The sequence below is a fragment of the Ranitomeya imitator genome, chromosome 3 (genome assembly GCF_032444005.1).
Source record: "Ranitomeya imitator isolate aRanImi1 chromosome 3, aRanImi1.pri, whole genome shotgun sequence".
Taxonomy (NCBI): domain Eukaryota; kingdom Metazoa; phylum Chordata; class Amphibia; order Anura; family Dendrobatidae; genus Ranitomeya; species Ranitomeya imitator.
The window spans coordinates 249,977,194-250,121,372 of record NC_091284.1 but is presented as its reverse complement, the minus strand read 5'-3'; the positions used below and the strand labels follow the sequence as shown (position 1 = coordinate 250,121,372).

The 144,179-nt window shown below is 45.4% G+C and overlaps 1 protein-coding gene across 1 annotated transcript; it reads right to left on the bottom strand.

The window, feature by feature from the left end:
* Positions 1 to 52,476: 52,476 nt before the first annotated feature.
* On the bottom strand, positions 52,477 to 128,235 carry TFEB (transcription factor EB). Its single transcript, XM_069756350.1, has 9 exons — positions 128,086 to 128,235; positions 76,415 to 76,632; positions 71,929 to 72,183; positions 64,033 to 64,113; positions 63,799 to 63,919; positions 61,980 to 62,036; positions 61,324 to 61,399; positions 55,362 to 55,512; positions 52,477 to 55,282 (listed from the first exon to the last, which is right to left on the bottom strand). Exons 2-9 carry the CDS (start codon positions 76,607 to 76,609, stop codon positions 54,908 to 54,910), a joined length of 1,311 nt encoding a protein of 436 aa, XP_069612451.1. The 5' UTR covers positions 76,610 to 76,632; positions 128,086 to 128,235; the 3' UTR covers positions 52,477 to 54,907.
* Positions 128,236 to 144,179: the final 15,944 nt, after the last annotated feature.

Below are 144,179 nucleotides of genomic sequence, written 5' to 3'. Positions count from 1 at the left end.
CTCTGTGTCCAGCGTTCTGCCTCTGTGTCCAGCGTTCTGCCTCTGTGTCCAGCTTTCTGCCCCTGTGTCGACCATTCTGCTCTGGGCCCCCCGGATCGCCGCTCTCAATAAAAAAAAAAAAAATTCTTCTCACCTGACCGCGCTCCTGCGGCGGGCGAAGCTCTCTCCACGCAGCTGAAGCACGCACTCGCCAGGGACTGACAATGACGTCAGACGCCGGCGACATGCACGCTGCAGCTGACATCAGCTGCCAGCCTCAGATTGGCTGGCGGCTGATAACTATTGACGTGCAGGTGCGGGCCCGCACGTCAATAGCGTTAAACAGCTGCAGCGCCACTAAGGGCCCGGTTTAGCCTGCGGCTGCCGGTAGGGGCCCGGTGAGCAGATGAGACGGGGCCCGGTGCGGGCCCCCTCTGCCCACCGGGCCCCATACGCCAGTCATGGCCGTAATGCCCTGATGGCGGCCCTGGCTGTATTTGTAGACACATTGACATTTTTTCCCCATTCATAGTTTTGGCTTATGATTCAGTTTGGATTGGAGTATGGTGTGTCAACCAGTAGAGGTGTGCCCCAAATTTACAGATTGCACTCATATTTAACTCATTTTTGTGAAAAAGAATTGTTGTAAAAATCGATCAAATTGAATTGCGTTGACTTTGAATGTCCAGCTTCTCACTTTTCCTTCAATTTCTCTTTCGCAGATTGCTGTGTGCACTGCACCCTGGCGCTGTTGTTCTGTCAGTTTTTGTCCCTATGTAACCTGCTGCTGGACGTCCTGACATGCGGTTCCTGTTCTGCTGACTCTGCTGGGCTCTGCTGCCCCTGCTGCTCCGTGGGTGGCTGTCCAGACTGCGGCGACTCCTGCAGCACAGACTGTGGCATTGTAGATGCCTGCTGTGAATCGGCAGATTGCCTTGAGATTTGCATGGAATGTTGCGGCTTATGTTTCTCCTCTTAAACGGAGACGATAACGACATTTATAAATGGGACATTGAAATGTGAGCAAAGTGTCGTGGGCTGAAGACGCAGTGAACATGTTTGCAAACGTTGACTCATCTATTGTATTCAATGTATAATATACAGCAAAATGGAACATTTATAGCAAGAAAAGGAAATCTGAGCCATGATATCCTCCTACTGCCTGAGCCGTCAGCTATGTCTTCACTATAAAGACACAATGTACCTTTAAATCCTGATCCTAAGTCTCTTCATCAACCGCAGGCAGAAACTTTCCAAATGAATCTGGTCTCTCCAATCTTGCATGGATGCGATGGAGAAAAGCTGAAAACAACTTGTAGTGGTTCCTGTTGTCCGACTCTCAGTGATCTGATATTGGTGACATCCTAGGGATCTGATGTTGGTGACATCATATGGATCTGATATTGGTGACATCCTAGGAATCTGATGTTGCTGACATCATATGGATCTGATATTGGTGACATCCTAGGGATCTGATGTTGGTGACATCATATGGATCTGATATTGGTGACATCCTAGGAATCTGATGTTGGTGACATCATATGGATCTGATATTGGTGACATCCTAGGAATCTGATGTTGGTGACATCATATGGATCTGATATTGGTGACATCCTAGGGATCTGATGTTGGTGACATCATATGGATCTGATATTGGTGACATCCTAGGAATCTGATGTTGCTGACATCATATGGATCTGATATTGGTGACATCCTAGGAATCTGATGTTGGTGACATCATATGGATCTGATATTGGTGACATCCTAGGGATCTGATGTTGCTGACATCTTATGGATCTGATATTGGTGACATCCTAGGAATCTGATGTTGGTGACATCCTAGGGATCTGATGTTGGTGACATCCTAGGGATCTGATGTTGGTGACATCCTAGGGATCTGATATTGGTGACATCCTAGGGATCTGATGTTGGTGACATCATATGGATCTGATATTGGTGACATCCTAGGGATCTGATGTTGGTGACATCCTAGGGATCTGATGTTGGTGACATCCTAGGGATCTGATATTGGTGACATCCTAGGGATCTGATATTGGTGACATCCTAGGGATCTGATGTTGGTGACATCATATGGATCTGATGTTGGTGACATCCTAGGGATCTGATGTTGGTGACATCCTAGGGATCTGATGTTGGTGACATCCTAGGGATCTGATGTTGGTGACATCCTAGGGATCTGATGTTGGTGACATCCTAGGGATCTGATATTGGTGACATCCTAGGGATCTGATGTTGGTGACATCCTAGGGATCTGATGTTGGTGACATCCTATGGATCTGATGTTGGTGACATCCTAGGGAGCTGATGTTGGTGACATCCTATGGATCTGATGTTTGTGACATCTTAGGGATCTGATGTTGGTGACATCCTATGGATCTGATGTTGGTGACATCCTATGGATCTGATGTTGGTGACATCCTATGGATCTGATGTTGGTGACATCCTATGGATCTGATGTTGGTGACATCCTAGGGATCTGATGTTGGTGACATCCTAGGGATCTGATATTGGTGACATCCTATGGATATGATATTGGTGACTTCCTAGGGATCTGATATTGGTGACATCCTAGGGATCTGATATTGGTGACATCATATGGATCTGATGTTGGTGACATCCTAGGGATCTGATATTGGTGACATCCTAGGGATCTGATATTAGTGACATCCTATTGATCTGATATTGGTGACATCCTAGGGATCTGATATTGGTGACATCCTAGGGATCTGATATTGGTGACATCCTAGGGATCTGATATTGGTGACATCATATGGATCTGATGTTGGTGACATCCTAGGGATCTGATGTTGGTGACATCCTAGGGATCTGATATTGGTGACATCCTATGGATATGATATTGGTGACTTCCTAGGGATCTGATATTGGTGACATCCTAGGGATCTGATGTTGGTGACATCCTAGGGATCTGATGTTGGTGACATCCTAGGGATCTGATGTTGGTGACATCCTATGGATCTGATGTTGGTGACATCCTATGGATCTGATATTGGTGACATCCTATGGATCTGATATTGGTGACATCATATGGATCTGATATTGGTAACATCCTATGGATCTGATATTGGTGACATCATATGGATCTGATATTGGTGACATCCTAGGGATCTGATATTGGTGACATCCTAGGGATCTGATATTGGTGACATCCTATGGATCTGATATTGGTGACATCCTAGGGATCTGATATTGGTGACATCATATGGATCTGATATTGGTGACATCCTAGGGATCTGATATTGGTGACATCCTATGGATCTGATATTGGTGACATCATATGGATCTGATATTGGTGACATCCTAGGGATCTGATATTGGTGACATCCTAGGGATCTGATATTGGTGACATCCTAGGGATCTGATATTGGTGACATCCTAGGGATCTGATATTGGTGACATCCTATGGATCTGATATTGGTGACATCCTATGGATCTGATATTGGTGACATCCTAGGGATCTGATATTGGTGACATCCTAGGGATCTGATATTGGTGACATCCTATGGATCTGATATTGGTGACATCCTAGGGATCTGATATTGGTGACATCATATGGATCTGATATTGGTGACATCCTAGGGATCTGATATTGGTGACATCCTATGGATCTGATATTGGTGACATCCTAGGGATCTGATATTGGTGACATCCTAGGGATCTGATATTGGTGACATCCTATGGATCTGATATTGGTGACATCATATGGATCTGATATTGGTGACATCCTAGGGATCTGATATTGGTGACATCATATGGATCTGATATTGGTGACTTCCTAGGGATATATTGTTGGCTCGTTTAATACTTAAAGAAGAACTATCAACAGATTTCACACCTGTATGCATTGAAAATGTTAGTTTGAGTTTGAGTCCAGCGAGAGTGGAAGAGCACGAGTCCAAGAGTATTTCATAAATCAATAGTACACATATAAAAAATAAACTTTGTAATATATCTTAATAGAAAAATTAATTTTTCTCTTCCTGGACTGATTATTAAATTTGAAAATGCCCAATTCACAAGTAAAAACCTGTCTTCAGCAAATACAGATTTCCCCATCACTGAGATAGGAGATGGTAGGTGCTGCTCATAAAGTCCTATAAAGAACTACACTTATCATTTAAGGAGAACTTGCTATCAGCTCCTATCTCCCATTTGAATAGAATCTTATAGGCACCAACTGTCATCTCCTAACTAAAGAGAAAATCTGCCTTCACTGAATACAGATTTTACCCATTGGATTGAAAGTTAAACACCAGTCCAGGAGAAAGAAGCAGAATTACAGTTTTGCTTATTTTCATGTGTACTGTTCATTTATGAAATAAAAATACAGACCTACAAGAAGGAGTAGCAATCCATAGTGTAAAGATTCAGCATGATAATGAACGCGTGACTTTTACATAGTTATTTGCATATCAAGATTGCTGCAAAGAAACACTAATAGAAGCAACCAGTGTCGGACTGGGGTGCCAAGGGCCCACCAGTAGCCAACTCCAGGGCCCCACTTTTCAGCTACATGTAAATGTGACATTATCCTCAATCGCAAATGTATATAACAATGAACCGGGTAGATTGGTAAATGAATAAGATGCTACCTTTGTCTGTTCATAGTATATTGTGCTAAGTACTACTCTTGCACAGGGGCCCACCGGAGGATTCTCCTGCTTTCCTGTGGGCCAGTCCAAACAGCTGACCTGGCTACTATCTCCCTATATTAGTGGTCTATTGAGAACCTTGTTTACCCCTGGTAACACTGACCCCTCTGCTTATCTACACCACCAGGGAAGTTTCAGTCGGGTAAAATGTATTTTCTTATATTTTCTGATGTTTAAAAATCCGATAAGTCCCCAGCCCTCCCGTGGTGACAATTCCTGATGCACTGCCAGACGACTTCATTCAGTTTCAGCAATGATGAATTGTCGTTTGTCTGTCATGTTTTGACATGACGTATCATTGCTGGGGTTGGTAAACAAAGACAGAGGATCAGGAAAAAATTTTTTGTATTTTGAACATTTATCTGCACCTGCAGTAAAATCGGAGAAATCGACCAAAAAAAATCCATGCTTTTATCAACAAAAAATTGAAAATGTAAAAATCTTCACCAGATATCAATTTCCATGCGAACAATGACGCAGTATTTGTATGAGATTGTTATATGTCATCTGCATGGCTGGATGGAATTTCCATCCATGTTAATTTGGGTTGGATTCTTCAGTTGTAGTTGAAGAAGCAAACGGTGCATACAAATATTTGCTATTCCATCCATTAAAAAAAAAGGTACATAAAACACTGTTTCTGTATCTGGCATATTAACAAGTGCGCGTAGGATGTACTATACATGAACACAAATATTAAAAAAAAAAAACTTTTGGACACTGTCGTGGCCAAAAGTTTTAGGATTGACACACATTTAGGTTTTCACAAACTTTGCTGCTACAGTGCCTATAGATCTTTTAGATGTTTCTATGGTTGCTAAAGTACAATTATAAGCATTGCCTCACTGTTTAAAGGGAATCCATCACCAGGTTTTGTTATGTAATCTGAGAGCAGCATAATGTAGGGAAGGCGCTCCTGATTCCAGTAATGTATCACTTACTGAGTTGCTTGCTGTTTATTTATATAAACGCATTGTTTTCCCTGCTCCAGGTCTATCAGTTCTCTGATTGCACAGCTCTGTGTAACCATGCCCACACCACTGATTGGCAGCTTTCTGTGTCCACTCTGCATAGACACAAAGTTGGTCATTAGCGGTGGCGTGGGGTTATATAGAGCAGGAAGAGTACGTGGTCCAAGCCAAGTAGTCCTCTAGTGATAATCTCCTGCTGATAAAAAATTATTTGTTGAAACAAAAACACACGGCTCAGTAAGTGATTCATCACTGAAATAAGGGTCTCTGGTCCTATGTAATGCTGCTGTCATATTACAGGGCAAAAATCTGATGACAGATTCCCTTAAAATTGGTATTCCCTAAATCACAATATGGTCTTATAATAATATACAGATATATTTCTTCATTTGTATCAATATAACTCATTTTGCACATTACTTCCCCTAAAGCTGCCTCTCCAGGCTCTATTTACCCTTCAGCTGACATTGGTACCATCCTGTAGTTTTAAGGGTCCTAGTCAAGATATACTAAAGGATGGGCTGAATATACAGAGGACAGAAAGGAGAGATATATTGCAGGAGGGTGCTCTCTATAGAGGGGCTGAGAGGATACATTTTGGGGGATGGTGTTCTTGGGGTGATGACCTGTCTTGGTTTGGCACCAGACATAGCGTTTACCTTGGTGGTCAAAACATTCAATTATTGTCTCATCTTACCACAGCACCTTTCTCCATACATTTGGGGAGTCTCCTACATGTCTTTTGGCAAAGTCAGAATGAACCTTACAATTTTTTTCTGTCCACTGTTCCATAAAGGCCACCTCTATGGGGTGTATGGCTTATTGGGGCATGTAAAAATGCTACTCACTGGGGAGCAATCTGAGGAATAACAGGATCCGTTTCTATTTAAAGTCTGGCTAGTTTATTTCAGTCCTCATAAACCACATTGCAGGAAAACATACATAAAAGCTTGTGTCCCGCTTGGCTTGGAGTCAAGCTTCCTAGTCCTTTTGCAAAGCCACACAATCCAGAAGGTCTACCCAGCTCCATATACAGCATCATGTGTCAGAGGAACAGGTCCCATTTTACATTGTGAACCACACCTGGGGGTGGAGATATGGTGAGCAGCCTACCCCCCTAACTCTTCAGCTGCTCACAGTTAGAGCTGGACTTAAAATGGCCGATTAACCCCTCTTAATACTATGTGTACTAGAGCATTACTCTAGGTTGATATCACAGAGGCAGCAGCATATCTACTGGGGGACAGAAGGTATGGTTGACCCAGGCCCCATACTCAGGCCATCCCTGAGCTATGCTACCCTTAACTATATTGGAGTGCCCATCATGCCGACATAGTTAGGCCAGGGCTGCACAGCATACCGCTCGTCACTAGCTCCCTTTTCCCTGTGCTCAGATGTAGTCACGTCTATTAGACAGCTGAGCAACATTGCAGTGCTGAGAGGTAGGTGAGCACTAGTCATCTCTCCACCCGAACTTTCAGTGGAATGAAGAGGTCCTGCACTGCTGACCTCATCACTCCTCTGCTGTGATTACTGAGCCGTAGAGGCAGCAAGGACATGTCAGGAGGACATGTAGTGAGAAATGGGTGTACAATATGGAGAAATGGGAGCATAGGGGATAATATGGAGAAGTGGAAGAACAGGATGGAGTATAGCGGACAATAAATAAAAATGAGGGTACAGGATGGAGAATTGGAAGAGTGAGGGGACCATATGGAGAAGTGTGAGGGGATTGTACGGGAAAGTAGAGGAACAGTATGTAGAGATGGGAGTGTGGGGTGACAGTATGGAGAAGTGAGAGCTTTGGGAACAATATGAAAAAGTGGGAGCACAATATTGTGAAGTTGGATTCATGTACTGACAGTGGATCTGGTAATGGATTCATATACTGACCGTGGTCCTGGTTGTGTACAAATATATCAATCTATAATTTATCAGAGGTTGTCACCCTGCTGACGAGGTCACCTTTCTGCCACTGATTCCCTACTGTCACCCTACTGCTGAAGTGGAAAAGGTAAGAGCCTTATAGAGAGGAAGGTTATAGATATTTGTATTGTATATGAGGGATGTTAATGTAAAGGCACAGGATTATATGGAAAGTATGCAGAGGAGCAAAAATGTGGTTCTAGTGCTGAATTTATCTACTGATGGTGGTTCTGGCACTGCATTTATTTACCAATAGTGGTTCTTCTGCTGCATTCATGTCCTGACCATGGTTCTGTGTATAGGGAAGCTGTGGGGACATCATACTCCGTATAAGGGAGCTGTGGGTCCAATATACTGCATGTAGAGGAGCTATATATTGTAGTGGACATTATTAAATGTTGAGTGGCCACTTAAAAAGCATTATTGTTATAGGGGCACTCAGAGTATTATAGCCATCAAAGAGGTAAAATGTGGACACTTTTCTAGGGCATTTGCACAGGGCATTAATCTTTTCAAGGGAGCAATTTTACCATCTAGAAGGCACAAATGAAGCATTCTAACTTGTAATGGGCACAATGGTGGCATTATTATGTGGGGCAGTAAGACGAGCTCTGATTTTGTACCACAGAGCAGGTGCAGTAATAGGGATACATACGACAGCAGCGGCTCGATATCGGGCTATCATTAGGATGAGACGTTTGTGCAGGTTGGATATAGATGGGGACGGTGCAGGAAATGTTGTCATGTCGGTCTGGGCCAGATGGAAAAACGGGAAAATTAACTACTCAAACAGAAAGAATGTCACCTGTAAGTTACTATATAACTGTGCTGTAATTACTTGTATGATTTGCAGGTCTGTTATCTACCACTATATGGTCACGATATGGCGACAATATCGGTGTTGGTCTCTGTGTAAAGATATATTTTCAGCAAAAGCACCGTCATCTGCTGAGGTTCCTTCATACTCACGATCAGGATCACTGTAGTTGTACACACGGTTACCTGGTTAGGGGCCCACTCAAATGTTTAGACCCCCCCGAGCTGATCCCAAGCTATGCCTCTGTACAGAGGATATGCAACTCTGACAGCCACCGTACATTCCAGTCTTTGCTTGGATACTCTGCAGCTCCTTCAGGGTTACCTTTGATCTCTGTGCTGCCTCTCTGATTAATGCCCTCCTTGCCCATGCTGAGAGTTTTGGTGGGCGGCCCACTCTTGGAAAGAACATGGTTCCACAACAAACTTGCAATTTGGTGATAATGGATTTGATGGTGCTTGGAGGATCATCAGAGATTGAAATATTTTTTATAACCCAAACCTGACCTGTACTTCTCAACAACTTTGCCCCTGACTTGTTTTCAATTTCCTTGGTCTTCATGGTGTTGTTTGGGTAGTGGTGCCTCTTGTTTAATGGTGTTGCAGCCTCTGTGGCCTTTCAGAAAAGGTGTGTATATACCGACAGTCCAAGTGACACGTAGATTGCACACAGGTGGACTTCTTTTCACTAAGCATATGACTTATGAAGGTAATTTCTCACACCATAATTTTTAGGGGATTCATGGCAAAAGGGTGAATACATATGCACATGCCAATTTTTAGTTATTTGAGCCCATAAATATAATTTATGCCTATATTTTTCTCACTTCACCAACTTAGGCTATTTAATGAAGATTAGTTGCTCTGTTTTTGTAGTCTGCTGTTGGGAGACTAGTAATTAGAAACTGCAAATGTTGCTCTATTAATGCCTATGACAGACGAAAGTCTTCTGCTGCTGGCAAATTTAATTTTAGTAGGCAAGAATAGGACTGCCCATTCTGCTATGTGACGCTGGATGCACCGAGAGCATGCAGAGATGAAAAAAGAAACAAAAGGTATTAAGGAAGAAACATTATGTTGGGCTTAGTCTGTATATTAGGAATAAGTGCAGTGCTTTGTGAAAAATAATATTTTAGAAAAATTCTTTAAACTTTTATTAACAAGTTTATGCAAAGACAAAATATTTATAGCATTAGCTCTTATTTTTCAAAACTTCTGCAATTTCCCATGGCATGTTTGACTGACTGCTCCCAACTGGAAAATGAATAAACATTTAGGAGGATGGAAAGAGATATATTTTTTCACATATCACAGCCATGCTCCCAGCTGCCGACTGATGCATGTGTAATACAGCTCTTGTTAGTTGAGACACATAGATCTTGGAGGTTGCATATCTTCTGCCTACAGCCGATACTGACACGATAGTAGGACAGGCTGCAGCTGGAATTATATTAGAGATGCCATTTTTATCTCATTCTTGATGAACCCTGTTAAGTACCCTTAAATGTCCAGCTAGGAGAATTTCATGGCACCTCTCAATACATGCTCCCGAAACTGCTAGGGCACAATGAGTTGCCTTTATTTTAACCATACCGGTCAGGCGTTAGTGTCCCAATACAGCCTACCTTGATTCTAGAATATCCTCTACTTGTTGAACTCTTCAAGGGTCTTTTTAGCAAGACCCCATAGCTTCCCTAAACTGAGTGACTTGGGAGGGAGGGGGGAGTAAAAAGGACAGTCTGACTGAACTCCTTTCTTTCCCTTGGGGTTTCCTTGCCAGTGCAGTGTGACCAGGAGAGTCTGACGACCAGTCACATCACGGATCAGAGCATCAGAACGGCACTGAAAACCAGAGAAGACAGCGGTAGGCAGCGTCGGACTGGAGCACCTTGGGCCCACCAGAGAAAATCATTCTTGGGGCCCACTATGTAGCTACATAGAAATAGATACAAGACCACCAATTGTGCGGTAAAAAGCGCTAATATCAGGGTATAATATAAGGTAGTTCACGTCTTAATAATGTAGCAAGGGTTGGGGTAGCCCCCTCACAGAATATAATGTAGCCCCCTGATAAAATATAATGCAGTCCCCTCTCATAGAATATAATGCAGCACCCCACAAAATATAATGCAACCCTCTCAGGTATGACGCAGTCCCCACCATAGAATATAATGTAGCATCCCATAGGGTATAATGCAGCCCCCCCATATAGTGTAATGCCACCCACCACAGAATATAATGTAGTCCCCTGAGAGAATGCAGTTCCACCACAGAATATAATGCAGCCCCCCCCATAGAGTATACTGTAGCCCCCTCATATAGTATGATGTAGCCCCCATAATATTATGTAGTCCCCTGAGAGAATAATGCAGCCCCACCACAGAATATAATGCAGCCCCCCATAGAGTATACTGTAACCCCTCATATAGTATGATGTAGCCCCCCCATAATATAATGCAGTACCTTGAGTATAATGCAGTCCCCCCACAGAATATAATGTAGCCCCCCAGGGCCGTATTTAGAGTTTCTGCTGCCCTAGGCACTTTTAGCGCTGCCTCCCCTTTTGGCGAGTATGACACTATCGGCAGTGACTTTGGCAAGAATCACTTATGTGAAAGTCGCCTTTTGCAGGAGATCGGGCAGTTTTTCTGCATCTGCCGCGTAACGGATCACTTATGGCAACACTGCGTTCGGCCTCATTCATTCCCTATGGGATTTGCGGCACTTGCCGTGATCTGGCAAATGTGGTACCATACCTCCCAACTTTTGAAGGGAAGGAGGTATTAAGTTTGCAGCGCGCGTAGTGCACCGCGGCAAATTTTAGGCCACGCCTCTGACCAGACCCATTTCACAACTAGTCACACCCATATCCACGTCCCAACCGCAGCTATTTAGCACTGCTGATCACACTGTTTTATATACAATAATTATAAGCAAACAAAAATATGGCCACACATGATGCTCAATACTGTATAACGGCCACCACACATGATGTTCCATACTGTATAATGGCCACACATGATGCTGCATACTGTATAATGACCGCACATGATGCTCCATACTGTATAACGGCCACACATGATGCTCCATACTGTATAATGACCGCACATGATGCTCCATACTGTATAACGGCCACACATGATGCTCCATACTGTATAACGGCCACACATGATGCTCAATACTGTATAATGATCCCCCTCCTGTATGCATGGCTCATCTCCCTCCTATCCCATATACATAGCTCATATTACCCCCCCCCCTGTATGCATGACTCATATCTCCCCCCCTTTATGCATGGCTTATATCCCCCCCTGTATGCATGGCTCATATTCCCCCCTGTATGCATGGCTCATATTCCCCCCTGTATGCATGGCTCATATTCCCCCCTGTATGCATGGCTCATATTCCCCCCTGCATGGCTCATATTCCCCCCTGCATGGCTCATATTCCCCCCTGCATGGCTCATATTCCCCCCTGCATGGCTTATATTCCCCCCTGTATGGCGGCTTATCTCTCCGCACCTGCTCCTGCTCGGCGCGCCGGCTTATGTCCTCCTTCATCCCCCCGTCCCTCCGTCCCTCATACTAACTCACCTGTCCCACTGCACGGCCGTGCCGACATCCCTCACGCTCTGTCCCGACTCCAGGCAGCGGCGCCGGCGCAGCACCTTCTTCCTGCTTAAGTGGTCATGTGACACCGTTCATTAAGATCATGAATATGCGCATATTCATGATCTTAATGAGCGGTGTCACGTGACAGCTCCTTCAGGACGAGCTGCAGTGCAGATGCCGAGACCATCGCTGGAGCAGGCAGGGTGAGTATTCAAGGCGGGCGGGGGAGGGGGCCCTGGAGCGGGGGGAGGCCCTGGAGCGGGGGGAGGCCCTGCCAGCAGGTGTCAGTGCCAGGGCCCACCGGAGGATCCTCCGGTTCCCCGGTGGGCCAGTCCGAGCCTGGCGGTAGGTGAGTATATTAATACACTGGCAGTACACTGTATACACAGATTTAGTTAAAATAAAAACTTAATGGGATTGCTTCTTTAATTATGACTGCTCAGCCATATTGGATTTTATTTATCTAATCCATGACCTCTCTATAACAGTGGTTGGTGAATCTTATATTTTATATACTGCAGCAAGCCAAGGGTGGTGAGGGCCCGTGAGGCAATAGAGCAATTGAACCTGCGTTTTGGACGCAGGTTCAGTTACTGCATTGGCAGAATCCTGCCGCTGGGGCCCGGGCCAGATGAACAGGAAAGACGAGGCCTGATGCGGGCCCTCTCTGTCCACCGGGCCCCATACGCCAGTCAGGGCAGTAATGCCCTGATGGCGGCCCTGCTCCATACTGCCCCATATTCCTGCCCCATCTGTCTCCTTCCTGCCCCATATTCCTACCCTATTTGTCTCCATCCTGCCCTGAGTCTCCCAGCCTGCCCACATGTCTCACATCATGCCCCCGTGTCTCACATTCTGCCCTGCCTCACATCCTGCCCCATCTCACATTCTGCCCCCCTGTGTCTGACATTCTGCCCCGTGTCTCACATTCTACCCCCGTGTCACACATTCTGCTCCCTGTGTCACACATTCTGCCCCTGTGTTGTTTCCATTACTGCCCCATGTGTTGTATCCATTCCTGCCACGTGTCGTTTCCATTCCAGCCCCCTGTGTTGTTTCCATTCCAGCCCCCTGTGTTGTTTCCATTCCAGCCCCCTGTGTTGTTTCCATTCCAGCCCCCTGTGTTGTTTCCATTCCTGCCCCCTGTGTTGTTTCTATTCCTGCCCCGTGTCACACATTCTGCCCCTGTGTTGTTTCCATTCCCACCCCCTGTGTTGTTTCCATTCCTGCCCCCTGTGTTGTTTCTATTCCTGCCCCGTGTCACACATTCTGCCCCTGTGTTGTTTCCATTCCCACCCCCTGTGTTGTTTCCATTCCTGCCCCGTGTTGTTTCCATTCCTGCCCCGTGTCTCACACTCTGCCCCTGTGTTGTTTCCATTCCTGCCCCGTGCCTCACATTCTGCCCCATGTTGTTTCCATTCCTGCCCCTGTGTCTCACATTCTGCCCCTTGTGTTATTTCCATTCCTGCCTCCTGTGGTTCCCTTCCTGCCCCCTGTGTCTCACATTCTGCCCCCTGTGTTGTTTCTATTCCTGCCCCGTGCATCACATTCTGCCCCCTGTGTCGTTTAAATTCCTGCCCCATGCCTCACATTCTGCCCCTGTGTTGTATCTATTCCTTTTAAACAGGGTTTTGGCTGTCCTAGCAATCACATCTGAGTGCGCAGACAATTCTGCCATCTCTGGGCTACTGCAAAAAATTTTTGGAGTGTCTTATACAAGTTATTAACACAAGTTTGCTGAAAAAAAAAGTTACCTACAGGGCATTTATTTTAAACAGGGGTTTAGCCGTCACAGCGATCACATCTGAGTGCGCTGAAAATTCTTCCATTTGTGGGCTACTGTAAAATTTTGTTTGAGTGTCGTATACAAGTTATTGATACCAGTTTGCTGAAAAATAAAAATGGTTACTTACAGGCCAGGTATTTTAACCCCTTAACCCCCGAAGCTTTTTTCGTTTTTGCTTTTTAGTTTTTCGCTCCCCACCTTCCCAGAGCCATAACTTTTTTATATTTCCATCAGTATGACCGAGTGAGGGCTTATTTTTTGTGGGATGAGTTGTACATTTGAGCGACATCATTGGTTTTACCATGTCGTGTACTAGAAAACGGGAAAAAATTTCCAAGTGCGGTGAAATTGCAAAAAAAAGTGCAATCACACACTGGTTCTTTGTTTGCCTGTTTTTTTGCTAGTTTCACTAAATGCTAATACTGACCTGCCATTATGATTCTCCAGGTGATTACGAGTTCTTAGACACCAAACATGTATAGGTTCTTTTTTATTTAAGTCGTGAAAAAAAATTACAAACTTTGCTAAAAAAAATGCGCAATTTTGCAATACACGTAGCGTAGATACGTTCCTTTGATTGCCCATTATTGCATTTTAATGCAATGTTGCGGCGATCAAAGAAACAATTCTGGTGTTTTTTTATTTTTTTATCGCTACGCCGTTTAGCGATAAGGGTAATCCTTTTTTTATTGATAGATCGGGCGATTCTGAACGTGGAAATACCAATTATGTGTTTTTTTATTGTTTTATTTTGAATGAGGCAAAAGGGGGGCGATTTGAACTTTTATATATTTTTTTTTTTTTTCATTTTTTTTAAAAACATTTTTTTTGAACTTTTGCCATGCTTCAATAGCCTCCATGGGAGGCTAGAAGCTGACACAACTTGATTGGCTCTGCTACATAAAGGCGATGCTCAGATCGCCTCTATGTAGTAGAATTATAGCATTTCTATGAGCGCTGACCGCTGGGTGGCGCTCACAGCAATCTGGCATCAACAACTATAGAGGTTTCAAGGAGACCTCTGGTTGTCATGCCTATGCATCGATGACCCCCGATCACGTAACGGGTCACCGGTGTGGGCATTTCTAGCCGTATGGCCGGTAACACTTGATAAATGCCGCTGTCAAGAGTTTGACAGCAGCATTTAACTACAGTGTGTCCGTAAAGTCATGGTGCACTTTTGACCAGTCACAGGATCTATTTATAGTTTACATTTTGGCACCCTTTCTCTGGCCCAATCATATTAGACCTGTGCGACACCCCAGGTAACCGGTTGTTGCAGTGATGTTGCCTTCCTTTTGGGGAGGGTGATGCCATGCTTGGAAGCAAGGGAGATTCTCTCTATCAGGTAAGGCACTCACATTCAACACATGTGAATCTAGGCCAGGAGGGGGACCTCAGGACCTGAATTTAGGGGAGCTTCCTTAGACTTTATGTATCCTGGTCTGGAGGAGGAGTCAGCGAGTTGTAGAGGAGTGAGGAGAGGAGAAGGATGTCTGGAGCAGACATAGAGGCCGAGCAGCCACGTGGGAGCTGCGACCCCTGGAAAGAGAGATATCGTGAGGAGTTGAATTGTGGAGGAACTTAAAGGGAAGAAGCACAGAGGAGGAAGAGGGTCAGCAGGGGAACAGCGGGAGAACACCCTGGGAGCTAGAGCGCAGAAGCCGGGTACCGGAAGCCCGAGGTCGTGTTGTTCTCCAGGACGCGTGACAGAACCGGAGGGCATAGGACTGTATGTCAATTGCCTGCACCAAGTCTGAGGTGAAGCAGTAACTTGAGAGCCCGGGTCATGATAGAGATCCTATAAACAGGCTCGCACTGCCTATCATACAGATATCTGTCTTAGGACAGGAGAGAGGGGACTTTGCAACAAAGCTTCAAGCGGCAGGGACATCGCCATCTTAGCGCAAGTAGGAAAGGCTTACGGACCTCACCTGGGAGAGGGATCTCCTATTGCCTCCAAGCCAGCCGGACCACAGCTTCCTTGCACTTGGTACCCTGGATTGAGGACTGCTTTCATCAGTAAACCAAGTAAAGACTGCAAACCTGTGTCCTTGTTCTTTGCCAAACCATCTACCACACCATCGGTGCCCTACACTTGGGAAGCCCTGGGGACCCCGCTTTACCTGTGGGAAGCGTCACCATCTTGCTGCATAACATCACCCCAGAGGACCCCTTTTTAACATTCTCCACTGCCCGGTCTTAATCCTCAACACTGCAATTCTCTACTGCTGGGTCTTAATCCTCAACACTGCAATTCTCCAATGCAGGTTCTTCAGGCTCAACACTGAAATGCTCGACTGCCGAGTGTTCAGCCTCAACACTGCAATGCTACACTGCCGGGTATTCTGCCTCAACACTGACATTCTCCACTGCCGGATCTTCGGCCTCAACACTGACATTCTGCAATGCAAGTTTTTCAGGCTCAACACTGCAATGCTCCAATGCCGGGTATTCAGCTTCAACACTGACATTCTCCACTGCCGAGTCTTCAGCCTCAACACTGACATTCTCCAATGCAGGTTATTCACGCTCAACACTGAAATGCTCCACTACTGGGTGTTCAGCCTCAACACTGCAATGCTCCAATGCCGGGTCTTCAGCCTCAACACTGACAGTCTCCACTGCCGGGTCTTCAGCCTCAACACTGACATTCTCCAATGCAGGTTCTTCACGCTCAACACTGCAATGCTCCAATGCAAGTTCTTCAGCCTCAACACTGCAATTCTCCACTGCAGGTTTTTCAGCCTCAACACTGACATTCTCCACTGCCAGTTCTTAATCTTTAACACTGCAATTCTCCAATGCAGGTTCCTCACGCTCAACACTGCCGTGCTCCAATGCCAGGTCTTCAGCCTCAACACTGACATTCTCCAATGCAGGTTCTTCACGCTCAACACTGAACACTGAAATGCTCCACTGCTGGGTGTTCAGCCTCAACACTGACATTCTCCAATGCCAGGTCTTCAGCCTCAATATTGAAATTCTCCAATGCAGTTTCTTCAAGCTCAACACTGCAATTCTCCAATGCAAGCTCTTCAGCCTCAACACTGCAATGCTCCATTGCGGGGTCTTCAGTCTCAACACTGCAATTCTCCAATGCAGGTTTTTCAGCCTCAACACTGACATTCTCCACTGCCGGTTCTTAATCCTTAACACTGCAATTCTCCAATGCAGGTTCTTCACGCTCAACACTGCAATGCTCCAATGCCAGGTCTTCATCCTCAACACTGCAATTCTCCAATGCAGGTTTTTCAGCCTCAACACTGACATTCTCCACTGCCGGTTCTTAATCCTTAACACTGCAATTCTCCAATGCAGGTTCTTCACGCTCAACACTGCAATGCTCCAATGCCAGGTCTTCATCCTCAACACTGCAATTCTCCAATGCAGGTTCTTCAAGCTCAACACTGTAATGCTCCAATGCCGGGTATTCAGCCTCAACAGTGCAATGCTCCAATACAGATTCTTCAAGCTCAACACTGAATACCTGACATTGGAGCATTGCAGCCTGAACACTGACATTATCCAATGCAGGTTCTCCAGGTTCAACACTGCAATGCTCCACTGCCGAGTCTTCAGCCTCAACACTGCAATGCTACACTGCCGGGTCTTCATCCTCAACACTGAAATTCTCCACTGCAGTATTTTCAGCCACAACACTGACATTCTCCACTGCCGGGGCTTCATCCTCAACACTGCAATTCTCCAATGCAGGTTCTTCAAGCTCAACACTGCAATGCTCCAATGCCGGGTATTCAGCCTCAACAGTGCAATGCTCCAATGCAGGTTCTTCAAGCTCAACACTGCAATGCTCCAATGCAGGTTCTTCAAGCTCAACACTGAATACCCGACATTGGAGCATTGCAGCCTCAACACTGACATTCTCCAATGCCGCTTCTCCAGGTTCAACACTGCAGTGCTGCACTGCCGGGAATTCAGCCTCAACCCTGACATTCTCCAATGCAAGTTCTTCAGGCTCAACACTGCAATGCTCCACTGCCGGGTGTTCAGCCTCAATATTGAAATTCTCCAATGCAGGTTCTTCAAGCTCAACACTGCAATTCTCCAATGCAAGCTCTTCAGCCTCAACACTACAATGCTCCATTGCGGGGCCTTCAGTCTCAACACTGCAATTCTCCAATGCAAGTTCTTTAGGCTCAACACTGCAATGCTCCACTGCAGGTTTTTCAGCCTCAACACTGACATTCTCCACTGCCGGTTCTTAATCCTTAACCCCTTCATGACCCAGCCTATTTTGACCTTAAAGACCTTGCCGTTTTTTGCAATTCTGACCAGTGTCCCTTTATGAGGTAATAACTCAGGAACGCTTCAACGGATCCTAGCGGTTCTGAGATTGTTTTTTCGTGACATATTGGGCTTCATGTTAGTGGTAAATTTAGGTCAATAAATTCTGCGTTTATTTGTGATAAAAACGGAAATTTGGCGAAAATTTTGAAAATTTCGCAATTTTCACATTTTGAATTTTTATTCTGTTAAAACAGAGAGTTATGTGACACAAAATAGTTAATAAATAACATTTCCCACATGTTTACTTTACATCAGCACAATTTTGGAAACAAAATTTTTTTTTGTTAGGAAGTTATAAGGGTTAAAATTTGACCAGCGATTTGTCATATTTACAACGAAATTTACAAAACCATTTTTTTTAGGGACCACCTCACATTTGAAGTCAGTTTGAGGGGTCTATATGGCTGAAAATACCCAAAAGTGACACCATTCTAAAAACTGCACCCCTCAAGGTACTCAAAACCACATTCAAGAAGTTTATTAACCCTTCAGGTGCTTCACAGCAGCAGAAGCAACATGGAAGGAAAAAATGAACATTTAACTTCTTAGTCACAAAAATTATCTTTTAGCAACAATTTTTTTATTTTCCCAAAGGTAAAAGGAGAAACTGAACCACGAAAGTTGTTGTCCAATTTGTCCTGAGTACGCTGATACCTCATATGTGGGGGTAAACCACTGTTTGGGCGCACGGCAGGGCTTGGAAGGGAAGGAGCGCCATTTGACTTTTTGAATCAAAAATTGGCTCCACTCCTTAGCGGACACCATGTCACGTTTGGAGAGCCCCTGTGTGCCTAAAAATTGGAGCTCCCCCACAAGTGACCCCATTTTGGAAACTAGATGCCCCAAGGAACTTATCTAGATGCATAGTGAGCACTTTGAACCCCCAGGTGCTTCACAAATTGATCCGTAAAAATGAAAAAGTACTTTTTTTTCACAAAAAAATTCTTTTAGCCTCAATTTTTTCATTTTCACATGGGCAGTAGGATAAAATGGATCATAAAATTTGTTGGGCAATTTCTCCCGAGTACGTCGATACCTCATATGTGGGGGTAAACCACTGTTTGGGCACTCGGCAGGGCTCGGAAGGGAAGGCGCGCCATTTGACTTTTTGAATGGAAAATTAGCTCCAATTGTTAGCGGACACCATGTCGCGTTTGGAGAGCCACTGTGTGCCTAAACATTGGAGCTCCCCCACAAGTGACCCCATTTTGGAAACTAGACCCCCCAAGGAACTTATGTAGATGCATATTGAGCACTTTAAACCCCCAGGTGCTTCACAGAAGTTTATAACGCAGAGCCATGAAAATAAAAAATAATTTTTCTTTCCTCAAAAATGATTTTTTAGCCTGGAATTTCCTATTTTGCCAAGGATAATAGGAGAAATTGGACCCCAAATATTGTTGTCCAGTTTGTCCTGAGTACGCTGATACCCCATATGTGGGGGTAAACCACTGTTTGGGCGCACGGCAGGGCTCGGAAGGGATGGCACGCCATTTGGCTTTTTAAATGGAAAATTAGCTCCAATCATTAGCGGACACCATGTCACGTTTGGAGAGCCCCTGTGTGCCTAAACATTGGAGATCCCCCAGAAATGACACCATTTTGGAAACTAGACCCCCAAAGGAACTAATCTAGATGTGTGGTGAGGACTTTGAACCCCCAAGTGCTTCACAGAAGTTTATAACGCAGAGCCATGAAAAAAAAAAAAAAATTATTTTCTCAAAAATGATCTTTTAGCCTGCAATTTTTTATTTTCCCAAGGGTAACAGGAGAAATTTGACCCCAAAAGTTGTTGTCCAGTTTCTCTTGAGTACGATGATACCCCATATGTGGGGGTAAATCACTGTTTGGGCACATGCCGGGGCTCGGAAGTGAAGTAGTGACGTTTTGAAATGCAGACTTTGATGGAATGCTCTGTGGGCGTCACGTTGCGTTTGCAGAGCCCCTGATGTGGCTTAACAGTAGAAACCCCCCACAAGTGACCCCATTTTGGAAACTAGACCCCCAAAGGAACTTATCTAGATGTGTGGTGAGCACTTTGAACCCCCAAGTGCTTCATAGAAGTTTATAATGCAGAGCCGTGAAAATAATAAATACGTTTTCTTTCCTCAAAAATAATTATTTAGCCCAGAATTTTTTATTTTCCCAAGGGTTACAGGAGAAATTGGACCCCAAAAGTTGTTGTCCAGTTTCTCCTGAGTACGCTGATACCCCATGAGTGGGGGTAAACCACTGTTTGGGCACACGTCGGGGCTCAGAAGGGAAGTAGTGACTTTTGAAATGCAGACTTTGATGGAATGGTCTACGGGTGTCACGTTGCGTTTGCAGAGCCCCTGGTGTGCCTAAACAGTAGAAACCCCCACAAGTGACCCCATTTTAGAAACTAGACCCCCCAAGGAACTCATCTAGATATGTGGTGAGCACTTTGAACCCCCAAGTGCTTCACAGACGTTTACAACGCAGAGCCGTGAAAATAAAAAATCATTTTTCTTTCCTCAAAAATTATGTTTTAGCAAGCATTTTTTTAGATTCACAAGGGTAACAGGAGAAATTGGACCCCAGTAATTGTTGTGCAGTTTGTCTTGAGTATGCTGGTACCCCATATGTGGGGGTAAACCACTGTTTGGGCACACTTCAGGGCTCGGAAGTGAGGGAGCACCATTTGACTTTTTGAATACGAGATTGGCTGGAATCAATGGTGGCGCCATGTTGCGTTTGGAGACCCCTGATGTGCCTAAACAGTGGTAACCCCTCAATTCTAACTCCAACACTAACCCCCCCACACCCCTAACCCTAATCCCAACTGTAGCCATAACCCTAATCACAACCCTAACCACAACCCTAATTCCAACCCTAACCCTAAGGCTATGTGCCCACGTTGCGGATTCGTGTGAGATATTTCCGCACCATTTTTGAAAAATCCGCGGGTAAAAGGCACTGCGTTTTACCTGAGGATTTCCCGCGGATTTCCAGTGTTTTTTGTGCGGATTTCACCTGCGGATTCCTATTGAGGAACAGGTGTAAAACGCTGCGGAATCCGCACAAAGAATTGACATGCTGCGGAAAATACAACGCAGCGTTTCCGCGCGGTATTTTCCGCACCATGGGCACAGCGGATTTGGTTTTTCATATGTTTACATGGTACTGTAAACCTGATGGACCAGTGCTGCGAATCCGCAGCGGCCAATCCGCAGCCAAATCCGCACAGTGTGCACATAGCCTAATTCTAAAGGTATGTGCACACGCTGCGCAAAACGCTGCGGATCCGCAGCAGTTTCCCATGAGTTTACAGTTCAATGTAAACCTACGGGAAACAAAAATCGCTGTACACATGCTGCGGAAAAACTGCACGGAAACGCAGCGGTTTACATTCCGCAGCATGTCACTTCTTTGTGCGGATTCCGCAGCGGTTTTACAACTGCTCCAATAGAAAATCGCTGTTGTAAAACCGCAGTGAAATGCGCAGAAAAAAACGCGGTAAATCCGCCATAAATCCGCAGCGGTTTAGCACTGCGGATTTATCAAATCCGCAGCGGAAAAATCCGCAGAGGACCAGAATACGTGTGCACATACCGAAACCCTAGCCCTAGCCCTAACCCTAACCCTACCCCTAACCCTACCCCTAACCCTACCCCTAGCCCTAGCCCTAACCCTAAGCCTACCCCTAACCCTAACCCTAACCCTATTCTAACATTAGTGGAAAAAAAAAATTTCTTTATTTTTTTATTGTCCCTACCTATGGGGGTGACAAAGGGGGGGGGGTCATTTATTATTTTTTTTATTTTGATCACTGAGATATAATCTATCTCAGTGATCAAAATGCACTTTGGAACGAATCTGCCGGCCGGCAGATTCGGCGGGCGCACTGGGCATGCGCCCGCCATTTTGGAAGATGGCGGCGCCCAGGGAGAAGACGGACGGGACCCCGGATGGATCGGTAAGTATGATGAGGGGGGGGACCACGGGGGGGGGGGGGATCGGAGCACGGGGGGGAATCGGAGCGCGGGAGGGGTGGAACGGAGCACGGGGGGCGTGGAACGGAGCACGGGGGGACTGGAATGGAGCACGGGGGGGTGGAACGGAGCACCGGGGGGGGGTGGATCGGAGTGCAGGGGGGGGTGATTGGAGCACGGGGGGGTGATTGGAGCACGGGGGGAGCGGACAAGAGCACGGGGGGGAGCGGAGCACTGGACAGAGGGGAGCCGGGGCAGTGTACCGGCCAGATCGGGGGGCTGGGGGGGCGATCGGTGGGGTGGGGTGGGGGCACATTAGTATTTCCAGCCATGGCCGATGATATTTCAGCATTGGCCATGGCTGGATTGTAATATTTCACCAGTTATAATAGGTGAAATATTACAAATCGCTCTGATTGGCAGTTTCACTTTCAACAGCCAATCAGAGCGATCGTAGCCACGAGGGGGTGAAGCCACCCCCCCTGGGCTAAACTGTTGTGAATTCTGTGGCTGAGTTCACTTCTGTGGTCACAAGTGGTATTGCAGTCTCTGGGCTTCCTCCCTCAGGTGTTTTGGTGAGCTCGTTGGCTGCCTTGCTATTTAGCTCCACCTGAGTCTGTCTTCCTTGCTCCTTGTCAATGTTCCAGTGTTGGATCTGAGCTACTGCATCTTTCCTTGGGCCTGCTGCTCTGCTAGATAAGTGCTTCTAGTTTGTTTTCTGTTTTTTCTGTCCAGCTTGTTATTATCTTTTGCTGGAAGCTCTGAGAAGCAAAGGGGTGCACCGCCGTGCTGTTAGTTTGGCACGGTGGGTCTTTTTGCCCCTTTGCGTGGTTTTCGTTTTAGGGTTTTTTGTAGACTGCATAGTTCTCTTTGCTATCCTCGCTCTGTCTAGAATATCGGGCCTCACTTTGCTGAATCTATTTCATTCCTACGTTTGTCTTTTCATCTTGCTAACAGTCATTATATGTGGGGGCTGCCTATTCCTTTGGGGTATTTCTCTGAGGTAAGTCAGGCTTGTATTTCTATCTTCAGGCTAGTCAGCTCCTCAGGCAGTGCCGAGTTGCATAGGTAGTTGATAGGCGCAATCCACTGCTGCTTCCAGTTGTGTGAGGATAGATCAGGTACTGCAGTCTACAGAGATTCCACGTCTCAGAGCTCGTCCTATTGTTTTGGGTTATTGCCAGATCTCTGTATGTGCGCTGATTACTGCACGCTGTGTTGCCTGATTGCCAGCCATAACAGTACAAGGAGCCATTCAATGATTTCCAATAGAGGGAAAAAAGAAATCCTGACATCATTTTTTTTTCTTAGCTCTGTCTTCAGTCTTTTTTTTCCCCTAGACATTAGAGTGCTTCAGGACACAGCTGTGGACATGGATATTCAGGCTCTGTGCTCCTCAATGGATAATCTCGTTGTAAATGTACAAAAGATTCAAGATACTATTGATCAGAAATCGATGCTAGAACCAAGAATTCCGATTCCTGATTTGTTTTTTGGTGACAGAACTAAGTTCCTGAGCTTCAGAAATAATTGTAAGCTATTTTTGGCCTTGAAACCTCATTCTTCTGGTAATCCTATTCAACAAGTTTTGATTATTATTTCTTTTTTGCGCGGCGACCCACAGGACTGGGCGTTTTCTCTTGCACCAGGAGATTCTGCATTGAGTAATGTTGATGCATTTTTCCAGGCGCTGGGATTGCTTTACGATGAGCCTAATTCAGTGGATCAAGCTGAGAAAAATCTGCTGGCTTTATGCCAGGGTCAGGATGATGTAGAAGTATATTGTCAGAAATTTAGAAAATGGTCAGTACTCACTCTGTGGAATGAATCTGCACTAGCGGCTTTGTTCAGAAAGGGTCTCTCTGAAGCTCTTAAGGATGTAATGGTGGGATTTCCTATGCCTGCTGGTTTGAATGAGTCTATGTCCTTGGCCATTCAGATCGGTCGTCGCTTGCGCGAGCGTAAATCTGTGCACCATCTGGCGGTATTGTCTGAGAGTAAGCCTGAGCCTATGCAGTGCGACAGGACTATGACTAAAGTAGAACGGCACGAACACAGACGTCTGAACAGACTGTGTTTCTATTGTGGTGATTCTACTCATGCTATTTCTAATTGTCCTAAACGCACTAGGCGGTTCGATAGCTCTGCCGTTATTGGTACTGTACAGTCCAAATTCCTTTTGTCCATTACCTTAATGTGCTCTTTGTCATCATATTCTGTCATGGCGTTTGTGGATTCAGGCGCTGCCCTGAATCTGATGGATTTGGATTATGCTAAACGTTGTGGATTTTTCTTGGAGCCTTTGCGGTGTCCTATTCCGTTGAGAGGAATTGATGCTACACCTCTGGCCAAGAATAAGCCTCAGTACTGGGCCCAGCTGACCATGTGCATGGCTCCTGCACATCAGGAAGTTATTCGCTTTTTGGTACTGCATAATTTGCATGATGTGGTCGTGTTGGGGTTGCCATGGCTACAAACCCATAATCCAGTATTGGATTGGAACTCTATGTCGGTAACCAGCTGGGGTTGTCAGGGAGTACATGGTGATGTTCCATTTTTGTCTATTTCGTCATCCATTCCTTCTGACATCCCAGAGTTCTTGTCGGACTTTCAGGATGTATTTGAAGAGTCCAAGTCTGATGCCCTTCCTCCGCATAGGAATTGTGATTGTGCTATCGATTTGATTCCTGGTAGTAAATTCCCTAAGGGTCGTTTATTTAATTTGTCCGTACCTGAACACACCGCTATGCGCAGTTATGTGAAGGAGTCCCTGGAGAAGGGACATATTCGCCCATCGTCGTCACCATTGGGAGCAGGGTTCTTTTTTGTAGCCAAGAAGGATGGTTCGCTAAGACCGTGTATTGATTACCGCCTTCTTAATAAGATCACTGTTAAGTTTCAGTATCCCTTGCCATTGATTTCTGACTTGTTTGCTCGGATTAAGGGGGCTAGTTGGTTTACTAAGATTGATCTTCGTGGTGCGTATAATCTGGTGAGAATCAGGCAGGGAGATGAATGGAAAACGGCATTTAATACGCCCGAGGGTCATTTTGAGTATCTGGTGATGCCGTTCGGACTTGCCAATGCTCCATCTGTTTTTCAGTCTTTTATGCATGACATTTTCCGTGAGTATCTGGATAAATTCTTGATTGTTTACTTGGATGACATTTTGATCTTCTCAGATGATTGGGAGTCTCATGTGAAGCAAGTCAGAATGGTTTTCCAGGTACTGCGTGCTAATTCCTTGTTCGTGAAGGGATCAAAGTGTCTCTTCGGTGTGCAGAAAGTTTCATTTTTGGGGTTCATCTTTTCCCCTTCTACTATCGAGATGGATCCGGTTAAGGTTCAGGCCATCCAGGATTGGACTCAGCCGACATCTCTAAAAAGTTTGCAGAAATTCCTGGGCTTTGCTAATTTTTATCGTCGCTTCATCTGTAATTTTTCTAGCATTGCCAGACCATTGACCGATTTGACCAAGAAGGGTGCTGATTTGGTTAATTGGTCTTCTGCTGCCGTGGAAGCTTTTCAGGAGTTGAAGCGTCGTTTTTGCTGTGCCCCTGTGTTGTGTCAACCTGATGTTTCTCTTCCGTTCCAGGTCGAGGTTGATGCTTCTGAGATTGGTGCAGGGGCGGTTTTGTCACAGAGAGGTTCTGGTTGCTCAGTGTTCAAACCATGTGCTTTCTTTTCCAGGAAATTTTCTGCTGCTGAGCGTAATTATGATGTGGGCAACCGAGAGTTGCTGGCCATGAAGTGGGCATTCGAGGAGTGGCGTCATTGGCTTGAGGGTGCTAAGCATCGCGTGGTGGTTTTGACTGATCATAAGAACCTTACTTATCTTGAGTCTGCCAAGCGCTTGAATCCTAGACAGGCCCGTTGGTCGTTATTTTTTGCTCGTTTTGATTTTGTGATTTCATACCTTCCGGGCTCTAAAAATGTGAAGGCGGATGCTCTGTCTAGGAGTTTTGTGCCCGACTCTCCGGGGTTATCTGAGCCGGCGAGTATCCTCAAGGAAGGAGTCATTGTGTCTGCCATCTCCCCTGATTTGCGGAGAGTGTTGCAGAAATTTCAGGCTAATAAACCTGATCGTTGTCCGGCCGAGAAACTGTTCGTCCCTGATAGGTGGACTAGTAAAGTTATCTCTGAACTTCATTGTTCGGTGCTGGCCGGTCATCCAGGAATCTTTGGTACCAGGGAGTTGGTTGCTAGATCCTTCTGGTGGCCATCTCTGTCACGGGATGTGCGTGCTTTTGTGCAGTCCTGTGGAATTTGTGCTAAGCCCTGCTGTTCACGTGCCAGTGGGTTGCTTTTGCCCTTGCCGGTCCCGAAGAGGCCTTGGACACATATTTCGATGGATTTCATTTCTGACCTTCCCGTTTCTCAAAAGATGTCTGTCATTTGGGTGGTCTGTGATCGCTTTTCTAAAATGGTCCATCTGGTGCCCTTGGTTAAATTGCCTTCCTCCTCTGATTTGGTGCCTTTGTTCTTCCAGCATGTGGTTCGTTTACATGGCATTCCTGAGAATATTGTTTCTGACAGAGGTTCCCAGTTTGTCTCGAGGTTCTGGCGAGCCTTTTGTGGTAGGATGGGCATTGACCTATCTTTTTCCTCGGCCTTCCATCCTCAGACTAATGGCCAGACCGAACGAACCAATCAGACCTTGGAAACATATCTGAGATGTTTTGTTTCCGCTGACCAGTATGATTGGGTGTCATTTTTGCCGTTGGCTGAGTTCGCCCTTAATAATCGGGCCAGCTCGGCTACCTTGGTCTCTCCATTTTTCTGCAATTCTGGGTTCCATCCTCGTTTCTCTTCAGGACAGGTTGAGTCTTCGGACTGTCCTGGTGTGGATTATGTGGTGGACAGGTTGCAGCAGATCTGGACTCAGGTAGTGGACAATTTGACCTTGTCCCAGGAGAAGGCTCAGCTTTTCGCTAATCGCAGACGCCGTGTGGGACCCCGACTTCGTGTTGGGGATCTGGTTTGGTTATCTTCTCGTCATATACCTATGAAGGTTTCCTCTCCTAAATTTAAACCTCGTTTTATTGGTCCGTATAGGATTTCTGAGATTCTCAATCCGGTGTCTTTTCGTCTGACCCTCCCAGACTCCTTTTCCATACATAATGTATTCCATAGGTCGTTGTTGAGGAGATACGTGGCACCTATGGTTCCATCTGTGGAGCCTCCTGCCCCTGTTTTGGTGGAGGGGGAATTGGAGTATATTGTGGAGAAGATTTTGGATTCTCGTGTCTCTAGACGGAAACTCCAGTATCTGGTCAAATGGAAGGGTTATGCTCAGGAAGATAATTCCTGGGTTTTTGCCTCTGATGTCCATGCCCCAGATCTTGTTCGTGCCTTTCATGTGGCTCATCCTGGTCGGCCTGGGGGTTCTGGTGAGGGTTCGGTGACCCCTCCTCAAGGGGGGGGTACTGTTGTGAATTCTGTGGCTGAGTTCACTTCTGTGGTCACAAGTGGTATTGCAGTCTCTGGGCTTCCTCCCTCAGGTGTTTTGGTGAGCTCGTTGGCTGCCTTGCTATTTAGCTCCACCTGAGTCTGTCTTCCTTGCTCCTTGTCAATGTTCCAGTGTTGGATCTGAGCTACTGCATCTTTCCTTGGGCCTGCTGCTCTGCTAGATAAGTGCTTCTAGTTTGTTTTCTGTTTTTTCTGTCCAGCTTGTTATTATCTTTTGCTGGAAGCTCTGAGAAGCAAAGGGGTGCACCGCCGTGCTGTTAGTTCGGCACGGTGGGTCTTTTTGCCCCTTTGCGTGGTTTTCGTTTTAGGGTTTTTTGTAGACTGCATAGTTCTCTTTGCTATCCTCGCTCTGTCTAGAATATCGGGCCTCACTTTGCTGAATCTATTTCATTCCTACGTTTGTCTTTTCATCTTGCTAACAGTCATTATATGTGGGGGCTGCCTATTCCTTTGGGGTATTTCTCTGAGGTAAGTCAGGCTTGTATTTCTATCTTCAGGCTAGTCAGCTCCTCAGGCAGTGCCGAGTTGCATAGGTAGTTGATAGGCGCAATCCACTGCTGCTTCCAGTTGTGTGAGGATAGATCAGGTACTGCAGTCTACAGAGATTCCACGTCTCAGAGCTCGTCCTATTGTTTTGGGTTATTGCCAGATCTCTGTATGTGCGCTGATTACTGCACGCTGTGTTGCCTGATTGCCAGCCATAACACTAAACTACCACTCCCCCTGTCCCTGCAGATCGGGTGACATGGGAGTTAACCCTTTCACCCGGCCTGCAGGGACGCGATCTTTCCATGACGCCACATAGGCGTCATGGGTCGGATTGGCACCAACTTTCATGACGCCTACGTGGCGTCATGGGTCGGGAAGGGGTTAAGGCTGGAGTCACACTCAGCGTAAGACAATACGGTCCGTATATTACGGCCGTAATACGCTGAAAATTCCCCCAAATAGTGGTCCGTAGCTCCTCCGTAGGCAGGGTGTGTCAGCGTTTTTTGCGCATGGCATCCTCCGTATGTAATCCGTATGGCATCCGTACTGCGTGTTTTTCTCGCAGGCTTGCAAAACCAACATACGGCTATACAAGGGATCGATGTGTAAAAAAAAAAAAACATATATACTGTCTATATATATATATATATATATATATATGTCAGTAGACACATATATGTATATATATTATTACTTCATACAGCGCTAGATCGCTTTAAAGCCGGTAATTCAATTACCGGCTTTTGCTATCTCCTTCCTAAAACCCGACATGATATGAGACCTGGTTTACATACAGTAAACCATCTCATATCACCTTTTTTTGCATATTCCACACTACTAATGTTAGTAGTGTGTATATGCAAAATTTGGCCGTTCTAGCTATTAAATTAAAGGGTTAAATGGCGGAAAAAATTGGCGTGGGCTCCCGCGCAATTTTCTCCGCCAGAGTAGTAAAGCCAGTGACTGAGGGCAGATATTAATAGCCTGGAGAGGGTCCATGGTTATTGGCCCCCCCAGGCTAAAAACATCTGCGGCCAGCCACCACAGAAAAGGCACATCTGGAAGATGCGCCTATTCTGGCACTTGGCCACTCTCTTCCCATTCCCTTGTAGCGGTGGCATATGGGGTAATGAAGGGTTAATGCCACCTTGCTATTGTAAGGTGACATTAAGCCAAATTAATAATGGAGAGGCGTCAATTATGACACCTATCCATTATTAATCCAATAGTAGTAAAGGGTTAAAAAATACACAAACACATTATTAAAAAGTATTTTAATGAAAAAAATCACAAAGGTTGTTGTAATATTTTATTCTATCCACTCACTGAAGACCCTCGATCTGTAACAAAAACAAAACAAAAAACAACAATATACATACCTTCCGAAGATCTGTAAAGTCCCACGATGTAAATCCATCTGAAGGGGTTAAAATATTTTGCAGCAAGGAGCTCTGCTAATGCAGCGCTGCTCCTTGCTGCAAAACCCCGGAGAATGAAGGTAAAGTAGGTCAATGACCTATATTTACCTTGATTTGCGGTGAGGTGCCCTCTGCTGGTTGTTCATAGATCGTGGGAACTTTCCTAGAAAGCTCCCAGGCTCGAGTTCACAAGAGGCGCCCTCTGCTGGTTGTCCTCATATGAACTCGAGCCTGGGAGCTTTCTAGGAAAGTTCCAACGATCTACGGACAACCAGCAGAGGGTGCTCACCGCAAATGAATGTAAATATAGGTCATTGACCTACTTTACCTTCATTCCCCGGGGTTTTGCAGCCAGGAACAACGCTGCATTAGCAGAGTTCGTGGCTGCAAAATATTTTAACCCCTTCAGATGGATTAACATCGTTGGACGTTACAGATCTGCGGAAGGTATGGATATTGTTGGTTTGTTCTTTTTTTTTTGTTACAGATCGAGGGTCTTCAGTGATTGGATTGAGCGTAGAATAAAATATTACAACAACCTTTGTTTTTATTTCATTAAATTAATTTTTAATAATGTGGTTGTGTTTTTTTTAACCCTTTACTACTATTGGATTAATAATGGATAGGTGTCATAATTGACGCCTCTACATTATTAATTTGGCTTAATGTCACCTTACAATAGCAAGGTGGCATTAACCCTTCATTACCCCATATCCCACCGCTACACGGGAATGGGAAGAGAGTGGCCAAGTGCCATAATAGGCGCATCTTCCAGATGTGCCTTTTCTGGGGTGGCTGGGGGCAGATGTTTTTAGCCAGGGGGGGGCCAATAACCATGGACCCTCTCCAGGCTATTAATATCTGTCCTCAGTCACTGGCTTTACTACTCTGGCGGAGAAAATTGCGCGGGAGCCCACACCAATTTTTTCCGCCATTTAACCCTTTAATTTAATAGCTAGAACGGCCAAATTTTGCATATACACACTACTAACATTAGTAGTGTGGAATATGCAAAAAAAAGGTGATATGACATGGTTTACTGTATGTAAACCATGTCTCATATCATGTCGGGTTTAGGAAGGAGATAGCAAAAGCCGGTAATTGAATTACCGGCTTTAAAGCTATGTAGCGCTGTATGAAGTAATAATATATATACATATACAGTGGGGCAAAAAAGTATTTAGTCAGTCAGCAATAGTGCAAGTTCCACCACTTAAAAAGATGAGAGGCGTCTGTAATTTACATCATAGGTAGACCTCAACTATGGGAGACAAAAAAATCCAGAAAATCACATTGTCTATTTTTTTATAATTTTTTTTGCATATTATGGTGGAAAATAAGTATTTGGTCAGAAACAAACAATCAAGATTTCTGGCTCTCACAGACCTGTAACTTCTTCTTTAAGAGTCTCCTCTTTCCTCCACTCATTACCTGTAGTAATGGCACCTGTTTAAACTTGTTATCAGTATAAAAAGACACCTGTGCACACCCTCAAACAGTCTGACTCCAAACTCCACTATGGTGAAGACCAAAGAGCTGTCGAAGGACACCAGAAACAAAATTGTAGCCCTGCACCAGGCTGGGAAGACTGAATCTGCAATAGCCAACCAGCTTGGAGTGAAGAAATCAACAGTGGGAGCAATAATTAGAAAATGGAAGACATACAAGACCACTGATAATCTCCCTCGATCTGGGGCTCCACGCAAAATCCCACCCCGTGGGGTCAGAATGATCACAAGAACGGTGAGCAAAAGTCCCAGAACCACGCGGGGGGACCTAGTGAATGAACTGCAGAGAGCTGGGACCAATGTAACAAGGCCTACCATAAGTAACACACTACGCAACCATGGACTCAGATCCTGCAGTGCCAGACGTGTCCCACTGCTTAAGCCAGTACATGTCCGGGCCCGTCTGAAGTTTGCTAGAGAGCATTTGGATGATCCAGAGGAGTTTTGGGAGAATGTCCTATGGTCTGATGAAACCAAACTGGAAGTGTTTGGTAGAAACACAACTTGTCGTGTTTGGAGGAAAAAGAATACTGAGTTGCATCCATCAAACACCATACCTACTGTAAAGCATGGTGGTGGAAACATCATGCTTTGGGGCTGTTTCTCTGCAAAGGGGCCAGGACGACTGATCCGGGTACATGAAAGAATGAATGGGGCCATGTATCGTGAGATTTTGAGTGCAAACCTCCTTCCATCAGCAAGGGCATTGAAGATGAAACGTGGCTGGGTCTTTCAACATGACAATGATCCAAAGCACACCGCCAGGGCAACGAAGGAGTGGCTTCGTAAGAAGCATTTCAAGGTCCTGGAGTGGCCTAGCCAGTCTCCAGATCTCAACACTATAGAAAACCTTTGGAGGGAGTTGAAAGTCTGTGTTGCCAAGCGAAAAGCCAAAAACATCACTGCTCTAGAGGAGATCTGCATGGAGGAATGGGCCAACATACCAACAACAGTGTGTGGCAACCTTGTGAAGACTTACAGAAAACGTTTGACCTCTGTCATTGCCAACAAAGGATATATTACAAAGTATTGAGATGACCTTTTGTTTCTGACCAAATACTTATTTTCCACCATAATATGCAAATAAAATGTTAAAAAAACAGGCAATGTGATTTTATGGATTTTTTTTTCTCAGTTTGTCTCCCATAGTTGAGGTCTACCTATGATGTAAATTACAGACGCCTCTCATCTTTTTAAGTGGTGGAACTTGCACTATTGCTGACTGACTAAATACTTTTTTGCCCCACTGTATGTGTCTCACAGACATATATATATATATATATATATATATATATATATATATATATATATAAACAGGCAAAGGAAGGCATGTGCTGCATGAGGATGTGGGCTGAATAAACCTCACTACTTTTCACTTTATTTGGAGTGTTGCCTTCCTTTGCCTGTTTGTATACATTTGGGGATAGTGGACCACTTGACCCAGGAGGCCGAGCACCCACCGGTGAGAATTGTGCTGTTCCATTTTTGTCTTATATATATATATATATATATATATATATATATATATATATATATATATATATATACAGTGCCTACAAGTAGTATTCAACCCCCTGCAGATTTAGCAGGTTTAATAAGATGCAAATAAGTTAGAGCCTTCAAACTTCAAAGAAGAGCAGGATTTATTAACAGATTCATAAATCTTACAAACCAAAAAGTTTTGTTGCTCAGTTAAATTTTTATAAATTTTAAACATAAAAGTGTGGGTCAATTATTATTCAACCCCCAGGTTTAATATTTTGTGGAATAACCTTTGTTTGCAATTACAGCTAATAATCGTCTTTTATAAGACCTGATCAGGCCGGCACAGGTCTCTGGAGTTATCTTGGCCCACTCCTCCATGCAGATCTTCTCCAAGTTATCTAGGTTCTTTGGGTGTCTCATGTGGACTTTAATCTTGAGCTCCTTCCACAAGTTTTCAATTGGGTTAAGGTCAGGAGACTGACTAGGCCACTGCAACACCTTGATTTTTTGCCTCTTGAACCAGGCCTTGGTTTTCTTGGCTGTGTGCTTTGGGTTGTTGTCTTGTTGGAAGATGAAATGACGACCCATCTTAAGATCCTTGATGGAGGAGCGGAGGTTCTTGGCCAAAATCTCCAGGTAGGCCGTGCCATCCATCTTCCCATGGATGCGGACCAGATGGCCAGGCCCCTTGGCTGAGAAACAGCCCCACAGCATGATGCTGCCACCACCATGCTTGACTGTAGGGATGGTATTCTTGGGGTCGTATGCAGTGCCATCCAGTCTCCAAACATCACGTGTGTGGTTGGCACCAAAGATCTCGATCTTGGTCTCATCAGACCAGAGAACCTTGAACCAGTCAGTCTCAGAGTCCTCCAAGTGATCATGAGCAAACTGTAGACGAGCCTTGACATGACGCTTTGAAAGTAAAGGTACCTTACGGGCTCGTCTGGAACGGAGACCATTGCGGTGGAGTACGTTACTTATGGTATTGACTGAAACCAATGTCCCCACTGCCATGAGATCTTCCCGGAGCTCCTTCCTTGTTGTCCTTGGGTTAGCCTTGACTCTTCGGACAAGCCTGGCCTCGGCACGGGAGGAAACTTTCAAAGGCTGTCCAGGCCGTGGAAGGCTAACAGTAGTTCCATAAGCCTTCCATTTCCAGATGATGCTCCCAACAGTGGAGACAGGTAGGCCCAACTCCTTGGAAAGGGTTTTGTACCCCTTGCCAGCCTTGTGACGCTCCACGATCTTGTCCCTGATGGCCTTGGAATGCTCCTTTGTCTTTCCCATGTTGACCATGTATGAGTGCTGTTCACAAGTTTGGGGAGGGTCTTAAATAGTCAGAAAAGTCTGGAAAAAGAGATAATTAATCCAAACATGTGAAGCTCATTGTTCTTTGTGCCTGAACTACTTCTTAATACTTTAGGGGAACCAAACAGAATTCTGGTGGGTTGAGGGGCTGAATAATAAATGACCCTCTGAAAAGACTTTTCACAATTTAAAAAAAAAAAAATAAACAAAGAAATAACATTCTTTTTTGCTGCAGTGCATTTCACACTTCCAGGCTGATCTACAGTCCAAATGTCACAATGCCAAGTTAATTCCAAATGTGTAAACCTGCTAAATCTGCAGGGGGTTGAATACTACTTGTAGGCACTGTATATATATATATATATATATATATATATATATATATATATATATATATATACCTATTCTATGTGTACACATTTATTCTACCTATTCTACTGTAAGCTGTCAGTGTGATTTTACTGTACACCGCACTGAATTGCCGGCTTTTCTCTCTAACTCCGCTGCGTATTTCTTGCAAGTCACACTGCTGGTCCGTGTGTAATCCGTATTTTTCTGGCTTCCATAGACTTTCATTGGCATTTTTTTTGCGCAATACAGTGACAAACGCAGCATGCTGCGATTTTCTACAGCCGTAGAAAGCCGTATAATACTGATCAGTAAAATACGGCAGATAGGAGCAGGGGCATAGAGAATAATTGGGACGTTTGTTAGGCGTGTTTTACGGATGTATTTTCTGCATTCATACGTCCGTAAAACTCGCTAGTGTGACTCCAGCCTTACACTGCAATTCTCCAATGCAGGTTCTTCACGCTCAACACTGCAATCCTCCAATGCCAGGTCTTCATCCTCAACACTGCAATTCTCCAATGCAGGTTCTTCAGGCTCAACACTGCAATGCTACACTGCTGGGTCTTCATCTTCAACACTGAAATTCTCCACTGCAGGATTTTAAGCCACAACACTGACATTCTCCACTGCCGGGTCTTAACCCTCAACACTGCAATTCTCCAATGCAGGTTCTTCAAGCTCAACACTGCAATGCTCCAATGCCAGGTCTTCAGCCTCAACACTGCAATTCTCCAATGCAGGTTCTTCACGCTCAACACTGCAATGCTCCAAGGCCAGGTCTTCAGCCTCAACAGTGCAATGCTCCAATGCAGGTTCTCCAGGTTCAACACTGCAATGCTGCACTGCCAGGAATTCAGCCTCAACACTGACATTCTCCACTGCCGGTTCTCCAGGTTCAACACTGCAATGCTGCACTGCCGGGAATTCAGCCTCAACACTGACATTCTCCAATGCAAGTTCTTCAGGCTCAACACGGAAATGCTCCACTGCCGGGTATTCAGCCTCAACACTGACATTCTCCAATGCAGGTTCTTCACGCTCAACACTGCAATGCCCCACTGCCGAGTCTTCAGCCTCAACACTGAAATTATCCACTGCAGGATTTTCAGCCACAACACTGACATTCTCCACTGTTGGGTCTTAACCCTTAACACTGCAATTCTCCAATGCAGGTTCTTCAAGCTCAACACTGCAATCCTCCAATGCCGGGTATTCAGCCTCAACACTGCAATGCTCCAATGCAGGTTCTTCAAGCTCAACACTGAATACCCGACATTGGAGCATTGCAGCCTCAACACTGACATTCTCCAATGCAGGTTCTCCAGGTTCAACACTGCAATGCTCCAATGCAGGTTCTTCAAGCTCAACACTGAATACCCGACATTGGAGCATTGCAGCCTCAACACTGACATTCTCCAATGCAGGTTCTCCAGGTTCAACACTGCAATTCTCCAATGCAGGTTCTTCAAGCTCAACACTGCAATGCTCCAGTGCCGGGTATTCAGCCTCAACACTGACATTCTCCAATGCAAGTTCTTCAGGCTCAACACTGCAATGCTCCAATGCCGGGTCTTCAGCCTCAACACTGCAATTCTCTAATGCAGGTTCTTCACGCTCAACACTGCAATTTTCCAATGCCAGGTCTTCATCCTCAACACTGCAGTTCTCCAATGCAGGTTCTTCAGGGTCAACACTGAAATGCTCCACTGCCGAGTGTTCAGCCTCAACACTGCAATGCTACACTGCCGGGTCTTCATCCTCAACACTGAAATTCTCCACTGCAGGATTTTCAGCCACACCACTGACATTCTCCACTGCTGGGTCTTAACCCTCAACACTGCAATTCTCCAATTCAGGTTCTTCAAGCTCAACACTGCAATGCTCCAATGCCAGGTATTCAGCCTCAACAGTGCAATGCTCCAATGCAGGTTCTTCAAGCTCAACACTGAACACCTGATATTGGAGCATTGCAGCCTCAACACTGACATTCTTCAATGCAGGTTCTCCAGGTTCAAAACTGCAATGCTGCTCTGCCAGGAATTCAACCTCATGTAGAGGAGCTGCGGAGACACCATCACGTGTTTCTCAACGCGGGCAGTGAATAGCCAGGCCTTTCCTCGGGAAGGAACAACCAAGGGAAGGGCAGCATCCAATAAAAGAAAACATCCAATAAAGGAAAACCACCTATGCCAAGCATGGTATCCATCCACAGACAGTTTCGGGGTTTTTGCCCCTCATCAGTGTGGAGTAGGAAACTGGCTATCAGGAGCAGTGCCTAGTAGAAAGTCTATAAAGGCACGGATGATTGACCTCGTGGAGACCAAAACATCCAACACCGCGGAGACACCATCACGTGTTTCTCAACACAATGATCCAGAACACTGCCCCCAAATATGCAAATGCATGTAGAGGAGCTGCGGAGACACCATCACGTGTTTCTCAACGCAGGCAGTGAATAGCCAGGCCTAGTAGAAAGTAAATCATCTGTGCATTTATAGACTTTCTACTAGGCACTGCTCCTGATAGCCAGTTTCCTACTCCACACTGATGAGGGGCAAAAACCCCGAAACTGTCTGTGGATGGATACCATGCTTGGCATAGGTGATTTTGCTTTATTGGATGTTTTGCTCCAATGCCGGGTATTCAGCCTCAACACGGACATTCTCCAATGCAGGTTCTCCGGGTTCAACACTGCAATGCTGCACTGCCGGGAATTCAGCCTCAACACTGACATTCTCCAATGCAAGTTCTTCAGGCTCAATACTGAAATGCTCCACTGCCGGGTGTTCAGCCTCAACACTGCAATGCTCCAATGCCGGGTCTTCAGCCTCAACACTGAAGTTCTCCAATGCAGGTTCTTCAGCCTCAACACAAATGCTCCACTGACGGGTGTTCAGCCTCAACACTGCAATGCTCCAATGCTGGGTCTTAATCCTCAACACTGCAATTCTCCAATGCAGGTTCTTCAGGCTCAAAACTGCAATTCACTACATAGGCAAATAGTATGGGAGTACCTACTTCCTAATAATGGGAACAATGGTTTCAGGTGTCCATCCAGTTCATCTGTTTTCAAAGGGTTATTGGGGTGCGTGTAACTTTGGGGCTGGGCAGGGCTTGCATTCAATGCACAGGCAAACAGTGTGGGAGTGCCAAATTACTAATAATGGGAACATTGCTTTCAAGTGGCCATCCTGTACGTGGCTTCAAAAGGGTATTGGGGTGCGTCTAAATTTGATGAAGGGAAGGCCTTGCATACAATGCATAAGCAAACCATAAGGGAGTACCAAATTCCTAATAATGGCAACAATGCTTTCAGGTGGGCCTCCTGTACGTCTCGTCAAAAGGTTAGTGGGGGCATCCAAATTTGGGGCAAGTATTACATTCACTGCAAAGACAAACAGTATAGGAGTACCAACTTCCTAATAATGGGAACAATGCTTTCAGGTGGCCTTCCTGTACCTGGCTTCAAAGGGATACTGGGGTGCATCGAAATTTGATGCAGGGCAGGCCTTGCATTCAATGCATAAGCAAACAGTATGGGAGTACCAAATTACTAATAATGGGAACATTGCTTTCAGTTGACCATCCTGAACGTGGCTTCAAAGGGGTATTGGGGTGCGTCTAAATTTTGGGCAGCCCTGCCACTCACTGCATACGCAATAACATGATAGGAGACCCACTGTTTAATAATGGGAACAAGAAAGCATAGCCAGCTGATGGCTCTCTAAAGGTACTGTCACACTCAGCAACTTTTGAACGATAACGATAGCGATCCGTGACGTTGCAGCGTCCTGGCTAGCGATCTCGTTGTGTTTGACACGCAGCAGCGATCTGGATCCTGCTGTGACATCGCTGGTCGGAGCTAGAAGGCCAGAACTTTATTTCGTCGCTGGATCACCTGCTGTCATCGCTGGATCGGCGTGTGTGTGCCGATCCAGCAATGTGTTCACTGGTAACCAGGGTAAATATCGGGTTACTAAGCGCAGGGCCGCGCTTAGTAACCCGATATTTACCCTGGTTACCATTGTAAATGTAAAAAAAAAAACCAAACAAAAAAAACACTACATACATTCCGGTGTCTGTCACATCCCTCACCTTCAGCTTCCCGCACTGACTGTGAGCGCCGGCCATAAAGCACAGCGGTGACGTCACCGCTGTGCTCTGCTTTATGGCCGGCTGGCGCTCACAGTCAGTGCGGGATGCGGAAGGCGAGGGACGTGACAGACACCGGAATGTGAGTATGTAGTGTTTTTTTTTTTTACATTTACAATGGTAACCAGGGTAAACATTGGGTTACTAAGCGCGGCCCTGCGCTTAGTAACCCGATGTTTACCCTGGTTACCCGGGGACTTCGGCATCGTTGGTCGCTGGAGAGCTGTCTGTGTGACAGCTCTCCAGTGACCACACAAGGACTATCCAACGATCACGGCCAGGTCGTATCGCTGGTCGTGATCGTTGGAAAGTTGATTAGTGTGAAGGTACCTTAAGGATAGTGAGGACTGACTGCTGGCCCTATAAGAATAGTAAAGGCCACCTGATGGCCCTATAAAAATAAGCTTGTGACTTTCAGAGTCCCTCCTTCATAAATGAAACAGGATGTGTCAGATGATCTGTCACACACTACATGGTTAGATAAGGTTGTAAAATATTAAAATGACATTTCCCAGTGAATGCTTTTGGTTGAGAGCAATACTAAAGTTGAGAAACACATCAAAAATGTTACGTGTGAACATAGCCAAAGTGGTGGAATAGCATTATTTGTTTTGGGTTCTTCATTTTGCCTTATATACAAACCATTACACTGGAAAGGATGATCCTTAACATATTTCCCAGGAAAATCCGTTTTGGTTTCATTTTTGTATGTTTTATTGTGAGTCTGAAAAAGTAGCGCAAGACTCTGACATTGTTCACAGCAGTGACCTGGGAGTCAGAAATGCTTCCATGGGTCTTCCCCATGATGTTCCCATGTCATTTGAGCACTGTGCAAAAATGCTTGGGTTTCCCATAGACTTACATTGGGCTCGTTGCTCGGGTCGAGTACCTGAGTATTAGAATATGCTTGACCCGAGCAACGAGCACCTGAGCATTTTGGTGCTCACCATTCGCTAGTGGTACCTTTTTGCAGGATGAAAAGACTGTTTTACTTTCTGTTGGAAGTTTAGGAACTCAATAAACTTAATGTTTGCACAAAAAACTGCTTGTCTGTGTGAACACTGTCAACTGCCAAAGAGCTAAATCCTTACAATACATAAATGTTCATATTGTAATGACTATGACAGAGCAGAAAAAAAGAAAATTTGGTATTATATTTTTTATTGCCAACAGTTATATTAAGCGTGATATCTACTTTCCATTATATTCATGCCTTCATTAAGCATATTTAGATAATACCACATGATAAATATGGTGTTTCATTTTATGAACTAGTTATAGATTACCAAATTCATAGCTATAGCTATAGTGAAAGCAGATTCTGCAAAGAGACATCATTCTTCTTATGCCTCATGTACTGTGTATGGCATCACAGAGTGGTAGCTTTAAACACAGAGCCAACACTTGTTCTGACACTGTTATGGATTCTCTTTGGGAGCCAGGGGCATAATTATCACACGCCCAGGCCCATGCAGGAGGGGGGACCGCCGCCCATATTTTAGGTGGATGTGCATCCGAGGACATACATTCAGCTGAAATGCATTGTGGTGCAGAGACCCTGTAACGTAATCCAAGCTGCTGGCCGGTTCAACGTCATACGCTGCCTGTCGCTTGCACGTTGCAGTCAGCTGCTGGCTTCTGTATTGGCTCCAGTAGAGGACGCTGCGCTGTATTGGAGCAGGAAAAAGTGAGAATGGTTTTTTTTTGCAATAAAGAACAGCAGAATTGGAGATATACATAGCAGGATGGGCGACTGAAAAAGCAGGAAGGGAGATTATATATATATACACTGTATATATAAATATATCTACTATATAATTGTCTAAGGGTCACTTCCGTCTTTCTGTCTGTCTGTCACAGATATTCATTGGTCACAGCCTCTGTCTGTCATGGAAATCCAAGTCGCTGATTGGTCGTGGCAAAACGCCCACGACCAATCAGCGACGGCCATAGTCTGGCAGCAAAATGGCCACTGCTTTACTTCCCTGCCGTAAGCGCTGAGCGCTCACACAGGGTTAATGCCAGCGTTAACGTACGCGGTGTAATGCACTCCGTTAACACAGCTATTAACCCTGTGTGACCAACTTCTTACTATTGATGCTGCGTATGCAGCATCAATAGTAAAAAGATCTAATGTTACAAATAATAATAATAAAAAAAAGGTTATTCTCACCTTCCGACGTCACGCACTGTCCTCGGCAGTGCAAGTGGCAGGTTCCGGTGCCAAGGATGCTATGCGAGAAGGACCTGCCATGACGTCATGGTCATGTGACTGAGACGTCATCACAGGTCCTGCGCTCATACCAACCCTGGGACCGAAAGCTGCTGCGTGCACCATACATAGGCACCAGGACTTCAAGGGGCCTTCGGAAGGTGAGTATATGTTTATTTTTTATTTTAAGTCTTTTTTAACCACCCATATAGTGCCCACATTGCTATATACTACGTGAGCTGTGTTACATACTGCGTGGGCTCTGTTATATACTATATCTCTCTGCTATTTACTATGTAGCTGGGCAATATGTTTATTTTTTATTTTAAGTCTTTTTTAACCACGCATATAGTGCCCACATTGCTATATACTACGTGGGCTGTGTTACATACTGTGTGGGCTCTGTTATATACTACATCTCTGTGCGATATACTATGTAGCTGGGCAATATACAATGTGACTGTCCAATATACTACGTGGCTGTGCAATATACTACGTGCTCTGTGTTATATACTATGTGGCTGTGTCGGTTCTGTTATATACTAAGTCGACTGTGCAATATACTACGTGGCTGTGCAATATACCACGTAGCTATGCAATATACCACGTGTCTCTACAATACACTACGTGGCTATGTTATATACTACGTCGCTGACCAATATACTACATAGCTGTGCAATACACTAAGTGACTATGTTATATACTATGTGGCTGTGCAATATACTACGTGCCTGTGCAATATACTACATGGCTCTGCTATATACTACGTGGCTGACCAATATACTACATACCTGTGCAATACACTACGTGGCTATGTTATATACAATGTAGCTCTGCTATATACTACGTACGCTGTGTTACATACTACATAGCTATGTTATATACTGTGTAGCCATGTTATATACTACGTCGGTTGTGTCATATACTACGTCACTGTGCAATATAGTACATAGCCTGTGCTATATACTACCTACATATTCTAGAATACCTGATACCACCCACAATCCCGCCCCCCCCCACCCCTTCACCACGCAAAATGTAATTCAACCACTTCAGCAAAGGTAAACGTACATTTAATTGCATCCGCATTCTCCCAAACAAAATGAGCCAAGAAAAGTCGCCAGGTCCATCTCACAGGCCGCAGGAAAATCCGGACAACGATGCAGTAGCTGATCGACAACAACAATATCGACAAAATCGTAAGATTGGTTATCAACAACGAACACCTGAGCAGATTGATAAGGACAGAGAGAGATATCACAAGCTTTATATTAGATAGCAATGAGCATGCCGAGCGTTCGCTGGCTGGAAACAGCTAGTATATATATATTAGTCCAAAGAATGAAGGCAACACTCCAATAGGAAAAATGAAAGTGATTTATTGGCCCATGCCAATGCTTGAGAAAGGTCCACATCCTGGACTGAAACGTCGCACATGGGCTAATAAATCACTTTCATTTTTCCTATTGGAGTGCTGCCTTCATTCTTTGGACTACAGTATGAGGTTTGGTATATACCTGGAAGGACTTTTTGCACCCTTTGTTTTCTCTTGGTGCTGCTTTTTGTTTTCTTCATATAATATACATATATATATATATATATATACACACATTACACACTGTTACACTGTGTGCAGAATTATTAGGCAAGTTGTATTTTGATCACATGATACTTTTTAAACATGTCCTACTCCAAGCTGTTCAGGCTTGACAGCCAACTACAAATTAAGTAAATCAGGTGATGTTCATCTCTTTATTGAGGAGGGGTGTTGCCTAATGACATCAAAACCCTTTATAAGGTGTGCTTAATTATTAGGCAACTTCCTTTCCTTTGGCAAAATGGGTTAGAAGGGAGATTTGACGGGCTGTGAAAAGTCCAAAACTGTGAGACGTCTTGCAGATGGATGCAGCAGTGTTGAAATTGCCAGACTTTTGAAGCATGATCACCGAACAATCAAGCGTTTCATGGAAAATAGCCAACAGAGTCGCAAGAAGCGTGTTGAGTAAAAAAGGCTCAAAATAACTGCCCATGAATTAAGGAAAATCAAGCATGAAGCTGCCAAGATGCCATTTGCCACCAGTTTTGCCATATTTCAGAGCTGCAACGTAACTGGAGTAACAAAAAGCACAAGGTGTGCGATATGCAGGGACATGGCCAAGGTAAGGAAGGCTGAAAAACGACTACCTTTGAACAAGAAACATAAGATAAAACGTCAAGACTGGGCCAAGAAATATCTTAAGACTGACTTTTCATAGGTTTTAAGGACTGATGAAATGAGAGTGACTCTTGTTGGGCCAGAGGCTGGATCAGTAAAGGGCAGAGAGCTCCACTCCGACTCAGATGCCAGCAACTAACAGAATCTATGGATGGAAGGCTGTTGAGTGCCATCAAAAAGAAAGGTGGCTATATTGGTCACTAATTTTGGGGGTTTTTGTTTTTGCATGTCAGAAATGTTTATTTCTAAAATTTTGTGCAGTTAGATTGGTTTACCTGGTGAAAAAGTGAGATGGGAATATATTTGGTTTTTATTAAGTTGCCTAAAGGTACCTTCACACTAAACGATATCGCTAGCGATCCGTGACGTTGCAGAGTCCTCGCTAGCGATATCGTTCAGTTTGACACACAGCAGCGATCAGAATCCTGCTGTGATGTCGTTGGTCGGAGCTAGGCCAGAACTTTCTTTGGTCGCTGGCTCTCCCGCTGACATCGCTGAATCGGCGTGTGTGACACCGATTCAGCGATGTCTTCGCTGGTAACCAGGGTAAACATCGGGTTACTAAGCGCAGGGCCGCGCTTAGTAACCCGATGTTTACCCTGGTTACCATCCTAAAAGTAAAAAAAACAAACACTTCATACTTACCTTCCGCTGTCTGTCCTCCGGCGCTGTGCTTTCCTGCACTCACTGAGCACAGCGGCCGGAAAGCAGAGCGGTGACGTCACCGCTCTGCTTTCCGGCTGCTGTGCTCACAGCCAGTACAGAGAAGCACAGCAACGGGGACAGACAGCGGAAGGTAAGTATGAAGCGTTTGTTTTTTTTACTTTTAGGATGGTAACCAGGGTAAACATCGGGTTACTAAGTGCGGCCCTGCGCTTAGTAACCCGGTTTACCCTGGTTACCGGCATCGTTGGTCGCTGGAGAGCTGTCTGTGTGACAGCTCTCCAGCGACCAAACAGCGACACTGCAGCGATCCGGATCGTTGTCTGGATCGCTGCAGCGTCGTTTAGTGTGAAGGTACCTTAATAATTCTGCACAGTAAGGCTGCTGTCACACTAGCAGTATTTGGTCAGTATTTTACATCAGTATTTGTAAGTGGGTGATAATTGCAGAAGTGGTGCATATGTTTCTATGATACTTTTCCTCTAATTGGTCCACTCCTGGTTTTGGCTTACAAATACTGATGTAAAATACTGACCAAATACTGCTAGTGTGACGGCAGCCTAATAGTTACCTGCACAAACAGATATCCTCTTAAGATAGCCAAATCTAAAAAAAACCCAAAACACTCCCAACTTCCAAAAATATTAAGCTTTGATATTTATGAGTCTTTTGGGTTGATTGAGAATATAGTTGTTGATAAATAATAAAAATAATCCTCTAAAATACAACTTGCCTAATAATTCTGCACGCAGTGTATATATAACAGTATTGGGGACCTTTATACTAGGAGGGGCCCATTATGGGAGACAAATATACTGTATATGGTTTCCAACTGTGGTATATATGACTCCTGTCTTGGTATGTCAGGATGGTGGACATTTATAACAAGATGGGGGACATACAGTTGTGCTCAAGTTTACATACTCCATCAGAATTTTTGCTTTCTTTGCCTTTTTTCAGAGGATATGAATAATAACACCAAAACCTTTTCTCCACTCATGGTGAGTGGTTGGCTGAAGCAATTCATTGTCAAACTATTGTGTTTTCTATTTTTAAATCATAAAGACAACCCAAAACATCCAAATGACCCTGATCAAAAGTTCACATACCCCATTTCTTAATACCGTGTATTGTCCCCTCTAACATCAATGACAGCTTGAAGTCCTTTGTGGTAGTTGTGGATGAGATTCTTTATTTTCTCAGATGGTAAAGCTGCCTACTCTTCTTGGCAAAAAGCCTCCAGTTCCTGTAAATTCCTGGGCTGCCTAGCATGAACGGCGCGCTTACGATCTCCCCAGAGTGGCTCAATGATATTGAGGTCAGGAGACTGAGATGGCCACCCTAGAAGCTTCACTTTGTTCTGCTGTAGCCAATGACAGGTCCACTTGGCCTTGTGTTTTGGATGGTTGTTATGTTGGAACGTCGAAATACGTCCCTTACGTCTCAGAATCACATGTAGCTCACGTGACCACCCACGTCACGCAGGTCCTCTCTGCTCAGACGCCAGGACCATGTAGGACTCTATCGCGGTGCCTAGACGCCAGCACACCGATGAAGTAAAGCCACACGGAGCACTTGTCACCGGCTGGGACAGCGTTCCTGTCTACTCACCCACCAGCTGCCGCTAGCCACCGCTATTACGATGAAGGTAACCGCAGAGGATTGAACATTTTCAGCCTGTAGATCATCGAACCGCATTACCATCTACCAGGGGAAAGGTAATACTCTCCTAATAATACTTTGTCCACCTAATCCTCTACTGTTTATTAATCTTTATTACCCTCATATGGTCTGACAGGCAAACACCCTCAGGGGTTAATTTCATCTAGCGAAAAGTGTGAGTCAGTTGTTAATCTCCACAGGTTATGCCTAGAATGTACACTATAATATTATTTTAACCATTGGTTTGTTGACCTTTGTGTTATACCTCTCTGATTCTTTTGAAGCCTCATAGTGACACAGTCACATTATTTGGTCTATCTATCCCATTACACCTAGCATATACCAGGATAGGCCAAGGATGGGAGACATGTATACCAGGATGGGGGTACATATACTGTATACCAGGATGGGAGCCATATATAGTAGGATAGTAAATATTTACAAGATGGGCCCAGGATTGGGGACATATATACCAGGAAGAACCTAGGATGGGAGACATTTATACCCAGATGGGCATTATATATAGCAGGAAGGGGAACATATAAACCAAGATATATATATACACACACACCAGGATGGGGGACATTGCTACATAATAGGGGAGAGGTGGGGAAACACATATGTCCTTATATGATTTAAAACGCTACAAAAGCCATTGCATTTGACTAACATGCAGGACGGGGGCCCATCGGACTATAGATACACCACTGTTGGGAGCTTGGAGCCGTCTCTATTTTTCCACATTGAAATGCAGAGCAACACATATGCAGAAGGTTGTACTGGGGCAATCAGAATTTTCTTTTGTCACTTCATACTATAGAGACATATGGTGGTCCATAATATAATACATAGAATCAAAGGCATAAAGTGGTACAATAGAGTGCCATGGAAAGCTATGGTGCCTGTAGCTGTACTGTGGCCATATGGAGTGCGATACCACTACATCATTACACATGTATATAATGAGTGATATGGATACTAATAGTAACCATTTGTTCCACTCCATTTCTGTGAGTAAAAACTACTTCACCGTAGCTGGACAGCAACACCAAAGCTCAGCGTGTAGCATCAATACGGCTTGTAAGGACTAAAAACTGGCAAGAGATTTCATTACACTAATTACTAATTAGTGTTAAGCACCCTGCTAATTATGTTATGCCAAGTAATTAAGCAGCTAATTAGCTTAGTGAAAGCTGTGAATTCATTAGCATCCCCTATGAGGCTAGAAAATGTAATGTTGCATACATATGGGCTGGCTGACACGGATGCAGTGAAACATCCAGTTAATGCCATACGAGAGTAGCAGCGATCTCATTGTACATGCTGCTGTGCCATAATGCTATTTACTCACGATGCCGCGCGCTCGCTCTGGCAATACTTACATAATTGACTGTATGTCCAAGCCTGGCAGCAAATATTCTACTCACTGTTTCATAATCATATTAAGTCAAATTAGATTTAACCTCTAATAATTCTATCATCGTAAACATTCTTGAAAGCATTTTACTTTACTCTAATAATTAAGTCCATTATTTTTTTTATTTTTTTTTTAAGCGTTGGAAATTAAATGGAAATAATCTAAATCGAGATAACAGGTGGAATTCTGCTTTTCCAAAACCAATCAGATACATAAACCACCAAGGACTAAGACGCAGCGGCCGATTAGAATATTTTAATTAATTTGTCTCCTAATAAAATATTCCATATCATCCTCTGGCCCAGAAACATTTTGTGCCTTTACTGACCTTTAAAATCTCACCATCTATTATGGGGCCGAGAGCTAATAAAATCTCAAAGGAACCCGAGGCGTAAATATTGCCGTTCTAAGGCATCTGCCTGTCTCTGGAGGCCCAAAAACAAATTAAGATATCGAAACACAGTTTCATCTACTACAGTATAGGCTTAATTGCATATCTTAAAGCGGTTGCATGAGATTAGAAAAAAAAAAAAGGAAATAGGTTTTCCAAATTTTTTTTCCAAGAATCAAATAGTGCTCCGTCCCTCCCGAGTCTCCCCGTATGGCTAAGCAGTACTATACAGCCAGATATGGGGTATTGCCACATTCAGCAAAAAGTGTGAAATTCTTTTTTTATTCCATTTTTACACATTTCCCAGTGTGAAAATGTAAAATCTGGGGCTAAAACTAAATTTTTGTGGAAAACAATTGAATTATTTTTTCTTCACTCCCCAATTCCGTGACACATCTATGGTGTCAATATGATCACTGCATCCCTAGATGAATTCATTGAGAGGTGCAGTTTGTAAAATGGGGTCACTTATGGGGGTTTCTGTTGTTCTGGCACCTCAGGGGCTCTGCCAACATGACATGGCACCCTCAAACCATTCCAAAATCTGCACTACAATGTGGCGCTGCTTCCACTCTGAGCTCTGCACTGTGCCTTAAAAGAAGTTTTCAACCACATACAAGGTATTGGTGTACTCAGGAGACATTAACAAATTGTATGGTCCATTTTCTCCATTCCTTTTGAGAATGAAAAACTCGGGGCCAAAGCAACATTTTAGTGGAAAAAGTGGTTGTTTTCCATGGACTCAGCCCAATGTTATACAATTTTGTGAATCAACTGAGGGTAAAAAATGGTTGCTACACTGCTAAATCAATTACTCAAAATGTGTAGTGTCCAAAAAGGGGTTACTTGTTTTTTGTTGCCGTTTTGACATTTCAAATGTGGCATGGCATCCGCAATCTGTTCTAGCCAAAATTAAACTTCAGAATTCAATTGGTGCTCCTTCCCTTGAGTCCTGCCATGTGCCCAAACAGTAGTTTTCCATCTCGTATGTGGTCTCGTTGAAAAAATGCACAACAAATTGTAATATTCATTTTCTCCTGTTACACTTGGGAAAATGTGTGGCTAAAGCACATGTTTGTGCGAAAAATGTATTTTTTCATTTTCATGGGTCAACGTTATAAAATTCTGTTAAGAACCTTTGGGTTCAAGGAGCTCACTACATCTCTAGATAAATTCCTTGAGGGCACTAGCTTCCAAAATGGGGTCACTTTTTGGGCGTTTCTACTGTTTAGGCACATCAGGGGATCTGCAAGCATAAGAAGGCGTCCGCTATCTACTCCAGCCAATGTTGTGCTCCAAAAGTCAAATGGCGCTTCTTCCATTCTGAGCCCTGCCGTGCATCCAAAGAGTAGTTTTCCTCCACATATGGGGTATTAGTATGCTCAGGAGAAATTGCACTACAAATTGTACAGTGCATTTTCTTCTGTTACCTTTGTAAATGCTAAATTTGGGGCTAAATGAACATTTTTGTGGAAAAAGTTAAAATGTTCATTTTTTCCTTCCTCATTGCTTTAAATTCATGTGAAGCACCTGAAGGGTTAATAAACTTCTTGAATGTGGTTTTGAGCACTGGGAAGGGGGCAGTTTTTAAAATGTTACTTTTCGCATTTTCTGTCTTATAGGCCCCTAGAAGTCCCTTCAAATGTGATGTGGTCCCTAAAAAAATGGTTTTTGTGAATGTTAGAAAAATGCTGATCTATTTCCTCACAAAAAAATTATGCTTCAACAATGATGCTGATGTAAAGTAGAAATGTGGTAAATGATATTTATAATTTATTTTGTACACCATGACTAACTGGTTTTAGGATATAAAAATTTAAAGTTTTGAAACTTTCTACATTTTCACTAAAATTTGGATATTTTCACAAATAAATGCACAAAAATGTTGACCTAAATTTACCACCAACATAAAATACAATGTGTCACGAAAACAGAAATCAGAATTACTAGGATCCGATGAAACATTCCAGAGTTACTACCACAAAATGACACTGGTCTAAATTGTAAAATTTAGCTTGGTCGGGAAAGTGAAAACAGGCTCAGGGGTGAAAGGGTTAAATATTCATATGCAGCAGAATTACAATATTATTCAATTTTGCAGAGATTGACAGTCCTTTTCCTTTCCAAGTTTCAGACCATGCTGGACATTTCCGTATCAGCTTCTTCAGACAGAACTTCGTGCTCAGTTTCTTAGACATGCATTTAGCAAGAATGTACAGCAGGTCATGTCTGCGCTGCTGGAGATCAAACAAAAAGGAATGAAAAGGAAATCTGTAATCAGGATTCTGCCAACTAATTGAACAGCAGTATAAAGTAGGGGCAGAGACCTTGATTCCATCAACTTACTGGGCTACTTTCAGACGTTTTAATAAGATCACAGTTTTATCAGCAGGAGATTATCACTAATGGACTATAAAACTGTTGCCAGGTAGTCCTCCGTATCTAAAAACTCTGTATGACTCTGCCTACAGCACTGAATGCAAACTGTGCATAGTCACAAAGTTGCTAAAGAAATCTGTCAATCAGTGGTGTGGGCAGGGTTATACAGAGCTGAGCATTAGTATATCTGTATCAAAACTGCAGCAAGCAGCCCAGGAAGGGTATATGGTAACAATGTACTTTTCAGGTGAATTCTGCCTGAAGAATTGCTCTTATGTAACTTATTTTCACCAATTCAAGCTTTCAAAGCTGTGAACCAGCTAAACGAGGTGACCTGACCATTCTTCACAGAAGCCGCCATCATCTTACATATGAAATAAAATAAAAAAAAAACAAACAAAAAAAAACAAACATATTTTGAAAAGGGTCTGTCAAAAAGGAGGCTTAGAGTCAGATTGGTTGTTCTATTTTTCCTCTGCCCTAAAGTAGATGATTCTATGTTTCTTCAAGTGAGTGAAATATACATTTATACAACATGACCTGATAAGCATGTCGAGGGGAGGAGACAAAGCCGCAATGCTCCTCTGGGAAATATGCAAATTGTCTCTTCAGAGAGGAAGAGGACTAGAACTCTAGTGCCACCTATTGGAAGTAGCAATCCTAACAGTCAATGTCGACTCTTTAACGAGCCTTGTCACATGACTTCGGATAATAGCCAAACCAGAATCTCAATTTGCAGACACTGTTTTGGGGTACTGCCCCTCGTCAATGCAAAGTGGAGATCTGGTTTGGCTTTGCCCTGACGAGGGGCAGTACCCCGAACACAGTGTCTGCAAATTGAGATTCTGGTTTGGCTATTATCCTAAGTCATGTGACAAGGCTCGTTAAAGAGTCGACATTGACTGTTAGGATTGCTACTTCCAATAGGTGGCAATAGAGTTCTAGTCCTCTTCCTCTCTGAAGAGACAATTTGCATACAAGATGACCAAAACTAAGACAACGGAACAGTATCAGCTAGATTAGCTTGTTGTGCATACCAATTAAGAACCACTGACATTTTTATGGCTACAACAAAGCTCCAATGTTGTGGGAAAGCTTTCCATACAATTTGGGAATATGTCCTGAAGCTCATTCAGCCCCCAAAAAGATTTGTGAGGTCTTAATTCATTCCAAAAGGCGTTTGATGGTGTTGGGATGACGGCTCTTGATCATCCTCACCAAATTCTCCAAACCTTGTGTATCAAGCTGGAATTGTTACAGAAAGTACAAAGTGTGGTTCATAAGAATGAACCACACTTTGTACTATCTGTAACAGTTCCAGCTTGATACACTGTTCCAGCTTGATACACTGTGCACAATTCTCAAAAATGTTGAAAGAATTAAACAATCAATCACTGGAAATAAGGCTCATTCCCGGAAATCAGTCCCATTTCAATATCTCTCTTCTTCCAAATTTTGCAATTTGTATTCTTGTAGTTGACATTTCCCATTCATACACATCCATCAGACTGTTGAAACCGGATTTGTTACTCTAGAGAACAGGTTTCTACCACTCAAGCAAATTCTTGGCACGATGTTCGTAGGCTTGTGAGAAGCTGGTTGACCATGGAAGTCTAGTAATGCACTGGAGGATAGACAATTTGTATGTGCTGCACACTTCTGAACTTGGAGACTCTGCTCTGGGACATTTGGTGGTCAACCACTTTGGGGTTAAGCTGTACCTATCCCTAGGTGCTTCCTCATCATAATATTAACCCTTTACAGTTGATCTAGGCAGATTTACTGTAACAAATTTTGCAAACCAACTTTTGGAGATGAAGCATCCGACATCACTTAAGAGTTCAGTACAACGTACTAAGAATTGCCCACAGGGATTCCATGCAAGCGTGCAGTTTATGTACCGGTTTGCAATGTGTATGAATGAAACACCTAGGAGGGGTCCACATACTTTCAACCATATTTCTACTGCAAAATACAAAAAAGGTGGCTGGCTTAGCTATAGAAATAAGTGAGATGGGCACCTCCTTTAATTTACATTTCTAGTGTCCGCATACGACATGTACTGTATCTTCTGGTAGATCAAAAATCGACTGGATATGCAGGAACTATTGTTCATATCTGATGATAGAGACACCTTCAGAAAGTATATAGGTAAGTTCCATATATTCACATGAGCGAAAAAAAAAAAAAAAAATTTTAAGCTGATAATCCCTTTAAAACACCATGTTTCATATTACCCTACAGATTAAAAAACAAATTCATGTACAGGTGAAATCAGAAGTTTACATACACTATATAAAAAGACACATATGCAGGTCTTTCTCAATATCTGACATGAAATCAGAATAAACCTTTCCCGTTTTAGGTCAATTAGGATCACCATAATTATTAATCTTTGCCAAATGCCAGAATATGAGAGAGAGAAAATGTTTTAAGGCATTTTTATTACTTACTGCAAAGTCAAAAGTTTACACACATTTTATTAGTATTTAGCACCATTGTCCTTACATTGAATGACTTGGGTAAAACATTTGGGATATCCTTCCACAAGCCTCTCACAATAGTTGGTTGGAATCTGGGCCCATTCCTCCTGACAAAAACTGGTGTAACTGATCCAGGTTTGTAGGTCGCCTTGTTCACACATGCCTTTACACTTGTCACACCAAAGCATGTCCATCTCTGGGACACAGAACCCATCTCCTTCCTGAGCGGTATGATGGCTGGACATTCCCATCTTGTTTGTACTTGCGTATAATTGTTTGTACAGATGAACGAGGCACCTTCAGGTATCTTGAAATTGTACCCAAGAATGAGCCAGACTTGTGCAAGTCCACAATTCTCTTCCTGATATCTTGGCTGATTTTTTGAGATTTTCCCATGATGCTGCACAAAGAAGCAGTGTGTTTCAGGTGTGCATTAAAATACATCTACCGGTGTGTCTCTAACTCTGATGGTGCCAAAAAAAAACAAACTATCGGAAGCTTCCAAACACATGACATCATAATATGGGCAGTCCAGAATTGTTTAAAGGCATAGTAATATTAGTGTATGTAAACTTTTGACTTTGCAGTAAGTAATAAAAATGTCGTAAAAAATTCTCTCTCTCTCATTCTGGCATTTGGCAAATATTAATAATTATGGTGATCCTAATTGACCTAAAATTGGAAAGGTTTATTCTGATTTCATGTCAGATATTGAGAAGAACATGCATATGTGTGTTTTCATATAGAGTATGTAAACTTCTGTTTTCAACTGTGCATATATCACTGAAACACATGCAGTCATGTTGACACAGAATAAATAAACTTGCTTTCTTCAGTATTTCTTTAATACAAGCAGCACCCTCTGGTGGCTTTTGATAAAAAGGTAATGGGGGGGAAAAATTACAAGATTAAAACAGATTATAAAGCGGCATTGTGAATAGATGCACACAACAAGCAGCAGTGTGAATAGAGGCACACACGAACAGATTTACAGTGCAGAATATCCAGGAAAAGCAACCCTCGGTCAAGGAGTAGGGGTACTCGAATAAAGATTAATTCTATCACCAACAGTGGGCACCAAGATGATGACAGTAAAGTCTGGAAGACTGCTTTCCCTATGAATTACCAATATTAATGTATTAAACAATATATTGCATTTATTGACCAAGAGCACAAATGGGCAAGAGCTGGCATGGGACATTACCAGAAGATGTACAGTAGTTGTGCATTTGCCTGCACATGGACACCATCTACAGTGGGTAAAAATCAGGCAAAACCTTACAAACGTGGCCAGAGGAAAGTTTTTTAGTAAAAGAATTGTGACACCGCTAAAGTAAAACCATACAGGATTGCACCCTAGACATCAGAGATTGTGCTAAATTGCATTGTAAGAAGGCCCACCATAAAATGATGAGGCGGCAGTGGTAAGGACTAACTATCCGACAGTGCAGATCCAGAAAACCCCCTGAGGCAGAAGCCCGATTCCCTTATCTTAGGTGAACATTACCTCCAGATGTCAAAGATGCAGTTTGGTGGCCAAAATGGGTTTCTGATTCTGCAACATCTAAACTAGAAGAAACGTTTACGGCATCAAAACCCCAAATCAAAGTTCTGATCCAGTAGCTAAATCTGCCCTCAGCAGGACTTGTATTATTCCATGCGAGGCAGTGATTTTCTCATTTTCTGCAGAGATGACCAGTTATGTACATACAGGCAGTGTTTCATTATCGCTATGTTATAAAAAAAAAAAAAAAACACAACAAGTGGGCAAACACCATGTTTGTCTGACAGCTACTCCTCAACCCCAACTTACACATCACCATCTGCTGTGCTTAATGGGGAGCGCGGAATACGCCACCTCCGGATATCACTTGTATGGCCACCAATATGGCACTCAGAGGCTGCCCTCCCACTTGGATGCCTGAAAATAATTTAGCAAACCCGTGAAGGCAAATGTCCTGAGAGCATTACGGTCAGGCAGAAACATGAAGGCACCTGTAACCCTGAGCAGTTCACAATCCTAGCAGATAGTAATCAGCTAGTAAGAATACAAAAGTGGCCATGAAAAAAGGGCATTTGTAATAAAAGGCCTCATATAATAAATCATTACAGACCTTGGCAAAAGAAAGATTCTAGTAATCTTGTGAACAAGCAAAGACCGGACAAACAAAAACACACACACACTTCCATTCTCATGGTGACCTATACAGCATAACATAACTGTAATCGCTGTTCTCTCCACAATCGCAAACCAAGCCAAATAGTTCTTAAAGGGAATCTCATCAGGTTTTTGCCACCCAATCTAAAAGTAGCATAATGTAGAGACAGAGATCCCAATTCCAGCGATGTGTCACTTACTTGGCTGCCGGCTGTAGTTTTGTTAAAATCACTGATTTGTCAGCAGGAGATAATCACTAGAAGACTAGCTGGTCTGCGGTCATGTATAGTCATGAGCTCTGTAGAACCCCACCATTGATTGGCTCTATCTACACTATACATGGGTTAAAGCTGCCAATCATTGATGTGGACGGGGTTATACAGAGCTCAACATTCAGAAAACTGTTAGAACGGCAGCAGATAAAGCAGGGATTTTTTTTTTGTTTAAAGGACAGTAAGCAGCCGGGTAAGTAATACATCACTACCATCCAGGTCTCTGTTCTTACATCATGCTGATCTCATATGGTATAGCAAAAACCTGGTGACATACTCCCTTTAATTTAGAAATTACAAGCCCATTTTTACACTAATATCATAACCACGCTCATTCTGATCAGCATATAAGCACATGGGTCCTCCTCCGCCCGACATGTAAAGGCACTTTGGTTTCTTGGCAAATATTTCTTGCACATATGTCAGAAAAGACAGAGGCAGTGATACATCCGTGGCTTCTGTAAAATAACGTCACTTTGATACACGCTGATGGACGTGATCCATACGGCACTGGGCACTTCTTAGGTAGTCCGGCAACATCATGAAGATGTGTAGAGAGGCCAAAGCGGGTTCTCCAAATAACTTTAAAAACACTTATTCAACCAAGAAGAAACCATCAAGGCCATCGTTTTTGTATGATTACGAGCACAGTTTGCGTATATCTGCACCAAATGGCCATGCATATCATTTACCAGTTGTGACTTTTCGGCTAAAAACTGTCCCATAAATAAGGCAGTGTGATTTTGGAAAATTGTGTTTAGGTAGAGTTAAGTTACAGTCCATTTAAGCTACAGGGTAGCATAGGTTATTCACTCCTAGATTATAATGTCACAGGCCATCCACCTCATCAATGCTGAAGCTGCTTCTTCGGCTACTGGCCTTTGACGTACCAGGAGAGAGGGTTGAGAGGAGAGGGTCACAGGTCATCATGGGATCAGAACTTAACATAGTGTCCTCCATTAGCATGAGGTCTAGCTCTGTCCTCGAGAGAGCAGGAAAAGAAGTATCTGCACAGACACTGTCTGGGAAAGCAAGCCCTGACGAAAAGTCCATTTGCTGTTGGTATGGTCCCTGCTGTGGGACTGGAAGTTGGCGCTGAAGAGGCGGCATTGCTTCGGGTTCCTGCTTGACTGCCTCAGTGGTGTTCATGCTTTGAGGGGAAATAGTTGGAATGCCGTGTGCCTGGGCCTGCAATTCAAGTTCCTGAAAGACAGAGGAAATTTTAATAAGAGCCACTTTCGCCGAATATGGCTAGAAGCCTGTCTACGGCAGACAACGTCACCTGGACCCGAAGCCACAGCTGCTTATTTGTTTGTTCCAGGTGTTTTGAGTGGGATTCCAGTTCACGGCTCCGATTTTGCTCTTTCTGCATGTGCTTGATGTAGTCCACTGACGCCTTGAGGATGGTGCCTTTATTCCAGCGGGTATCACTGCTGAGAACAACAGAACGGCTATGTTATGGCCAACATGTTGCTTTCTTCAAAGCATATAAACTCATAACAAGAATTTGTTTAAACTGGACATATGTCATCTTGAATAGGTTTTGGATTACAAAAGTATATGGGCTTTACAATATAAGAAGATCACCGCACTGCAGGGAGCTGTGTAAAGGAGATCGCCGCACTGCAGGGAGCTGCGTAAAGGAGATCACCGCACTGCAGGGAGCTGTGTAAAGGAGATCACCGCACTGCAGGGAGCTGCGTAAAGGAGATCACCGCACTGCAGGGAGCAGTGTATAGAAGATTACCGCACTGCAGGGAGCTGTGTAAAGGAGATCGCCGCACTGCAGGGAGCTGTGTATAGAAGATTACCGCACTGCAGGGAGCTGTGTATGGAAGATTACCGCACTGCAGGGACCTGTGTATAGAAGATTACCGCACTGCAGGGACCTGTGTATAGAAGATTACCGCACTGCAGGGAGCTGTGTATAGAAGATTACCGCACTGCAGGGAGCTGTGTATGGAAGATTACCGCACTGCAGGGACCTGTGTATAGAAGATTACCGCACTGCAGGGAGCTGTGTAAAGGAGATCGCCGCACTGCAGGGACCTGTGTATAGAAGATTACCGCACTGCAGGGAGCAGTGTATAGAAGATTACCGCACTGCAGGGAGCTGTGTAAAGGAGATCACCGCACTGCAGGGAGCTGTGTAAAGGAGATCGCCGCACTGCAGGGAGCAGTGTATAGAAGATTACCGCACTGCAGGGAGCTGTGTAAAGGAGATCGCCGCACTGCAGGGAGCAGTGTATAGAAGATTACCGCACTGCAGGGAGCAGTGTATAGAAGATTACCGCACTGCAGGGAGCTGTGTATAGAAGATTACCGCACTGCAGGGAGCTGTGTAAAGGAGATCGCCGCACTGCAGGGACCTGTGTATAGAAGATTACCGCACTGCAGGGAGCTGTGTAAAGGAGATCACCGCACTGCAGGGAGCAGTGTATAGAAGATTACCGCACTGCAGGGAGCTGTGTAAAGGAGATCACCGCACTGCAGGGAGCTGTGTATAGAAGATTACTGCACTGCAGGGAGCTGTGTAAAGGAGATCACCGCACTGCAGGGAGCTGCGTAAAGGAGATCACCGCACTGCAGGGAGCAGTGTATAGAAGATTACCGCACTGCAGGGAGCTGTGTATGGAAGATTACCGCACTGCAGGGACCTGTGTATAGAAGATTACCGCACTGCAGGGACCTGTGTATAGAAGATTACCGCACTGCAGGGAGCTGTGTATAGAAGATTACCGCACTGCAGGGAGCTGTGTATGGAAGATTACCGCACTGCAGGGAGCTGTGTATAGAAGATTACCGCACTGCAGGGAGCTGTGTAAAGGAGATCGCCGCACTGCAGGGAGCAGTGTATAGAAGATTACCGCACTGCAGGGAGCTGTGTAAAGGAGATCGCCGCACTGCAGGGACCTGTGTATAGAAGATTACCGCACTGCAGGGAGCTGTGTAAAGGAGATCACCGCACTGCAGGGAGCAGTGTATAGAAGATTACCGCACTGCAGGGAGCTGTGTATAGAAGATTACCGCACTGCAGGGAGCTGTGTATAGAAGATTACCGCACTGCAGGGAGCTGTGTATGGAAGATTACCGCACTGCAGGGAGCTGTGTATAGAAGATTACCGCACTGCAGGGAGCTGTGTAAAGGAGATCGCCGCACTGCAGGGAGCAGTGTATAGAAGATTACCGCACTGCAGGGAGCTGTGTAAAGGAGATCGCCGCACTGCAGGGACCTGTGTATAGAAGATTACCGCACTGCAGGGAGCTGTGTAAAGGAGATCGCCGCACTGCAGGGAGCAGTGTATAGAAGATTACCGCACTGCAGGGAGCTGTGTAAAGGAGATCGCCGCACTGCAGGGAGCAGTGTATAGAAGATTACCGCACTGCAGGGAGCTGTGTAAAGGAGATCACCGCACTGCAGGGAGCAGTGTATAGAAGATTACCGCACTGCAGGGAGCTGTGTAAAGGAGATCGCCGCACTGCAGGGAGCAGTGTATAGAAGATTACCGCACTGCAGGGAGCTGTGTAAAGGAGATCACCGCACTGCAGGGAGCTGTGTATAGAAGATTACCGCACTGCAGGGAGCTGTGTAAAGGAGATCACCGCACTGCAGGGAGCTGTGTATAGAAGATTACCGCACTGCAGGGAGCTGTGTAAAGGAGATCACCGCACTGCAGGGAGCTGTGTATAAAAGATTACCGCACTGCAGGGAGCTGTGTAAAGGAGATCACCGCACTGCAGGGAGCTGTGTATAGAAGATTACCGCACTGCAGGGAGCTGTGTAAAGGAGATCACCGCACTGCAGGGAGCTGCGTAAAGGAGATCACCGCACTGCAGGGAGCAGTGTATAGAAGATTACCACACTGCAGGCAGCTGCGTAAAGGAGATCACCGCACTGCAGGGACCTGTGTATAGAAGATTACCGCACTGCAGGGAGCTGTGTAAAGGAGATCACCGCACTGCAGGGAGCAGCATAAAGGAGATCACCGCACTGCAGAGAGCTGCGTAAAGGAGATAACGGCACTTTTTGTGGTCATACTTTGTGGAGCCTATTACACTGTGTGGAGCACCATATGGGGCCTAATACACTGTGTGGAGCACCATGTGGGGCCTATTACACTGTGTGGAGCACCATGTGAGGCCTATTACACTGGGTGGAGCACCATGTGGGGCCTATTACACCGTGTGGAGCACCATATGGGGCCTAATACACTGTGTGCAGCACTTTTAGTGGTCATACTTTGTGGAGCACTATGTAGGGCCTATTACACTGTGTGGAGCACTTTTTGTGGTTATACTGCGTGGATCACTACGTGGGGCCATTATAATGTATGCAAGGCAATGCAGGGCGCCTTATTCTGTATGGATGACTAAGTGGGACAATTATACTGTATGGAGGACTTTGTGGCCATTATACTACATGAAGCACTATATGAGGATTACAGTTGGAGAATCATACTGTGATGGTGTTACCATTTTTTGTCGGGGGGACTGAGGGAGGGGGTACAGTAGTGTCATAATACCATGCATGTGGAGGGTACTGTGGGGGTATCATACTGTGTTTGGGGCACTTTTGTTTGCATCATACTTTATTATCTATGTTATTCAAGGTTTTTTTTTCTCTCTTATTACATATTTAAATTAGGCCACGGGGCATATGCCATGTACGGCTTTTACATAACATATTCCAAGGTTTCATTTTAAGATCTATTAATTAAAATGTACTTTGTTCAAGGGACAACCCATTTAAGTTTATTTCCATATGAAAAAGTTTGTTATATCGGATAAGAAAATTTACTCAATTATAGTAATTTTTTTCTAATAAATATCAAGGTTGGCCCGTGACTTTGTCCAAGCTTTTAATTTTGGCCCTCTGCGTATCTGAGTTTGCCATCCCTGAATAACAATTAAGACTAGGTTCACACAGATTTTTATATAGATTCACAATATTCCTTGAATACACTTATGTTGACTTCAAAGTAGATCCACTTCAAAATCCATGTAAAAAAAAAAAAAATTCTGATTGACCTAGCCTCAACTCACAAATGGTAGTAACTTAGCCCCACATCATTATGGATGCTCCGCTGTTTCACTGTAGGCAAGATGCATTTTTCTTTATAGGCTTCATTTCGAGCGCTAGTTTGATTTCATTTGCCCAATACACGCAATTCAATATTTTCAGAGAAGAATTGAGGCTTGTTTATGTTAATTTTGGCAAAACGCAATTTCTCATTTTAAGACTTTCTGTAAGCAGTCTGGTCCTCCCTGGCCATATTTTGTTAACCACGTGTAATGGATTGAACTCCGGCTGAAGATCTCAGGGTGTTGGTTTTTTTTATGCCACATTTCACACCAAGTTTCATAGGGTTCTCTTTCAACCACACCTTGGAAGGTTCTCTACCTAAGGTTCAATGAGCAGCAAATGTCTTTCTGTTGAAGCTGGGATGTTAGGCTAGGTTCACATTACGTTATATGAACCCGTTTAACGGACTACGTTACACCGCGGTGTAACGTAGTCAGTTAACGCCGTCATTGTTTGTAATCGCAAACGCATTGCTAGCGCACGCCCACACTGGGCGCGCGATAGCAATGTGCCGTCATTTGAGTGACGGACCGCGAACGCTGCGTGCAGCGTTCGCGGTCCATTCCTCGCTAGCGCATATCGGGCATCAATGCTAGCGGAACAGCAAACATGATCCCTTTTGGGACATTGCGTTAGCGCAGTCCATAGCGCTATGCGCTAAACGGACTGCCCTAACGCAATGTGAACCTAGCCTTAATGTTTTTGGAGTCTTGCATCATTTAGTGTATGTGCACACATTGCAGATTCTATTTCGGGTTTTTAGACGCGGATTCTGTAGAATCCACAGGTAAAATGACCTGGGTTTTACCTGAGGATTCCCTGTGGGTTTTCTGCAGATTTCGCCTGCGTTTTTACACTTGCGGATACCTAAAATGGAATATAGTTGTAAAACGCTACAGATTCCGTACAAAGAATTGACATGCTGCGGAAAATAAATCGCTGCCTTTCTGAGTGGAATTTTCCGCAGCATGTGCACAGCGGATTTGGTTTTCCATTGGTTTACATGGTACTGTACACCGCAGCCAAATCCGCGATGTGTGCACATAGCCTTACACTGCTTGCGCTTCACGATAGCAGCTAGGAGCAGAAAATAAAAATTGTCTTTTTAAGCAAAGCCACCATTAGGCGAATTAAAATAACGTGAACACAGACAAGGTGGGGATAGGGGAGTGTAATTTCAAATTAATCACAGGTTATTCGTAGTCTGGTCCTCTGTATTAAACTGAACAAAGGCTGCCATTTGTGCAATTTCTTTGTTTTCAGTGTTAAAACTTTTTTTCGTCTTGTATTTGGTTAGCAAACATAGGAATGTGCAGTTTTGCAAAACACTACTACATATTACATGAATTTTTTTTTTTTTTTTTTACAGGCTGTAATTAAAAATGTTGACTACAACTTAAGGTTTTAAAATGTCATTTCAATTTTTTTTTTAAAGGACTTGAATTTTTTAAAAAACTGAAATCATTCCACAGGAAAACTGCTTTTGAAAAGTCTGAAAGGATTTTGCAATTTCAGAAAATGAAAGCACATTGTGAGCTTTGGGACTTCTACTGAACTTGAGAGTGACGTGGCCACAAGCCAAGTGCAGCACTGAGTCGCCATCACTGTTATCTTACTGATCAGAAGTCCCCATCGACAGCATTGTCCAATTTATATAAAGGGATCTGGTTGCAGTTCCCTACATGGCCAGATGGCATGAAGTACTGCTGTGCAGGCAAAAATTAGAGGGGAACGCAGCACTATATTGGCAGTGTGCAGTTGTCTCTCAGGACTGTTCAGAACCAGATGTCGATCCACACTGATCATAAAGTGATGGCAGATCATAATACGAGGCAGAAGTAGCACAATCTACAATTCCATATCCAACATATGGGTGCATGCAACAACATTTCCTGGTCCAGAGACTCACCAAAAAACCAAGCAAAAGAAGACCGTAGTAACATGTTTCAACCTCAATGATCTTTGCTTTGCATGTCTTCGTTATATGCAATCGCTTTATGGATTTTTTTTTATTTTTTAAAGTGGTTTCCTATACATCATAAACATTGCTGTACGCCCCAATCTCTACAAATATAGAGACCTTCTTAACCTCTTAAACAGGTGACGATCGGCAAATATTTATCTACATTGCAACTGGTTTTAGTTTTATTAAGCAACGTACAGGTCAGTCGTCTTTGGGATTAAAGTTCCAAGCTCCTTTATCCGATCATTGATGTTAAAGCGTCGTCTTCTTTCAACTGAAAACAGACAAAAAGTGATTCAGTAATTATTAAAGCTTTTCATCCATCTTGTTAATTTTAAAAACAGGTAAAAAGGGTTGTCCGCAACTAGGACAATCCCCTCTCATTCCTCATGTTTGGGCCAGGGAAAATAAATACAATCAGTCACCTTCTGTGCTGGTGGCGTTCCAATGGTGTCTGCACTTGTGTTCCCAGGACTCGCGTGCGGTTATGACATGTGACCCCTGCTCCCAATCAGCGCTGTCCCCGCCTCCAGACAACCATCAAGAGGAAGTCAGAGCAGCCACAGCCCTGGCTACCTGCTGATATTCAATGTCTGAAGGCGGGGACGGTGACTGGGCGCCGGGCTCTGGTGACGTAACAACCTCATGTGAGGTCCCGGGAATCCGAGTGCCAACACCCCTAGAACAGCGTTGTCTGAGAGAATAGGTGTTTTTATTTTAACAGGGCCAAACATGAGGAATGAGAAGGGGTGGTCCTAGTAGTGGACAACACCTTTAAACTGTAGTCAAGAGCAGTCTAAATGCCTTGTGATGCTCATCAAGTAGAATGCCGCAAAAGGTAGGCTATGACGTACTCATGTTATGCGTGTCCTTCTTTTGACGTTCACGGACGAGGGCGCGCTTGTCAGCATCTGTAAGCATAATAAACAAAACAAAGTTAGCCAGGACAATACTGTGGCTCCAATGGTTTGTTATGTCTAGGTTAAAAGGGATACAGATTGTTAATACTTTGTTTTTAAACATCATGTTGTAAATTGATGTACATGTAAATTAAAGTGCCTGCCAGGGAGAGGGCAGCTGCAGGCTTTACTAGCAGCCAGCATGTCAGATTCTGGCTTAATAGCTGGGGGAAAAAAAATTAAAATCAATCGAGGCAAGAAATCTAAAAGGTGATAAAAGTTCCTATACACATTACAGTAAATTTACATGAATCTGTCATTATTGCCAGGAAAGGTCAACCTCCTAAATCTTGCCCAAAGCTTCACATTAGGGAAGAAAAGGAGAGCAATTCGAGTTTACATGCCTGATCCTTTGTTCCCCCTGGAGATAAGCTGCCACTAGAGAAGTCTCGCAGCAGTTTACCATCCTCTCCTTATACCTCTCCATGCTCCAACTCCAATTTTCAGTTGCCTCTGAGCCAATGGGGAGAGATTTAGCCGCTATGTAGTCTCCAATACACAGTACAGAGAAGAGGAGACATGAGGAATTCCTGCTCGTCTATCTCTGTATAGCATATGTTACAGAAATGGAGGACATTACACAGCTGTAGAGTTGAGCAAATTTTTCAATATTTGGTTCGGATTACGATCGCCGGCGAATATTGTATTTGTAATATTTGCCGAACGCCACTGGAGTCAATGGGAGAAGAAATGAGCGAATATGTTCGGAAACTATCGTTAAACATACATTCGGCAGGAATAGAGTACCAATATGGCATGATGATGGCAAAATTGGATTCGGCAATCATTTACGAACATATTCGCTCATCTCTACACAACAGTACAGAGCAGTGTAGCTGTAAATCCAGCACTGGGGGAGGGAGATAAACACATGCAAGAAAGCAGCAGCACTGTCTCTTCCACTCATTCTGTGCCCTTCTCCATAGTCTTGCTTGAATTAAAGGAGTTTCCCGCACAGTTGTGATCACATAACTTTTTAAGTCAGATCTTAATTGAACATTTTCAAACTTAAAGGACATTTACAGAGAAAAAAAGGGAAAAAAAAAAAAAAAAAAAAAAAAGCTCGATAGGAGAAAATATTGTTGGTTACTGTTAGGACAGGTTAAATACAGATAAGTACAAGTTAGTTGGAAAAAGTCAATTCAAGAAATATAATGCATCTTGAATTGATGTACTACTTAGACCTAGTGCTTTAAAATAAATAAAAAAAAACCTCAACGGTATCCCTCTAACTCTCTTGATGCCAACCATGATCCATCAATTCGTGGGGCAGAAAGCTTGGAATATCATTGTTTTTTTTGTAATTAAATGCCCCTTTGCAAATTCAGTAACCAGTTGATTTTATATATAATCTCCGGGATTGTAGGGACCTGATCCAATATTGAGCCATTAATTTCCTAGCCATGAGCAATGCACGGGACAGTTCATTGGTAGTCATGTCCTCAACATACCTCAGTATACACACCAAAAAAAAACAGATTTCAGATAAAATAAATAAAGTGACCATTTAGCCGGTTTGTTTTTTGCAATACAATTACTATAAGTAATACCTAGATGCCGGCTCATTCATCATACACAAATTGATTTCTATGTTTTAACACCTCTACTTGCAGTCAATGTCCTAGGCACCTAGTATTTTCTTATGATAAAATGTTAGAGTTCGGATGTAAGTTTATGTACAGAATTAGATATAATGCATGCTCTTTTATAGTACCTGTAAGTTCCCTCTTTATAGCCAGGTCTGCTGGGCAGGAATTGCTGGTGACACCTACAACAGTATCATTTAGCTGCGAATTCTCATTGTACAGGCCCAAGTGGCTACTGGAAAAAGAAAGCTGCAAACAAGAAGGATGAGGACAGAAGTAATGCAACAGTGAAGAAAAATGATTTATGCAATTAGACCAGACATGCGATCTACCCAATCTCACTCACTCAGAAACATACATACCGTGTTTGGCATGGACAGGGCAGGTTCTGTGTACACAAACATGTCATCTAGACCTATGATGTTATCAAGGACTTCATCCATCTGAAAAGAGGCAGCAAAGATTGATTGTCACTTACTCCGTCAATACTCACGTATTTATACACACACAATGTACAAATATGTACCCACACCAACATAATTTATTAAAATAAAGAATAATTATTTGTTCAACCACCTAATCCAAAGGTGAAGAAGGGTCCTTGAAGTCTGAAGCATCAATGTTTGTGTGGAACAATCTAAGAAAGTATTTTACAGTATGCACTTGTACAGTACTGTGCAAAAGTGTTAGGCAGGTGCAGAAAAAAATGATACAATGTAAGAATGCTTTTTTTTTAAAAAAAAATAGAAGTGTTATGGATTTGATTTCTATTGTGCCAGTCATTACACTGGTTACCCATCCACTCAAGAATCCAGTACAAAACTACTACCCTCATCCACAAAGCACTCCATGGCTCAGCACCACCCTACATCTCCTCTCTGGTCTCAGTCTACCACCCTACCCGTGCCCTCCGCTCCGCTGATGACCTCAGGTTAGCATCCTCAATAATCAGAACCTCCCACTCCCGTCTCCAAGACTTTACACGTGCTGCGCCGATTCTTTGGAATGCACTACCTAGGATAATACGATTAATCCCCAATCCCCACAGTTTTAAGCGTGCCCTAAAAACTCATTTGTTCAGACTGGCCTACCGCCTCAATGCATTAACCTAACGATCCCTGTGTGGCCTATATTAAAAAAAAAAAAAAAAATTAATTAACTGGTTCATGCAGCTTTACATGAACACCCAAGCCTTACACTATGGCTGGTCCGAATAACTATAGCAATTGTTACCATCCACCTCTCGTGTCTCCCCTTTTCCTCATAGTATGTAAGCTTACGAGCAGGGCCCTCACTCCTCTTGGTATCTGTTTTGAACTGTATTTCTGTTATGCTGTAATGTCTATTGTATGTACAAGTCCCCTCTATAATTTGTAAAGCGCTGCGGAATATGTTGGCGCTATATAAATAAAAATTATTATTATATATTATATTGATAAAAACAAACTATTTGCTGTGACCAAACCTTGCCTTCAGAACAGCATCAATTCTTCTAGATACACGTGATGATGTGATCATCAGGCTATGTGCACACGTTGTGGATTGGTGTGCGGATTTTTCCGCAATGTTTTTGCAAAATCCGCAGGTAAACCGCACTGCAGATTACCCGCGGACTTCGTGCGGATTCCACCTGCAGATTTCTATTGAGGAGCAGGTGTAAACCGCTGCGGAATCCGCACAAAGAATTGACATGCTGCGGAACACCGCTTCGTTTCCGCACATTTTTTCCCGCAGCATGTGCGCTGCGGATTTGATTTTCCATACTATTACATGGTACTGTACAACGCATGGAAAACAGCTGCACAGCAAAATCCGCAACATGTGCGCATAGTCTCACAATTACCATTTTCATGTGTAGGATGAAATACAATCATTAGCCGAAACAGAAATATCTGCGTGAGGCTTAATACTGGGTGAAAACAAATCTCAAAGACTGACCGTCACTTCCAAACAGAAAAACTGGTGTGAACAGTTGCAAGTTAAAGGGAACCTGTCACCAGGTTTGGCTGATACGAGTTATGGCCACCCCCTATCAGGGCTTGTATACAGCGTTTTATAATACTGTATATCTGACCCCAACCTGACCTGTAAGAGAAGAAAAATAACTTTTATAATACTTACCTATCGGGTGGTCCAAGGGGTGTTGCTCTTCTTGGTCCGGCACCTCCTATCTTCTTATGATCCCAGTCCTCCTGCTTGCTTCATGTGGATGACATGTCCCTGCGTCATCCACACAGGCTCCCCGACATCGCGCTCCTCCGCAGGCGTACTTATCTGCCCTGTTGAGGGCAGAGCAAAGTCCTGCAGTGCGTAGGTACCAGGAGGAAAGGAGCGTGATGCCGGGGAGCCTGTGTGGATGACGCAGGGACGTGTCATCCACATGAAGCAAGCAGGAGGTCGGCATCGCAAGAAGACCGACACCCCTCGGACCAGACCACCTCCAAGTAAGTATAATAAAAGTTATTTTTATTCTCTTACAGGTCGAATCGGGGGCTTATATACAGCATTATAACTCATATCGGCCAAACCTGGTGACAGGTTCCCTTCAAGAGAGCCACTTCCATATGTAACTAGCAAACAAATTAAAACTGCACTATGTAACGCTATAGCATGCAAACATGGAATATATGAAATTGGAATTGCACTGCTGCGCTAGAAAAAACAAGTTAAAGTGATGATACTTTGCACATAAATTGGCCAATTTACGTGTGCCCAGCAGCCAATGACAAGGCGTCCTTCTTTGCTGGGAACCTAACCTAATGTGATACCTCTTGGCTGCATGATTGTCACACCCAGGAGAGACCACGTGAATTGTAGATCTATACTAATTTACACAATGACTCCTCTGCCTGATCCAAGCCGTAAGAAAGGTTTGTATTTTATTTATTGTATGCATGTCTTTGTTACTGTGTAAGCACTATACTGTTTTTCAGATATCAAATCCAAACTTTAATAAGCTTGTTCCTTGTTTTTCTACACTTACAGGGCACACGTCCTCCTTTATAGTTGCATTCAAGTCACCTGTGCAGCAATTGGACGCTGTTCGTGGTACAAGTCTATCCAGAAGAACTGATGCCGCTTTGAAGGCACAGGTTTCATAAGATGGTCACACCAAATGTTAAATATAAATCCTCTCTTTTGTTCATAAAAACAAAACAATTAACAATTTTAAAAGATTAATTACTTTGCACAATACTGTAATACAGAAGCCAAGCTCTAACACCTTTCATGAAGTTTATGACTTATGTTGGTGACCATGCTTCACATATAGTGGGGATGCCTGAGTGTACAATTTTGATTCAAGCGTTTTGCTCTCGTTGAGATGCAATATCCTGAAACATAGCCAGTTTTCTACAATACAGAGTTCTTCCTCTGCCTTTTAACTTTTTTAAGCTTGGCGATGGAAGTGGATATAAAACCCGATCTGCTGAAGATCCAAAATACAATAGGAGACCTGATGCTGTATGGATGCGGTTTTCTCAGGGCTTTACAAGGTGATCAAACCTCTTCATCAATCACAATGATAAGGTTCAACTTATAAGAATGCGGGAATAAAAAGACAGTACATTATAAAAAATAAAAAAAGAGCAGAAATAGTGGTGGGTATGGGTGTTTATTAACAATAAAAAGAGAGGGAAAAGATCGAACTAGCTGTTGCCGTTAGTATGCCGGGACTGTGTTTTAGTGGTATGAGCCACTAGAGCTGGAGTAAGTTCCGTATATACTCGATTATAAGCTGACCCGAGTATAAGCCGAGGCACCTAATTTTGCCACAAAATATTGGGTAAACTTATTGACTTGAGTAAAAGCCGGGTATGCATTGTGCCCTCATCCCTGTCCTGGAATGCATTGTTCCCCCTGTTGTATGGCATGGCTTCTCCCGTCCCATCCTTGTATGCAAGGCTTTTTATCACCTATCCTTGTATGCATGGCTCCTATTAAAAAAACAAGCATCTACTTACCTTCCTGTGCGCCCTCGCTGCATCTCATGTGGCCGAGCGATCACGTGGCCCCGCTCATTAAGGCCTGCGCTGTGTAGTACTGTCTGGTGCAGGCGCAGTGAGCACTGGCCGTCTGACGTCACAGCCAGGCTTGCAGACTGCGCCTGTGCGGCCACCCACCTTGGTAATCCCAGCCCCGCAGTGTGTTATGCATTATGCACAGTGCGGGGCTGGGATTCATAGGCAGGGCGGCCGCACAGGCGCAGTCTGCAAGCCTGGCTGTGACGTCAGACGGCCAGTGCTCACTGCGCCTGCACCAGACAGTACTACACAGCGCAGGCGCCGGATTTCATGTGAAAACGGCGCGGAGCGGGCGGCGCCCGGAGCCCCTGAAGGTTTGAGTGACGGCAGTGTGGCGTTTCAAGCAGGGGGGGGGTGAGGACCTGCCTCCCTGGCGAAAGACAGGTATTTTGGAGAAGTTATAAAACGCTTTATTTTGGGACTACATGCACCAAAAACTAAAAGAGCCACCTTGTTAGAATGCAGCATTACTGCTGCACAAGGTGGCTCTTTTAGTTTATAACGGCTGGAGGGGGTGACAGTGGCCCTTTAATTTCTCTTTAGCAGTGGCACAGGCTTAAGCCACAGCCGCCGGCTCCTGCCTCGAACCTGCTGCTCCGCCACTACCCCGCCGGTTTTCTGTGACAATTGACTCGTGTATAAGCCAAGGAGGGCTTATACTCGAGTATATACGGTAACTGAGAAGAAAATTTTTAATAAAAAAGAAAAAAAAAAAAAAAAGAAGGAGGTGGTAAGGTGGGGATTGAGAAGGAAAGAAGAAAAAGGAAGATAAACACGAGAAAATTAAGAAAAAAAATGAATTATTTTAATATAAAAAAAAGGTTTAAATTATGGAGAATAGGAAAAGAAAGCTTATTTTATTGGAAAAAAAACAGTAATATTGGGTAGACTTAAAGCATTGTGGAGTAGTCAAGGAGATTATGCCTGTTTTATTGAAAAAACAAAACAAAAACGTATATTTTAACCTTTTTGTTTTATTGCCATGACACTTGATACCTTATTAGTTCTGGACATGGTCAGAACCCCAAACAAAAACCCAATGGGTCAACCTTCTAAAAGAAATTGCACAAATAAAGATTTCTATTAGTGAGTGAACGAGATACTGTCCTGGCCTCCTTCATTACCTGGTCACCACTGCTCAAAACAATAAAAGGCAACACTTCAATAACACAATGTAACTCCAAGTCAATCACAATTCTGTGAAACCAACCTGTCCAGTTATAAAGCAACACCAACAGTGAATCAATGTCTCTTGCTGTTGTGCAAATGGAACAGACAACAGATAGCGATGATAGGCAATTACAAAGACAACCGCTATAGAAGGAGTGGTACTGCAGGGGGTGACCACAGACCATTTCTCTGTTCTCATTCTTTGTCTGTGTTGGTCTCTTTTGCATTTTGTCATTGCTCTCACTCCTAGAGTTATTATAAAGTGGCATGAGGCAGTGTCTACAACCTTCAGAAGCTTTTCAGGTAGTGCAGCTCATCCTGGATGGCACATCAATGCGAGCTGTGGCAAAAAGGGTAGCTGTATCTGTTAGGACAGTGTCTAGAGCATGGAGCAGAGCCCAGGAGATATGGAGGAGGACACAGGAGAGCAATAATCCAGCAGCAAGACCGCTACCTTCTCCTTTGTGCAAGGAGGAACAGGAGGAGAAGTGCCAGAGCCCTGCAAAATGACCTCCGGCAGGCCACTAACATCCACATGTCTACTCCGACATTCAGAAACAGACACCATGAGGGCCCGCTGTCTACAAGTGGATGTTGTGCCTACAGCTCAACACCATGCAGGGCGATTGGCATTTGCCAGAGAACACGAATATTGGCAGAGTCAACATTGGGGCCCTGTGCTCTTCATTGAGGAATGTTCACACAGAGCACATGTGACAGATGTGAGTCTGGAGACGCCGTGGAGAACGTTCTGCTGCCTGCAATATCCTCCAGCATGAACATTTGGCAGTGGGTCAGTAATGGTGTGGGGATGCATTTCTTTGGAGGAAAACACACAGCCCTCCATGTACTAGCCAGCGGTACGCTAACAGCCATTAGATACCGGGATGATATCCTCAGATCCATTGTGAGACATTATGCAGGTGCCCTGGGTTCTTTGTGATGTATGACAATGCTAGGCCTCATGTGGCTGAATTATGCCAGCAGTTACTGCATTGAAGCTATGGACTGGCCTACTTGTTCCCCAGACCCGAATCCAATCAAGCACATCTGGAACACCATGTCTTGTTCCACCCACCAACACCATTTTTCACCAGACTGTCCAGGAGTTGACTGATGCCTTCATCCAGGTCTGGGGGAGATTCGCCACCTTATCAGGACCATGCCCAGGCTATTTAGGGAGGTAATATAGGCACGTAGAGGCCATAAACACACTACTGAGCATCATTTCCTTGTCTTGAAGCATTTCCACTGAAGTTGGATCAGCTTGACATTTGATTTTCCACTTTGATTTCACATATCATTCCAAATCCAGACCTTCATGGGATATTCATTTTGATCTACATTGCTCATTTTTACGTTTTACTGTTCGCAACGCATTTCACTATGTAATGAATAAAAATTTGCAGATATGAACTAGATAGTTATCATATGAGACATACAGTGGGGAAAAATGCATTTAGTCAGCCACCAATTGTGCAAGTTCTCCCACTAAAAAAAGATGAGAGAGGCCTGTAATTGACATCATAGGTAGACCACAACTAAGAGTCAAAATGAGAAAAAAAAAATCCAGAAAACTACCTTGTCAGATTTGGCTAGATTTATTTTTCAAATTATGGTGGAAAATAAGTATTTGGTCAACTAAAAATATGCAAGATTTCTGGTTCCCACAGACTTGTAACTTCTTCAAGAGGCTCCTTTGTCCTCCACTCATTACCTGTAGTAATGGAACCTGCGTGAACTTGTTATCAGTATAAAAGACACCTGTCCACAACCTCAAACAGTCACACTCCAAACTCCACTATGGTAAAGACCAAAAAACTGTCAAAGGACACCAGAAACAAAACTGTAGCCCTGCACCAGGCTGGGAAGACTGAATCTGCAATAGACAAGCAGCTTGGTGTGATGAAATCAACTGTGGGATCAATAATAAGAAAATGGAAGACATAGAAGACCACTGAATCTCCGTCGATCTGGGGCTCCACGCAAGATCTCACCCCGTGAGGTCAAAATGATCACAAGAATGGTGAGTAAAAATCCCAGAACCACACAGGGGGACCTAGTGAATTACCTGCATAGAGCTGGGACCATCGTAATAAAGGCTCCCATCAGTAACACACTACGCCACCAGAGACTCAGGTCCTGATTAAGCCAGTACATGTCTGGGCCCATCAGAAGTTTGCTAGAGAGCATTTGGATTATCCAGAAGAGTACTGGGAGAATGTCATTCGGTCTGATGAAACCAAAGTAGAACTGTTTGGTAGAAACAAAACTCGTCATGTTTGGAGGAGACAGAATGCCGAGTTGCATCCAAAGAACACCATACCAACTGTGAAGCATGGGGGTGGCAACATCATGCTTTGGGGCTGTTTCTCTGCAAAGGAACCAGGATGACTGATTGGTGTATATGAAAGAATGAATGGGGCCATGTATCGTGAGATATTGAGTGCAAACCTCCTTCCATCAGCAAGGGCACTGAAGATGAAACGTGGATGGGTCTTTCAGCATGATAATGATCCGAAGTACACCGCCAGGGCAACGAAGGAGTGGCTTCGTAAGAAGCATATGAAGGTCCTGGAGTGGCCTAGCCAGTCTCCAGATCTCAACCCCATAGAAAACCTTTGGAGGGAATTGAAAGTCCGTGTTGCCCAGTGACAGGCCCAAAACATCACTGTTCTAGAGGAGATGGAGGAATGGGCCAACATACCACCAACAGTGTGTGCCAACCTTGTGAAGACTTACAGAAATCGCTTGACCTCTGTCATTGCCAACAAAGGATACATAGCAAAATATTGAGATGAACTTTTGTTGATGACCAATTGCTTATTTTCCACCATAACTTGCAAAAATAAATCTTGCCAAATCAGACAAGGTGATTTACTGGATTTGTTTTCTCATTTTGACTCTCATAGTTGTAGTCTACCTATGATGTCAATTACAGGCCTCTCTCATCTTTTTAAGTGGGAGAACTTGCACAATTGGTGGCTGACTAAATACGTTATTTCCCCACTGTAAGTGGAACCCAGGCAAACACTGCCTGGTAGACAATACACGGTAATCACTCACCTCTCTTTCTGGGTTAGAGCACAGGTTCATTCTGGCCATGGGACTGTTAGGTGCACTGTTTCCTGCTGAAGATGAAAGGCGTGCTTGGCGGTGGGCAGGAGAAGTTGGAGCAGGAGGGGGTTTTGGAGACAGTCTGAGTGGATTTATTTGGGAGGCGAATTTGTTTCCATAAGTGTCTGATAGATAATCTCGAACCTTCTTGTCTCTAGACTGTTGTATATGGTAAGAAGTTGGGTTCTCCAAGTAGGACTGAACCTGTGGTAGACAAAAGATTTAAATAGTTAGAATTATCTTAAAATGCTTGTTGTATTTTTTTTTTTTTTTTTTTTTTTTTTTTAAAATTACCATATACAACTTCCCATAAAAATTGAGAGGGCAGAACATGTGAAACCACCTCTCCTTTTTCAGGGAAAGCAAGAAACAACCAGTGTACCCCAATTCTCAAGAAACATGCAATCCCAGAGGCGAGACCCACAACTATTACACCTTTAGGTCAAATCCAGGAATAGGCCACAAACAAATGTCTGAGAAGTGAGTTTCTTGGAAAGACTCATAAATTAATACAGGGGAAAAAACATTTTAAACCAAAAAGGTGTCCAGGTTTATGACATTTGAGATAGAACAGCATAGCAGTGCAGCACTTGGGACCTGGGCTTAAATCTGACCAAAGACAGCGTCTTAGTAGAGTTTCCTCCATCATCCAAAATACCGTACATACCAATCGGGAACTTTGAGAGCCCCAATGGAAACAATTGGTGATGACAATGTCTGTAAAGTGCTGTGGCACTATATAAGCAAGCATTTCAAATACCATATTTTCTGGGGTATAAGACGACTGGGTGTACAAGACGACCCCCAACTTTTCCATATAAAATATGGAGTTTGGGATATACTCGCCGTATAAGACGGGGGTCATCTTATACGAAGTGTGCTGTCCGGATGGTTCCCAGGGTCTGGAGGAGAGGAGACTCTCCTTCAGGCCCTGGGATCCATATTCATGTAAAAAAAAAAATAAAAAAATAAAAATATGGGATATACTTACCCTCTGACGGCCCCCAGCTCTCAGCGGTGCAAGCGGCAGCCTCCGTTCCTGAGGATGAATTGAGCGAAGGACCTTAGATGACGTCACGGTCAATATCCTAATCACTTCCAGGACTACTCCTTTAAAGCTTAAGATATTTCCTAATGACATTGGTTATATGTTTGGGAAGGTTACCCTGAAGTAGAATAAATTTGGGGCCAATCTGATGTCTATGATGGTTAAGAATCTGCCTGCATTTCTCAGGATTGATGGCACCATTATTCTTGACGAAATCCCCAACTTCGCTTAGTGAAATCCAGCCCCAAACTTACAAGGAACCTCCATTCCCCATAGACTCATTATTGTACCTCTCCTGCCGTTTGGCAAACTGTTTTCTGTTACAAGCTATATATTTCACATTTTGATTCCTCAGTCCAGTGCCCCTGCTGTTATTTTTCTGTACTTAGTTCCTATGTTTTTGTGCCTAGTTGAATCACTTGACCTTGTTTCCATGTCGAAGGTAGAGTTTTCGACCACAATTATTCCATGAAGACTACCACTGGCCTAACTTCACCTAACAGAAGTCGAGTGTAGCTGGATCTCACTTGTTGCTTCCAGTACTGAGCTGACACTGCTGAATATCTTCTGATTTTTATGGGAAGTAAGCAAGAGGTCTTTCATCTGATATACTAAATTTCCTCGGCTAACTGCATCTTCAAACCTCAATGTTGCCTGTTTTTTTGTGTCTTCAATGCTGAGCAATGAAGGGCAGATACTTATCCATCATGCAATTTTATCAGGAGGGTTTCGGTTTGGCTCCAAATATATACTGCTGCAGGATAACACCACCAAATATAAAGCAAATGTCATTAACAAAAAAAAAAAACTATATTCAAAAGGAAGACCAAGGAGTTCTAGAAGTGCTGATATGGGCCCTCACACAGCCATGAACTTATTCATTGAGTCTGTCTAGGATTACATGAAAAAGCAGAAGGATCTGAACAAAGATACATTGACAGAATATCTGTGGTTAATTTTCCAAGATGTTTGGAACTACCTCTCTCCAGATTTCCTTCAAAAACTGTTTGCATGTGTGCCTACAAGAATTGATGCTTTGATGCCATTTTGAAAGCAAAGGGTGGTCACACCAAATATTGTTTAGATGTAACATTCTCTTTTGTTTATTCCTTTTTATCACTTAAAATGCAGACTATTCAAATGTTTTTCTCAAGTTTCTTGAGCAGCACACAGCATTTCAGTCTCTTTACTTCCATGTTGTTGGTAGGCTGCCACTTTGCCTTGATTGATAGTTCTGGTCTGATGGTTGCATTTCAGTGTGGCTGCAGTACTGAAAGCCTGGCTGCCTGGAGGAAATTAGCTTCATTCCTCTCAGCAGCCTCCAGCTTTCAGTCATAGATGAGCGACTGGTGGAGCTTCAGGCACAAAGTGAGTGGCTGTAACCTTGCCCCAGAACTGACAGCTGGCTCTGCCATGTATCAGCACCAAGGCAGTGGTTCCAGCTCCATTCACTGTGTACTGAGCGGTGACTGAAGCCGCGTTGCTGTGACAAAGCAAAAGACTGCTGGGAGTGCAGTAGCAATGCTTCAAATTGCTGCTAATCTGCATATTGACCCCATAAATGCAGGTTAATTGTGTGTTTTTTTAACTTTACAGTTTCCCTTTAAGGTACTGAGAGACAATAATGGTCTTTCAGTGCTTGTTCTTAAATCTACACTGTTCTTACTATATTTAAACTACCAAAAAAAAAAAAATCAAAATTCCAAGAAAGATGTTTTATCAAAAAATACAAAAAGTAATTATTGTTAAATAGGAGTACATGGAAACGGGGGAGGGAACCGACAAAGACATGCACATGTGAGATATGGGCACACTGCATACCCTGTTAGCTAGTATGTAGAGACGCCATATAACCCTAAATATATTACACATTCCCAATAGGCCTAATACAAGGTAGAAAAGAGTATCCAATATCTATACAAAGTAATATTCATTGTGCAACAACAAGTCTATACCAGATCAGGTGGCCGGGATTGTATCACAGTGCGCCCTCCACTGTTCTTACTATATTTGCATATACAAATTTTGGGGCCCTTGAACAAGTACACAATTTCAGAAAGCGAAAGTAGTAATTAGGAGAATTAATCTGGAAAATGCTGATGGTGCAGGCCAAGGTATTGTGATTTTGCAGGACTGATAAGAGCTCCATCCAGAGCCGAGAATCAGTGGAAAGTGAGCAACTAAATGCGGTAACTCAGCAGTTAAAGGGGTTCTTCATAGCTTTTATATTGATGGCCTAAACCTTAAGGTAGGTTAGCAATATCAGATCGATGGGGGGGGTAAGACAAAGAAGACCGCCCACCGATCAGCTGTTCTCGGTGACAGCTGGAGCTGCGCTGCTCCGCTCATAATCTCATTTGGCCTCCTCAGGGGCACCCAAATCTGATATTGATGACATACAGCTCTGCCTAAAATTAAGAGACCACTGCAAAATGTTCAGTTTGTCTGATTTTTCTCTTATAGGTATATTTTTGAGTAAAATGTAAATTGTTCTTTTGCTCTATAAACTTCTGACAACATGTCTCCGAATTTCCAAGCAATACATTTTTTTATTTTTTTTCTGACAAAGAAAAATGGTCAATATTAAAAAAAAAAACAAAAAAAAAAAAACAGTGCTTTCAAACCTCAAATACTGCAAAGAAAACAAGTTCATAATCATTTAGATACATCAATACTAATGTTTTAAAATCAATATTTGTGGAATAACCATGATTTTTTAATCACAGCTTTCATGCGTCTTGGCATGCTGTCCACCAGTCTTTCTGCTTCTGGTGCAAAAATGTAAGCAGTTCTTCTTTGTTTGATGGCTTGTGACTATCCATCATCCTCTTGATTACATTCCAGAGGTTTTCAATGGGATTCAGGTCTGGAGATTGGACTGCCCATGACAGGGTTTTGATGTGGTGGTCTCTTCATTTTTGCCAGAAGACAGATCATAAACATAAAAAGTACTGGATGACCCCTTTAAAGTCTAAGCCTGGACTGTAGCTACTGCGCATACTTGACCAGGCTCTGGTTGCTGACCTTTGGCAACAAGCTGTAGACTAGACTAGATACAAGCTCTCACAGCAGGAGAATGACAGTACATAGAAAAGGAAAGTCCGTTGCAAACGTGCTTACTTTTATGCAGTCTACCCATTTCATAACATTAGAATACACCTTTTTTTCAAGGCCTGCCTCAATCTTTTGCACAACAAGGGCATAAATACTAAATATTTTTATTAAAAAAAAATAAAATAATAACTTTCTGCAAACAAAAAAGGTTTTTCAAAAACCCACTTGCATGTCACAGATCAATTTTTAAATACCATACCCACTATGCAGTTCTGAAGAAGATTTGTGTCATGGATTTTACTTCTGCATAAAATTTAACACTGGCATTTTTACCTTCAAGACCTCCATCGGAACTGGTGGTGGAGGTTGAAAAGAGGCAGGCGTATTGATGGCAGGCGAAGAAGTGGAAGGCATTATGTGATGCGGTATGAAATGCTGCTGATGTTGTAGCTGGATTCGTTCACGCTGCTCTTCCTGCTGAGCCTGTTCTTTCATCAGCTGCATACGAAGACCAATTCTGTATGCCATGGTGGAAGGTCACTTTATAACCCCTACAAGAAAGATTTGGAGCAAAAACAGACTAGTTAATAGTGACCCCAATATCTCAGCACAATCACAGAGTCAGAATGGTGTTGTGTGGCTTTGTACAGCAGGTGAAAAAAGTATTCAATAGGTCAGTTTTCTAAGTAAATTATTTCTAAAGGTGCTATTGACATAAAATTCTCACCTGAGGTCCGTAACAATTAGCGATGAGCAAACGTGCTCAGGTGTTATCCAAGCATCTGGGAGTGCTCGTATATTATGTTCGAGTCCCCGCAGCTGCATGATTTGTGGCTGGTAGACAGCCTGAACACATGCAATGATTGCTTGTTTGTTAGAAATCCTGACGTGTTGAGGCTGCCTAACAGCCACAAATCATGCAGCTGCGCAGACTCGAACATAATATATGAGCACATCCAGATGCTCGGATAAAACGTTATCCGAGCATGTTCGCTCATCACTAGTAACAACCCATCTAATCCACAAAGAAATCTAAATTATGTGTAATGAGAAATGGCACAGGGAAAAAGTATTGAAAACACGCAGAAAAAGGTGAAAAGGCCATGGAAAATCACGACACCAGATGAAATCTATTAGCAAATAGAAAGCAATCCTGCCACTTAGTGAAAAAGAATATCAGCTTATTCAACTGATGACCTATAAAAAGGTGTCTCATTACCAAGGTGCCACATAGGAAACATCTCATGCTGGGTAAAACCGATGAGCCATCTCACGACTTCTGCAACCTTATTGTTGCAAAACATACTGATGGCATTGGTTACAGAAGAATTTCCAAACTACTGAAGTTTACAGTAAGCACTGTGGGGGCCATAATTCAGAAGTGTAAAGAAAATAATTGCACCATAAACCGGCCACGACCATGTGCTCCCCCGCAGGGTTTCAGGACTGGAAAGAATCAGAGCTGTCCAAGAGCCAAGGACCACCTTTGGAGAGTTCCAGACAGTCCTGGAATCAATAACGGTTTCAAAGATAACAATAACCTCTGAGCCTGTATGAACACTCACCATGCAAGGCTCCAGTGCGGAACAAAATGCATGTTCAAGTGGGGTTAAGGTTTGCGTCATCCAATCTGATAAAACAGCACAAAATGGTCTTGGACAAAGCAAGACAGCCTGCAAGCACAAAAATTAACAGGGTACACCTCCTATTATACTCTATGGAAAGGAGCAGGGGGAGGAGGAAGAGTGAGGAACACTCAGCAGTGAGACTGTGCTGCAGCTTCAAGTAACTGCTTTACATAAATACTGAGTTGGATTCACAGCAACATAACTCAGCACTGCTGTATAATGTTTCCCATGCCTCTGCTGCTTCTGTCTGTGGTACAAACAGGAAGAAAAAGAGCAGAAATGTGTCGTTTTTGTTTGTTTTTTGTTTTTTTAAGAAAAGCGTATTGTAATGCTTTGCGGTTGTGTGACACTTGGATAGAGATAGAAATGGATTTTGATAACGTCCCACAGTCACTTAATAAACTGAAAAATATGTTGATTGTTCCAAGAAGAGAGGGACCCAAAACAAACTTCAAATGCAACCTTGAGCTACTTACCAAAAACAAAGATTACTGTTTAGACTGGCCTTCACAGTCTTTAGACTTGAATATTACTGAGATCTTATACATACACAACATTATGAGCAAAAAAGCATTCTGCAAAGTAGAACACTAAAGCCTCATATAGACATACGTAATGCGGGCTCCCTTTAGCATCTGTATTATGTCACCCAGTTGGGTCCATAAGGAGGTTTTTAAAGGACATGAACTAACATTAGCATGTTGAGCAACGCGGCACTCAAACTAGCTGGTCGTAAGAAGGATGCCAAAATTCACCAGCACTACGGTCATCTAAATGAGGCCTGAGGCTGCTAGCTTTGAAGTTTGTGATTTTGTATTGATAAACTGAAAGTACAAACCTTCACTTATTGCAAAAATCAATGCCACTGGAATTCAGCAAATAAACAATCACGAGGTATTGAAAAATTGCAGAATGTCACAGTTTGTTCCTTGCTGGAGGAAAATCAACAAAAAGTGAAGTTTGACCCGAAATCCAAATGGTCACATATAGCAAGTAGATAAGTTGGGCAATCCTGAATAGAAAGTAATCCAAAGTGCAACTCGTGCAGATGGAGCATATTTATTGGGAAGACAATAACTCGCTTTGGCGCATAGTTTGTACCTTCCTTAGGTTCAAATAACAATTGCCATAAAAAAAAAAAAAAATGGTTATATACAAAAAGACCAGTATAGATCAATCTGGCAAAGCACATGGTTTGTGCTTTCTCAAGACGTTTGATCTTTGGTACAAAAAGGTATTGCATGCGACCATCATAAGCCAAGTCTACAACCAACAGATTTGACCTAAAGTAGGAATGAAGGATACAAAGTATACTTTCAAGAGGCCTTTTGTAAAGGATTCCGTTTTCTAAATTACTAGGAGTTTTATTACACAGTCAAACAGATACGAAGGACACCGCTCATTCAATCTGCATGGAAAGTAGCTAGATAAGTAAAATTTGTAGAACGCATAACCCCGTTTTTCCCCCCATACAGTGTATGTTTTCTGCCAAAACAAGGAACAGACTAAGAACAGCCGCAGAGTTATCAGTGGTGAGAGAACAAACAGTATGGATCGAATTTTTACTAATGGCTCCTTTTTAATGACCATAAATATGGCTTTGTTCACCTAAATATCTGACCCATTATTATGACTTGAGTGTTAAAGTTCAAACTTAAGATCTGAATTATTCTATCAATGCCACATATAGGTTTTAGGCATGTCGAGTGGAAACAATGCTGCGATCAATTCCTATAGGTACAGCTGCACACAGTTTTTGAAAGCACTCCGCAGGGATGTGGTTGCTGCATTCTCATTTTGTTTTTGTAGCTGTTAAGAGGTACAATAGGAGGGCTTCCCACTTCTAAAAAATGTTATGGTCAAATTGGTCAGCTCCCCCTAATGCAGCTGAAAAGACAAGACCCACCACAGTAACATACCTGCAATAGAGGAGTGCCTGCAAAATAGAAAAATCAGTAATTCTGCATAGGTTACTCCCGGTATAACCTGTAGAGTAACTGGATCACGAGGTGGCTGGAATCACGCAGGTAAACACCACTAATAAACGTCTGCATAACTCTCCATTGAAATGAAAAGATAAGGAAACCACCAAGTGATCACTTCTCTCTGACTCGTCACTCCTGATTTTTACCACTAGAGGTCACTAAATTCACAAATGAGGAAAAAAATAATAATAATACAAATTGCTCATATCATGCGCATGTAGAACAATCTGGGATGAAATACTAATACAGAGGTGTATTTGAGTCTCGTGCCTTACATGAGGAAACAATGCCATATAATAATACAAATGGATTTTTGTGCTGATGGGCAAATCTGCTAATTCATACATAGTTACTGATGAAGATTAAATACAGGATAAAGTTATGGTCGGAAATGTAAAAAAAACAAAAAAAAACCCATATTTAACCAATTCAAAATCAGGCACATTCTGTTTTTTTTTCCGAGCACATATTTAATTAGCCAACATTTTTTCCTTGTTCCGATATTCAAGGGACCTTCGCATCCTCTTTTTCCATGATACATGGGGTTTCATTTTTATGTCATTGTTCTTTTTTTTGGGGCGGGGGCGGGGGTGGGGGGTGGGTTCGCTGATATTGAGCTACATTGGTGGAAAAAAGGAAACTTTGTTACTTTTTTTTTTTAAGTTCACAAAGAATTATTAAAAACACATTTAACAATTTGTTCCCCATTCTGGCAGAAATATTTTTATACAAATATTTTTTGTTTTTAAATGGGGAGAGGCAAATACAATTTGGCCTTTTTACTTCAATTTACTTCTATGTTACCCGTTATTGGTTTATTTTAACCAACATATAACACCTTGTGCCCCACATGAGATCATGAAAGACCATTTAAATATTTTAGTTTTATTTCCCTTGTAACTTGGGTTGAGATATTTGCACTAGTTCCAGGGGAAATTAAGAGCTGTCTGGGTCTTCTATGACCATGCAGCTCCTGATGACAGCTGTGTATGGAGGAGGACGCACCGTCAGCGCTTCCCAGTACTGATTATACAGCTATAGAGAGGGCAGAGACGGTTATAAACTATCTGTGTCTTCTCTGTGGGAACTCACTGACCGTCTCTCACCACTTCCGCAGCTACATTCCCATGTAGTGGCGTTTTAGAACGTCACTGCAGAGTAGGAGCCGGATCGCCTGCCCAGACGTTTAATGCTAATGGGCGATCCTCATGTTAAGGCGCTGGCCTCAATGCATGTAATTGGGGCCAAAAAATATTTCTGCATTTGGGTCTTATAAAATATTTTGCATAGCCCATAGTCTATTACTGGCTGTAGTATGAGTTAACTGAGACCCCATCAGTGATCTTGTTCTGATGGGTGCATTTGTAAGTCTTATCTGTTTTGTTCTGATCTCCTCTCAGCTGATTTATAACCACAGACTACTTCAAAGTGGAATTTGCAAGCAAACCCGCAAAAGCCAAATGGAGCGATTTGAAACCACTGCTAAGGACAGGCAACGAGCAGAAGAGACTTGTTTGAGCTAAAGAACACAAGGAATGGACATTAGACCAGTGGAAATCTGTGCTTTGGTCTGATGAGTCCAAATTTGAGATCTTTGGCTCCAACCACTTCTTTGTGCGACGCAGAAAAGGTGAACGGATGGACTCTACATGCCTGGTTCCCACCATGAAGCATGGAGGAGGAGGTGTGATGGTGTGGGGGTGCTTTGCTGGTGACACTGTTGGGGATTTATTCAAAATTAAAGGCATACTGAACCAGCATGGCTACCACAGCATCTTGCGTTTAGTTGGACCATCATTTATTTTTCAACAGGACAATTACCCCAAACACACCTCCAGGCTGTGTAAGGGCTATTTGACCAAGAAGGAGAGTGATGGGGTGCTACGCCAGATAACTTGGCCTCCACAGTCACCAGACGTGAACCCAATCGAGATGTTTTGGGGTGAGCTGGACCGCAGAGTGAAGGCAAGAGGGCCAACAAGTGCTAAGCATCTCTGGGAACTCCTTCAAGATTGTTGGAAGACTATTCCCGGTGACTACTTCTTGAAGCTCATCAAGAGAATGCCAAGAGTGTGCAAAGCAGTCATCAAAGCAAAAGGTGGTTACTTTGAAGATCCTAGAATATAAGACATAATCTCAGCTGTTTCACACTTTTTTGTTAAGTATATAATTCCACATGTGTTAATTCATAGTTTTGATGCCTTCAGTGTGAATGTACAATTTTCATAGTCATGAAAATACAGAAAAATCTTTAAATGAGGTGTGTCCAAACTTTTGGTCTGTACTGTATATACAGGAATCCAAAAGTAGAAGCAGCACACCGTGGTCAGTAGAAAAAGGAGCTTTTTATTTAGCTCATGACAACGAAGTTTCGGTTCTGAGAAGTGAACCTTTCTCAAGCCACTTCTCTGAACCAAAACGTCGCTGTCATGCTGTCATGAGCTGTCAATAGGTCATTTTCTGAATACAGACAGCTTACAAGTTGTTTCTAAGTTTTACTTTCCTCCTTCTCTTCTTCAAAGAACCCTAGCTTTTTTGTTTTGTTTTTAGAAAGCATTGCATTTTGTAGCATAAAGCTCTGCTCATCCGCCCTGCAGATAAGGGGGGTGGGGTGGTAATACTGGACGAGGAATCTTACCATAATGAGGCACTCCGTTTATTAAGTGATTCTAGAACTTATAAGAAACTAAATGGAAACCCTACCATAAATTATACCAAAGAAATGAGAATTTTGACAAGAAGGGGCTTGGATTTGGGTTTTATTAATAAACAAGAATTCGAATTTATGAACTCCGGCCCCCCTCATTTGGCGGTGTTCTACTATCTCCCAAAAATTCACAAGGACGCCACCAACCCTCCCGGGAGACCAATTGTTTCCGGCATCCAATGCCTAACAGCCAATATGTCTAAATTGGTAGACTCATTTACAGTCTATTGTTCCATTACTTCCTTCACATCTGAAGGACAGTACACACATTCTGTCACTCCTTCAACAGGTGGAATGGCGCGAGGGGTACATTATGGGTACCCTCGACATAACCTCACTATATACGGTCATTGACCATAAGGGTTGTGAGGCTGCAAAATATTTTTTAAATAAATTTTCTAAAGTCCCTCCGGAACAAACTGAATTTTTAGGCGAACTAATGCAGTTCATTTTAACCCATAACTATTTTTTATACAAGGAGGACTACTACTCCCAGCAGTGGGGTACCGCCATGGGGACCAGGTTCGCGCCCAGCTATGCAAACCTTTACGTTGGTAGCTGGGAGGAACATTTTATTTATCCAGAAGGAGGTCTGCTCGCGAACCTGGTCCTCTGGCGGCGTTTTATAGATGATATTGTTTTTATCTGGTCTGGTGGATGGGATTCTTTGAAACAGTTTTTAACGGATATTAATAAAAATCAGTATTTTTTAAATTTTACTTCCACCACCAGTACCATGGAAATCAATTTTTTAGATTTGAGAATTTTTATTGAAGACTCGCAGATACACACATGCACCTTTGTTAAACCAACTGACACCAACAGCTATATTCCTTTAGATAGTTGCCATCTTCCAGGTTGGCTGCTCAACATTCCAGGAAGCCAGTTCACCAGGATTCACCGAAATTGTTCCAGACCCCAGGACTTTGAGGCAGAATCGCAAATTTTAACGAATAAAATTCCTGGAAAAAGGATATGAAATAACAATGCTGGAGGAATCCAAACTTAAGGCAGCCAGTAAACTTAGACAGGAACTCATCAATCCAGCCCAAAAAACCAAAGCAACTCTGGAATCTATCCCCATTATCACTAACTACAACTCAAATTCACATCTCTTCCGCAAAATAGTCAGTAGACACTGGCACATTTTAAAAAATGACAAAATATTGGGAGAGAGTATTGGCAACCATCCACGCTTTGTCTTCAAGAAAGGCCAAAATCTGGGTAACATGATTGCCCCCACAATACAGAAAAAAATTCCCTCTGGTACAGTCCTCTTTTACACACACCAAATTAAAAGGTTTTTTTTCCATGCCATAAATGTAATGCATGTAAAGAAAAAATAACATCAAAATGCATGGATATTAAAAAAGGTGATAGGACATTTTTAATTAGGGACTGTATCACATGTTCTACTACCGGGGTAATTTACATTATAGAATGTCCATGTGGCAAATTCTATGTGGGGAGGACAAAACGACCCTTAAAAATCAGGATGAATGAGCACATCCGCAATATTAAAAATACATTTATGGGTCATCCTCTGTCCCAACATTTTGCAGAACTACATGGCGGAAGAGTATATGGGACGAAAGTAATGGGTATAGCTGTGGTGCACCCCCATTGGAGAGGGGGTGACTTCATTAAGGCAATGTCACGTGCAGAAAAAAATGGATTTTTCTCCTAGATAGTATTGCACCAAGAGGATTAAACATGGGTGCAGAACTTTTTGGTTTTCAATAAACTGGCTCAGAAGATAAGCAGCTATATAAGGATTGTGAGTACGGTGCAGGGACCAACCCTGAGGAAGGAGACAGGCGTCTCCGAAACGCGTCGGTAGTTTGGTCCTAGCTGCACCCTGTACTCATTCACCGGGGGATTCGGTCACGTGACACACTACGTCACTCAGGTTCTGCGCACCGCTTGTTCTTATTGCCGCTATCACACGCGGCGTCGGCTCTGCAGGATCCCGTCTCCACCCGGAGATTAGTTGGAGGGGGCTCGCCGCCGGCCGGGGCAGCCACCCGCTCACAGCATCTTCATCAAACGGACATCTCTCTCGCAGGAGGAACGTTCATATTCAGCAATCAGCAACGGAGGTAGGAACCATTTCTAAGCGCTGCCATATAACTTTTTTCCTCTGTGAAACACACACACCGCCATTATATCGGCGGTGATTTGGACACCAGACTATTATTATTATTATTATTTTTATCTTTATTCTTCTAAACCGGGGTATTTTGGTTCTATAAGATTTTACTTGTCCCTACTGTTGCCGCTATCTCCTCAGCGCATACCGATATATGCACTTTGTGCATATATTTATTTATTCTTTTTTGAGTTCTAGTTTTGAATGTTACAATTCACTGTTCCATGTAATGCACTAAAAAACAGAAAAAAAAGTTTCTCAAGTGAGATGGCGTGATGAGAGAAAAAAATAAATAAAAAAAAGCAATTCCACCATTCACTGTGTGGTAAAAGTGACCAGGCAGCATGATTTTCCAGGTCAGTACGATAACGATTATACAAAGTTAAGTAGTGGTTTGTTTGTTTGTTTTTTTTAAATTATTTAAAAAAAAAAAAAACAACAATAAGTCAGAACTTGGCAAAATACACCAAATGTATCTTTTTTTTTTTTTTTTTTTAATGCAATTTTACCCAAAAGTGACACCATTTGAAAAGTGCTTGAAACATGCAATAACGTTTATTAACCTTTCAGGTGCTTAATAGAAATTAAAGCAATTTGGACGGAAAAAAAATGAAACCTTTACTTTTTCCTACAAAAATGTTCAGCATTTTCACAAGGGTAACAGGAGAAAATGTACCATACAAGTTGTTGTGCAATTTCTCCTGAGTGTGCCAACAGCCCATATGTGTGGGAATACTGCTCTTGGGGCGCACGGCAAGGCTCTGAAGGGAAGGAGCACTTTTTGACTTCTGGAAAGCAAAATTGGCTGGAGAAGAGAGCGGATGCCGTCTCGCGTTTGAAGAGCCCCTGATGGGCCTAAAAAGTGGAAACCTCCCACAAGTTACACCATTATTAAACCTCACGCGATTCACAGAAATGTATTATGTTGGGAAATGGAAAACTAAACATTTTTTTCCACTAAAATATTGCTTAGGCCACAAGATTTTAAATTTTCAGAAAGGATATTAAAAGAAAACGAAAGTTACAATTTGTTATGCAATTACTCCAGAGTACGCTAATACTACGCGTGGTTGAAAACTACTTTTGAAGCACAGTGCAAAGCTCAGAAGGGAAAAGATCGTGATACTAGAGTTCAGATCTTGCTGGAATGGTTGGAGGGTGCCATGCCACATTGCCAGAGCCCTTGAGGTGCCAGAACAACATTGGGAAATACTTGAGGCATATTGATATGGGAGAACAGAATATGCTGGATTTTTTTTGTGGGGAGGGGCCATTGCGCTTTTCCAGAGCCTTTGTGCTACCAGTAATGTGGAAGCCCCCTATATTTCCATTAACAGATGATGGACCTGAGTGGGGATTGGCTTTTTTGTGGATGGAGTTGAAACTTTTGTTGGGAATATTTTAAATCACATTTATCCAACGCTCTACACTGAGTAGTTACATCGTGTTTCCATCTTAATCTCCGAATGACGCGATTCAGATGAAACCCCCATTCACTATAATGAGGCAGCAGAGTTACTCTGGACTCTGTCTGGCCTCTGTGTAGCGGTGTCCTTTTCAGAGGTGCACAAAATTGGTCAACCTCCGAATCATAGGCCAGACGGCATCCACAGTGCCTCAATCTGCCTCATAGGGAATGTTCCGCCGGAGGTTCCATCTAAAATCACGTATTCCAGGGATTTACATGGAAACCCCAATGTAAGCACTCAAGCACAGAATAAATGTGAGCCGAGCCTTACTGCGATATTTGGGAGGCAGAATAAACAAATCAACAGCAAGTGAAGAATTTGATTTATTTTTTTATGCAATTCCTCGTGTAGTATAAGGGTATGTGCACACGTTGCGGTTTTTGCTGCGGATCTGCAGCAGTTTTCCATGCGGTGTACAGTACAATGTTAACCTATGGAAAACAAAAACCGCTGTGCACATGCTGCGGAAAAAGCCGCGTGGAAACGCTGCGGTTTATTTTCTGCAGCATGTCAATTCTTTGTGCGGAATCTGCAGCGGTTTGGCACCTGCTCCATGTTAAAAATCCGCAGGTGTCTAAAACCGAGTATAAGCCGACCCCCTAATTTACTTAAATGACTCGAGTATAAGCCTAGGGTGGAAAATGCTGCAGCTACTGGTACATTTCAAAAATAAAAAGAGATACCAATAAAAGTAAAATTAATTGAGACATCAGTAGTTTAAGTGTTTTTGAATATCCATATTGAATCAGGAGCCCCATATAATGCTCCATAAGGTTCATGATGGCCCCATAAGATGCTCCATACAAAATACGCCCCATATAATGCACCATACAGTGTATGATGGGCTGCATAAGATGCTCCATATTAAAATATGCCCCATATAATCCTGCACAAATGTTGATTATGACCCCATAAGATGCTCCATACAGACATTTGTCCCATACAATGCTGCACAAATGCGGATTATGGCCCCATAAGATGCTCCATACAGATATTTGCCCCATATAATCCTGCACATGGCTCCATAAGATGCTCCATACAGATATTTGCCCCATATAATGCTGCACATGGCCCCATACAGATATTTGCCCCATATAATGCTGCACATGGCCCCATAAGATGCTCCATACAGATATTTGCCCCACATAATGCTGTACATGGCCCCATAAAATGCTCCATACAGATATTTGCCCCATATGCTGTTGCTGCAATAAAAATAAATAAATAAAATAAAAAATCACATACTGAACTCTCAGGCCCCCGGCACTTGCTATACTCACCTTTCCCGCTCCACCGATGGCCGCCGCTGTGTCTTCCCAGTCCTCTGCACTGACTGTTCAGGCAGAGGGCGGCGCGCACTGATCGCGCCCTCTGAGCTGAGCATCAGTGCAGAGGACGCAGAAGACAAAGCGGCGCCGACAGTGGAACGAGGACAGGTGAATATCACGCACTGCGTTATACTCACCTGCTCTTGGCGCGTTGCAGTCACTGGTTCTCCGGCGCCGGCCGCTTCTTCCTGTATTGAGCGGTCACACGGTACCCCTATGGGAGTGGAGTCCATATTCATTACTGTAATGAGCGGTACCCTGTGACCGCTCACTACAGTAAGAAGCTGTCAGCACCTGGAAAAACAGGGACCTGCAGCGACCGCGCCGGGAGCAGGTGAGTATTATTAGACAGCTGCCGCTCCCCCTTCCCTGCCGACCCCTGGTTATGACTCGAGTAAAAGCCGAGAGGGGCAATTTCAGCCTAAAAAAATGGGCTGAAATTCTCAGCTTATACTCGAGAATATACGGTAAGTTTGGCTGTTGTCAGGTTAATTTTGGCTCTGCTTTCCGGCCGCTGTGCTCACACATACAGTACAGGAGGAGTGCAGAGCACAGCGCTGGAGGACAGACGGCTGTAGGTAAGTATGTAGTGTTTGTTTTTTTTACTTTTAGGATGGTAACCAGGGTAAACATCGGGTTACTAAGCGCGGCCCTGCGCTTAGTTACCCGATGTTTACCCTGGTTACCAGTGAAGACATCGCTGAATCGGTGTCACACACGCCGATTCAGCGATGTCTGCGGGGAGTCCAGCGACGAAATAAAGTTCTGGACTTTCTTCCCCGACCAGCGACAGCACAGCAGGGGCCTGATCGCTGCTGCCTGTCACACTGGACGATATCGCTAGCGAGGACGCTGCAACGTCACGGATCGCTAGCGATATAGTCTAGTGTGACGGTACCTTAAGAACTAGAATTTTTCTATATTTCTGCCGACAGTCAAATGAGGGCTTTTTTTTTTACGGTTTTACGGGACAAGAGGACGTTTTATTGGTACCATTTTCAGGAACATGACATTTTTTGATTGTTCTCTATTCTGATATTTGGGTGGCAGAATGCACCAAAGCCAGCAATTCAGGATTTTTTTAATGCCATTCTGTGTGTGGTAAAAGTGAGAAGATAGCTTTGTTCTTCGGGTCAGTACAACTACAGCGCTACCACATTTATAATCATTTTTGAAGTTTTGGCGCTTTTACACAAACTAATTTTTTTGCGGGGCAAGATGATGTTTTCCGCGTGTTTATTTACATTTGACTTAATTGTGTTTTTTTCGATGGTACGATGAAAAAGCATAAAATACTTTTTATGGTGTTCACTGAAGGGGTTAAGTAGTGAGACAGTTTTAAAGTTTGTAGTGATGATACCAAATGTGTACTTTTGTTTAATTTTTACATAAATACACTGTGTGCAGAATTATTTGGCAAGTTGTATTTTAGAGGATTATTTTGATTATTGATCAACAACTATGTTCTCAATCAACCCAAAAGACTCAAATATCAAAGCTTAATATTTTTGGAAGCTGGAGTGGGTTTTTTAGATTTGGCTATCTTAGGAGGATATGTGTTTGTGCAGGTAACTATTACTGTGCAGAATTATTAGACAACTTAACAAAAACCAAATATATTCCCATCTCACTTGTTTATTTTCACCAGGTAAACCAATATAACTGCACAAAATTTAGAAATAAACATTTCTGACATGCAAAAACAAAACTCCAAAAAAATAAGTGCCCAATATAGCCACCTTTCTTTATGATGACACTCAACAGCCTTCCATCCATAGATTATGTCAGTTGCTTTATCTGTTTATGATCAACATTGAGTGCAGCAGCCACCACAGCCTCCACGCTGTTACGAGAGGTGGACTGTTTTCCCTCCCTGTAGATCTCCCATTTTATGAGGGACCACAGGTTCTCTATGGGGTTCAGATCAGGTGAATAAGGGGGCCATGTCATTTTTTTCTTCTTTGAGACCTTTACTGGCCAGCCACGCTGTGGAGTAGTTGGAGGCATGTGATGGAGCATTGTCCTGCATGAAAATCATGTTTTTCTTGGACAATACCGATTTCTTCCTGTACCACTGCTTGAAGAAGTTGTCTTCCAGAAACTGGCAGTAGGTCTGGGAGTTGAGATTCACTCCATCCTCAACCCGAAAAGGTCCCACAAGTTCATCTTTGATCATACCAGCCCATACCAGTACTCCACCGCCACCTTGCTGGCGTCTGTGTCGGAGTGGAGCTCTCTGCCCTTTACTGATCCAGCCTCTGGCCCATCAAGAGTCACTCATTTCATCAGTCCATTAAACCTTTGAAAAGTCAGTCTTAAGATATTTCTTGGCCCAGTCTTGATGTTTTATCTTATGTTTCTTGCTCAAAGGTGGTAATTTTTCAGCCTTCCTTACCTTGGCCATGTCCCCGACTATCGCACACCTTGTACTTTGTTACTCCAGTAACGTTGCAGCTTTGAAATATGGCAAAGCTGGTGGCAAATGGAATCTTTGCAGCTTCACGCTTGATTTTTAGCAATTCATGGGCAGCTATTTTTTTACCCAACACGCTTCTTGCGACCCTGTTGGCTATTTGCCATGAAATGCTTGATTGTTCGGTGATCATGCTTCAAAGGTTTGGCAATTTCAACACTGCTGCATCCCTCTGCAAGACATCTCACAATTTTGGACTTTTCAGAGCCCGTCAAATCTCTCTTCTAACCCATTTTGCCAAAGGAAAGGAACCTGTCACCTGAATTTGGCGGGTCCTTTTTTGGGTCATATGGGCGGTGTTTTCGGGTCTTTCATTAACCCCTTTTTTTCCCGCTGGCCGCACGCTGGTTGCGAAATTGACTTGCTGTTGATTCGCTTTCCTCCCTAGTTAACGCGTGCGCAAAGCAATTTTGCCTTGCGCACGCGCAGTATGCTTTGCCCAACTGCGGGTAAAGCCGAAAACCATTAGTGCGTATGCCCCGGCGCAATATGTCCCGGAACACAGCAAAATACTTCCGGGACATAGTGCGCCCCAATCCTGTCATGTGGTGCTCTAATCCTGCACCCCCATGCTGTTATATGCTGCTCCCATCCTGCGCCCCCTTCCTGTCATGTACATTCCTATCCTGCGCCCTCATCCTGTTTTGTGCGCCTCCATCTTGCTATGTGCTACTCTCTTCCTGTGCCCCAATCCTGTCATGTGCTCCCATCCAGCGCCCCAAACCTGTCATTTGGTGCTCCCATCCTGCGTCCCCATCCTGTCATGTGGTGCTCCCATCCTGCGCCCCATCCTGTCATGTGGTGCTCCCATCCTGCGCCCCCATCCTGTCATGTGGTGCTCTAATCCTGCACCCCCATGCTGTTATATGCTGCTCCCATCCTGCGCCCCCTTCCTGTCATGTACACCCCTATCCTGCGCCCTCATCCTGTTTTGTCCGCCTCCATCTTGCTATGTGCTACTCTCTTCCTGTGCCCCAATCCTGTCATGTGCTCCCATCCAGCGCCCCAATCCTGTCATTTGGTGCTCCCATCCTGCGCCCCACCCTGTCATGTGATGCTCCCATCCTGCGCCCCCATCCTGTCATGTGGTGCTCCCATCCTGCGCCCCATCCTGTCATGGGGTGCTCTAATCCTGCACCCCCATGCTGTTATATGCTGCTCCCATCCTGCGCCCCCTTCCTGTCATGTACACCCCTATCCTGCGCCCTCATCCTGTTTTGTGCGCCTCCATCTTGCTATGTGCTACTCTCTTCCTGTGCCCCAATCCTGTCATGTGCTCCCATCCAGCGCCCCAATCCTGTCATGTGCTCCCATCCAGCGCCCCAATCCTGTCATTTGGTGCTCCCATCCTTCGCCCCCATCCTGTCATGTGGTGCTCCCATACTGCGCCCCACCCTGTCATGTGGTGCTCCCATCCTGCGCCCCCATCCTGTCATGTGGTGCCCCCATCCTGCGCCCCCATCCTGTCATGTGGTGCCCCCATCCTGCGCCCCCATCCTGTCATGTGGTGCCCCCATCCTGTGCCCCCATCCTGTCATGTGGTGCTCCCATCCTGCGCCCCCATCCTGTCATGCTGCTCCCACATTCTGGTATGTGCTACTCCAATTCTGCACCCCCATCCTGTCATGTGGTGCTCTCATCTTGCGTCCCCATCCTGTCATGCTGCTCCCCCATTCTTTAATGTGCTGCTCCCATCCTGAACCCCATTCTGTCATATCCAATAGAAAGTCACCCCCGGATCAGGAACCGGCCTTTCCCGCTCCTCGCGACGCCCGATTGATCGCTCCATGCATTGCGGTCTCGCGAGATGAAGACGGGTGTGATATACTGCGTGGGCTGTGTGATATACTGCGTGGGCTGTGTGATATACTGCGTGGGCTGTGTGATATACTGCGTGGGCTGTGTGATATACTGCGTGGGCTGTGTGATATACTGCGTGGGCTGTGTTATATACTGCATGGCCTGTATTAACGCATCGGGTATTCTACAATATGTATGTATGTATGTATGTATGTATGTATGTATGTATGTATGTATGTATGTATGTATGTATGTATGTATGTAGCAGCCACATAGTATATAGCACAGGCCACGTAGTATTTGCTATATACTACATGGCTCCTATATACTATGTGGCCTGTGCTATATACTATGTGGCTGCTATATACATACATACATACATACATTTTCTAGAACACCCGATGCGTTAGAATTGGGCCACCATCTAGTGTGTATACATATATATCGGACTGTGCCCATCGCTGATTGGTCGCGGCAGCCATGACAGGCAGCTGGCGAGACCAATCAGCGACGCGGGATTTCCGTTACGGAAGTTGCCGACAGAAAGACGGAAGTACCCCTTAGACAATTATATATATACTAGATGGTGGCCCGATTCTAACGCATCGGGTATGTATAGCACAGCCCACGCTGTATACTGCGCAGCCCACGCTGTATACTGCGCAGCCCACGCTGTATACTGCGCAGCCCACGCTGTATACTGCGCAGCCCACGCTGTATACTGCGCAGCCCACGCAGTCTATAGCAATGTGGGCACCATATCCCTGTTAAAAAAAAAGAATTAAAATAAAAAATAGTTATATACTCACCCTCCATTGGCCCCCGGATCGAAGCGGTTACAGACGCTTCTCGCACGCTCCGGTCTGAAGAGTGCATTGCGGTCTTGCGAGATGATGACGTAGCGGTCTCGCGAAACCGCACATCATCATCTCGCGAGACAGCAATGCATGGAGCAGTCACCGAGGCGTCGCGAGGAGCGGGAAAGGCCGGTTCCTGATCTGGGGGGCCACCGGAGGGTGAGTATATAACTATTTTTAATTTTTTTAATTATTTTTAACATTAGATCTTTTTACTATTCATGCTGCATAGGCAGCATGAATAGTAAAAAGTTGGTCACACAGGGTTCATAGCAACGTTAACCGAGTGCGTTACACCGCGGTCAACGCTGCCATTAACCCTGTGTGAGCGGTGACCGGAGGGGAGTATGCGGGTGCCGGGCACTGACTGTGGGGAGGAAGGAGCGGCCATTTTCTTTCGGACTGTGCCTGTCGCTGATTGGTCGCGGCAAAACAGCCACGACCAATAAGCGACTTGGATTTCCATGACAGAGGCCGCGACCAATGAATATCCGTGACAGACAGACAGACACAGACGCAAGTGACCCTTAGACAATTATATAGTAGACTAGATGGTGGCCCGATTCTAACGCATCGGGTATTCTATAATATGCATGTCCACATAGTATATTGCCCAGCCACATAGTATATTGCCCAGCCACGAAGTATATCGCCCAGCCACGAAGTATATTGCTCAGCGACGTAGTATATTGCCCAGCGACGTAGTATATTGGCCAGTCACCTAGTATATTGCCCAGACACGTAGGTATATAACACTACCCACGCAGTATTTAGCAGTGTGTGCACCATATCCCTGTTAAAATAAAAATAATTAAACTAAAAAATAGTTATATACTCACCCCTGGGATCCAGCGAAGCTGTGCGATGCGGCCGCCATCTTCCGTTCCCAGAATGCATTGCGAAATTATTACCCAGATGACTTAGCGGTCTCGCGAGACCGCTAAGTCTTCTGGGTAAGTTCGCAATACATCTCTGGGAACGGAAGACGGCGGCCGGCGCGAGCGCATCGTCCGACAACGGAGGGTGAGAATAGCAGGTTTTTTATTTTTTTTAATTATTTTTAACATTAAATCTTTTTACTATTGATGCTGCATAGGCAGCATCAATAGTAAAAACTTGGTCACACAGGGTTAATTGCAGCGGTTACTGAGTGCGTTACCCGCGGCATAACGCGGTCCGTTACCGCTGGCATTAACCCTGTGTGAGCGGTGACCGGAGGGGAGTATGGAGCGGGGAGTATGGAGCGGGCGCCGGGGACATTGACTGCGCTGCGGGGAGTATGGAGCGGCGCCGGGGACATTGCGGGTAGTATGGAGCGGCCATTTTCTTCCGGTCTGTGCCCGTCGCCGATTGGTCGTGGCTGTTTTGCCGCAACTAATCAGCGACTTGGATTTCCAGGACAGACAGAGGCCGCGACCAATGAATATCCAAGTGGATGGATTGCTCCACTGACGTGTTTCATATATAGATTCAGTATAAAAAATGTCGCCAGAAAGCACAGGTGCCGATTCTGGCGTCACAACCCTCCTAGGCCACAATCCTCATCCCCCGGATGCGTAACTATGGGTCCAGACTGCGCAGGCGCGTCACGCTTGCGCAGTCTATAAAGGCTTCGGACAGAGTGACGCTCCTAGCATTATATTATAGATAATGTACTGGTCGTATATAATATAACGTACGGGTCATATGTAATATAACGTACGGGTCACATAATCTACTGTATGGGTCATATAATATAACGTACTGGTCATATATACACCGTGTTCCAAATTATTATTCAAATTGGATTTAATTGTTTTGTTTTTCAAATAAACTCCTGGATGGTATTGTGTCTCAGAGCTCAATGGATCACTGAAATCAATCTTAAAGGGAACCTGTCACCCCGTTTTTTGAGATTGAGCTATAAATACTGTTAAATAGGGCCTGCGCTGTGTGTTCCTATAGTGTATGTAGTGTACCCCGATTCCCCATGTATGCTGAGAAATAACTTACCAAAGTCGCCGTTTTCGCCTGTCAATCAGGCTGGTCAGGTCGGGAGGGCGTGGTGACATCGCTGGTTCTTCCTCAGCTTTACGTTGGTGGCGTAGTGGTGAAGACACAGACCATCTTCCTGGGGCCGCGCGTGCGCAGATCGAGTGCTCTGCTGCACGGGGCTTCAGGAAAATGGCCGCGGGATGCCGCGCGTGCGCATTAGAGATCGCGGCGGCCATTTTCCCAAAGCCGAGTTTGCATCTCAGCAGAGCACTCGATCTGCGCACGCGCGGCCCCAGGAAGATGGCCGCCCCCACCGATGCAAGGGATTACAGCGCAGATCGCGCGCTGTGTCTTCACCACTACGCCACCAACGTAAAGCTGAGGAAGAACCAGCGATGTCACCACGCCCTCCCGACCTGACCAGCCTGATTGACAGGCGAAAACGGCGACTTTGGTAAGTTATATCTCAGCATAGGTGGGGAATCGGGGTACACTACATACACTATAGGAACACACAGCGCAGGCCCTATTTAACAGTATTTATAGCTCAATCTCAAAAAACGGGGTGACAGGTTCCCTTTAAAACACATGCGATAGTTTTCCAGGTGATTCTAATTAAAGGAAAACCACTTAAAAATGATGTTCCACATTATTAAGCAGGCCACAGGTTTCAAGCAATATGGGAAATAAAAAGGATCTCTCCACTGCTGAAAAGAATCAAATAGTGCAATGCCTTGGTCAAGGGATGAACACATTAGATATTTCCCGAAAACTTAAACATGATAATCGTACTGTTAAGAGATTTGTTGCTGAATCTGAGCACCGACGTGTTCGTGCTGATAAAGGCATAATTAGGAAGGTTTCTGCCAGGCAAGTTCATTGGATGAAGAGAGCAGCTGCTAAAAAGCCATTACAAACCAGCAAACAGATATTTGAAGCTGCTGGTGCCTCTGGAGTCCCTTGAACCTCAAGGTGCAGGATCCTTCAAAGGTTTGCTTTGGTGCATAAACCTACTATTCGGCCTCCCCTAAGCAGTGTTCAGAAGCAGAAACGGTTGCAGTGGGCCCAGACATACATGAAGACTAATTTTCAAACAGTCTTGTTTACTGATGAGTGTCGAGCAACCCTGGATGGTCCAGATGGATGGAGTAGTGGATGGTTGGTGGATGGCCACAATGTCCCAACAAGGCTGCGACGTCACCAAGGAGGTGGAGGAGTCATGTTTTGAACTGGAATCATGGGGAAACAGCTGGTAGGGCCCTTTAACCTTCGTCTGGCTGAGTAGGTACAATTGTAACTATTCCGTTTTAAAAATTGCAATAACTTTTTTGTTTTCGAAAAGCCGTAGAGGGCTGAAATTTCTTGACATCTCTGCAGTTTTGGTCCAGAATATATTGGCCAAATTTCAATAAAATATATATGAAGGTACAATTGTACCTCTTGCAGCCTGTTAACGTTGTAAAATTATGCAGCCTGACAAAGGTTAAAGGTTCCTGAAGGTGTGAAAATGACCTCTGCAAAGTACATAGAGTTTCTCACTGACAACTTTCTTCTATGGTATAAAAAGCAGAAACGTGCCTTCAGGAGCAAAATCATCTTCATGCATGACAATGTACCATCTCATGCTGCAAAGAATACCTCTGAGTTATTGGCTGCTATGGGCATAAAAGGAGATAAACTCATGGCGTGGCCACCATCTTCCCCTGACCTCAACCCTATAGAGAACCTTTGGAGAATCATCAAGCAAAACATCTATGAGGGTGGGAGGCCATTCACATCAAAACAGCAGCTCTGGGAGGCTATTCTGACTTCATGCAAAGAAATACAAGCAGAAACTCTCCAAAAACCCACAAGTTCAATGGATGCAAGAATTGTGAAGGTGATATCAAAGAAGGGGTCCTATGTTAACATGTAACTTGGCCTGTTAGGAGGTTTTGGAGTTAAATAGCTTTTTTGTTCAGTGAATGTGACCTCCTAATGCTGCAAATTCCACAAATGAGCATTTTCAGTTCTTTAAAACATATCAAATGTTTAGAAATTCTACGGTTTCTAAAAATTTGGAACAGTGCATCTTGAGCTTTTATTCATTATATGTATTTTTTTTTTTTTGTCTAAGGGGTACTTCCTTCTGTCTGTCTGCAACTTTCGCGATGGAAATCCCGCGTCGCTGATTGGTCGCCAGCTGCCTGTCATGGCTGCCACGTAGTATTTGTCTGCTATATACTACATGGCTCCTACAGTTAGGTCCATATATATTTGGACAGAGACAACATTTTTCTAATTTTGGTTATAGACATTACCACAACGAATTTTAAACAAAACAATTCAGATGCAGTTGAAGTTTAGACTTTCAGCTTTCATTTGAGGGTATCCACATTAAAATTGGATGAAGGGTTTAGGAGTTTTAGCTCCTTAACATGTGCCACCCTGTTTTTAAAGGGGCCAAAAGTAATTGGACAATTGACTCCAAGGCTATTTCATGGACAGGTGTGGGCAATCCCTTCGTTATGTCATTCTCAATTAAGCAGATAAAATGCCTGGAGTTGATTTGAGGTGTGGTGCTTGCATTTGGAAGGTTTTGCTGTGAAGTAAACATGCAGTCAAAAGAGCTCTCCATGCAGGTGAAACAAGTCATCCTTAAGCTGCGAAAACAGAAAAAACCCATCCGAGAAATTGCTACAATATTAGGAGTGGCAACAGCTACAGTTTGGTACATTCTGAGAAAGAAAGAAAGCACTGGTGAACTCATCAATGCAAAAAGACCTGGGTGGTGGATGATTGCAGAATAATCTCCATGGTGAAGAGAAACCCCTTCACAACAGCCAACCAAGTGAACAACACTCTCCAGGAGGTCGGCGTATCAATATCCAAATCTACCATAAAGAGAAGACTGCATGAAAGTAAATACAGAGGGTTCACTGCACGGTGCAAGCCACTCATAAGCATTAAGAATAAAAAGACTATTCTGGACTTTGCTAAAAAACATCAAGAAAAGCCAGCACAGTTCTGGAAGAACATTCTTTGGACAGATGAAACCAAGATCAACCTCTACCAGAATGATGGAAAGAGAAAAGTATGGCAAAGGCGTGGTACAGCTCCTGATCCAAAGCATACCACATCATCTGTAAAACATGGTGGAGGCAGTGTGATGGCTTGGGCATGCATGGCTGCCAGTGGCACTGGGTCACTAATGTTTATTGAGGATGTGACACAGGACAGAAGGAGCCGAATGAATTCTGAGGTCTTCAGAGACATACTGTGTGCTCAGATCCAGCCAAATGCAGCAAAACTGATTGGTCGTCGTTTCATACTACAGATGGACAATGACCCAAAACATAAAGCCAAAGTAACCCAGGAGTTTATTAAAGCAAAGAAGTGGAATATTCTTGAAGTCAGTTACCTGATCTCAACCCAATTGAGCATGCATTTTATTTGTTAAAGACTAAACTTCAGACAGAAAGGCCCACAAACAAACAGCAACTGAAAACCACCGCAGTGAAGACATGGCAGAGCATCAAAAAGGAGGAAACACAGCGTCTGGTGATGTCCATGAGTTCAAGACTTCAGGCAGTCATTGTCAACAAAGGGTTTTCAACCAAGCACTAAAAATGAACATTTTATTTAAAATTATTTAATCTGTCTAATTACTTTTGGTCCCTTTTAAAACAGGGTGACATGTTAGGGAGCTGAAATTCTTAAACCCTTCATCCAATTTTAATGTGGATACCCTCAAATGAAAGCTGAAAGTCTGAACTTCAACTGCATCTGGATTGTTTTGTTTAAAATTCATTGTGGTAATGTCTATAACCAAAATTAGAAAAATGTTGTCTCTGTCCAAATATATATGGACCTAACTGTATATACTACGTGGCCTGTGCTATATACTATGTGGCTGCTATATACATACATACATACATATTCTAGAATACCCGATGCGTTAGAATCGGGCCACCATCTAGTACTGTTATAATTGGAATGCATCTTCAATAAAATTCGATGTATACTCTAGCGGGTGATGACTTCTATTAGACTGACTGATTTGCACCGACCATTTAGGAAAATCTGAGAAAAATGTCATTTGCATAATAATTTGGAACATGGTGTAATATAACATACAGGTCACATAATATAACGTACTGGTCATATATAGTATAATGTACGTATATAGCAGTGGATGGAGCTGCACACACAGGGGATCAGGCATCTTTCTGATGGAGCTGCTGTCTGCACTCACCTGGGATTCTATGTGCACAGATGAGTTGTGTTGTCAGTGGGCGTGGCTTGCTAGGAGCCATGTGACCCAGCTCAGGTGTGTTCCAGGTGAGAGGAGACATGGCGGCCAGCAGGAGTGAGGGGCAGCCGTGCGGCTTCAGCGAGTACAGCTGTAATTATAGAATCCCTCCAGTAACAGAGGTTATAACAGCCCTGAGGATGGGTAGGGTTATACTGCAGAACTAAGAGAGGCATGGGGCAATGAGAGCATGTTATAAAGGGGGATGCCGGAGGATGTAATGACAGGAGGATGGGGGGAGTGGAGGGCGCCAGATAATGCGATAAAGGAAGGGGAGAGTGGGGGACACTAGAGGATGCGATAATGGAAGGGGGAGGTGGGGGATGCCAGAGGATGCGATAACGGAAGGGGGGGGGGGGGGGCGCCGGAGATCGCGGTATGCGTTCAGTGCTTACAGATACCGCGATCTCCTGGGCCACAATCCTCATCCCCGGATGCGTAACTCTGCACTGGTATAATTTCTCATTTTGTGATTTTTTTAAAACTTTATTTTTTACTTTTGTACCTAGTCCCTTTATGGGACCTTTCATAGCCCTGATCACTGGTATGACGCATTGTCGTGCACCAGCATTGCAATGCACTGCAACAGTCAGTGCTGCACTGACAGAACACCTCTTAGACCATGCTCTGCACATGGTCTAACAGGTTTGCTGAAGTTGGCAGACCCAGAGGTAGTCATGACGACCTTGCAACGACAACGGGGACACCGTTTGAAAGGGAGAAGGGAGTTCTTTCCCTCTCCTAGCCTACTAAATCTTGCGATCAATATCGATTGCAGCATTTAGACCTGGGGCGGTGCGGGCACCGCTTCTGCTGTAACAGAGTGAGCTCAGTTATAACTTACACAGAGATCCTGGGGAGCGGGGGGAATCACCATGACACAAGTTTACGTCATAGGATTCACGACTTTTCTACAACATGATGTAAACTGAAGGTCGTGAGAGGGTTAAGGGTACAATTTTGGGGTACATATGGAGGTTCTTTTTATTATTATTTCTTTACGACGATTATCATAGAGGTTAAATAATTTTATACCTTCATAATCAGATTTTTATGGATGCGGCAGTACAAACATACTTCATTTCTTTTTAATTGGAAGAAAAGCACGCAGATTCAAATTAATATTTTTAAAAACTTTTTTTTGCATTACATTTAATTTTAGTCCAAATAAGGGATTTGTACCCGAAATTGTTTGGAGCCCCTGGCTGACATGTTAGAGTGACATTTCAGAGAAAAACATTGTTGAAAGTGCGGCCAGAACAAGACGAGAAATACAGGAGGTGCGCCTCACTAGCGTATCTTTCGCCATGTCGACTGGACTGAGAGGTCTCTTCCCATGTGTATGGAGAGGCCTGTCAATCAGGCTACGCAGACTGGGGGAAGCAGACATTCAGGGCTGAATCATCCATGAGGTGAGATTAGCACCTCGCTTCACGCGGCAATATCCAGTTCCTCGAAAGGACAGAACACCAGCACTGAATCTCTGTAGCTACTACAAAGCCCCGAGGAAATGCACGAATGCCTTGCACTGCTCCACCTTTTTTGGATATTTAAAGCACGTCCTGCACTGCCAGCCATTGTTGAGGAACATTGGGTAGTCCCTACCACCAGAATATATTATACACTGCTCAAACAAATAGAGGGAACACTAAACTACCACATCCTAGATATCTCTGAATGAAATATTCCAGTTGCAAATTTGTATTCATTGCATAGTGGAATGTGCTCAGAAAAATAAAACATAATTATCAATGTAAATCAAAATGAATATTCCAGGGAGGTCTGGATTTGGAATGATACTCAAAATCAAAGTGGAAAATCAAATTACAGTCTGATCCAACTTCAGTGGAAATGCCTCATGATATGGATAAGATGCTCAGTATTGTGTGTGGCCTCCACGTGCCTGTATGACCTCCCTACTGTACAACGCCTGGGTATGCTCCTGATGAGGCGGCGGATGGTCTCCTGAGGGATCTCCTCCCAGACCTGGACTAAAGCATTCGCCAACTCCTGGACAGTCTGTGGTGCAACATGACGTTAGAGGATGGAGCAAGACATGTCCCAGATATGCTCAATCGGATTAAGGTCTGGGGAACGGGCGGGCCAGTCAATAGCTTCAATGCCTTCATCTTGCAGGAACTGCTGACACACTCCAGCCACATGAGATCTGGCATTGTCCTGCATTAGGAGGAACCCAGGGCCAACCGCACCAGCATATGGTCTCACAAGGGGTCTGAGGATCTCCTCTAGGTACCTAATAGCAGTCAGGCTACCTCTAGTGAACACATGGAGGGCTGTGCGGCCCTCCAAAGAAAAGCCACCCCACACCATTACTGACCCACTGCCAAACTGGTCATGCTAAAGGATGTTGTCTCCAGACGGTCACATGTGCTCAGTGTGAACCTCCTTTCATCTGTGAAGAGCACAGGGCGCCAGTGATAAATATGCCAATCCTGGTGTTCTGTGGCAAATGCCAAGCGTCCTGCAAGGTGTTGGGCAGTGAGAATAACCCCCCATCTATTTATGTCGGGCATTCAGATCATCCTCATGGAGTCGGTTTCTAACCGTTTGTGCAGACACATGTACATTTGAGGCTTGCTAGAGGTCATTTTGCAGGGCTCTGGCAGCGCTCCTCCTGTTCCTCCTTGCACAAAGGCGGAGGTAGTGGTCCTGCTGCTGGGTTGTTGCCCTCCTACGGCCCCCTCCACGTCTCCTGGTGTACTGGCCTGTCTCCTGGTAGCACCTCCAGCCTCTGGAACCCTACACTAACAGACACAGGAAACCTTCTTGCCACAGCTCGCATTGATGTGCCAACCTGGATGAGCTGCACTACCTGAGACACTTGTGTGGGTTGTAGAGTCTCATGCTTCCACGAGTATGAAAGCACAACCTTGAAAAGTGACCTAAACATCAGCCAGAAAGCATTGGTACCGAGATGTGGTCTGTGGTCCCCACTCCTTTATTGAGGGTGTCTTGATAATTATAATTGCCAATAATTTCCATCTGTTGTCTATTCCATTTGCACAACAGCATGTGAAATTGACTGTCAAACAGTGTTGCTTCCTAAGTGGACAGTTTGATTTCACAGACGTTTGATTTACTTGGAGTTATATTCTGTTTAAGTGTTCCCTTTATTTTTTTGAGCAGTGTATATCCCATTACAAAAAAAATAATTCCATTATTTTAATTGAATAGATTGTTTAGCTGTGTGTGCTGAATGGTATTCATAGTGCAGTCATACACACAAACTCAAAAGGAACATAATTATATAGACTGGTCTAGGTCCTGAAGCAAGTTTCTGGCTGTTCTTGTGGGGGTCAGACCCCTTAACCACTGCTCAGAGTCAGTTTTCACTTTCCTGACCAGGCTAAAATTCTCAAATCTGACCTGTGTGCCTAGTCGGTAATAACTCTGGGATGCTTCTACATATCCCTAGGATTCGGAGATTGTTATGAAAAAAAAAAACCAAAGTACTGTGTTAGTGGTAAATTTAGGTTGATATTTTGTGGTTTATAAAAATAAAATCGGAAATAGATTTTTTTTCCCACCATTTTCGTCAATTTTTGAACTTTGAATTTTCATTCCATTAAAATTGTTATAACTCACTGTAGTTAATAAATAAACTTACCATATATCTACTTTATGTCAGCATCATTTTTAGAGTGAAAAGTTTGGCAGGAATTTTTCATTTATTTTTTCCCCCTTCAGCAATTTTCAAAAAATTTGGGGGACCATTTCTCTTTTGAAGTGTCTGAGAGTCCTATATGTTGGAGAGAAAAAAAACTGCAACCCTCAAAGAATTCAAAACTGCATAAAGGAAGTAAAACATTTATTTGTCCATCACAATGTTATTTGAACCCCAATTTTTTTCATTTCACAAGGGCAACTAGTGAAAATTGACCCCAAAATTTGTTGTGCAATTATGCCAATACCCCATATGTGGCCAGAATTCACTGGGAGCACGGGAAGACTTAGAAATGAATACACTGCAGATACAATGTCGACTTTGAAGATTTCCAGAGGTGGCAAAAAAGTGACCACCCCCCACAACCACACAATCCGCCTTAATAGAAACTGCAGCAACTTCAAGGACTTCTAGAGGTGTGGTGAGCATTTTGAACCCGCAGGCGCTTCAAATAATTTTAGAAGATTGAAACGTGAAAAATTAAAAAAATAAAGAAATAAATTGCTGTATATACTTGAGTATAAGCCGAGATTTTCAGCCCATTTTTTTAGGCTGAAAGTGCTCCTCTCGGCTTATACTTGAGTCATTGTCCGTGGGGGGGGGGGGTCGGCGGCTGTTACATACTCACCTACTCCTGGCGCGGTCCCTGCATCTCTGGGCGCTGACAGCTTCTTCCAGCATTGAGAGGTCTTATGGTACCGCTCATTACAGTAATGAATATGGACCAGACTCCACTCTCATAGGGGTGCAGCCGCATATTCATTACTGTAATGAGCGGTAAGGGTGACCGCTCAACACTGGAAGAATCTGTCAGTGCCCGGAGACTGGAGATGCGGGGACCGTGCCGGGAGCAGGGGAGTATAATGGGGAGGGGGGAGCATTGCGCGATAGTCACGTCTCCTGGTTCCGGCGCCGCTCTGTCTTCCGCGTCCTCTGCAGTGACAGTGGTGCAGTGGTCAGAGGGCGCGATGACGTGGTTAGTCCACGCCCTCTGCCTGAACGTTAATGCAGAGGACGCGGAAGACGGAGCGGCACCGGAATGAGGACAGGTGAATATAGCAAGTGCCGGGAGCCTGAGCAAAGAGGTGAGTATGTGATTTTTTTTTTTTTAAATTGCAGCAACAGCATACGGGGCAAATATCTCTATGGAGCATCTTATGGGGCGATATTCAACGTTTGTACAGCACTATATGGGGCAAATATCTATATGGAGCATCTTATGGGGCCATAATCACCATTTGTGGAGAATTATATGGGGCAAATATCTATATGGAGCTTCTTATGGGGCCATAATCCACGTTTGTGCAGCACTATATGGGACAAATATCTCTATGGAGCATCTTATGGGGCCATAATCACCATTTGTGGAGCATTATATGGGGCAAATATCTCTATGGAGCATCTTATGGGGCCATCATGAACTGTATGGAGCATTATACATTATATGGGGCTCCTGATTCAATATGGACATTCAAAAACACTTAAACTACTGAGGTCTCAATTAATTTTACTTTCATTCGTACCTATATTTTTGAAATTTACCGGTAGCTGCTGTATTTTCCACCCCAGGCTTATACTCGAGTCATTAAGTTTTCCCAGTTTTTCGTGGCAAAATTAGGGGGGGGGTGGGGGGGGGGAGGGGGGAGTCTATACGGTACCAAGATGTTGCTTTAGTCCCATTTTTTTACATTTTCAAATGGGTAATAAGAGAAAATGCATCTTGTGCGTGTTTAGAATCTACCGTAGTTTGTGCACACAGTATGACTTGGAAAGAGAAGAAGTGTGCTATTTAACTTTTGTCGCTCACGGTTGGCTAAAATAGACCACGTTTGCAGAACCCAGCTGGGCAAAAACAGCAGGGATTCCAGCAGTTGCTCACATTTTGGAAACCTCCCACCCCCTCAAGTAATTCATGTAGAGATGTAATGAGCATTTTGTACCCACAGGCAATTCACTGAATTTTATAACAGTTGGTAGTAAAAATAAAAATTGATTTTTGCACTAAAATGTTGCCTTATCCTCAAATTTTGATTTTCAAAAGGGGCAGCAGGAGAAATTGTGGCGTCCATTTTTCTCCTGATATGTCAATACCCCATATGTAGTCCAAAGCCACTGTTTAATGACAATGCAAAGCTCAGATGGAAACGTGCACCATTTTGGAGTGGGATTTTGCTGGAATGGATTGCAGATGACATGTCGCATTAGAAGAGCCAGAAGCCTCCAAAACTGACCATATTTAACAAACTACATCCCTCAATGAACTTAACTAGAGGTGTAGGAGCGTGTCGGTATCACATACTTCACCACTGAAAAATGACATTTTTACCACTAAAATGTTTTAATCCTAGAATTTTCATTTCACAAAGCATTATAGTGATGGGCGGATCAGGTTTGGCCAGACCAAAAAAAAAAAAAAAAGTTTAGTTCCCCATTTTTGATAACCAGTCAATGTAAAGCAGACAGCTGGGAGCTGGTATTCTCAGGCTGGAACAGCCTACTAAGAAAAAATGCAGTCATACGTCCAAGTAGATATAAATTACAAAAAAACTTTATTAAACATGACAGGTATAAAAACAGCAGATAGGGATACTTCCCCGTGCCACCCTCAGCAAATACGCACAGGACAGAGGCTGATATTGGTATGCATATCATATGCCAAAACAATATATATATATATATATATATATATATATATATATATATATATATATATATATATATATATATATATATATATATATATATATATATATATATATATATATAGCCAGAGACCATATAAGGTGCATATTATTAGATAAATATCATTATTCACTTTTAGTCAGCCTGATCATATCACCGTATAGGATGTAAGTATAGGGGACATACATACCAAAAAGAGTAATGACCACAGTGTACCGCACGTCCGTCCACCCCAACGCGCGTTTCGGCTATTGCCTTCCTTTTGGTTTATTCTCAGGCTGGGAAGATCCATGGTTATTGGGCAATTCCTGGCCTAAAAATAGCAGACCCTCAAAACGAGACTTCATAATTCACTCCCATTCAGCAACAGTCATGAGAATTCTCCTGCTCGTGCCTGACGCTGACAGCAAGTAACCCTATTGAGAATTGTTCTGAGAACGTTCTCCATGGTCAAAGAATGAGACGTCATTGCTCCCTGTCTGACCGGAAACCACCAGAGCGACTACTGATGGTGCCTAGGAGACAGTATACAGTGCCTTGTGGAGAGCACCCATAACCGTGCCTTCCAGAGGGGCATACCAAAAGCAAACTTTTACTTTTCAATAAAGTTGTTTGTATAATTAAAAGCTCTATTATTGTGATTTTATTTTAAAAGAAGAGATATTACTTTACCAGTTCTTTTCTAAACTGAAGCCTTAGTATTTGGGTTAAATTGTTGTGATGGCTGTTTACGATGGTCCCGGCCCCAGACAAATGCATACAGTAACCAATGAGAACCTTCTCCGACAGTAAAGACCTCGATGGTCACGGAACGGCAACGGTCACTCAGACCGGAATATGTATTTAACAATTGCTCATCCTAGCCGAACAAAATCTCTAATGGCTGGTAACTATTTATATAGTTTTATAAAGCATATAAATCATGCAATACAGAATTAAAAGATTAGGCAGCTGGTTAAAGAACAAGCATAATAAAAGGTTTTTACTATGAAATAAGCAGATGATCCTCCACATGTTCAAAGATCTGAGATGGGAAACGGGTTGTCTAACTTATACTTGGCTAAAATTTCTGATTGTAAGGGTATGTGCACACGTCCGGATTTTTAGCGTTTTTTTTGCGGAATTTCGCTATAAAAACGCTATAAATCCGGTAAAAAAAAAAACGCTAACATTATGCATCCTATCTTTTAGAATGCATTCCGCATTTTTTGTGCATATGTTAGCGTTTTTTTCCGCAAAAAAAAAAAACGCATTCCGCAAAAATGACATTCAGGGAAAAAAAAAAAAAAAAAACACCGCAAAAAAATCCACGCAAAAACCGCGCAAATTCCGCTCGAAAAAAAACGCGATTTTCTGGCAGAATTCTCAGGATTTTGTCAGGAAAAAATCCTGACGTGTGCACATACCCTAAATGCATACATTGCTAAGAAACAAAAAGGAGGAGATCTCCCACATGCAATGTGATGTATCTGCAGGCTTCAATCATGAGATCCAGCCCGACGTGTGTGAGCAGATGATCTCACGGGGGCTCCTTTATCTCATACATTTGTGAATTACAGTCATGGCCAAAAGTATTAACACCCCTGCAATTCTGTCAGATAATACTCATTTTCTTCCTGAAAATGATTGCAAACACAAATTGTTTGGTATTATCTTCATTTAATTTGTCTTAAATGAAAAAACACAAAAAGAATTGTCCTAAAGCCAAATTGGATTCAATTCCACACCAAACAAAAAAAAGGGGGTGGACAAAAGTATTGGCACTGTTCGAAAAATCATGTGATGCTTCTCTAAATTGTGTAATTAACAGCACCTGTAATTTACCTGTGGCATTTAACAGGTGTTGGCAATAACTAAATCACACTTGCAGCCAGTTGACATGGATTAAAGTTGACTCAACCTCTGTCCTGTGTCCTTGTGTGTACCACATTGAGCATGGAGAAAAAAAAGAAGACCAAAGAACTGTCTGAGCACTTGAGAAACCAAATTGTGAGGAAGCATGAGCAATCTCAAGGCTACAAGTTCATCTCCAAAGACATGAATGTTCCTGTGTCTACCGTGCGCAGTGTCATCAAGAAGTTTAAAGAACATGGCACTGTGGCTAACCTCCCTAGATGTGGACGGAAAAGAAAAATGGACAAGAGATTTCAATGCAAGATTGTCCGGATGTTGGATAAAGAACCTCAACTAACATCCAAACAAGTTCAAGCTGCCCTGCAGTCCGAGGGTACAACAGTGTCAACCCGTACTATCCGTCGGCGTCTGAATGAAAAGGGACTGTATGGTGGGAGACCCAGGAAGACCCCACTTCTTACCCCGAGACATAAAAAAAGCCAGGCTGGAGTTTGCCAAAACTTACCTGAAGAAGCCTAAAACGTTTTGGAAGAATGTTCTCTGGTCAGATGAGACAAAAGTAGAGCTTTTTGGGCAAAGGCATCAACATAGAGTTTACAGGAGAAAAAAAAGAGGCATTCAAAGAAAAGAACACGGTCCCTACAGTCAAACATGGCAGACGTTCCCTGATGTTTTGGGGTTGCTTTGCTGCCTCTGGCACTGGACTGCTTGCCCGTGTGCATGGCATTATGAAGTCTGAAGACTACCAACAAATTTTGCAGCATAATGTAGGGCCCAGTGTGAGAAAGCTGGGTCTCCCTCAGAGGTCTTCCAGCAGGACAATGACCAAAAACACACTTCAAAAAGCACTAGAAAATGGTTTAAGAGAAAGCACTGGAGACTTCTAAGGTGGCCAGCAATGAGTCCAGACCTGAATCCCATAGAACACCTGTGGAGAGATCTAAAAATGGCAGTTTGGAGAAGGCACCCTTCAAATATCAGGGACCTGGAGCAGTTTGCCAAAGAAGAATGGTCTAAAATTCCAGCAGAGCATTGTAAGAAACTCATTGATGGTTACCGTAAGCGGTTGGTCGCAGTTATTTTGGCTAAAGGTTGTGCAACCAAGTATTAGGCTGAGGGTGCCAATACTTTTGTCTGGCCCATTTTTGGAGTTGTGTGAAATGATCAATGTTTTGCTTTTTGCTTCATTCTCTTTTGTGTTTTTTCATTTAAGACAAATTAAATGAAGAGAATAATACCAAAGAATTTGTGTTTGCAATCATTTTCAGGAAGAAACTGAGTATTATCTGACAGAATTGCAGGGGTGTCAATACTTTTGGCCATGACTGTATGAGTCTTCAAGCAGTAAAAATGAGGTTTGTCTAGCTCCAAGAAGAAAAAATTCCAGTAATCTGGGCAAACATTGAAGTTTTAGGAAGAACTTGCATTAGCTATGAAATAACTATGTGAAGCATTTTGGGTCATTCCCTTTTCTAGACATGTATGGCAAAAAATTGATAAACGGGTGTTCCCTTTTCACATGTCAAAGTTGTGTAGCTAGTAAGGTCGATACGGACAGGGACAAAACTCTAACCAGGGGTCAATTTTTCATTAATTTTCTATAGGGATAGCACAAAGCTGAGATCTTAGTAAAGATGCTCCAGCATAGTTATGTCATGGAAGTACAAGCATTTATGAAATTAGACATCAGGAGAGGATGTAGGTGCCTTAAGGTTGTAAAAATGTTCTGTTTTTTCCTTCCAATGCTCACTCTTTTTTAGCTTTAATACAAGAGAGCGCAGATAACCACTAATATCGCATGTCTACTTGCCAGGTATTCCAGTGTCTGGTTGTGCCATAGACTTGCCACCTTTTCTATACAATAACCCAAAGAGCAAAAGGAGAGTATCGACACCAAATTTAGTAGAGAAAAAGTATACAAAATTTTATTTAGCCTATAAAAAATTCCTCCATGCAAAGAGGAGGAAAAAGCAACTGGTACACAAATGGCAGAACACACCGACGCATGTACGACCTGGGTAGCTAGTTCTAAGAGTACTAATAGAACAGGATTTGGGAAAGTATCAATAATGAGGGATAATCCCCCTGGTGCCACACAGGCCCCATGTAGTGTTCACCCCTTAAACAATCCTGAATACAGCAAATAGTTAAAGTATTCTGCACTCACCCATCATAGGTCTGCGTCGGTGTGGCCCTCCCACTACCCTTGACGCGCGTTTCGCGATGATAGCTTTTTTTTTTTTTTTTTTTTGAACACCTCCCCTTTGAAAAAGCTATCATCGCGAAACGCGCGTCAGGGGTAGTGGGAGGGCCACACCGACGCAGACCTATGATGGGTGCGTGCAGAATACTTCAACTATTTGCTGTATTCAGGATTGTTTAAGGGGTGAACACTACATGGGGCCTGTGTGGCACCAGGGGGATTATCCCTCATTATTGATACTTTCCCAAATCCTGTTCTATTAGTACTCTTAGAACTAGCTACCCAGGTCGTACATGCATCGGTGTGTTCTGCCATTTGTGTACCGGTTGCTTTTTCCTCCTCTTTGCATGGAGGAATTTTTTATAGTCTTTCATGTTTTTGTATATATATGTTATCTGTTTTGTATCTATAAATAAAATGTTGTATACTTTTTCTCTACTAAATTTGGTGTCGATACTCTCCTTTTGCTCGCTGGTGTAGTATGTTGATATTTAGGAGTGACACTCCCGTATATATGATTATATTCTTTGATGTTAGGGAGAGCGTTTTCTTTGGTAGACTGTGACCATGCTCTCGGCCATTTACTGTATTAAATGCTTAATGATTACTGTTGTCGTCAATAACCCAAAGAGGCATACATAAAGGTACCGTCACACTGAGCAACTTTGCAACGAGAACGACATCAATCTGTGACGTTGCAGGGTCCTGGATAGCGATCTCGTTGTGTTTGACACGCAGCAGCGATCTGGATCCCGCTGTTATATCGCTGGTCGGAGCTAGAAGTCCAGAACTTTATTTGGTCGCTAGATCGGCGTGTATCGTCATGTTTGACATCAAAAGCAACGATGCCAGCTATGTTTTTACATGGAGCGAGAACGATAAGTGAGTCGCTGTTACGTCACTGGATCGCTCCTGCATCATTCTGGAGTTGCTGTGTTTGACGTCTCTACAGCGACCTAAACAGCGACACTCCAGCGATCTAGTTTAGGTCGGATCGTTGTCTATATCGCTGCAGCGTCGTTTAGTGTAACGGTACCCTTAGTATTTTACTGCCAGACTCTGCAGCAACCATATCAGGGCAGACTCCACTGTGATCCTTGAACCTCACACCCGTGTACCTGAGGAATACAAACCAAGATTGGACACCTGGTGTCATCATCCATCACATTCTCTTAGCGTGTACCGTCACTCTGAACATACAAGCACATTGTGGAGTCTGTAAGGCTGTAACAAGGGTCCAGGATTTATAGGATCATTCCATTTATGGACTGTAAAAGGTTATTCAATATCTAGGTCACCCTGGGAGGTAAAAGTTTTTACGGTGTGGAGGAAGTCAAGGTGTTTTTATGCTCCTCTTATTCAACAGGGGGTTTCATCATAGAAATTTCCTTTGGATGTCATATTTGATAAGCCTCCTTCTAATGTTTGTGTTATGCTGCACACCATTCTGCTCACACATTTCTGACTTTTTGCTTTTGAACGCCGATCTTGTCACTTTAAAAAAAAAAAAAAAAAAAATTTAATAAAAAAATTGGAAATAATCTGGGCTACGCTACCTGTGAAAAGAATGAAGGCAGATTAAGGATGTGTGATGTAAAAAAAAAAAAAAAAAAAAAAAAAAAAAAAAACTTACTGACTCCAGTATGGAGATGGAACAAGTGGTATCAGCTCTAGACAGGTGTTATATGTAAGGATGCACCAAATGTGTGCGACACTTCAGAAATTTGCTACAAGGAAGCAGGACTTTCCCCAAAAATTTGTAGCAGTTGAGCAGTACCACATATACCGGAACCAGGGAAGCAGGGGTACAGTTAGCACTGTTCCCCAGTGCTAAAGACGCTCACTTCATTCTCCCCTGCCGGCGATCAGCACAAGCGGGGGAGAATGAGGAGTTATATTTAACTGATAACAGGGACCGCTGGCAGCGGCTGATGGGAGTATTCCATACTCTCACTGTTATTAGCAGCAGCAGATGTAGGCTGACGGAAGTAGTAGTTCCATCTGCTGCCTGCTGTCCCTGTCATCAGTTGAATATAATTCTCATCATTCTCCCCTGCTCGCCAGCAGAGCAGGGGAGAATAATGAGAGCTGTTTTCAATGCCGTGGAACAGCGCCAACTGTACCGCTGCATCCCTGGCACCGGTGCGTTTCACACGGATGACATCCCTGTGTGGGAGGACGCTTTGCGGTTGGGCTGCTGTTGAAAAAGCAAACATCAATGTATTTTGCCCATGCACACACGGTCCGTGGAAACACATTACGTGCACGGACCCATTCACTTGAATGGGTCTACATGTGCAAGTGTCTCCGGTACGCGTGAAAATGGTCAACACATGTACCAGACAAACTGACGTGTGAAAGAGGCCTTCAGGGCGTTTCCTATGATTGAAATTTATCAAAGAAAAGGATAAGTGATAAAAAGGATTGAGTGAAGGGACTCCCACCAAATACTAGAACAGGAGACCTGAGCCTTTGTTCCTTCTTGACGACACAACAAACCAGTAGCAAGCACAGTGCCACACCATGCAAGGTCTATGAGAATGGAGAACACAGCAGAGTACAATGCGTAATTTTTGCCTCAAGCCCCACTGACATTGAATGAACCACAAGTTTCATGGTCAACCAATGCTACATTCAAACTGCTCCTTACATCGGTGGCACCTCAGGATCATGGGCTTAACAGCAAGTAGGGCTTTCCAACTTGTTGGTATTAAATGCCCATTGTTTAGGTTTCAGAACAGTCCTAGTACCCTTAATACTGAGGGCATGGTTAAAGGTCAGATGCTCTCATTCCAATGGGGCACCAGTTCTCATAAGTGAATAACCAAAGTAGAACTTGCACCTATCAGAAATTTATGACTTACCCTGGATCTGACATTGATTTTGTACGGTGGGAATATACATTTTTTTCCCCACCATCACAGAACAGAAAACCAGAAATATTAACGCAGATATGACCCCAGCCTTACATACGCGCGTTGCAGGGAGAATGCTGTATCACTATGCATTAGCATGTCTAGGACAAGGGAAGTTAAGGACAGAACAGAATGTGACCCCGCTGCACTAGACCAGTTACATTTTATCCAGAAGGTTCTGTTCCTGCTTTAAGCAAGAAAAAAAAAATGTTTCCTTGCTCAATGAAGCAGAACATCTGTACCTGAGAGTGTTCCTGGCTACTAAATAGGTCTGAGGCGGACTAGATTTACTCAGCATGGCTATGTGCGCATATAGCGAGGGAGATAATAGGTTTGTCTGGGACCAGTGCCCTCTCCTTTTGCATGGTGGCCATCATCGGTCACAATTCACATGCCCACCCTGCCAAAGAGCAGCCGAGAGCCAGTGTAATGCACATCCAAATACTGTTTAGGTGCCCGCTGCAACCATACAGCACTCGCTGTGTATAATTGATCCCTTAGCTTTTAGATAGGCAACTATATATATTCGTGTACGTGTGCCAGTCCCCCTGCGTAGGAGGGGGGGAGAGTCAGTGGCCAGGAATAGCTCTTCTGCTTCAGCTCAGCTTGTTTGTGTGCAACTTCTGCTTTCTGTCTGACTCAGTGCGACACCAGTGCACCGTCAGACATAGCGTCAGCTCGAAAAAAGACCACCAAGCCCTTCTCCATGTCATCTCACACCAGCTCGAATGATCACAGGAGGCCGAATTTATAAAATAAGGGGCTTTAATATCAGTGTCCTCATGCCACCTTCTCAGATTAGTGATTTGGTAGTCCCGTATATACCCCCTCAGACAGGCCTCAGCTGCAGAAAAAATATAATATATCTAGATATCATCAGTACAGACTGGGAAATACGCAGCAGGCGGAATCCATACGGTTTGGCTCACAGGGGACTGACCCCTTTTGGAAACAATCAGCAAGGTCTCCGTTTCCAATAGTGCCTGGCAGGACTGTGAATGCAGCTCTAGCTAGGACTTCCGGCTCCTTCACATGTCACTTTTTAATGTATAGAACCCATACATTTCGGTAAGTATATTCAAAGGAGACATGTCCTCTTCCAATCTAGTGACAGCGTCTGCACCTCTCGGATGCCATCTGTGTGTTATCCCAGTGCTTGGTGTACTTGATTGAACAAGCTTTGGCATGGTTTTTCTTATGAAAAAGCAGATGACACACTGCTTGTAAAAAACGGACAAGCCAAAATTGGATCCAACACACCGAGGGGAAGAAAAAAAACCAAAAAACAAACAACCCCCCCATCCCCCCAAAAAAGTTCATGTACAAGTGAAAGAAGGAAAATTGACATTTGAATTCGGCCTAAGGACTAGTAAAAGACACAATCAGCAGTGATGAGCGAACGTGCTCGGATGACGCATGCCCGTACGCTAACCAAGTGTCTTCCGTGTGCTCGAAAAATATATTCGAGACGGGAAGTCTACATGCTGTAGTGTGAACATAATGGATATTTTGAGTCCATATTGAAATTTACAGAATGCATTCAGACCATGACAGAGCAGCATTGCTGTTCATACATTGAGGCCGGCGTCACAGTCAGCGTATAAAAATACGGTCCGTAAATTACGGCCGTAATACGCAGAAAAGTCCCCAAAATAGTGGTCCGTATCTCCTCCGTAGGCAGGGTGTGCCAGCGTATTTTGCGCATGGCATCCTCCGTATGGCATCCGTACTGCGTGTTTTTCTCGCAGGCTTGCAAAACCGATATTATATATATATATATATATATATATATATATATATATATATATTCTTCCAGCGATAGATAGCTTTAAAGCTGGTAATTCAATTACCGGCTTTTGCTATCTCCTTCCCAAACCCGACATGATATGAGACATGGTTTACATACAGTAAACCATGTCATATCCCCATTTTTTTTTTGCATATTCCACACTACTAATGTTAGTAGTGTGTATGTGCAAAATTTGGGCGCTGTAGCTATTAAAGGGTTAAATGGCGGAAAAAATTGGTGTGGGCTCCCGCGCAATTTTCTCCGCCAGAGTAGTAAAGCCAGTGACTGAGGGCAGATATTAATAGCCTGGAGAGGGTCCATGATTATTGGCCCCCTCCTGGCTAAAAACATCTGCCCTCAGTCACTGGCTTTACCATTCTGGCGGAGAAAATTGCGCGGGAGCCCACGCCAATTTTTTCCGCCATTTAACCCTTTAATTTAATAGCTATAGAGCCCAAATTTTGCACATACACACTACTAACATTAGTAGTGTGGAATATGCAAAAAAAAAATGGGGATATGAGATGGTTTACTGTATGTAAACCATGTCTCATATCATGTCGGGTTTAGGAAGGAGATAGCAAAAGCCGGCAATTGAATTACCGGATTTAAAGCTATCTAGCGCTGTATTAAATATTAATATATATACATATATGTCTCAATGAATGTGTATATATATATATATATATATATATATATATATATATCTATCTATTCTATGTGTACACATTTATTCTACTGTAAGCTGTCAGTGTGATTTTACTGTACACCGCACTGAATTGCCGGCTTTTCTCTCTAACACCGCTGCGTATTTCTCGCAAGTCACACTGCTGGTCCGTGTGTGATCCGTATTTTTCTGGCCCCCATAGACTTTAATTGGCGGATTTTTTGCGCAATACGGTGACAAACGCAGCATGCTGCGATTTTCTACGGCCGTAGAAAGCCGTATAATACGGATCAGTAAAATACGGCAGATAGGAGCAGGGACATAGAGAAGCATTGTACCGTATGCAATCCGTATTTTCAGCACCTCGCTTACATCCGTAAAACTCGCTAGTGTGAGGCCGGCCTTACAGACAGACAATGCTCATAGTGACACAATGTTGAGAACTGTTTACTTCATTGTCTGAAATACTGTATTTTTGGATTATAATTATAAGACACTTTTTCCCCCAAAATTTGGGGGCAGAAACGGGGGTGCGCCTTATGCCGATAAACCTTACCGGCCACGGTGGAGCAGGGTCCCTGCTGGAGGAGGCAAGAGTGGAGTGTTGCTGCAGGCCGCAGGGGGTGTTCAGATGTGCGGCATGCAACTACTGCGGGTGGTGTCCGCTACTACAGGGGGTGTCCGCTGCTGCGGGGAACTCTGCCGACATTTTGTGAAAGGCCAGAGCCCCCGCAGTTCCATGGTTTCCTATGTGGTGGACTCTGGGAAAATGGCTGCCGGAGCAGCGCATGCGCAGATGGAGATCTTGGGAGATGAGATCTCAGCGCGGATCTTGCCTCCGGCAGCCATTTTCCCGGAGTCCACTACATAGGAAACCATGAAACTGCGAGGGCTCTGGCCTTTCACAAAATGTCGGCAGAGCCCCCCCCATAGCAGCGGACACCACCTGCAGCTGCACACCGCACATCCAAACACTCCCTCATCACAGCCTGCAGCAACGCTCCTCTCTTGCCTCCTCTAGCAGCGACCCTGGAACCCCGCTTCACCGCAGCCACCAACCCCAGTAAGCACTAAGACGCATGGATTATAAGAAGCGCCACCATTTTATCTAAAAAAAAAAAAAAAAGTTTTCCCCATTTTCCGCCTCAAAATTTGGGGTGCGTCTTATAATCCGGAGCGTCTTATCAGCCGAACTTAATCTTCATATGTACTTAATCTTTATATGTAATTAATCTTTCTATGTTAAAATATACACAAGTGTACGCAATCATACTATTCCTTTAGTTTCGTACTTTGAAATAAAGTAGTATCCGAACCTTAGTGTTAAAAACTTGGCAATACACATGCCTAACAAACAGGCAATCCTTCCGTGTGTTGCGGATGTCTTACAGTAGAGAAACCTGCAGCGACTCGAACATATTTTTGGAGCACGCTGAAGACACTTAGCACCCAAGCATGCTCGGATAACACCTTATCCCAGCACGTTCACTCAACACTATTACCGTAATCAGTTAGAAAATATGGGTTTATAACTAATTTTACAGCCAAAACAAAAGTCAAAAGTTTGATGTACATACATGAACGGAAAATGTCCTCTGGTCACTTGAAAAGTGGCAAAAAAGCATGTGGAGGTAAGCAGTAGGGAAAGCCACCATTGTTTGAACATATTTATTATTAATAATGACTTCAGAAATTTGTACAATTACCGTAGTAGGGTTTTTGAAGCTGTAGTCACATGGTATGGTTACATTTTTTGACATTGCGTTTTGAAAGGCTGATTTTGGATAAATCCCTGTAAGATGTAATGTGACTGCTGTGTGAATGAACCCTAGAGTTTTAATAAAAGGAAAATATTAATATACAGTATATGCACAATGTTAGTTGGTCCTGCTTCTGATTTTTGGCCGGAGATACTTGGCTCCTACACCTTGCAAACCAACATGGCGTGGCTTTCCATGTATTCAGGCTCATGAACCGGACTGCAATGCATGTCTCGGGGCAATCCCCACATCGCAGACCGCTCCGCTTCCTCAATTTGTGTTACCAGGAAGTTACTCATACACACACCCAAATCTGCACAAAATAAAAGAACTAACACTGCACATTGTGGAAACTGGAAGAAACAGAATCAGTAGACATTCACAATCTAGCTAGTACACATATATAACATTAGGATGTATCCCACCAGCCCGACATGTGACTAACCAAAATCTGAACACACCCAAGTAGAAGAACAATGAACTAAGGAGTAGCTGCATTTGGGCATCCTATTAACGTGATAACCAATGGAATTGCCTACACTTAGGTCCCGATGTTCTGGAGTACAAAATGTGCGCTTTTTAATTCATTTGACACATCTTTCTGCTGCAGTGAACCACCACAAGATATGTACACTGGTGTAAAAGTGTCTAAAGTCAACATTTTCAGTATTAAAGCAAAAAAAAAAAAAAGTGTAAGACTGCATGATGAATCAGGCTCGAAAACCATTTTCCAAAATCTAGAATGGTCAAGATTTTCATGTCTGCATCCAGGGATTCCTTCATGGCTTACTCTGTGGGTCAGGGTTACAGCCACCTGTTTTCCTAGGGAGGATGGCCAGGTTCTTGTGAGAGTACATGCTGGAGCCTGTGCAGTAGCTGCCTGCGAAACCACTTCTCGGAAGCTCTAACCGTCACACTGAAACGACGCTGCAGCGATACGACAACGATGTCGATCGCTGCAGCGTCGCTGTGTGGTCGCTGGAGAGCTGTCACACAGACCGCTCTCCAGCGACCAACGATGCCGAAGTCCCCGGGTAACCAGGGTAAACATCGGGTTACTAAGCGCAGGGCCGCGCTTAGTAACCCGATGTTTACCCTGGTTACCATTGTAAATGTAAAAAAAACAAACACTACATACTTACCTTCCGTGTCTGTCCTCCTGCGCTGTGCTTTCCTCTGCACTGTCAGCGCCGGTCAGCCGTAAAGCAGAGCGGTGACGTCACCGCTGTGCTTTCCGGCTGGCCGGCGCTCACAGCCAGTGCAGAGAAGCACAGCGCCGGAGGACAGACACGAAAGGTAAGTATGTAGTGTGTTTTTTTTAAGTTTACGCTGGTAACCAGGGTAAACATCGGGTTACTAAGCGCGGCCCTGCGCTTAGTAACCCGATGTTTACCCTGGTTACCAGTGAAGACATCGCTGAATCGGCGTCACACACACCGATTCAGCGATGTCAGCGGGAGATCCAGTGACGAAAGAAAGTTTCAAACGATCTGCTACGACGTACGATTCTCAGCGGGGTCCCTGATCGCAGTAGCGTGTCAGACACAGCGAGATCGTAAGGATATCGCTGGAACGTCACGAATCGTGCCGTCGTAGCGATCAAAATGCCACTGTGTGAAGGGTACCGTCACACTGAAATGACGCTGCAGCGATACGACAATGATGTCGATCGCTGCAGCGTCGCTGTGTGGTCGCTGGAGAGCTGTCACACAGACAGCTCTCCATCGACCAACAATCCCGAAGTCCCCTGGTAACCAGGGTAAACATCGGGTTACTAAGCGCAGGGCCGCGCTTAGTAACCCGATGTTTACCCTGGTTACCAGCGTAAACGTAAAAAAAACAAACACTACATACTTACATTCCGTGTCTGTCCTCCGGCGCTGTGCTTTCCTCTGCACTGTCAGCGCCGGTCAGCCGTAAAGCAGAGCGGTGACGTCACAGCCAGTGCAGGAAAGCTGATGCCGGGGGACAGACACGGAATGTAAGTATGTAGTGTTTGATTTTTTTACATTTACGCTGGTAACCAGGGTAAACATCGGGTTACCGATGTTTACCCTGGTTACCAGTGAAGACATCGCTGAATCGGCGTCACACACGCCGATTCAGCGATGTCAGCGGGAGATCCAGCGACGAAAGAAAGTTTCAAACGATCTGCTACGACGTACGATTCTCAGCGGGGTCCCTGATCGCAGTAGCGTGTCAGACACAGCGAGATCGTAAGGATATCGCTGGAACGTCACGGATCGTGCCGTCCTAACGATCAAAGTGCCACTGTGTAACGGTACCCTTAGGCTGGAGTCACACTCGGCGTAAGACAATACGGTCAGTAGACACATATATGTATATATTTTTTTGCATATTCCACACTACTAATGTTAGTAGTGTGTATTTGCAAAATTTGGCTGTTCTAGCTATTAAACTAAAGGGTTAAATGGCGGAAAAAATTGGCGTGGGCTCCCGCGCAATTTTCTCCGCCAGAGTAGTAAAGCCAGTGACTGAGGGCAGATATTAATAGCCTGGAGAGGGTCCACGGTTATTGGCCCCCCCTGGCTAAAAACACCTGCCCCCAGCCACCCCAGAAAAGGCACATCTGGAAGATGCGCCTATTCTGGCACTTGGCCACTCTCTTCCCATTCCCGTGTAGCGGTGGGATATGGGGTAATGAAGGGTTAATGCCACCTTGCTATTGTAAGGTGACATTAAGCCAAATTAATAATGGAGAGGCGTCAATTATGACTCATCCATTATTAATCCAATAGTAGTAAAGGGTTAAAAAAATACACAAACACATTATTACCTATTATACCTATTCTATGTGTACACATTTATTCTACTGTAACCTGTCAGTGTGATTTTACTGTACACCGCACTGAATTGCCGGCTTTTCTCTCTAACACCGCTGTGTATTCCTCGCAAGTCGCACTGCTTGTCCATGTGTAATCCGTATTTTTGGGGCTTCCATAGACTTTCATTGGCGTTTTTTTTGCGCAATACGGTGACAAACGCAGCATTCTGCGATTTTCTACGGCCGTAGAAAGCCATATAATACTGATCAGTAAAATACGGCAGATAGGAGCAGGGGCATAGAGAATAATTGTGCCGTTTGTTTGGCGAGTTTTACGGACGTATTTTCTGCACTCTTACGTCCGTAAAACTCGCTAGTGTGACTCCAGCCTTAGTCTGCAGCATGGCTACCGGGCAACACACTGTGCCCAGGAGCAAATTTATAGTATAGCTGCCAAGCCAGGGCAATGAAGTAGGCAACAGTAGGGGGTCAGAACTACAGCAAAAACTGAGAAAGTAAACAGAAGGGGTAAACCGAGGAGAAGTTAAGAGATTACAAAAGATTGTTGAAGGTACAAGGGTCATTGTGACAAACCAAAGCGAGACATTATGGATAGGCAAAGCTTCTCCATTACTGATGCTACCAATATTAGCACCTATAGCAACATCACGCCCATGCTCCTTGACGGTGGCAGTGCCGTGTAGTCATCACAGTCCTGTGTGATTAGAGGTTATCCACCTTTAGGGCAATTTAACCTAAAAGTACATGTGTTTCATTAAAAAGGTTTGACTTCTATAGCCTTTCTTTTACAGTCTATTGTTGGCTGCAGAATGTGTTAACGGAGGATTCATTAGTGAGCTTGGTCCAATCGGAGAGTTTCTAACTACATTTTTTTTTTTTTTTGAGCCCTCAGTTGACTTATGACCACAGACCACAAAGATGAATGTGCTGGGAAACGGAGGAGATTGGCTATTACAAACTGTGCAAAATGTTTTAATGAGATTGAATTTAGTGACAAAAACAATGCATTTATGCAGAAAAAAAAAAAAAAAAAAAAATTCACCAAAAGTAGGTAAACACAGCACCAGAAATGTAGCACCCATAAATGCTCCCAGAAGATTTAAGTGCAGGGATAGGTTTTTTGTTTTGCTTTTTTTTTTTCCAATCAAAAATTTCAGTACAGGGGGAAAAAATAAAAAAGCAAAAAGATGGGGAAAAACCCTTCAAAGTTTGCAGTTGGAATGATTCCTTTCATTTTAGTTTCTACATCTAAATTAGACCTCATTCACACGTCCGTGGAAAAAAAAAACGGAACGGATGTCAGTGTATCCATTTTTTCCAAGGATGGATAAAGAAATAAATGACAAAGCTTCTCCTATATTGTAATGTTAGACACGGACGCCATCCACGAATATAGGTTTCTAGTAAGAGGGAGAAGATGATAAAATAAATATGTAAACCTGGAATCAGGCTGTAAATGGGTCATTCCGAGAGGTGAGCGGTGACCGATCTACAAGACATCACATGTACGATACTTGCCGATCATGAACACATCCAACAGAAGGTTAATAATAATAATAATAATTTTTATCTATATAGCGCCAACATATTCCGCAGCGCTTTACAGTTTAACAGTTTCAAACACAACAGTCATAGGTAACAATGTTAACAATACAGTAATAAAGCAAAATAAGACAAAATAAGATGACCCTGCTCGTGAGAGCTTACAATCTACAATGAGGTGGGGGAGATACAAAGTAAAGGTGTGTATTTACAATTATGTATTTACAATGATGGTCCAGCCATCTTCATGGAGTGGGGGGTAGATGGAGATACTGAATGGGCTACACACACACAAACATAAAATGAGTTTGATTAGGGAACATGATAGGCCGCTCTGAACAAATGAGTTTTGAGCGAGCGCCTAAAACTATGCAAGTTGTGGATGGTCCTAATATCTTGGGGTAGAGCATTCCAGAGGATTGGCGCAGCACGGGAGAAGTCTTGGAGTCGGGAGTGGGAGGTACGGATTAGTGCAGAGGTTAGTTGAAAGTCGTTTGCAGAGCGCAGTGGTCGGCTAGGCCGATAGACAGAAATGAGGGAGGAGATGTAAGGGGGTGACGCGCTGTGGAGAGCTTTGTGGGTGAGAACAAGTACTTTGAATTGTATCCTGTAATGAATGGGCAGCCAGTGTAACGACTGGCGAAGAGCGGACACGTCCGAGTAACGATTAGCCAGATGGACAACCCTGGGTTAATTGCTCGCATGTCTGGACTGTTTCATTTTCAGAAAATAGTGGGAAATTACCCATCGTACAATTCACATTTTGGTAAAACCACCGTATTTTCTGAAGAGTAAAATGACTGGGAGATGACGTGCCCCATACGGATGAGCGGGGTGTCGGAGGCCTCTCCGGCATCTGTGGCACTGGTTATCATAGGCATCCTGTGAAGTCTCAGCAGCTATGACTCACTAGTCCTATTTAGCACTGTGGATGGCAGAGCTTGTGTTTATATGTGGGGGCAGCGAGTACCAAGCTGAGCTGGGATATCTACGCGTGTCTGACAGCTGCAGCGAGTGTGACCTACGTGTTCGTGGGGTGGCTGATCTCACATAGCAGGCCGTGTACATCTGCTCGGAGGTGCGGACATTACAGGTGTACCACTACAGAAAGGAGGAGAAGCCTCATGGTCCAGGATACCGATCATTCAGGGTAAATGCGTAGAAACACATGAAATACAATAAAACTGGATCATGTACACGGTGCTTGCAGCACATTCACACGTGGCGTTTTTTATGCAAGTTTTCAGCTGTGTTTTACAGTACTAACTGTGTCTGAGACTTGAGAAATCTCGTGCACACAGCTTGGTTTTTTGTCTTCAGGATTTTGTGCTTTGCTTTGTTTTTGCAGAATGGAGCATGTCACCTTCAGCATTTTTTCACCCATTGAAAGTAATGGGTGGTGAAAAAACGCAGGTGTCAGGGTTTGCTGCATTTTTTGTGCCAAATCCTTATAAAGTAGAAAAGGATTTTTTGTCATTAAACTTCAATCAGCATGCACAAGAGACAAATATAGCAGGACAAAGACGCAAGAAAAAACAAGCAAAACCTGCTTTTTCCTGTCACCCATGACAGCACCAACAATTTAAAGGGAACCTGTCACCCCTAAAATCGAAGATGAGCTATGCCCACCGGCATCAGAGGCTTATCTACAGCATTCTGTAATGCTGTAGATAAGCCCCCGATGTATCCTGAAAGATGAGAAAAAGAGGTTAGATTATACTCACCCAGGGGCGGTCCGATCCGATGGGCGTCGTGGTCCGGGGCCTTCTATCTTCATCAGATGACGTCCTCTTCTTGTCTTCACGCTGCGGCTCCGGCACAGGTGTACTTTGTCTGCCCTGTTGAGGGCAGAGCAAAGTACTGCAGTGCACAGGTGCCGGGAGAGGGCAGAGAGGGCCAGCGCTTGCGCACTGCAGTACTTTCCTCAACAGGGCAAATCAGTACGCCTGCACCGGAGCCGCAGTGTGAAGACAAGAAGAGGACGTCATCCTATGAAGATGGAAGGCCCCGGACCGTGACGCACATCGGATCGGATCGCCTCGTATAATCTAAGTATAATCTAGTGTATCCTCACCCACCCCCTGCAGACTGTGAGCCCTCGCGGTCAGGGTCCTCCCTCCTTATGTACTCGTGTGCCTTGTTATCTGCTCATGTTTAATGTATTTGTCTATATTTGCCCCGTATTCACATGTAAAGTGCCATGGAATAAATGGCGCTATAAAAATGTATAATAATAATAATAAAAAAATGGGTGGTCACTATCTGGACTACATTCACAAGCTGTGGCCATGGTGCATGCCACAGCTTTCTTGCCGCAACGTGTGAACACAGCCATAAAACAGCCATTTCTTTATCGCTCATTCACTTAATGGTCAATTTGCAATTATGGTCCTAAAACTAATTGTTCTCTACACAATATTCAATGACATGGGCCAGCTTGTTGGACAAACCCTTCTTTGAGCAATAGAACCATGAACACAACAACACAGTAAAGGCACCCACACAGATCAGCCTAAAGTCGACCAAAAGGGATGATTTCAATTAAAACTCATTTCTTGGTTGAAGAGTGACAACGAAGAATCGCTTTAGGAGCCATTCCAGCAATTTTTTTATTCCAAAGTGGGCCACTATTGAATGCTCCCTTAGCAGAAGTGAGATAATGGTCACATAGACTTTTACACTGAGTTGTGACTTTCCAATTCTGCAGCAAACACTGGATGGATGCGGCAGGTCACAATCTGCTGTAGCGTGGCCGGATCGGAGCCAGGAACAGGTGAAAACGGCCGTTGGTAAGTATGAGACCAGGTGGAATGAACTTAGATTAGCTCACATCTGCGATGATTTTCTCATGCTGATTCTGCATGAGAGAACAAGCACAGCATGCTGCAATTGGCAGCGAGACGCTGCTCACTCGCACCCATACAAGTCTATGGCTATGTGCACACGTAAGAAAAGAGGTGCAGAATTTTCTGCACAGAATCCGCAGCCGCGGATTTCCCATGGATGCGGATTTTGTGCGGTTTTCATGCAGATTTTCTGCAGTTTTTGCCACTGCGGAATTTTTTTAACATGGAGGGGTGCAGAAACGCTGCAGATCCAAACAAAAGAAGTGACATGCACTTCTTTGAAATCCGCAGCAATTCCGCACTGATTTTTCCGCACAGCTTTTTTCCCCCCCCCCCATTAACTAACATTGTACTGTACATCATAGTGTGAATCTGCAGTGTTTCTGCGCGGCAAATCCGCATCGTGTGCACATAGCCTTTAGGTGTGAGTGACACAATGCACAGCACTCATATCACCTGAGTGCAGTGCCATATACGACGACGCCAGAGGAGATGGAGAAATTACTTTGTCTCCTCCGCAGCTGTGCTCCAATCCAGTCATACGAGAGGCTCGGAGCACAGACGCATGACAGTCATTGCCATATCGCATCCAATGCTCTCACATCAGGCGCCATACGCCAGTGTGACTCCGGCCTAAAGAGTAATTATTGATCCTTAAAATAATTTTAGCAATCAGCAGATAAAAAAAAAAAAAAGGTAGTCAACATTAACAGAAATAGATCGCTCTGTAATGACTCTGTATAATATACGAGTTTCACTTTTTGCATTGAAGAACCGAAATAAATTAACTTTTTGATGATACTCTAATTTTGTGAGAAGCACTTGTATATTTGTTTGCCAAGTGGTCCTCGTCGAGTTCCTTCCCCTTTAAGCAGACTTGAGGGGGTGCACAGAATAATTCCAGGTCTGTTGCAATCACAGGACAGACATTGCACAACAGCCCTGTTCTGCAAATGTTTCTCACATCTTTAGAAACAGATGCCTCATCAAGTCCCATTCATACAAATCTGGGGAGCCCGCACCACAACCTTGGAACGCAGTCTAATGACACGAATCACAAAGCAAAGATCAGAAAAACTAACCAAGCCCGACATTCACACACGACTCAAATCTCATGGCCACCAATCAAACACTGTGGCTTCCCAAGGCAGGAATCACACCGGCGTATGGCACGGGCTGCGATATACGAAGCCCAGAGATGACGCCGGCCGTGGTCGCCGCTCACAGCAGCACGTTCTCTCCGGTTACAGGATCTAGAGACACGTTGTTAATGATCTTTAATTTCCTTGATTCCACAACTTTTCTTGGTGCAATTTCAATACTCAGGAGAGCATGTACATTCAGCCTTAAAGGGATATTCCCATCACTGTATGCTTCCTCGGCCATTTTAGAACCTCTTATAGAAGCGAGTAGAAATCCTGTGCATGTGCAGCCTCCGTATCATTCAAGGGAATCTGTCAGTAGGTCTTTCCAATGTAATCTGAGAGAAGCATGATGTGGGGGCAGAGACTTACACCAACGATGTCACTTACTGGTTGATGTCAGTTTGGTTTAAATATAAATATATATATATATATATATCAATCACTGTTTTCTGTGCTACTGATCGAACAGTTCTCTGAATACTAACCTCTGTATAAGCCCACCGCCACCACTGATTGTACACAGAAAGCAGCCAATCCGAGGATGGGCTACAGGGTTATGCATGGCAGGAAACAAGTAGTCCTCTAGTATTAACCTACTGCTGATAAAAAGTGCAACAAGCAGCCTCACAAGTCACATCCCTGGAATCAGAGACTACATGATGAACCTATATCATCCTGCTGTCAGATTACATAGCAAAAACCTGCTGACAGATTCCCTTATAGTGACCTGCATCCTAAAAGCAGGACCCACATCTAAATGTGAAAGCTCAGACTACCTCTTTAAAGTGCCGATATATATTAGGTGCAAGTCGCCTAAACTTTGACCGTTTTGCCAAGAATTGCCAGCCATCTAATGGAGCGATGCACAACCTTTGTGGTCCCTATGGCCACAGTGTCAGATCTGACCAATCCAATGGCCATAATTTTACAAAAGTATTACCCATTAGATATTTATGGCACATACTTTCAATATGCAGTAATATCTAATAAGTGCCAGTTCATTTTAAAGGGTTCCCACCTATCAGGAAGGCCGAGGTAAGGAAAAGAACATGTACCTCGGCCGGAGCTGGACCAGACGAGCGTTTCTTCTCCCATAACCTAGAATGAGTATAGCAGCATCACGCATGGTCACTTCTTCACCTACAAATCACAGCCTGGTCTGACTTTCTTGGATAAGGAGAAGATAGAAGAAAAATATTTGCCCACTCTGCCAGTCCATGAAAAATCGGACCGCACTCGGATGTTATCCGGCTTGGGTCGAGATAATCTGGATAAAACGGTATTTTCATCCACATAGTCATCCTTGTGTCAGTTTTTAACATCCATATAGCCTTCATGTGACATCAGCCTTTATTCGATGTATACACTGTGCAAGGTGTTTAATAATAAACACACTTTACAAGGTCAAACACAATTTACTATGATAATTATATTACACCTCTTAAAACGGATGCCACATGGACGGTGTCTACATGGCATATTTTTTTTGCGCAGCCATTGCAATGTATAGGCGAGCCTCATCCCAAAAAAACGGATGAGTCTAGATCATGCTGCGACTTATGCCACAAAGACATCAGGCTGAGGTGGAAAGACGTCCATGTGAACTAACACATTGACTAACATGGTCCAAGTGCGGTCTGTATTCCACAAGGCCCGAGAAACGTTTGTAGGAATGTAATTTTGGGCGATTCTGATCCACAATTAGGATTAGTATCGGACAGGTCTCTGATTTTCTTGTCCGCAAAAGAAACCCGAAGACCCGTGAACAGAACCAGGGACCAAGATGGGTTTATATTTTATCTGTGCAAAACACGGATAGAACAAGTATGTGAAAAAGAGATGTCTGACTGAGGCCTTAGGTTACGGAGCCGGTCTAGAAGAAAAAAAAAAAAAAAGAGAGAAAGCTTCACAATTGTCCAGTTCCGTATTCTACTGTGCACGAGTGGTCCGATGGGCAGCGCCCCGCTCTGCCTGGTAATGCTGCCCTTCCACCTGGGACTCATGTACACAGCTGCACAGGGAGAGGCTCTGATGGCTGTTCGGATGACATGGAAGGCAGGTGGGGGGCACCAAACATGGTCCGAAGACCGCTCGCTGCACATAGAAGGTGGTGCTGGCCTTTTCCTTCACTGGAAATGTATTAAAAGGCTGGAGACCATGGAGGCGACGGACAGCCCGATGATAGGTTTTCCAGTAATACTGATGACCTAGTCTTAGGAGGGGTGAACATCCGATGGATGGGGGTCCGACACTTGACATCCTGACCAATCAGCTGTCACCGGCCACAGGTGAGCAGTGTACAGAACATCCGGCTCCCTCGCCCTGATTGGCGGCCAGTCCTGATAAAGCAGATCTGCTCCCATTAATGAACAGGCGCCGATCTGCAGTACCAGGAGCGGCCACTATGACGGCGTGAAGTGAGAGAAGCGGGGGATTACCATACGGGGAAGCTTTATTAGTGCTACACGTTTCAGTGCTGATCTAGCGCCTTCTTCAGGAAAAACATGGCGCTGGCGGCAGCTGATCAGTGAGGGGACAGGTGTCGGTCCACGACCATTCTAAGGCTAGGTCGCCAACATCCGATTACTGGAAAGCTCTTCCCACAATCCGATACCTCAGTCTGCACGGCCCGTCCGGCTGCAAGCAGGGGCACGAGCGGTGGGGCAGGTTTCTCTTAAAGGGGCTTTCCAGTCCAAGCGATAGGTGACAGATCCAGGAGAACAGAGTAGTGAGCGATCGCTGCCACAATAAGGTCTAAGTAATAAGTCTATGTTCACATTTGCGTTGCGTCGGGCACAACCGCGGCGACGCATGCATCCCTATATTTAACATGGGGGCGCATGGACATGCGTTGTCTTGCGTTTTGTGATGCATGCGTCATTTTTGGCGCAAGTGTCAGGGCGCAGAGGACGCTGCATGTTGTATTTTTTTTGCGTCCAAAATCAAGCCAAAAATGGACGCATGCGTCACAAAACAATGCGTTTTTGCAAGCATTGTGTCGCCGACGCAACGCCAAACAACACAAATGTGAACGTAGCCTAAGGTGGGGGGGACGAGACGCTGATGGTCAGTGTCACCCCCTCTGCACCCAGCAGTGCCCCCACAGCACAGTACGCGGCTCCCACAGAGCAATGTGACCAATGTCCCGAGCTGTCCAGCCAGCAGGGAGGCCGCTATCGTGATAGTCGTGACATGCTAGCTCTGGCATCTGACAGCACATGTCACCTCCGACCCCGCAGCCTGCTGTGACCCCAATAACCTCCTGAGCCCGGATGTGCCTGGTGCAGTGATGACAGGTGTCACCGGAGCTCCGCCCCCTCGGGCACTCCCCGTTACTCCCGTGCCCTGTGCCACTCACGTCTGTGCCCGGAGGGGCAGGACTCGGCACTCAGCCCCGGCGTGCTTTCCGCTGTGTCCCCCTGAAGGTCACCGAGTACGGCTATGGTTACCTGACGACAGCGTCCTGCCCTCGGTATTACGACCACTTTCCAACGCGCCCAGAACCGCGCCGCTTCTGCCTCAGGTCCCGGTTTCTGCTCCCCTGACGGCCGACTCTCCCGCCCCCTGTCACCGGCTTCTGTCAAAACGGAGTCAGCTTCAATCAGCAGGGGGAGCCCGAGAGCTGTGGAGGAGACTGGGATGGAGTTCCCCGTCCAGGAGGATCATGGGAGCTGAAGTTTAGGCTTGTCAGAGCCCGCCATGTTTGTCAAGGGCGCTTGCCCTGTCTAATGCGCAGTTACGATGCGTTCACTTTGTAGGTGGAAGTATTTTATGGGGAATGCCGTATTTCACCTGAAAGATGCGCAGTTGATCAGTGAGGGTCACTAGCTGGAAGTAGTTAGGGGCTAAAACTGCATGAAAGTTCGTCTGCGAAGTGCGCCACCTAGAGGGCGCCGTGGTGTATGGCAGCCTCATTGGCTGGCGCCGGGAATGGTCTAGTCACAGTCACACAGGAGCTATTACTCCAGCATCCTTTTCCATGGAGTTTATCAGCAGACGTCATATTTTTACAGGTGTGGCATTTGGTTGTGAGATACTAATAAGCGCTGTAAGGCTCCTACAGGGATACGCTGGATGATGGGAAAACGAGCGGTTTTCATCAGTGTCAGGTTTTACCATCAATTTGTCCATTACAGTGTTAGTCACAGACAGTATGTGGCATGTGATCCTCAACCTACTGAACAGCCGCACAGCCAGCTCTTCCCTCTCCTAGTGTATCCTCACCCACCCCCTGCAGACTGTGAGCCCTCGCGGGCAGGGTCCTCCCTCCTTATGTACTCGTGTGCCTTGTTATCTGCTCATGTTTAATGTATTTGTCTATATTTGCCCCGTATTCACATGTAAAGCGCCATGGAATAAATGGCGCTATAAAAATGTATAATAATAATAATAATGTGCTGGCATACCTGGCACCAGACCAGAGCCCTGGGTATCTCATCCTACCTGCTGGCATACCTGGCACCCGACCAGAACCCTGCAAATCTCATCCTACCTGCTGGCATACCTGGCACCAGACCAGAGCCCTGCGTATCTCATCCTACCTGCTGGCATACCTGGCACCCGACCAGAGCCCTGCGTATCTCATCCTACCTGCTGGCATACCTGGCACCCGACCAGAACCCTGCGTATCTCATCCTACCTGCTGGCATACCTGGCACCCGACCAGAACCCTGCAAATCTCATCCTACCTGCTGGCATACCTGGCACCAGACCAGAGCCCTGCGTATCTCATCCTACCTGCTGGCATACCTGGCACCCGACCAGAGCCCTGCGTATCTCATCCTACCTGCTGGCATACCTGGCACCAGACCAGAGCCCTGCGTATCTCATCCTACCTGCTGGCATACCTGGCACCCGACCAGAACCCTGCGTATCTCATCCTACCTGCTGGCATACCTGGCACCCGACCAGAACCCTGCAAATCTCATCCTACCTGCTGGCATACCTGGCAGCAGACCAGTGCCCTGCGTATCTCATCCTACCTGCTGGCATACCTGGCACCCGACCAGAACCCTGCAAATCTCATCCTACCTGCTGGCATACCTGGCACCCGACCAGAACCCTGCGAATCTCATCCTACCTGCTGGCATACCTGGCACCAGACCAGTGCCCTGCGTATCTCATCCTACCTGCTGGCATACCTGGCACCCGACCAGAGCCCTGCGTATCTCATCCTACCTGCTGGCATACCTGGCACCAGACCAGAGCCCTGCGTATCTCATCCTACCTGCTGGCATACCTGGCACCCGACCAGAGCCCTGCGTATCTCATCCTACCTGCTGGCATACCTGGCACCCGACCAGAACCCTGCGTATCTCATCCTACCTGCTGGCATACCTGGCACCCGACCAGAACCCTGCAAATCTCATCCTACCTGCTGGCATACCTGGCACCAGACCAGAGCCCTGCGTATCTCATCCTACCTGCTGGCATACCTGGCACCCGACCAGAGCCCTGCGTATCTCATCCTACCTGCTGGCATACCTGGCACCAGACCAGAGCCCTGCGTATCTCATCCTACCTGCTGGCATACCTGGCACCCGACCAGAACCCTGCGTATCTCATCCTACCTGCTGGCATACCTGGCACCCGACCAGAACCCTGCAAATCTCATCCTACCTGCTGGCATACCTGGCAGCAGACCAGTGCCCTGCGTATCTCATCCTACCTGCTGGCATACCTGGCACCCGACCAGAACCCTGCAAATCTCATCCTACCTGCTGGCATACCTGGCACCCGACCAGAACCCTGCGAATCTCATCCTACCTGCTGGCATACCTGGCACCAGACCAGTGCCCTGCGTATCTCATCCTACCTGCTGGCATACCTGGCACCCGACCAGAGCCCTGCGAATCTCATCCTACCTGCTGGTATACCTGGCACCAGACCAGAGCCCTGCGTATCTCATCCTACCTGCTGGCATACCTGGCACCTGACCGGAGCCCTGCGAATCTCATCCTACCTGCTGGCATACCTGACCAGAGCCCTGCGAATCTCATCCTACCTGCTGGCATACCTGGCACCTGACCGGAGCCCTGCGAATCTCATCCTACCTGCTGGCATACCTGACCAGAGCCCTGCGAATCTCATCCTACCTGCTGGCATACCTGGCACCTGATCGGAGCCCTGCGAATTTCATCCTACCTGCTGGCATACCTGGCACCTGACCGGAGCCCTGCGTATCTCATCCTACCTGCTGGCATACCTGACCAGAGCCCTGCGAATCTCATCCTACCTGCTGGCATACCTGGCACCTGATCGGAGCCCTGCGTATCTCATCCTACAGGCTGGCATACCTGGCACCTGACCGGAGCCCTGCGAATCTCATCCTACCTGCTGGCATACCTGGCACCTGACCGGAGCCCTGCGTATCTCATCCTACCTGCTGGCATACCTGACACCTGACCAGAGCCCTGCGTATCTAATCCTACCTGCTGGCATACCTGGCACCTGACCGGAGCCCTGCGAATCTCATCCTACCTGCTGGCATACCTGACACCTGACCGGAGCCCTGCGAATCTCATCCTACCTGCTGGCATACCTGGCACCTGACCAGAGCCCTGCGTATCTCATCCTACCTGCTGGCATACCTGGCACCTGACCAGAGCCCTGCGAATCTCATCCTACCTGCTTGCATACCTGGCACCAGACCAGAGCCCTGCGTATCTCATCCTACCTGCTGGCATACCTGGCACCTGACCGGAACCCTGCGTATCTCATCCTACCTGCTGGCATACCTGGCACCTGACCGGAGCCCTGCGTATCTCATCCTACCTGCTGGCATACCTGGCACCTGACCGGAGCCCTGCGAATCTCATCCTACCTGCTGGCATACCTGGCACCTGACCGGAGCCCTGCGAATCTCATCCTACCTGCTGGCATACCTGGCACCTGACCGGAGCCCTGCGTATCTCCTCCTACCTGCTGGCATACCTGGCACCTGACTGGAGCCCTGCGTATCTCATCCTACCTGCTGGCATACCTGGCACCTGACCAGAGCCCTGCAAATCTCATCCTACCTGCTGGCATACCTGACCAGAGCCCTGCGTATTTCATCCTACCTGCTGGCATACCTGGCACCTGACCAGAGCCCTGCAAATCTCATCCTACCTGCTGGCATACCTGGCACCTGACCAGAGCCCTGCGTATTTCATCCTACCTGCTGGCATACCTGGCACCTGACTAGAGCCCTGCGAGTCTCATCCTACCTGCTGGCATACCTGGCACCTGACCAGAGCCCTGCAAGTCTCATCCTAGCTGCTGGCATACCTGGCACCTGACTAGAGCCCTGCAAATCTCATCCTACCTGCTGGCATACCTGGCACCTGACCAGAGCCCTGCAAGTCTCATCCTACCTGCTGGCATACCTGGCACCTGACCAGAGCCCTGCAAGTCTCATCCTACCTGCTGGCATACCTAGCACCTGACTAGAGCCCTGCGAGTCTCATCCTACTTGCTGGCATACCTGGCACCTGACCAGAGCCCTGCAAATCTCATCCTACCTGCTGGCATACCTGAACAGAGCCCTGCGTATTTCATCCTACCTGCTGGCATACCTGGCACCTGTCCAGAGCCCTGCGTATTTCATCCTACCTCCTGGCATATCTGGCACCTGACCAGAGCCCTGCGAATCTCATCCTACCTGCTGGCATACCTGGTACCTGACCAGAGCCCTGCGTATTTCATCCTGCCTGCTGCCATACCTGGCACCTGACCACAGCCCTGCGAATCTCATCCTACCTACTGGCATACCTGGCACCAGACCGGAGCCCTGCGTATCCCATCCTAGCTGCTGACATACCTGGCACCTGACCAGAGCTCATCCTACCTGCTGGCATACCTGGCACCTGACCAGAGCCCTGCGTATCTCATCCTGCCTGCTGGCATACTTGGCACCTGACCAGAGCCCTGCGCATCTCATCCTGCCTGCTGGTATACCTGGCACCTGACCAGAGCCCTGTGAGTCTCATCCTACCTGCTGGCATACCTGGCACCTGACCAGAGCCCTGCGTATTTCATCCTACCTGCTGGCATACCTGGCACCTGACCAGAGCCCTGCAAATCTCATCCTACCTGCTGGCATACCTGGCACCTGACCAGAACCCTGCAAATCTCATCCTACCTGCTGGCATACCTGACCAGAGCCCTGCGTATTTCATCCTACCTGCTGGCATACCTGGCACCTGACCAGAGCCCTGCAAATCTCATCCTTCCTGCTGCCATACCTGGCACCTGACCAGAGCCCTGCATATCTCATCCTACCTGCTGGCATACCTGGCACCTGACTAGAGCCCTGCATATCTCATCCTACCTGCTGCCATACCTGGCACCTGACCAGAGCCCTGCGAGTCTCATCCTACCTGCTGGCATACCTGGCACCTGACCAGAGCCCTGCATATCTCATCCTACCTGCTGGCATACCTGACCAGAGCCCTGCGTATTTCATCCTACCTGCTGGCATACCTGGCACCTGACCAGAGCCCTGCAAATCTCATCCTACCTGCTGGCATACCTGGCACCTGACCAGAACCCTGCAAATCTCATCCTACCTGCTGGCATACCTGACCAGAGCCCTGCGTATTTCATCCTACCTGCTGGCATACCTGGCACCTGACCAGAGCCCTGCAAATCTCATCCTTCCTGCTGCCATACCTGGCACCTGACCAGAGCCCTGCATATCTCATCCTACCTGCTGGCATACCTGGCACCTGACTAGAGCCCTGCGAGTCTCATCCTACTTGCTGGCATACCTGGCACCTGACCAAAGCCCTGCGAGTCTCATCCTACCTGCTGGCACACCTGGCACCTGACCAGAGCCCTGCGAGTCTCATCCTACCTGCTGGCATACCTGGCACCCGACCAGAGCCCTGCGAATCTTATCCTACCTGCTGGCATACCTGGCACCTGACCAAAGCCCTGCGAGTCTCATCCTACCTGCTGGCACACCTGGCACCTGACCAGAGCCCTGCGAGTCTCATCCTACCTGCTGGCATACGTGGCACCCGACCAGAGCCCTGTGAATCTCATCCTACCTGCTGGCATACCTGGCACCTGACCAGAGCCCTGCAAATCTCATCCTACCTGCTGGCATACCTGGCACCTGACCAGAGCCCTGCAAATCTCATCCTACCTGCTGGCATACCTGGCACCTGACCAGAACCCTGCAAATCTCATCCTACCTGCTGGCATACCTGACCAGAGCCCTGCGTATTTCATCCTACCTGCTGGCATACCTGGCACCTGACCAGAGCCCTGCAAATCTCATCCTACCTGCTGGCATACCTGGCACCTGACCAGAACCCTGCAAATCTCATCCTACCTGCTGGCATACCTGACCAGAGCCCTGCGTATTTCATCCTACCTGCTGGCATACCTGGCACCTGACCAGAGCCCTGCAAATCTCATCCTTCCTGCTGCCATACCTGGCACCTGACCAGAGCCCTGCATATCTCATCCTACCTGCTGGCATACCTGGCACCTGACTAGAGCCCTGCGAGTCTCATCCTACTTGCTGGCATACCTGGCACCTGACCAAAGCCCTGCGAGTCTCATCCTACCTGCTGGAACACCTGGCACCTGACCAGAGCCCTGCGAGTCTCATCCTACCTGCTGGCATACCTGGCACCCGACCAGAGCCCTGCGAATCTTATCCTACCTGCTGGCATACCTGGCACCTGACCAGAGCCCTGCAAATCTCATCCTACCTGCTGGCATACCTGGCACCTGACTAGAGCCCTGCGAGTCTCATCCTACTTGCTGGCATACCTGGCACCTGACCAAAGCCCTGCGAGTCTCATCCTACCTGCTGGCACACCTGGCACCTGACCAGAGCCCTGTGAGTCTCATCCTACCTGCTGGCATACCTGGCACCCGACCAGAGCCCTGCGAATCTTATCCTACCTGCTGGCATACCTGGCACCTGACCAGAGCCCTGCAAATCTCATCCTACCTGCTGGCATACCTGGCACCTGACTAGAGCCCTGCGAGTCTCATCCTACTTGCTGGCATACCTGGCACCTGACCAAAGCCCTGTGAGTCTCATCCTACCTGCTGGCACACCTGGCACCTGACCAGAGCCCTGCGAGTCTCATCCTACCTGCTGGCATACCTGGCACCCGACCAGAGCCCTGCGAATCTCATCCTACCTGCTGGCATACCTGGCACCTGACCAGAGCCCTGCAAATCTCATCCTACCTGCTGGCATACCTGGCACCTGACCAGAACCCTGCAAATCTCATCCTACCTGCTGGCATACCTGACCAGAGCCCTGCGTATTTCATCCTACCTGCTGGCATACCTGGCACCTGACCAGAGCCCTGCGTATTTCATCCTACCTGCTGGCAAACCTGGCACCTGACCAGAGCCCTGCAAATCTCATCCTACCTGCTGCCATACCTGGCACCTGACCAGAGCCCTGCAAATCTCATCCTACCTGCTGGCATACCTGACCAGAGCCCTGCGTATTTCATCCTACCTGCTGGCATACCTGGCACCTGACCAGAGCCCTGCGTATCTCATCCTACCTGCTGGCATACCTGGCACCTGACCAGAGCCCTGCAAATCTCATCCTACCTGCTGGCATACCTGGCACCTGACCAGAACCCTGCAAATCTCATCCTACCTGCTGGCATACCTGACCAGAGCCCTGCATATTTCATCCTACCTGCTGGCATACCTGGCACCTGACCAGAGCCCTGCGTATTTCATCCTACCTGCTGGCATACCTGGCACCTGACCAGAGCCCTGCAAATCTGATCCTACTTGCTGCCATACCTGGCACCTGACTAGAGCCCTGCAAATCTCATCCTACCTGCTGGCATACCTGACCAGAGCCCTGCGTATTTCATCCTACCTGCTGGCATACCTGGCACCTGACCAGAGCCCTGCGTATCTCATCCTACCTGCTGGCATACCTGGCACCTGACCAGAGCCCTGCAAATCTCATCCTACCTGCTGGCATACCTGGCACCTGACCAGAACCCTGCAAATCTCATCCTACCTGCTGGCATACCTGACCAGAGCCCTGCGTATTTCATCCTACCTGCTGGCATACCTGGCACCTGACCAGAGCCCTGCGTATTTCATCCTACCTGCTGGCATACCTGGCACCTGACCAGAGCCCTGCAAATCTCATCCTACCTGCTGGCATACCTTGCACCCGACCAGAGCCCTGCGAATCTCATCCTACCTGCTGGCATACCTGGCCCCTGACCAGAGCCCTGCGTATCTCATCCTACCTGCTGGCATACCTGGCACCCGACCAGAGCCCTGCGAATCTTATCCTACCTGCTGGCATACCTGGCACCTGACCAAAGCCCTGCGAGTCTCATCCTACCTGCTGGCACACCTGGCACCTGACCAGAGCCCTGCGAGTCTCATCCTACCTGCTGGCATACCTGGCACCCGACCAGAGCCCTGTGAATCTCATCCTACCTGCTGGCATACCTGGCACCTGACCAGAGCCCTGCAAATCTCATCCTACCTGCTGGCATACCTGGCACCTGACCAGAGCCCTGCAAATCTCATCCTACCTGCTGGCATACCTGGCACCTGACCAGAACCCTGCAAATCTCATCCTACCTGCTGGCATACCTGACCAGAGCCCTGCGTATTTCATCCTACCTGCTGGCATACCTGGCACCTGACCAGAGCCCTGCAAATCTCATCCTACCTGCTGGCATACCTGGCACCTGACCAGAACCCTGCAAATCTCATCCTACCTGCTGGCATACCTGACCAGAGCCCTGCGTATTTCATCCTACCTGCTGGCATACCTGGCACCTGACCAGAGCCCTGCAAATCTCATCCTTCCTACTGCCATACCTGGCACCTGACCAGAGCCCTGCATATCTCATCCTACCTGCTGGCATACCTGGCACCTGACTAGAGCCCTGCGAGTCTCATCCTACTTGCTGGCATACCTGGCACCTGACCAAAGCCCTGCGAGTCTCATCCTACCTGCTGGAACACCTGGCACCTGACCAGAGCCCTGCGAGTCTCATCCTACCTGCTGGCATACCTGGCACCCGACCAGAGCCCTGCGAATCTTATCCTACCTGCTGGCATACCTGGCACCTGACCAGAGCCCTGCAAATCTCATCCTACCTGCTGGCATACCTGGCACCTGACTAGAGCCCTGCGAGTCTCATCCTACTTGCTGGCATACCTGGCACCTGACCAAAGCCCTGCGAGTCTCATCCTACCTGCTGGCACACCTGGCACCTGACCAGAGCCCTGTGAGTCTCATCCTACCTGCTGGCATACCTGGCACCCGACCAGAGCCCTGCGAATCTTATCCTACCTGCTGGCATACCTGGCACCTGACCAGAGCCCTGCAAATCTCATCCTACCTGCTGGCATACCTGGCACCTGACTAGAGCCCTGCGAGTCTCATCCTACTTGCTGGCATACCTGGCACCTGACCAAAGCCCTATGAGTCTCATCCTACCTGCTGGCACACCTGGCACCTGACCAGAGCCCTGCGAGTCTCATCCTACCTGCTGGCATACCTGGCACCCGACCAGAGCCCTGCGAATCTCATCCTACCTGCTGGCATACCTGGCACCTGACCAGAGCCCTGCAAATCTCATCCTACCTGCTGGCATACCTGGCACCTGACCAGAACCCTGCAAATCTCATCCTACCTGCTGGCATACCTGACCAGAGCCCTGCGTATTTCATCCTACCTGCTGGCATACCTGGCACCTGACCAGAGCCCTGCGTATTTCATCCTACCTGCTGGCAAACCTGGCACCTGACCAGAGCCCTGCAAATCTCATCCTACCTGCTGCCATACCTGGCACCTGACCAGAGCCCTGCAAATCTCATCCTACCTGCTGGCATACCTGACCAGAGCCCTGCGTATTTCATCCTACCTGCTGGCATACCTGGCACCTGACCAGAGCCCTGCGTATCTCATCCTACCTGCTGGCATACCTGGCACCTGACCAGAGCCCTGCAAATCTCATCCTACCTGCTGGCATACCTGGCACCTGACCAGAACCCTGCAAATCTCATCCTACCTGCTGGCATACCTGACCAGAGCCCTGCATATTTCATCCTACCTGCTGGCATACCTGGCACCTGACCAGAGCCCTGCGTATTTCATCCTACCTGCTGGCATACCTGGCACCTGACCAGAGCCCTGCAAATCTGATCCTACTTGCTGCCATACCTGGCACCTGACTAGAGCCCTGCAAATCTCATCCTACCTGCTGGCATACCTGACCAGAGCCCTGCGTATTTCATCCTACCTGCTGGCATACCTGGCACCTGACCAGAGCCCTGCGTATCTCATCCTACCTGCTGGCATACCTGGCACCTGACCAGAGCCCTGCAAATCTCATCCTACCTGCTGGCATACCTGGCACCTGACCAGAACCCTGCAAATCTCATCCTACCTGCTGGCATACCTGACCAGAGCCCTGCGTATTTCATCCTACCTGCTGGCATACCTGGCACCTGACTAGAGCCCTGCGTATTTCATCCTACCTGCTGGCATACCTGGCACCTGACCAGAGCCCTGCAAATCTCATCCTACCTGCTGGCATACCTGGCACCCGACCAGAGCCCTGCGAATCTCATCCTACCTGCTGGCATACCTGGCCCCTGACCAGAGCCCTGCGTATCTCATCCTACCTGCTGGCATACCTGGCACCCGACCAGAGCCCTGCGAATCTTATCCTACCTGCTGGCATACCTGGCACCTGACCAAAGCCCTGCGAGTCTCATCCTACCTGCTGGCACACCTGGCACCTGACCAGAGCCCTGCGAGTCTCATCCTACCTGCTGGCATACCTGGCACCCGACCAGAGCCCTGTGAATCTCATCCTACCTGCTGGCATACCTGGCACCTGACCAGAGCCCTGCAAATCTCATCCTACCTGCTGGCATACCTGGCACCTGACCAGAGCCCTGCAAATCTCATCCAACTGCTGGCATACCTGGCACCTGACCAGAACCCTGCAAATCTCATCCTACCTGCTGGCATACCTGACCAGAGCCCTGCGTATTTCATCCTACCTGCTGGCATACCTGGCACCTGACCAGAGCCCTGCAAATCTCATCCTACCTGCTGGCATACCTGGCACCTGACCAGAACCCTGCAAATCTCATCCTACCTGCTGGCATACCTGACCAGAGCCCTGCGTATTTCATCCTACCTGCTGGCATACCTGGCACCTGACCAGAGCCCTGCAAATCTCATCCTTCCTGCTGCCATACCTGGCACCTGACCAGAGCCCTGCATATCTCATCCTACCTTCTGGCATACCTGGCACCTGACTAGAGCCCTGCGAGTCTCATCCTACTTGCTGGCATACCTGGCACCTGACCAAAGCCCTGCGAGTCTCATCCTACCTGCTGGCACACCTGGCACCTGACCAGAGCCCTGCGAGTCTCATCCTACCTGCTGGCATACCTGGCACCCGACCAGAGCCCTGCGAATCTTATCCTACCTGCTGGCATACCTGGCACCTGACCAGAGCCCTGCAAATCTCATCCTACCTGCTGGCATACCTGGCACCTGACTAGAGCCCTGCGAGTCTCATCCTACTTGCTGGCATACCTGGCACCTGACCAAAGCCCTGCGAGTCTCATCCTACCTGCTGGCACACCTGGCACCTGACCAGAGCCCTGTGAGTCTCATCCTACCTGCTGGCATACCTGGCACCCGACCAGAGCCCTGCGAATCTTATCCTACCTGCTGGCATACCTGGCACCTGACCAGAGCCCTGCAAATCTCATCCTACCTGCTGGCATACCTGGCACCTGACTAGAGCCCTGCGAGTCTCATCCTACTTGCTGGCATACCTGGCACCTGACGAAAGCCATGCGAGTCTCATCCTACCTGCTGGCACACCTGGCACCTGACCAGAGCCCTGCGAGTCTCATCCTACCTGCTGGCATACCTGGCACCCGACCAGAGCCCTGCGAATCTCATCCTACCTGCTGGCATACCTGGCACCTGACCAGAGCCCTGCAAATCTCATCCTACCTGCTGGCATACCTGGCACCTGACCAGAACCCTGCAGATCTCATCCTACCTGCTGGCATACCTGACCAGAGCCCTGCGTATTTCATCCTACCTGCTGGCATACCTGGCACCTGACCAGAGCCCTGCGTATTTCATCCTACCTGCTGGCATACCTGGCACCTGACCAGAGCCCTGCAAATCTCATCCTACCTGCTGCCATACCTGGCACCTGACTAGAGCCCTGCAAATCTCATCCTACCTGCTGGCATACCTGACCAGAGCCCTGCGTATTTCATCCTACCTGCTGGCATACCTGGCACCTGACCAGAGCCCTGCGTATCTCATCCTACCTGCTGGCATACCTGGCACCTGACCAGAACCCTGCAAATCTCATCCTACCTGCTGGCATACCTGACCAGAGCCCTGCGTATTTCATCCTACCTGCTGGCATACCTGGCACCTGACCAGAGCCCTGCGTATTTCATCCTACCTGCTGGCATACCTGGCACCTGACCAGAGCCCTGCAAATCTCATCCTACCTGCTGCCATACCTGGCACCTGACTAGAGCCCTGCAAATATCATCCTACCTGCTGGCATACCTGACCAGAGCCCTGCGTATTTCATCCTACCTGCTGGCATACCTGGCACCTGACCAGAGCCCTGCGTATTTCATCCTACCTGCTGGCATACCTGGCACCTGACCAGAGCCCTGCAAATCTCATCCTACCTGCTGGCATACCTGGCACCCGACCAGAGCCCTGCGAATCTCATCCTACCTGCTGGCATACCTGGCCCCTGACCAGAGCCCTGCAAATCTCATCCTACCTGCTGGCATACCTGGCACCTGACCAGAGCCCTGCGTATTTCATCCTACCTGCTGGCATACCTGGCACCTGACCAGAGCCCTGCGTATCTCATCCTACCTGCTGGCATACCTGGCACCTGACCAAAGCCCTGCAAATCTCATCCTACCTGCTGGCATACCTGACCAGAGCCCTGCGTATTTCATCCTACCTGCTGGCATACCTGGCTCCTGACCAGAGCCCTGCGTATCTCATCCTACCTGCTGGCATACCTGACCAGAGCCCTGCGTATTTCATCCTACCTGCTGGCATACCTGGCACCTGACCAGAGCCCTGCGTATTTCATCCTACCTGCTGGCATACCTGGCACCTGACCAGAACTCTGCAAATCTCATCCTACCTGTTGGCATACCTGACCAGAGCCCTGCGTATTTCATCCTACCTGCTGGCATACCTGGCACCTGACCAGAGCCCTGCGTATTTCATCCTACCTGCTGGCATACCTGGCACCTGACCAGAGCCCTGCGTATCTCATCCTACCTGCTGGCATACCTGGCACCTGACCAGAGCCCTGCAAATCTCATCCTACCTGCTGGCATACCTGGCACCTGACCAGAACCCTGCAAATCTCATCCTACCTGCTGGCATACCTGACCAGAGCCCTGCGTATTTCATCCTACCTGCTGGCATACCTGGCACCTGACCAGAGCCCTGCGTATTTCATCCTACCTGCTGGCATACCTGGCACCTGACCAGAGCCCTGCAAATCTCATCCTACCTGCTGCCATACCTGGCACCTGACTAGAGCCCTGCAAATATCATCCTACCTGCTGGCATACCTGACCAGAGCCCTGCGTATTTCATCCTACCTGCTGGCATACCTGGCACCTGACCAGAGCCCTGCGTATTTCATCCTACCTGCTGGCATACCTGGCACCTGACCAGAGCCCTGCAAATCTCATCCTACCTGCTGGCATACCTGGCACCCGACCAGAGCCCTGCGAATCTCATCCTACCTGCTGGCATAGCTGGCCCCTGACCAGAGCCCTGCAAATCTCATCCTACCTGCTGGCATACCTGGCACCTGACCAGAGCCCTGCGTATTTCATCCTACCTGCTGGCATACCTGGCACCTGACCAGAGCCCTGCGTATCTCATCCTACCTGCTGGCATACCTGACCAGAGCCCTGCGTATTTCATCCTACCTGCTGGCATACCTGGCACCTGACCAGAGCCCTGCGTATTTCATCCTACCTGCTGGCATACCTGGCACCTGACCAGAACCCTGCAAATCTCATCCTACCTGCTGGCATACCTGACCAGAGCCCTGCGTATTTCATCCTACCTGCTGGCATACCTGGCACCTGACCAGAGCCCTGCGTATCTCATCCTACCTGCTGGCATACCTGGCACCTGACCAGAGCCCTGCAAATCTCATCCTACCTGCTGGCATACCTGGCACCTGACCAGAACCCTGCAAATCTCATCCTACCTGCTGGCATACCTGACCAGAGCCCTGCGTATTTCATCCTACCTGCTGGCATACCTGGCACCTGACCAGAGCCCTGCAAATCTCATCCTTCCTGCTGCCATACCTGGCACCTGACCAGAGCCCTGCATATCTCATCCTACCTGCTGGCATACCTGGCACCTGACTAGAGCCCTGCGAGTCTCATCCTACTTGCTGGCATACCTGGCACCTGACCAAAGCCCTGCGAGTCTCATCCTACCTGCTGGCACACCTGGCACCTGACCAGAGCCCTGCGAGTCTCATCCTACCTGCTGGCATACCTGGCACCCGACCAGAGCCCTGCGAATCTTATCCTACCTGCTGGCATACCTGGCACCTGACCAAAGCCCTCCGAGTCTCATCCTACCTGCTGGCACACCTGGCACCTGACCAGAGCCCTGCGAGTCTCATCCTACCTGCTGGCATACGTGGCACCCGACCAGAGCCCTGTGAATCTCATCCTACCTGCTGGCATACCTGGCACCTGACCAGAGCCCTGCAAATCTCATCCTACCTGCTGGCATACCTGGCACCTGACCAGAGCCCTGCAAATCTCATCCTACCTGCTGGCATACCTGGCACCTGACCAGAACCCTGCAAATCTCATCCTACCTGCTGGCATACCTGACCAGAGCCCTGCGTATTTCATCCTACCTGCTGGCATACCTGGCACCTGACCAGAGCCCTGCAAATCTCATCCTACCTGCTGGCATACCTGGCACCTGACCAGAACCCTGCAAATCTCATCCTACCTGCTGGCATACCTGACCAGAGCCCTGCGTATTTCATCCTACCTGCTGGCATACCTGGCACCTGACCAGAGCCCTGCAAATCTCATCCTTCCTGCTGCCATACCTGGCACCTGACCTGAGCCCTGCATATCTCATCCTACCTGCTGGCATACCTGGCACCTGACCAGAGCCCTGCAAATCTCATCCTACCTGCTGGCATACCTGGCACCTGACCAGAACCCTGCAAATCTCATCCTACCTGCTGGCATACCTGACCAGAGCCCTGCGTATTTCATCCTACCTGCTGGCATACCTGGCACCTGACCAGAGCCCTGCAAATCTCATCCTTCCTGCTGCCATACCTGGCACCTGACCAGAGCCCTGCATATCTCATCCTACCTGCTGGCATACCTGGCACCTGACTAGAGCCCTGCGAGTCTCATCCTACTTGCTGGCATACCTGGCACCTGACCAAAGCCCTGCGAGTCTCATCCTACCTGCTGGCACACCTGGCACCTGACCAGAGCCCTGCGAGTCTCATCCTACCTGCTGGCATACCTGGCACCCGACCAGAGCCCTGCGAATCTTATCCTACCTGCTGGCATACCTGGCACCTGACCAAAGCCCTCCGAGTCTCATCCTACCTGCTGGCACACCTGGCACCTGACCAGAGCCCTGCGAGTCTCATCCTACCTGCTGGCATACGTGGCACCCGACCAGAGCCCTGTGAATCTCATCCTACCTGCTGGCATACCTGGCACCTGACCAGAGCCCTGCAAATCTCATCCTACCTGCTGGCATACCTGGCACCTGACCAGAGCCCTGCAAATCTCATCCTACCTGCTGGCATACCTGGCACCTGACCAGAACCCTGCAAATCTCATCCTACCTGCTGGCATACCTGACCAGAGCCCTGCGTATTTCATCCTACCTGCTGGCATACCTGGCACCTGACCAGAGCCCTGCAAATCTCATCCTACCTGCTGGCATACCTGGCACCTGACCAGAACCCTGCAAATCTCATCCTACCTGCTGGCATACCTGACCAGAGCCCTGCGTATTTCATCCTACCTGCTGGCATACCTGGCACCTGACCAGAGCCCTGCAAATCTCATCCTTCCTGCTGCCATACCTGGCACCTGACCTGAGCCCTGCATATCTCATCCTACCTGCTGGCATACCTGGCACCTGACTAGAGCCCTGCGAGTCTCATCCTACTTGCTGGCATACCTGGCACCTGACCAAAGCCCTGCGAGTCTCATCCTACCTGCTGGAACACCTGGCACCTGACCAGAGCCCTGCGAGTCTCATCCTACCTGCTGGCATACCTGGCACCCGACCAGAGCCCTGCGAATCTTATCCTACCTGCTGGCATACCTGGCACCTGACCAGAGCCCTGCAAATCTCATCCTACCTGCTGGCATACCTGGCACCTGACTAGAGCCCTGCGAGTCTCATCCTACTTGCTGGCATACCTGGCACCTGACCAAAGCCCTGTGAGTCTCATCCTACCTGCTGGCACAC

What these genes read in the sequence shown, in the direction of transcription:
- TFEB (XM_069756350.1), bottom strand. Translation starts at nt 76,609, where the DNA reads ATGGCATACAGAATTGGTCTTCGTATGCAGCTGATGAAAGAACAGGCT. An exon ending in GCTCTAACCCAGAAAGAGAG is followed by an intron (nt 64,114 to 71,928) that starts GTGAGTGATTAC and finishes GCCTCTTTTCAG; the next exon opens with ATGGATGAAGTCCTTGATAA. An exon ending in CCCTGTCCATGCCAAACACG is followed by an intron (nt 63,920 to 64,032) that starts GTATGTATGTTT and finishes TCTTGTTTGCAG; the next exon opens with CTTTCTTTTTCCAGTAGCCA.